Below are 128,604 nucleotides of genomic sequence, written 5' to 3' on the forward strand. Positions count from 1 at the left end.
ACAAGAACGAGTAGACTTACGAAGGGCGATAGGAAGATCTAAGTCAGAGGAACTGATAGGATTACCTTGAGTTTCTGAGACAGGTTGATCCGAGTCCAATTGGTCGCTGTCATGAGTTAGAGGACCGTTCTTCCTTTTGTTGTAGGTGATTCTGATATCTCTTTGCAGCTTGCCGGAGTCTTCAGTAATATTTGCAACATCACTAGTAGTAGCTGGTACAATGGGAGCCTCACTAGATTCACCCGGGATACCACAACTAAGTGGATCAGGAGGAGAAGATGGAAGACCTGAGGTCGAGAGAGGTACAAAGAATGGGGAAATAGAAGAATCCTCTTCCATCCCACTAGTCTCCCCCTGAAGAGGATTCTGGGAAGATTGAAAATAGGATTGAGACTCAAAAAATACCACATCCTTTGTGACATATTTTTTCTTGTTGACTGGATCATAACACTTGTATCCCTTTTGAGTAGGGGAGTACCCCAAAAAAATTCCCTTTGTAGCCCTAGGATCCAATTTGGTCTTCTTCGGATCCTTGACATGTATAAAGCATACACAACCAAAGACTCTCGGTGGAAGAGAAAAGTCAGGAAGATGGGGGCAAAGAACAGAGAAAGGAGTTTTCATCCCCAGTACCTTGGATGACATTCGATTTATCAGATATGATGCAGTAAGGATTGCTTGAGACCAATAGCTTTTAGGAACTTTGTGCTGAAATAGTAAGGCTCGAGTAGTCTCCAATAGGTGACTGTTCTTGCGCTCAGCAACCCCATTCTGTTGGGGGGTACTAGCACAAGATGACTGATGAATCATTCCAGCATCCTCCATAAACAGATTCAAGGACCTTTCAAAATATTCTGCAGCATTATATGCCCTGAATTGTTTGACCTTCGTACCAAATTGTGTTTCAATAATTTTGCAAAATGTCATGGTTACCTGCGGCACTTCCTCTCGTGCCTTTAATAAGTATATCCATGTGCATCGAGAATAGTGATCAATAAAGCTGATAAAATATCAAAAGCCATCAACAGAAATAATGGGAGAAGGACCCCAAACATCAGAGTGGACTAAGTCAAAAGAAGCTCGAATTTCATTACTTGAAGTTGAATAAACAGTTCTACATTGCTTTGATAGTTGACAGACTTCACAAACTAACTCTTGACTTGAAACACTTTTTAATAGTTCTGGAAACAACACTTCCAAGGATGAAAAAGGTAAATGACCTAGCCTAGCATGCCATAGATGTAACCTAGCTATTGACTCCACATTGGACTGACTACACGTAGCAGATGTTTGCAAGGCCGAACTGATGTCTGCATTAAGGTAGTAGAGACATCCACACTCATGACCGCTCCCAATCGTTCTCTTCGCCAAACTGTCCTGAAAGACACAATGAGTAGGAAAAAAGGTTATGCTACAATTCAAATTTTTGGTAAGCTTGGAAACAGATAAGAAATTTGAAGAAAGATTGGAACATGCAAGACAGATTTTAGTGAGAGGTCCTTGCTTAGGTCAACCACTCCCTTCCCAGAGATGGTAGAGAGAGAACCATCAGCAGCCCTCATTTTATCTTGGCCAGACATTAAATGATAGGAAGAAAATAGAGAAGACATGTGTGTCATGTGGTCAGTTGCACTAGAATCAATAATCCAAGAGGCAGGATCAATAGAACTAGTAGCACTAAAGGCAAAGACAATACCTGATCTGGCAAGGGAGGAGGATGGAAGAGAATTGGTCCTTAGACGGGCTAGGGCCCGGCTAAGTACCTCTACCTCATCAGCAGTAAAACCCAAGGACTCGGTTCGAGGGGAATTAGAAGTCTATCCCAAGGAAGAGGAAGTAACCGTAGATGTGTGTTTTAAACCATCATCACTTTGACCCATAGCCAAATTCACACTTGCAGATTGACCCTTCTGATGCTTCTTATCTTTCCTCAATGTAGCTGGCTTCAGATGCGGATGGAGAACCCAACAGGTCTCTTTCACATGCCTTTCCCCTCCACAGTGGGTGCACTTCAGATGTCTCTTGTCAGAATACCTGTTTCCCCTTTGATTTGTAGAGAGTAGGGCCGAATTCTCTACAGGCTGTTCAGCTAGTTTTGTTTGAGTATCAACCTGCATCTCTTTTCTTCTCACCTCTTCATTCCTCACAAGGTAGTAGACATGATGTAAGTCTGGCATTTCATCCCTTCCCAGAATTTGGGATCTTATGCTCTCATATATAGGATCTAGGCCAGCAAGAAACTTAAATGCTCTACCCTCTTCAATTTGTTTGTCATGCTTCTCTTTGTCTCCAGCACTCTCCCAGTCAATGATAAGGTGGTGATCTAACTCTTCCCATAGTCCTTCTAGTGTAGCAAAATATGTTGCAACATTCATATCTCCTTGCCTCAAGGCAGCAATATCTTGATTCAATCTGTAAACTCTGGCATTATTCTTCTTCTGCCCATAGGTTTTAGAAACCTTTTCCCAAATCTTGGCAGCCGTGGAAAAATGTTGAACAGTCCTGGCTACTCTTGGAGTCATTGAGGCAAGTAGCCAGGACATAACTGTAGCATTCTCTTTGCGCCAAGTTCCATATTCAGCACTTCCCACTTCTGGTTCCTTCTTCTACCCGTCTAAGTAACCAGTGAGTTCACGGGATGTGATGAAAAGCATGGCTAAGACAGACCATTCCCTGAAGTTGTACTCATCCAACAACACACTTGTGATCTGTAGGCTATGCAGATTTGGATTCTCCAGATTGGGAGACCTCCCATAAGCCCTAACATCTCTAGAAGACACTTCCCCAGATATCGAAGACATCTTCTCTTACTTGTAAGTGTCAAGACTGTAATTCCAATGTAAAGAGAACGGTTTCACACATACGAAACTTGCTGCACTGTAAACTCAGTCATGAGAACCAGACACAAAGCTGAAACACTGCACACTGTGCCCAAATTACTGCTGTCACCGAGTACTACACTGCCACTGCAACTTGCTGTGTTGGCTTCTACTGCGTGCTTAACACTGCTGCCGCAGGTTATAACTTCACCCACGAACAGTTCTAGGACTGCTGAAATCAGTCCTTCCGCCTAGATCTGTTCTACACAGATCTATCTTAGCCGAATGGCTACAGTCTACTGTATCGTGTCTATTAGGGCATCAGCCTCTGGGTCTAACTCCCCTTGGGCCCTAAAACCAAGGGAAACCCTAGATGTAGGTCTAGCTGTGTTCTACGACCAACCCTAGGGTTTCTTTGCAGCAACCAACAAGAAGAATGGGAGAGTTACCTGCGAGTAGAAGAAGATGTGGCTGTTGTAACCAGTCGTAAGATCAGTGCTCTGATACCATGTTTGCTGAAATAGGGCTGTTGAATGAGAGTAGAAGAGGAAGAAGAAGAGGAACAGAAATGAAATGGGCGGCAGTAATCACTTCGGCCAACCCTAATCTATTATATATAAAGGCATTACATAATGTTACATGAATGGACAAGACTGCCCCTGATTAGTGATGGGACACCTAGTCGAAATAAACATAAAGTAAGATTAGGCCCAGTAACAAGGCCCACTAACTAATGACTTAAGACCCAACAAAAGGTAAACATACAAACTAAGACAGCCGAACCAACATTAACCAAGGTGAGTTGACTAATCTACCCTTATTCGGCTAACTCTAACACTCCCCCTCAAGCTGGAGAATATATGTCATATAATCCCAGCTTGTTACATATATAGTTCACTCTCCCTGAGCTTAAGGCTTTTGTAAACAAATCTGCCCACTGATCACCTGAGCCTACATGTTTTGTGCTTCTCTCTCCAGTAAGAACCTTCTCCCTCACAAAGTGGCAATCGATCTCTATGGGCTTTGTTCTCTCATGAAAAACAGGGTTGGATGAGATATGGAGTGCAACTTGATTGTCACAGTACAACTTCATAGGTTTATCCATGTGGAACTCGATTTCTTGTAGGAGATTCCTCAACCACACTAATTCACATGTAGTGTGGGCCAGGGCTCTGTACTCGGCTTCAGCACTGCTTCTAGCCACAACCGTCTACTTTTTACTCTTCCAAGTCACAAGATTTCCTCCAATAAATTTGCAGTAACCTGTAGTAGATCTTCTATCAGACACAGAGCCTGCCCAATCTACATTCGTGTACCCAACTACTTCCAGTTTTCCTCCTGGTTTATACAATAGCCCATGGCTCGGAGCTCCCTTCAGATATCTTACAATTCTAAGAACTGCATCCTAGTGAGATATACGAGGGTTCTGCATAAATTGGCTCACTACACTGACTGCAAAGGAGATGTCTGGTCTCGTGATAGTCAAATAGTTCAGCTTCCCCACTAGTTGTCTATACATTCCAAGATCATGAAATATTTCCCCTGTATCACTGCTAAACTTAACATTTGGTTCCATAGGAGTCTCAGCCGGTTTTGCACCTAACAGTCTTGTTTCGTCCAATAAATCGAGAACATATTTTCTTTGGCACAGGTTTACACCTTGTCTTGATCTAGCAACTTCTATACCCAAGAAATACTTCAATGTCCCAAGGTCTTTTGTTTGAAAATGATTTTGCAAAAAGACCTTTAGTTTGTCGATCCCCAATTTGTCACTGCCAGTTATGACAATATCATCCACATAGACCACTAATAAAATCTTTCCAGCTTCTGAGTAGTTGAACACTGAGTGATCAACCTGGCATTGTTTCATTCCAAAATTCTTCACCACTTCACTAAACTTCCCGAACCAAGCACGAGGCAATTGTTTCGACCCATAAATTGCCTTTTTCAGTCTGCACACCTTACCAGCCTCCCCCTGAGCAACAAACCCAGGTGGTTGCTCCATATATACCTCCTCTATAAGGTCACTATGAAGGAAGGCATTTTTTATGTCAAGTTGAAATAGGGGCCAATCATACATAACTGCTAGGGAAATTAACACATGGATAGAGCTAATCTTAGCCACTGGAGAGAGTCTCCATATAGTCCACTCCATACAACTATGAATAACCTTTAGCAACAAGTCTGGCTTTCAGACGCTCCACACTACCATCTGGCAAGTATTCAACAGTATACACCCATTTACAACCCACAACATGCTTACCAGGAGGAAGAGTAGTGAGCTCCCACGTGTGAGTATGCTGAAGAGCAAAGAGTTCCTCCTCCATTGCCTGACTCCACCCAGGAGAACTAAGAGCCTCTTGGACATTGTTAGGTATGGAAATAGATGACAATAGTGAAACAAACGGGCGATGTGAGGCGGAAAGGTGAGATACTGAAACAAAATTGGAAATGGGATGGAGAGTAGAACTACGTTTACCTTTCCGTAAGGCAATGGGTAGATCAAGTCCTGAGGGTTCAGCAACAGGAGCAACGACAGGATCCGCAGACAAGGTAAAAGCTGGAGGAGGGACCTATGTCGTTGGACGTGTATACACTTGCCGAATTGGTGGTCATTCAGTAGGGATCTGCACTGGATGAGGTGACGAGTCAACTCCAATAGGAACACCCAGAACGGGATCACTGACCGGAAGAGGAAGAGGAAGTAAAGGTGGAGACGAAGATGCTTCAGTTCCTGAGAAGAAGGGAACAGACTCAAAAAATGTGACATTAGGACAAACATAGAACTTCCGAGTAATGGGATTGTAACACTTGTACCCTTTTTGAGTCCGAGAGTAGCAAAGAAAGACACACTTAATGGAGCGTGCATCCAACTTGTCTATTCCAGGACTCAGATTGTGAACAAAGCATACACAGCCAAAGATACGAGGTGTTAATGGAACGGGAGACAAGGTGGGGAACAAGATAGAGAAGGGAGACTGACCATGAAGAATAAAGGAGGGCATCCGATTAATGAGGAAACACGCAGTAAGTACAACATCACTCCAAAACCGTTTAGGAACACTCATACGATGAAGAATAGACCGAGCCGTTTCAAGGAGATGACAGTTCTTCCGTTCAGCCACCCCATTTTGTTGAGGAGTGGATGCACATGAAGTTTGATGAATGATGCCATGTTGTTCTTGTAGAGAACACTGAAGTGGGCCCCATAGCTACGGTCCCACTGTGTTCGTAGGGTAGAAGATATTCTAGTCTGCCTAGGGTTAGCTATTGGTCATTTAGTTGTTTCAGTTGTTATTTATTTCAGTCTTTGTTTTACTCTATTTGTTATGTAAAGACTAAGGGCAGATCTGTCCTTTCCATGTAATGAGCATAACCTATAAATATTAATTAAAGTGGCGGCGGCAGAACATGAAGCTTCTGCTCCTCCTTTCAACCCTTGTGTTCTACTGCTTCTTCTCCCTCTTTCTCTTCTCTCTTTCTTTCCGCTTATCTTCAATCCTGAGATTCATTAGGGTTCAAGACTGATAACAGTCCTGAACTTCTAGTGTTCTAAATACTGTTGAAAGGAAGTAAGAAAATATTCACAACCATTATCTGAACGAAGAACTTTGATTGGAACACCAAATTGTGTACGTATTTTAGCATGGAATTTTTGAAAAATGGAAAATAATTCACTCCTTTCTTTCATTAAATAAATCCATGTCATTCTTGAACAATCATCAATAAAAGTGACAAAATACTTGTAACCATTATAAGACTCTTTTTTTATCAGGCCCCAAACATCTGAATGAACCAAAGCAAAAGGACTCAACATACGACTTTCAACTCTAGGACTAAAGGAAACACAACGATGTTTCCCAAACTGACACGACTCACACTGTAACACTGACAAATGACTCAAAGACGGAACTAATATCTTGAGTGCCTTAAGAGAAGGATGTCCCAGTTGACAATGCCACTGTAGATGAGTGAGTGAAAAACACAAGAGGAAGGGAAAAAAGTAACAGAACAGTTAAGAGTCTTGGTTAATTTACTAACAGACATAAGATTGAATGGAAACTTAGGGACATATAGAGCAAATGATAAAGAAAGAGAAGCCATGTCAACATTGACAACACCACAGATGAGAGAGGAGGAACCATTGGCAAGGGTAACATTTTGAGATGTGGAAGCTTTAGAGAGAGAAGAGAACACACCTGGAGTCCCGATCATGTGATCAGAGGCTCCATAGTCAATAATCCAAGGAGAGGTTTCAGATGATAGGCAAGCTATACTTGAGTGGGCAAGAGTAGCGGTAGTGTGCTGTGAAGTGGATTGAAGGAACCACTTATACTCATCACGCGGTACACCCACCATCTCCCTTCCGGAAACAGATGTAGATGTGAAAGGAGTTAGGTCTGCCTGTTGATTATCACTGACATCAACCCCACCAGCAACAGCATGATTGGCCCAGTTAGAGGGAGGGTGGCCATGGAGATCGTAACAGAAATTTACCGAATGTCCTTCCCTGCCACAGTGGGTACACTTCCTTGTAGAGCTGCCTTTTTCTTTGCCAAGGCCTCCCCCTGAGTCACGACCACCACCACGGCCAAATATGGAACCACCACGACCTCCTCGGGAGGCATGTCCTCCCCCTTTCGTACCACATCCACCTCCTCTGGATGTCACAAAAGCTGATCTATCAGACTGTGTGGGATTCTCTGTCTGTCCCAAAGAAATCCTGCAAAGCCGAGCAAACACTTCCTCAAGTGTAGGAAGGGTAGAGCCCCCCAATATTTGGGCCCTAACTGGTTCATACTCTGATTTCAACCCCACTAAGAACCTTGTGACATCTAGTTGTTCCCTCTGTTGTTGCTAAACCTTAACATCTGCAGTGAGAAGATGATAGACATTGAGTTCATTTCTGAGGTTCTTCATACTGGCATAGTACTCTTCTAGGGTTTTATTTCCTTGTTGCAGACCAAAGTACTCCTGATAGAGCTGATATACCCTTGTAGTATTATCTTGCCCAGAATACAACTTCTTGGCATGTTCCCATATGTCCTTAGCTGTATCTAAGAACATGAAGTTGGCACTTATTTTTGGTTCCATACTGTTCCATAGCCATGTCATGATTTGAGCATCCTCTTGTTCCCAATCATCAAACCCTGGAGAGTCAGTCGGTGGTTTATCTTCTTTCACATGCTTCACTTTTCTCTTGCCTTGAGAAAAACTTCCACCGACTTGGCCCATGGAACATAGTTCTCACCATTCAGTTTAATTGAGGTCATCTGTACACCTAGTTAGTCAGAGGAAACCACCACACTAGGTTTATGATCACTACAACCATCTCCCATTGCTGCCATGATACTCATTCAATGCTGCCTCCAATCTGACTTCCCAATCACCAACTAAGTGCTGCTGTCAAGAGTTTGATGTTCCAGAACCTACAGTAGTCCCTAAACATAATGATAGATACACATGCCTTTGTTCTTATCCACACCACTACTGATTTCACAAAAAAAATAAAACACATAGACTACACCGACATTAATTCAGCACTTACTAACCACATGCAAGCTCTCTTACAACTACTCAACAGAGTTTGTGCATCACAAACACCACCACACAGCCATAGCTGTCACACACAATACAAACCTGCTTTGACGCTTTTAAGAGGGCACCACAAGACCAACAAGAACTCAACTAGTACCATTGCATTACACCTTGCACTATTCGACCACCTACAGTAGCCCCTACACCATTCGGCCACCACCAGCAGCCCTTACACCATTTAGTCACTGTAAACACAGCCTGTTCTTGGAATTTTTCCAAGAACCAGGGCAACAACCAACCTAGTTCTCTAGGTTCTGATCAGTCCTCTCAAGTTTTTGAAGATTTTCAACCTAGAAATACCAACAGCACAAAGAGAAGAGATAACCAACCTTTGTTTGAGAGCTTCAGCCAACCATTCACTGCTGAAGTTGTTTTCTTAGGAAAGGAGGTTCTGCGCACCAGAAAAAAAGAAGAGTTGAGATGTTTCAGGCCTGGGACGAACCACATTTCTCCATTGACAGCCCAGAGAAGAAAAGGAGAGAACTGAAGCACGAACTGAAACAGGTCACGAACCTTGCTCTGATACCATGTTTCTACTGTTGCTACAGTAGTCCGAACCAGTAAGGAGAAGAAGAAAGAGAAGGAGAAGAAGAAGAAGAAGAGAAGAAGAAGAAGATGAAAGAACTGTCGAACCTGATGGCTAAACCCTATCAGTCGACCTCTTAATAGTGATTAGGCTCTAATTAAATGTACAAGGACTAAACTGCCCCTACTTAAGTATGGGACAGAGAACCTCTAATAAGACTGCCACATAAGCTCATAACTTAACCAAGGTGAGTTGACTAATCTACCCTTATTCGGCTAACTCTAACAGAGCCATTAGGAGAAGAGGAAAAGGTGGTGAGCTACAGGTCTTATGCTCAGGTTCTGATAGAAAGAGGGAGCAGGGAGAAGGCTATTCGACAAGTTTCACCAAATAAGAGTGGTTCTAGTCAAGGTGGAGAGAAAGGACTGAAACATTCTTTAAAAAAGCAAGGGGATAAGGTGGTAAGAGTAGAGGGGCACGTGGGCACAAGTAGAGAGGGAACTTGTCTTAGCCACAGGGAAAGTTGTTCTAATGGGCCTAAAGTGGACAGGTGGGGTGGGCCCACATGGGCACAAGGGATTACTGCAGCCCAGAAGAGGGCAGTTGGGGTGGGCCGAGTCATTTCAAAGGCTGATTGTCAACAGGTCCTTATAGGAGTGTTTGGGTCTGGCCCAGCCAGCCCACTTAAAATTAAGTCATGTGACCACTTAAGTTGTCACGTGGGCCAACTAAAGGGACAGATGATGGACTCTAACTTTGGTCCATCATCTTCTCCAATTCGAAGGGACGTAAGGAGGGGAGGTCCTGGGAGTTTCAGCTCGTTGCAGTGGAGACATGTGTCAGCGCTGGAGCTAGGCTCGCCGGAAAGACGTAATCCAAGAAACAAGAGAGCCGGTTTAACAGAGGGTGTAGCAAAGGAGGACTATTTTCTAGAACTCAGTGAGGAAGATTCTAAGTTTGACAAATCTGAAACTTCAAGTATTGGGAGTGTTCGGCCAGAGAGTTCCCTTGGGTTTCGAGGGGATGAAAGTTTTGACACAGAGCTGCTTTTCTTGGAGGAAGACGAAGGCAAAAATGATGACGGTGAGACTGTTATCATCACCTCTGAAGCCACCTTAGAGGTGGGTAGGGAAGAAGAGATGCCAACCAGCCTGGGTATTGGACACTGCCCGAGGGATCTGGAAGCTATCTCGAGGTCTCAACAGGTGCAGGGTGTTGTGGTTTTGGTTTCTAACTGTTCTTCTGAGCAAAGTAGGGGTGTAACCAGTAAAGGGGGCACCGATTTCTCAAGTTCAGCCGCCCATTCAACTTCAGTCTAACACCGAACCTCCGGAAACCAGTTCTTGTAGGTTTAGTCCGAAGACAAAAACTTTCTTTGGAAGTCCTTCAACAAAACCATCCTCTCCAAGTATGTAGTCTTTGATTTTAAGAATACTAATGAGCCTTCTATGAGTGCAACAGATTTTATCTAGACCCTTCCATTGTCTGCCACAATCCAGCAGGTTCTGGTTAGAGATAAGGAAGAAGGGTTTACTGGAGGGAGTATGGAAGCTGAATGGAAGGCACAAGGTGATAAAATTTGGGATTTAGTCTGTGATTCCTTTGAGGAGCTGACTAGGAGGGATGCAGAAGTTTGATACATTGAAGAAGATTTGAATCTACAGGAGGCTAGCCAGAGAAAAGGGAAGTAAAGGAATGAGGGTGAGGGATTGGGGAAGCAACCGATGAATCGAGTGGCTGAAGAGATGGGCTGGAGTAGTCGTACAAGACTACAGAGACTCTTTAGGTTTTGAACAGAAAATAAAAGAGAAGAAAAAAAAGAGAAGAGAGATAGAGAAGGAGCACTCGTGGGAGAAGCTTTGAAAGAAGAGAATGGTTGGAGTGCTTAAAACAGCCACCCCACTCCTTAATTTATATACATAGTTTCCTAATTGTAAAAGAACTTTAATGCTTACATGGCAATAAAAGGTAAGATTAAATAAAACTAATCCTAGATAAGATAGAATAAAACTTTTCCTACTAGGAAAGCTGATCCTAATCAATTAAATCTTAGTACATCTCATGGTGTCACACAACTACTCTTAATGTGGGGTCCACAGTTTCCTACATTCCCCCTCAAGTTGGGTAGTAGATATTTGTCATTCCCAACTTGCATAGATCTTCTTCTAACTTCTTTTTTGAAACAGCCTTGGTGAGAAAGTTTGCAAGCTGCATGTCGGAGGTGATGTAGGGAAGGCATACTTCTTGAGATGTAACCTTTCTCTGATAAAATTCCGATCCACTTCGATATGCTTAGTTTTGTCGTGCTATACTGGATTATGGGCTATATTGATGGCAGCCTGATTATCATAGTACAACATTAGGGGTTTCTCATAAACAATACCCAATTCCTCAAGTAATGATCTCAACCATAGAATCTCAGCCACACCATTTGCCATGGACTATATTCAGCTTCAGCATTTGAAACGAGAAACAACACTTTGTTTCTTACTCTTCCAGGAGACCAGATTACCTCCAACAAAGGCACAATATCCAGAGGTAGATCTTCGATCATCAACACTCCCAGCCCAATCAGCATCTATGTAGACTTCTATCTTCATGTAATCGTTTTTCTTGAACAAAATGCCTCTGCTTGGGGACCTCTTCAAATATGCTAATATCCTTTCAACCGCAAGGAGGTGAATAGTTCTAGAAGAGTGCATATACTGACTAACTACATTGATTGCATAATTGATGTCAGGTCTTGTGAGGCAAAGATAGAGAAACTTTCCAACTAATCGTTGAAACATAGCTTTATCTTCAATAGGCTCTCCACCCTCTGCACTAATCATGTGGTTCTGTTCAATAGGTGTGTCCGCAGGCTTAACTCCCAACTTTCCTGTTTCTTCTAGCAGATCAAGAACATACTTTCGTTGAGAGACAAAATCCCATGCTTGGATCTAGCTACCTCAATGCCCAAGAAGTATCGTAGTTCTCCCAAATCTTTTACCTCAAACTCTTGATGAAGGAGTTGCTTAAGAGACTCAATTTCAATAGTATCACTCCCGGTTACTACAATATCGTCCACATACACGACAAGCAAGGTTACGGAGGAACCCACTCTCTTAATAAACAAGGTGTAGTCAAACTGAGCTTGCACATATCCAAACCTATCAAGGGCTCGTCTGAATCTATCAAACCATTTTCTATGGGACTATTTTAGTCCATATAGAGCTTTATTCAACCGAAAAACCTTTCCTGTCTCCGTACCATAAAATCTTGGAGGCAACTACATGTAAACTTCTTCCTGCAAGTCTCCATTAAGAAAGGCGTTTTTAACATCCATCTGATACAATGGCCAAGAGTAACTAGCTGTAAGAGATAATAGTACTCTGATAGTGGTCACCTTTGCTACTGGTGCAAAAGTTTCTAAGTAGTCAATACCATATGTCTGAGTAAATCCTTTTGCAACTAATTGGGCCTTATACTTTTCAACAGACCCATCAACATTATGTTTCATAGTGAATACCCATCTACATCCAACCGGTTTCTTTCCTTTAGGTTGATCAACTATCTCCCAAGTATTGTTTTTGATGAGGGCATCCATTTCTACTTTTATTGCATCTTTCCATTCCAGTACTTCCAATGCTTCCTGTATTATTCTAGGAATGGGAATATCAGCAATGGATGCGAGAAAAAACTTGTAGGAGGGAGACAAATGATCATAGGATAGGAACTGAGAAATGCAATGAGTTGTGGTGCAACGGTGTTTGCCTTTACGAACCGCTATGGGGAGATCAAGGTCATTGAATGAAGGTGAAGGCTCCACGATTGAATGTCTCTCATTTGTAGTATCTGTGGTACTTGGATCTGGACCTGCAGAAGGAACTGGGGCTACTGTGGTACCTGGATCTGGATCTACAGAAGGAACTGGGGCTACTGTGGTACCTGGTCTGGATCTGTAGCGGGGACTGGGACTGGCCTGCACTGCTGATGTCCAAAATCGACTTGTCTCCATCGTCTATGATAGCCTCTCATATCCTTGCACCTTTGACATCCTTCTTCACTTAATGGGATTGGAAAAGGAACTTCCAATGAGTTACTCCTAGCTTCACCATTCTCCTCTTAGGAGAAACCCTTCTATAATAGGGTTTATCCTCAAAGAAGGTGACATCAATTGAGACAAATCTTTTTCCAAAAGTCGGTACATAATAGAAATATCCCTTTTGAGTTTGGGCATAACCAAGGAAAATACATTTGGAGGCCTTGGGACCAAATTTGGAACGATGAGGGCCTAGGATTTGACCGAAACAAGTGCACCCAAAGGTTTTGAGGGGAATGGTAAATAATTCTTTATCAGGGTATAAAAGGGTAAATGGAGTTTTCATGTCAAAAACCCGTGAGGGAATCCAATTGATGAAATAAACTGCTGTAAGAATAGCATCCCCCCAGAAACGTATAGGCACATTTGAGGTAAACATAATGCCTCTAGCTACCTCCAATATGTGTTTATTCTTTCTTTCAGCAACCCCATTCTGTTGTGGTGTATGTGGGCAGGGACTCTGATGGATAATCCCATGATCAAGCATGTAGGAGACTAATGGGTTTGCAAAATATTCTTTTGCATTATCTGATCTAAAAAATTTAATTTTGACCCCAAATTGGGTTAAAATCATTTGATGAAAGATCCAAGTTAATGTTGGAACCTCATCTTGAGAACGCATTAGGTAAACCCAAGAAAATCGAATGTAATCATCAACAAATAATAGGAAATATTTGTATCCCCCCATGGCAGTGGTATGATAGGGTCCCCAAACATCAATATGCACAATTTCAAAAGGAATGTTGCTTATGTTATTACTTAATGAATAGGTAGTCCTGCAATGTTTTGCAAGCTCACAACTTTCACATTTCAAACTAGTCATCTGGACAGATTCAAATATACTAGGAAACAAACTTTTCAAAGCCTGAAAGGATAAATGGCCCAATCTATTATGCCAAAGCATCACCTGATCAACAAACTGAGAAACAAAGGATTTCTTAGTTTCACTATCTTCCTGATGAGCACTTCCTCCAAGTAGGTAGATTCCATTTGTCTCACAGCCAGTCCCAATCACCTTCCTTGTTTCCAGATCCTGAAAAACACATCAATCAGGAAAAAAGGTTACTGAACAATTCTGCCCTTTTGTAATGCTACTACCTGAGAGAAAGTTAGTATTAAGCTTAGGAACATGCAGGACAGAGGATAGGGAAATTGCATTAGACAACTTGATGTCTCCTTTGCCAGAAATAGGAACAAGGGATCCATCAGCAATGGACACTTTGTCTTTACCAGAAGATAAATGATAGGTAGAGAATAGTGATGGCAAGCCAGTCATATGGTCAGATGCTCCTGAATCTATTATCCAAGAATGTCCTATATTACCTAGAGTTAAAGCATGATAAGCTGAGGCCCGGTTACCTGATTGAGCAAAAGATGAGGTTGAAGGAGCTGATGATGGCTAAGGAGATGATACAAAATTACTGACTTCACTTTCTAATTGTGTCAGAGCATCTTGGACAGCAGCTAGGGTATCAAGAGGGGTACCTCTTGAAGCCGTTGAGGCTGCACTATCAGTGTTGACAGCCATATTGGCATTACCCTTTTTGTTTCTAAGTTTTGTTGGAACTAGATGTGGATGCAACTTCCAACAAGTGTCTTTGGTGTGTTTAGGTTTCTTGCAATGTTCACAAACTAGGTCCTTTTTAGCCTCTTTCTTCATATCCCTTTCCTTATCTCCCTCTGGCTTGGGTTTAACTGCTGCCAAGGCAGATTCAAAAGGCTGCTGCTATAACATAACCTTTCTCCTAGTCTCTTCATTGTGCACTAGGGAATAGGCTTGAGATAGAGTCACACTTTCTCTTGTCAATAGTTGCTAACTTACAATATCATATTCAGAATTTAGACCAGCCAAGAACTCAAAAACTCTGTTAGTTTCAATCCGCTTTCTGTAAGTCTGTGCATCTTTCTGACTCTCTCATTCAATTGTCTCAAGGTGGGCAATCTCATGCCACAATGATTTTAGGGTTGAGAAATAAACAGAGACCTGTTTCTCCCCTTGTCTGAGATTTTTGACCTCACATTTCAGCAAGCCCTAGCAACATTAAGGGGCTGAGAGTAGGTTTCTTTCACAACATCCCAAATTTCTTTAGCTGTTTTTTCCCATAAGTAATTTCGGCTTATGTGTGGCTGCATAGAGTTGCATAGCCATGTCATCACCAAATAATTTTCTTGAATCCACTTAGCATAAGTGGGATCCTCCTTGGTTGGTTCCTTCACATCTCCCAACAAATAGTTCAGCTTTCCTCTTCCCCCAATGGCCATCATGGCTGATTGGGCACACTTTAAGTAGTTTGAACCATCAAACTTTATAGTTGTAATCTGGAAGGTGTTTTCAACCATGCTGCCTGAACCAGCCCCAAAAACACCCTCCCCTTGGCTTTTAAACTCCATTAGAATGCTTCCTAATTACTGTACCAATCGGCCTACTGGGTTTGTAGCAGATAACAGGAGGGTTCTGATTCAAAAACCCTAATTTTGTGATAGTCGGCCTATTGAGACTGAACTGTATCAATCCTGTTAAAAAAGAACTACTGGATCTTCCAAAGAGCACATGAAAAAAACAAGGGAGACAAATCTGATTACCTCCCTGAAGCAATAACAGCCCTGAAACTTGAGGGTTTTCCCTTAAACCCTAAAAGAAATGCAGAAAGGAAGGGTTTTTTTCTTAACCGTACCTCTTATATCAAGAGATCCTTGCTGCTGATTTCTGGTAAGGCTTGAAAACTTACCAGAAAATTCTAAGAAACTTTGATCTTGATAATCTGCTTCAGTCGTGAATAGAAGAAACCGATCCTGAACCAGAATTCTTTTGAAACTTTGATCACCACCTCTAGTCTTGATCAAGACTTGACTTGATCCTCTTCTCTTCCTCTGATCCTTCCTGGTTATCAAAGATCTGATCCAATCTTTGGACTGCTGCTGTAGATAACCTCCAAGAATCAGCTGAAGGGAGATTTCTCTATTCTTCCACCTCTAGGTAGTTCACATGTGGTCGACTGGATCAAACTCACATGAGAAGCCCTAAATTTGGCTCTGATACCAAGTAGTCATACAAGACTACAGAGACTCTTTAGGTTTTGAACAGAAAATAAAAGAGAAGAAAAAAAAGAGAAGAGAGATAGAGAAGGAGCACTCGTGGGAGAAGCTTTGAAAGAAGAGAATGGTTGGAGTGCTTAAAACAGCCACCCCACTCCTTAATTTATATACATAGTTTCCTAATTGTAAAAGAACTTTAATGCTTACATGGCAATAAAAGATAAGATTAAAATAAAACTAATCCTAAATAAGATAGAATAAAACTTTTCCTACTAGGAAAGCTGATCCTAATCAATTAAATCTAAGTACATCTTAGAGTATCACACAACTACTCTTAATGTGGAGTCCACAGTTTCCTACAGCCTGAAGCTGAAAGAAGTAGTGGGTGTCATAGCGTATTCCAAAAAGAAGGGGAAGAAGGAAAAAGATCGTCCAAGAAAGAGGAAGCTTTCGGAGGTAGAAAGATTAAAATCAGATGTGGCAGCAGACTTAGAATTCAGTACAAAGGGGGAAAGAAGGAAAGGAACCAAGTAAGGGATGGTGGTGTCTAGGATGGAAATTTATGTAATCCAATGAAGATACTGAACTAGAATGTCAAAGGGTTGGGTAGCGCTAGGAAAAGGAGGGTAACAAAGGATTTGATTAGAAAGGAAAACCCGGATATAGTCTTGCTTCAAGAAACAAAAGTGGTAGTTTGGGAAAGGAAATGGGTAAGAAGTGTGTGGTGTTCTAGAGGAGTAGGGTGGTCTTTTCTGCCATCCTGCGGGGCTTCAGGAGGTTTAGTGACTTTGTGGAAGAAAGAGGTAGTGGAGCCAATGGAAGAGCTAATAGGTCGGTTTATGGTTTCTTTGAAATATAAGGGTGTGGGAGAAGAGTTTACCTGGGTGATGACGAATGTCTATGGCCCGAATAGATATGGTGAGAGAGGCAAAATGTGGGAAGATCTCTATGATATAAGGGGTTTGTGGGACGGTCCGTGGTGTTTAAGTGGGGATTTTAACATGATTAGGTTTACAAATGAGACCAATAACCCCAATCAAGCGATCACAATTAGCATGAGAAGATTCAATGAGTTTATTAATGAGTGTGGTTTGTTAGAAATCCCCCTCCAACAAGCTGTCTTCACTTGGTCCAACCTACAATCTAACCTGAGATGCTCTAAGTTGGATAGGTTCATCTTTAGTTCTGATTGGGGAGAGCATTGGTTAGGTCTATCAGCTAGGGCCTTGCCAAAAGTCACTTCAGACCATTGGCCGATAAGCATTGGAATTAGGAATTTCCTGAGTGGGCCTAAACCTTTCAGATTTAAAAATATGTGGTTAACACATCCAGGCTTTACCCAAAAGGTCAAAGAGTGGTGGGTACCCTTGGGAGGGGTGTCAAATTTCATTGGAAAATTCAAAGGCTAAAATGTAAAATTAAAGAGTGGAACTGGGAGCATTTTAGGAGAGTGGAGGAGAAGAAATTAAGTGTTATTTCCCATATTGAACTTTTGGATGAAAAAGAAGGACACAACTCTCTTTCAGAAGAAGGACCTTAAGATGGAATCTGAAGAAGGAATTGGAAGAGATAGTGCTAAGGGAAGAGATGTGTTGGAGACAAAAATCAAGGCATCAATGGATTAAGGAAGGGGATGATAATACTAAATTTTTCCACGCAACCGCTAATGGAAGAAGGAGAAAAAACTTCATGGATAAGTTAGAGATTAATGGCGAAGTAGTGGATGATCAAGAGGAGATTGCTAATGTTTTCACGAATCATTTCAAGGCAGTTTACAAAAGACAGGGGGATGTGAGGCTTAGAGTGGATGGGTTAGAGTGGCCTAGATTGGACTCAGAGGTGGCACATCAGTTGGAAAAGGAGTTTGAATTGGAAGAAATAAAGGGAGTCGTGTTTTCAATGGATAGATCTAAAGCTCCTAGACTTGACGGTTTCACTATGGCTTTCTTTCAGGATTGTTGGGATATCATCAAGTTAGATATGTTGGTAGTATTTGAGAAGTTTGCGGAGACCCACTTTATAAGTCCAGGGATCAACTCCACCTTCCTAGCTTTGATCCCTAAAAAGGGAGAGGTTGTTCAACCAAAAGACTTTAGACCCATCAATCTAGTGACTAGCATTTATAAAATTTTGGCCAAAGTGTTGTCATTAAGGTTAAAATCAGCCCTGCCAACTTTAATAAGCCAATCACAAGGGGCATTCGTTCAAGATAGACAGATCATAGATCAAATCTTGATAGCAAATGAATGTGTGGAGGACTTCAAGAGAAGAGGGAAGAAAGGTTTTGTATGTAAACTAGACTTGGAGAAAGCGTATGACATGGTCAATTGGTCTTTCCTGTTGGAAGCCCTGAGGAATTTTGGGTTTGGAGAGAAATGGTGTAGTTGGATTGAGGCTTGTTTAAAAACTTGCCATTTTTCAGTTTTAGTTAACGGAGTGGTTAGAAACTTCTTTCCAACCTCTAGAGGGTTGAGGAAAGGGGATCCTCTTTCTCCTTTCCTTTTCACCTTGGTAATGTATTTAGTAGGCTCATTTTGAGAGCTGATGGGTTGGATATGTTTAGAGGATGGAGGGTAGGAAGAGAGGGTATTGTTGTGTCACACTTGCAATTTGCGGATGACACGATCATTTTTTGTGAGTTTGGAGATCCCTCAAAGGCTAGAAACTTGAGAGGAGTAATAAAGTTGTTTGAATGCGTGTCGAAGATGAAGGTCAATTTTGAAAAGAGTTGTGTAGTAGGGGTAAATTTGGAGATGGAGGAATTGAGTGAGGTAGCAGAGTCCTTAGGTTGGCTTACATCTAGCAGAGTCCTTAGGTTGGCTTACCTTCTATCTATCTTTAGAATGCCACAAAAGGTGATTTTGAAGGTAGAGAAAGTCATGAGGGATTTCTTGTGGGAGTCAGGGGAAGGGAGGAAGGATCATGTGGTTAGGTGGGAAATAGTGCGTAGGAGGAAGGAGCAGGGGGGATTGGGATTAGGCAATCTAAGGAAGAAAAATACAGCATTATTAGGTAAATGGCTATGGAGGTGGCCTCTAGAAAGGGAGAGACTTTGGCATAAAGTGGTAAGGAGTGTGCATGGTGTTGTAGACAATGGATGGGATGTTGGTGCATCTCGGCGTGCTATCCTGAAATCCCCATGGAAGGCTATTCATAGTATTCTTTCCATTTTCCTAAACCTGATCAGGTATGATGTTAATACTGGAGATAGGGTTTTGTCATGAGAGGATGTTTGGATTGGTGATTGTGCCCTTAAGGACCTCTTTCCCTCCTTGTATTCCATTTCGTGTTTTAAAAATGAGCCAATTCAAAGGTTTGTATCATCATCCTTTTCTTCTTGCATTTTAGAAGAGGTTTGAGAGATTCTGAGCTTGACCAGGCTGCTTTGCTCCTCAAAACTGTTGATTCTGTTTGCTTGGACCCTCCTTCTGTAGACTCCTGTATTTGGAAGCCATTACCTTCGGGTTCCTTTTCTTGTGCCTCCTCCTTTGCTTCCTTGTGCTCCTCTCCATTGCCTCAACCTTTTCATAACAACGAAGTTTGGTCCAAACCTGTCCCTCCTAAAGTTGGAGCCCTTTGTTGGGAAGTCTCCCTCGGGAAAATCAACACTTTGGATGTTTTGCAAAAAAGAAGACCTAGTCTTTGTATCTCTCCTAACTGGTGCACCCTATGCAAAGCTAACGAGGAAGGTTGCTACCATATACTAATCACTTGCCCTTTTGTTGTAGGCCTTTGGAAAAAGCTTTTTGATCTTTTTGGGTGCAGGTGGACAGAATCGGTGCAAATTTGCGATCTTTTTAAACCTACAACTTTCAGGTGGCCAAAGAGAAGAAGATGATGAGTTTTGTGGAGGTGTGTTAGAGCTGTTTTGGTGTGGACTGTGTGGGAGGAACAAAATGCTAGAATCTTTAATGACAAGGAGAGGGATCAAACATGTGTGTTATAAGTTGGGTAAAATCCTTGGATCTGTTTTCCACCTACACTTTCAATGACATAAGGAGAAATTGGGAACAACTAGCTAAAAGTTCTGCAATCAGAAGCAAGCCGTGGTGGATTGGAAGCCTCCTGATGCAGGCGTCATTAAACTAAAATTTGATGGCAGTAGTTTGGGCAACCGCCATCTGGAATAGGGGGAGTCTTCAGAAATGATGAGGGTTAGGTTGTAGCTCTATTTTCTGGTCCTATAGGGTGGGGAGACTCTGTAAATGCAGAACTCCAAGCTGTGTTACAAGGAGCAGAATATGCAAGAGAGTTGGCAGTGGAGCATTTAATGATTGAAGGTGATTCCAAATTGGTTATTGGATGGCTAAAAGAACCAGAGATAGCAGCCTGGCCGTACAGGGGGGCTTTGAGAAGATATAAGTGGCTGACTTCAAATATTTCAGTCACAGTTCAATGGGAAAGAAGATCAGCAAATGGGCTGGTAGACCTTCTAGCTAAACAAGGAGTACATAGGAATCAGCTCTTTTGGGCTCAATTGTAAGCTTTATAATGTAGTTTGGAGGTTGCACCTCGCGCCTCTTTGTGGGGAATTGTATGATGAATACTTGGTTCTTTATTTAATAAAATTTTTATTATCATTATCTATCAAAAACAAAAATTGTCTTGGGGTGTGTGCACCCATTGTTTTACCTATATGAAAGTGTTACAAATGAAAAGGAAAAGGTAACTATGCCCCTGAGTAGGTAGCAGCAACCTAAAAGCCTATACAAATAGCAAGAAAGCACCAATAACACAATCAACTCACTTCTCAACAGCAATCTAGTAGAATATTAAACTTACCGGCAATCACTTGAAAGTATACATAAAAATGCAGAAATAGCTCTCTCCAAAATTGAATAAGATGAATAGTGGTGCAAACAATGTTAGGGGCCTTGTAGTCTTAGTAGACCCTATAAAACATTAATGTTGATTTCATAAACTAACCCTGGTTGCTGGACACTACCAAAGACGTCAGAATCTACAAATTGTACTCCCGAAATTTCCTTTGTATTGAAGAAACAAAGAAAACAGGACAAAACTGGCCTTGTTTCCCATAACCAATAGACTAACTTTAACTCACTAACAACTGACCCAATTAATGTGTGTTTAGCTTTGACTTTGACCAACTGTTGACAGACATAGAAATCCCGCAACAGTAACCTCCCTTGATGAAAGTCTTCCTGTAGTTCAATTAGCTTTACATTTGGAAGGTCTCCTCTACAGTTCTTAAGTTTCAATATCCAAATTCAAGATCAATTCAATAGTTGGATCAAGAGAAAGTGAGTCTGCAAAATCTGCCTAGAAATTGGACTGTTGACTTTGACAGTCCCCTCCTGCAACTTTCTCTTGTGTTTCTTCTTTGATTCTTTGTCATCACTGGCTTAACCACTTAACCCATCTACTTCATTCTATCTTGCCACTAATGTACCCTTTCTTTGGATTCCAATATACATCTTTGTTAACTAATCCACATTGATTAGGCTTACTACCTGCCTTGAAGACATTTCAGCTATACTAGAACCAAAAAGAATGTCTGTCATGTCACTTTTTATTGGACATTTATCACCTTCTGGGTATCCATGCCATCCATAGAATAGAATGCAGATCTGTTGTAGACCCAAAAAGAGAAAAAAGAGTTGGGAAAACCTAGTACCATCTTCTCAATACTCAAAACAATACAAGATCGCTTTCTGCATATCCATAGTTGTGTCCTGTATCAAACATTTCTTGTCTTGTTCACCATCTACTTCTCATGTGAAAAGAACCTGGCCACAAAAAAAGATCCAGAAAAATCTGAGCCTCAAAAGTTTTTGAAAAGGTATTTTTCAAGTCTCTAAAAATTAAGGCCTATTAAACTGTAAAATTTTCAGCCATTGAAGTACATTTTGCACACCCTCTGATGTCACATGGATTGCCAGTGGCATCAGTCCCAAAGAGCACAAAGCCCCAAAGAAAAGATCTAATACCAGGTAGCTTGTTATAGAATCTGATAAAACAGAAGAAGAAAAAGCAAGAGAGAAGAGTGAGTTAGGATTCACTGTAAGAGCATTAAAGAGAAATGACAAGAATACCCTGGGCTGTTATACATGCATTCTGGTCTACAATAATAAAATAGAACAAATGATAGGAAACCGCCATATCTTAACAATTGTCCTATAGCATAATTTATATCTAAAGCCTCCATATCTACAATAGTAAAATACCTCTAATTGTTTATAAAATATTAGAATGTGGCTCTTCTAAGAATTTACAAATTGAACTCATTTCTGTTTTGTTTTAGCAACCAGAAATGAGTCCATTTCGTGTGAAAGTGGTGTAGATTCAATGCAAAACTAAAATGGCATGACTTTGTTTATAAAATATTAGAATGTGGCTCTTTGAAGACTTTACAAACTGAACTCATTTCTATTTTGTTTTAGCAACCAAAAATGAGTCCGTTTTGTGTGAAAGTGGTGTAGATTCAATGCAAAACTAAAATGCCATGACTTGGTTTTATGTACAATGGCAATCTTCTATTGTTTTATAAACTAACTTTTGGTCTATTACTTTGAAAGACTTATTCTAGAGACTCTTTGCAGTGAACATTGCAGCTCTGGGATTGGCAAATCTGATAAGTGGGTTTTTCGTTATAGTTCACAATGTGAGTTATTTTCAACTTAACCTCTTTGAATCAATATGGTGTTCATTACAATAACAGTTTTATTAATTCTGCTAAAAAATACATAAAAGTAGTCCTGTTGAATTAAATGTGGTCAAAATGCAATTTCCATCCCAATTGTCATAGATAACAAAAATTAATTGGTTGAAGCTATTTGTTAGAGGTCCTTATTTTATGTCAAATAACAAATATTTCTTCTACTATAGAATTTATAGATATTCAAATGTATACAACATAAAGAATTATACACTTTTGTCCATTCACAACCCATCCATTCCACCAATGATGGAAAAGAATCTACAAGATTAAAGGCTTATAGCTGCAGGTCTAAGAAGAAGTAGCAGGCCCAAGCCCATCACCATACTCAATCTCAAGTCCTTACCCAAGCCCAGTCTCATAGCATTGTCCATATCTAAATCCATTTTAATCCATATTCATGATCCATTATCCATATGCATTACCTGTATCAAACCCATGTCCATGACTCGTACCCAAAACTCTGATCCATGACCAGCTAACCCATTCATTAATCATGAAAACATGAACAGAAAATTGAATGCATCTTGCATGAACCTTGGTACTGGTTTTCTTGGATTTGAAGGCACAGAAAATGACAGTAGTCATCCTAGAGGTTGTATAGTCAAGTACTAAGCCACTAAGAGAAACCTAGAAAGAGAATGAAGAAAGGATTTCCAAATAGGAGAAAAATCAATCTCCCATTTAGCCAGATCTGTCCCCCAGTCAAACTGAGAAGTGTGAGAATGAGGGTTAGAATCTCAGGGTGATCACTTTGAGCAAAAAAATTCCGAAGAATTAGGTTTGTATCCAGTCCAACCTTCCCAAGACCCCAGATATCCAGGACCGACATTGGGTAATCATTAAGTGGACACCTGCAGACTTGAATCTGCATTATAACATTTGTCAGTTCAAGGATTTACCTTTCATGCAATTTTTTATTTCCATTATTTTTTAAAAAAAGAAAAGAGACTGATATTATACCATAATTTACATACAAAGGCTGAGCTGTAAACAGGTTAAATCTTCAATGTCTTGAGGGAATTGGAAATTGTATGGATTACAGTAGTTGCAAAACATGTGTCTTAGCTGGTCTAAAAATGATAAAAGAAAGGGAAGACTCAAAAGCAAGGCCCAAGCCTGGCAGTAGGAAATTTGTACCAATACCTGAAGTCTAGCAAATGATGGACTTAGGTTAGGGAAAGCTGGAATACCTGCATTTATTGCTCCTTTTGGGAGGTGAGGTGTGCATTTCCCTTTTACCCAAAGGAAAAAAAAATAGGAAAAAGGAAAAGAAAATGACAAACAAAAGCTAGGGTATGAACTATAGAACCCCAAATAATACAGAAGAAACAGAACCTTAATGCTTTTTTGTTTAAAAACAGAACCTTAATGAAATCCCAAAGATTTACATTTCCCTTTCTTGAAGTACAGTCAATACGCATTGAATTTAGAGTGCAAAACCTGTATTTTCTTCATTTTTATTATTTACAATCTTGATCATTTCCTTGTAAAAAGATAAGTGAACACGTGTACCATGTGTTCATGCTTATTTACCATGCATGCATGCTTGCAGGTTAGGGAACTGAAAAATGATCAGAATGGAGGACAGACCACTAATGCAGATGATAATGTTAATCGATACCAACGAGTATTGGGTCAAAGAGAGAACTTCTTATTGCATATAATTGTCGTTATGCTCTCATATCTTGTCTTTGGGTCATTACCACCAGTCATATATGGTTTCTCTTTCTATAAGAGCAATAACAAGGAATATAAACTCATAACAGTTGGAGTTGCCTCCCTTCTATGCATCTTTTTACTTTCTATTGGAAAAGCCCATGTTCAGAAGCCACCGAGGTCTTATTCCAAAACCATAATGTACTACGTTGGGATTGCATTGACAGCATCAGGTCTTTCTTATGTGGTAGGTGTGCTGATCAAGAAGCTGTTTGCAGAAGTTGGTTGGTTTGACCAGAGTGTGACCACTTCCTTGCATCCTTTGCCTGTATTTCTTGATACAAGAGTAATGATTCCTCAAGAATTGATTTCTTATTAGAGGGTTAGAGACAGGTACTAGGTTCATAGATTTTTCCAGACATAATTAAACAGTAGAGGTTCAGTTGATTGTATTAATGATTGCAGTCAACCAATTCTGCCATGGTTTTTTTTTGTATAAATTATCGGTTTTTGAGGTTATGGATATGTGCCATGGGTAGGGCGGCCGAAGCCCGAAACAATTCATTCCACTTGTATCCACAATATATAGACCAAGAAGTTCATAGTATCAGTATTCATATCGGTTGGGCCTGTAAACAGAGTGAATTTGAATTGAATCAGACGATATTCATATTCGATTCCAATTAAAGTATAGCTGATTCGAATTCAATCCGATATCCGTCGGTCATTCAAAAATATAAATTGAATTCGAATTCGTTTAGAATATCAAATATTAGAATCTATTTGAATTCGACTATTCTATAAATATTGAAAATTCTAAATCTAAAATTCATTATACAAGAAAAAAAAAACTGATTTGTGAGCAAAAAAGAAACAACCTCAAAAGACTAGAATAAGAAGAAAATAAACGCAAAAAAACACCTGAAAAATCTAAAAAGAAAAAGATATATAAAAAAAAAAAAACAGAGAAAGCAAGAGATGAAAGAGCTTGAATGGCTACAAAGGTTAGAAGCTAAGATTCAAATGACAAGTTGGACCGCCACAAAACCCATTTGTCTTCAACAAAACCTAGTGCTATCTCCTTTTTTTTTCTCCATACTACCTCTTGCAAGTTAAAAAGCAGCGAAAAAGATGGAGAAAGATAAAATGAGGAAGGGAGAGGGAGATGAAGCGGAGATGAGGAGAAGAAACAACTGAGAGTTTATTGTTTGGCCACACCTGGTCTTGTTTGCCAGCCTCAACTGGCCACATCTGAGGCTTCTCAAACAATCCATGGCGTTAGTGGTTTTTTCACTTCACTATATTGATCGTTTGGCCATAGTTACCTACTCTGTTGAGAGTTGCAGGTAGGAGATGGGGAGAAGAAATTGTCGTCAAACTATCAAAGTGAAGTGGAGAGAGAGGGGGGTTAATGTCTTGATGAAGAGGGAGGGGTTAATGGGTGATTGTCTCGATGAAGAAAAATAATTTAATAATCACTGAATTGTTGTATCATAAATGTGTTTTGCCCTTTTTTACACCTTTTTCTAAAAAAAGTTAAGAGTATTAAGAGTACAAAACACGTAATACAATATTACAGTATATTCATATATATATATATATATATATATATATATATATATAAATTAATCAGTATTAATTTGAATTCGAATCAATAAATTAATCAGTATTAAAACTTAATTCGAATTTGATCATTAAATTAATCGAATTATCCGAATTTGATTCATTCATATTAGATATTAAATTGGAAATCAGATATTTGGGTACCGTTTACACCCCTAATATCGGTTGACAGGGACCATGGTTGTATCAGTTGATGCACTCTGATTTTTTTAATTAGATACTTTCTCATATTCTCTTATTATTTAACTCCCTCTTTCATTTACTCAAACAACTACTCCAATACTCATCTGTTAACCTTTTCATACTCCATTAAATTCTCCTAATTTTTTCTCCTTGAATCCGAGCAACCCAATGATTAGCATTCTAACAGGATGCCGATACCTCATTAATTTGGTCAATTGACCAATCATCTTCCGACAGATTAAATATTCAAAACAAGGTGCAATCTATCACTGATGTAAAAGAGTTGATAACGAGGTTTCGTTCCATCCAAAGGTTTCTCCTTGAATCCGAGGTTTCGTTCCATCCTCACTAACATCAAAAGATTCAAAACAAGGTGCAATCTATCACCCACTGGTTTTGTTCCATCCAAAGGTGTAAAAGAGTTGATAATGAGGTTTTCTATTAATCCTAATTGTTGCCACTGTATGAAAATATGCAATCTATTTTGAAAGAGTCAAGCAGTCATCCTCTTGAAGGGATGGGAGATCTATCATATGGATGGTCGAACCTTGTAGAAAGGTTGGGCGAAATTTCAAAAATTTCTTTACTCACATCCAAGAATCCTATTCCCAATTTAGAAAACTGCATTTTCAAAGTTCGTTCTTATAACCAAACTGGACCAAATCTGAAACCAAGATTAGAGAGGGATATACCTGATACGGAATCCACGCAAAAAACTCCTCCCAACACAGGTGTTTACGCCCAAAGAGTGTACCAAATCCCCCCTCCACTGAAAATGACAACTTAGGATGAGGCAGGATTAACAGGTAGTTCTTCACTAAGAACCTTTTGATTCTTTAGCAAGAATCGAATGGGGTAGTGAATACAAATTTAGAATTGTTTCTTCTAACAAGAAACAATATCAAGATTAGATCTTGATTAGTTCCAAGAATTAGAAATCGAATAGGGTAGGGCAGCAAGAGCAAGGAGAAAAAGGATTGAAGGCAGAATCAATCAAATTGAGTTGTCTTCCGTAATGTCTATGTGTCTTTTTCAGATCCGCCCTGCTCTCTATTAAAGATACAACCTCCTAACCTGATTAGGAGTCTCTTGATCCAAATCTTTATTTGGATCTGAACTCTTTAAGTGATAAGGATAATCCCGTATCTTATCTGCAATTCAAGATCAACTTATTCCTAATTGAATTAGGAGTTTCCTGATCCAAATCTTTATCTTTCATATTCACTTCCTTTTAATGTTGGCTAACTTGACTCTTTTTGTATGGTATGAGACCTTAACATTGATCTACACATCAGCGACATGAGTCTATCATTATGAGCTCTTAATGGGCCCAACATTTACACTAAATGGCCCTTGGGTCCAACCATCTTATGAAGGTCCAAGGACTTTGGGTAGATACAAGATTAGCTCATCAAGTATAACCCTCAATGGTCTTATACTTAACCTCCCAACCCTTAATGATCAAACACATCCCGACAAGAGAGGACATCTCCCTCAGCTGCAAGGTACATTGCTGCACTCTCTACTCACATGGATCCCAGGAATTAAAACATTTTGCAAACAATTTGTGAAACCATAATATATAAGTATATCTCTATATAAATATATTTTGCAAAACCAAATTTCAAATACATTTGAAAACCACTGCCGGCAGTTTAGGTTTCCATCAAAGAGACTGCATTTTCCTAATCATTCACTTTATCCGATAAAGGGGCTGATCCTATCACTATGATCACCCACTTAGATGAATTCTTGGACTGTCCCAATATACCCAGGTTTTGACCCCTCTAAGGATCTCATTGATTGGCACATCAAAGACAGCCCAATCCGACACCTAGTGCAGTATCATAATCGAGTCTAGGGGTCAGGTGTAACATTCCAGTTTTGTCCATCTATCTTCAAGGTCCAGGGCAATACTGGAATTTTGGTCTGGTTCAGGGTTTCAAGAAAACCCACACTACATGTACCTCAAGTCTCACCCTAATAGCTGAGACAAGCCACCCCAACCAATTTGGTGGTACATCAGTGTCAGCCTTGACAGGATAAATCTCCCCAGATCCATCCAACAGCTGTGAAGATTCTAAACTAACACAAGTCTCATATGTATCCAGTTTAAGGGTATTACATAGAAACATAACACAATAACATGAATCAAATATGTACTTTATTCATTTCCGATATCATATCTTTCCCACATCATAATCGAACCCTTAAGTATTTATCTCTTATATATTTTTATTTAATATTTTTTTTACGACACCAAATTTTATTATATTTATTAATTGTATGGATTTCAACTATTTATCATCACAAAATTCGAAATACAATTACAAAGATGTTTCTAATGCATGATTGCAAAGGATGTGACAACAATGTAAGGACAGATTTTTTTAGGGCATAGTCCCAACTGGATTCATATGGGTTCCTTGGAGTGCACCTCACAATACATCCAGACCATGTATTGAGAACATCTATTTATTACATGCTGAGATGTACGTGTGAGGTGTCTATGGGATGCATTCTATCCTCTATTAGACAATCGGGATCAGGATCTCCTCATTTATATATATATATATATATATATAGATAGATAGATAGATAGCAAAATGGTCCATGTCAACTCCTTGCTCCATTACCCCCACCCTGCATTCTCCTAGACTCTCTCTCATCTTCCCTTCCCATCACTCCCATTAAGCCATGTCACCATTCCAAACTTAATTACCTAAAAATATTCCTAGAATCTCTCTCCTAAGGTATCTTCTTTAAGTCATTAGGACCCGAATCTATATCCACTCTCTCTCATTTAAAATATTTATATTAACTAATAAATAATTAAATACAGTTAATATTGAATCCAACCCATATTCAATGAGTATTAAATAGTGTTATTACCAAAAGTTAATAAATACAGTTAATAAATTACCAAAAATTAAACATTCCTTTTAGTACGAATATAAATTACCAAAAATTAATAAATATTGTTATTAACTAACTCATCATGACTTTTTAAAGTATTTTGGGTAAATATTGTTATATTATATTCATGTTAATTAACAACATTTTATAAAAATTGAAAACTCTTTAACTAATTTCTATAAATTTGAGAATTATATTTAACAATTATCAAAAAGTATAAACTTTTAATTATTTCTATTATTATAGTTAATGACCAAATGTAGATGGGGGAATAAAATATTATAATGTTGGAAAATGAAATTATTAATTAATTTATATTGGAAAATAAAAGATAAATTAGTGTAGTTTTGTTAGTAAACTACATAATTTTCGTAAAATAACATTTTGGAAATTAAAAGATATAAAATTTTTGAAAATTTATTTAAAATGTATTAAATAATTATTGAAATTTATTGGAACACTTTTTGGAAATTTTAGGAAAATTTATTACATTTGATAGATTTTGGAAAACTATTGAAAAATTATGTAATTTTCATTGTAGATTATTGAAAATTATTAAAGATAAATGAGTATGGGAAAGGGACAATTGTAATTTGAACCAATAACTACACAAATTATTAAGATAAATTAGTATAATATTGGAAAAGGGAAATTATTGGTTAGTTTGTATTAGAAAATATAAGATAAATTAGTATAACTATGTAAGTAAACCATTTAAAAAGAAAATAAATTATTTAATAATAATTTAAAAATAAATTTGAATAAATTTTCAAAATTACACAAATGTAATAAATTTTCTAATTTTTTCATAAAATTACATTTTTGAAAACTAAAGACAATTTAGTGTATTTTAAGAAAATTACCATGTGTTGATACTCAATATATCCTTTTGATCATTTTTGTCATCAAATTGAATATTAGGTTGACGAGGAATGAGTGTCTTGCCTTGAACCCACCCGACATTAGGGACGAGGTGGGGAAAGTTCAAGGATTCCCCATCCTTGATGAAGAGTGGGTGCCTTGCCCTAAACTCACTCGACATTGAGGATGAGACAAGGAAATTCGAGAATTCTCCATCTTTAATGGGGAGTGGGTGTCTTGTCCTGAACCCGCCTTACACTAGGGACAGGGCGGGGATGGGGTATGATGTCTTGACTATGCGGTGAAGACAAGAATGGGGTACCTCACCCCGAACCCGCCCAATTGCCATTCCTATAAAATTGTTAATTATTAGTGAAATTAATAAAAATGTTAGCTTTTATTATTATTGTTATTTATTTAAAGTTAATCAAAATTTTATTTAAAACTAATGAAAATAATAACAATTATTAAAATTACTATAGATTATTAATAAAATTATATTTATTAAAAATATTTGTTTATATTAAATTAACAATAATTATTTTCTATAAATTAATATTAAATAAAAATAAAATGATTAAAACTTTAAATATTAACAATAACTTTGAATACTTTTAATTAATTAATAGAAAATTTTAATTATTAATTTATGATCCCCGTGCTAGTAGTACTATACGCTATACATTGCCAACATTTTCCATAAATAGAAACATATAAGTATCGAAGATATTCTCAATGTGGGTGGGAGATCCTTACAGTCTTACACTCCGTCGGGCGCCAATCTAAACTCGTCCGAACTCTTTCAATTTCTAAGTTCAAACTTAGAAGTGAATTAACGTTATCTTGAATGGACTGGCTTAATTTATTAAAGAATGAAGAATGAAACTTTCCTCTCCTCAGCTCCTCTACTGCGACGCGCTAACCAACGAGGTTATCATCAATCATAAATGATGAAACCAAGAAGGTTGTCAGTCGTTGTCTTCTGAGTTCTGGCCATCATAGCGCGTGCCCAGTTTCATGTGTCTTTTTTGATATTATTATTAAAGGATTTCTTTAAACGTCATCTTCATTTTTTAAAATTACTTAAATATCCTTATCTGCTAAATGCTTTGGCCCGTCACTCGCTACGTACTCCAATAAAGAAAAAGAACTTTCAATCTCTCCAACCAGCCAGTTTGAGCTTTTTTTCCACTCTGTTTTTGGTGAAAAAAGTGTGATGTTTAGACTCAGTTTGGAAGGAGTACGAATATAAATATGTAGAGTGTAAATATAAATAAAATAGTACAAAATGCAAGATTTTTCACTCTATATATTTGTATTTGTACTCCGTCCACATTAAACTAACGAATAGGTTTATTTGTATTTACCAAAACAAAGAAAAAAAAAAGATTTATTTGTTTAATTTTTTCAAATTATCAAGGGAGAAATTTGGAGAAGTCTAAGCATAGAGGAAGTTGAATAATTTGTTAGAAAATAGAAGTGAGGGTTAAATAATTTACACTTCTTTATAGTTTGGAAGGAGTACTACAAATAATACAAAATACAAGGTTTTGCATTCAACATATTTGTATCTGTACTCCTTCCAAACCAAGTCTTAAAGTCAAACAATAGTGCATTTGCAATAATATATACAATTGCTTCATCTAAAATCAAAATTTCAATCAATCACATTAAAGATATTACATTGTCTATTTATTTATCATTAATGGTTACCTTTTACAAGGTGTATTTTCACATTTCATAAGATATACTTTCTAATTACCATATAAGGCTTTAACAAAGTTAAAAGATTCAATTGTAATGTATCGCTTTAGCATTCTTATGGAGGTTTTATATTTTAGCAGCTGGGTATCATCAATCTTTTGAAAACAAATCAAACATAGCAAACCGAGAATGTAGTAAGGTTTGATGGTTCAACTAGATGGTTTATTCCATGAAATGTCCAGACATCGCCATTGCTATTGGTTCTATTGGTGTTATCCTAACTGTAATAGGTACAAGGGGTTAAGGGAGGTCATACTTCCTACTTGGAGTGCAATTTGGGGAGGCCTAACCCAAGTCCAAACCGAACCAGCCCGAAATTTTACACATGCTAAGCTTGGATTTTCAATCCTCGGGCTGGGTTTGGACCCAAAAATTTAGGCTTTTTTACTTTGTAGGCTGGGCCCAGACCTAGCCCTTAGGTAGCCCGAATCCAACCCAATCTTGTCTCAGTCTGAGTCTGGCTGGACTATACACATTCATACATACATATATAGATATATATTTACATATATGCATACATATTTGTATATACATTTATATATATGCATAAATACATATATACATATTTACATAAATATATACATGCATGAATAATTTTATAACGGGTTTGTTGACCAATCCGAACCCAACAAGAGTGCATCAAATTACAATGTGGACTGGGCTCGGTTTAAGAAAATTGGACTTGACTTCCAGCTCGGGCTTTGGGCCCAAATCTTAAGGTTGGGCCTGAGTTGACAATAAACCTAGTCCAATCAACCCGATTTGCACCCCTACTTCCTACATTAGTGTAGATGGTGTACCTATAATTAAAAACTTTAGCTAGATATGGATTTTTTCCGTCTAGATTTTCCCTGACAATATAGAGACCAAGTTTCAGAGAGTAATATTAGGATTTCACGAGGGGTGGCTCATTAGTTGGTATATTAGCTGGTTCGCTCCAGTAGAGATAGGGATTCAAATACCACTACCACCAACTTTGGGATAGGGGTTTATAACTGTGATGAGTGTATCAATAAATATCAAAATAAAAAATAAAAAATAAAAGGTAGGATTTCAGAAATGGTTTTTTCTTTTATAGGCTGTATTTGGAAACGATGCAAATAGAGTGTAAATCCCGGTTCAGGGTAAATTTGCACTCTGGTTCACTTTTGCTTGTATTTGGCAATATTACATTTATGCATTAATAAATTTTAGAAAACACATTTTCCAATGCATATTTACATTGATAATAAAATGTAAAAGTACATCAATAAAAAAGAAGTAAATTTGCATTCAAATGGGCTTTTGATTAAAAAAAAAAAAAGACATGCTTTATTGAAATTTGTATTTGCATCCATTGAAACTAAAAGCCTATTTGATAAGAAGATAAATTTATCAATGCAAAACTAACTCAACTATGCAATTTATATGGACCATTTTATACTCTACACATTTGCATTCACACTTTTTTGCATCGTTTCCAAAAACAGCCTAGTCTCAAATTGTTATTTCGATGGATTGAATTAAAAACAAGACATAGAAAAATATATTCTTTAGAAGAGTTAGAAAGTGGGGAAGATGGAAGAGAATGGATTTAATTCGATCGAGAGACTACAAGTGAGATAATTTCAGGTGATCCAATCAAATTTGTTCTACCAATTTTTTTTCTGAAGTTTATAAAGTTTAACTAAAAAGGTAATTAATCTAGATCTAGATTTTCTTGGGGGAAGATCATGCTTATTAAGCATGTTCTCAGTGCGTATTATAGCATTATATTTGTTGGGTGGTGTCCCTCCTCCTAAGAAAGCTTTTAGAATAATTGAATCCATTATATTTGTTAGGGTGTTGATCCAGATTTTTTTTTAGTTCTCAATAACTACCTAGTAGGGCAGTCATTCCAACGATGAGATGTGTCGAGGTGGAAAATAGGGGTGTCAATGGTATTCGATATTCGGCATAATCGAATTGAATTCGAATAATTCGAATATCTAATTAGTCGAATTCAGATATCCTATTCTTACCAAATAGTTAATCATATTCGAATTCAGATATGACCTGATTTGATTCGATAAATATTCGAATTCGACTGATTATTTAATTCTTATATATAATATGTAAAATATTTTATATAATTTATATATAGTAATTAAGTTATATAAATATTTTATATATTTATATACTTTATATCAATAAAATATTGATTTTATATATTTATTAATTCTCTAAAATAATCAATTTATCGAATTTGAATCGAATCGAATATTCGAATATTAATTTTCAATATCCTTCGAATATCGAATTTTCTGATCGAATTCAAATTTGGATGTTGCCTCTCATCTGATTCGAATTCAATCCATTTACACCCCTAGTGGGAAAGTGTGTAAAAGCTAGAAAGGAGAGAGAAAGAGAGAGACCATTGAATGTAGCAGTGATGAGTCCAATAACGTCTTCCCAAGTTGGACCACCGCTTCGAAACTTCCACCCATGTCACCTAAGTTGGCTTCACGTGGCTAGTCATTACAAGAGTTAACCTTCAAGCATTAAACGGCTAGAATAGGGGTGGCCACGAGACAAGTTCTTCACAAGCTATTCGAGCTCGACTCGACTCGAGCCCAATTTACAAGTTCGATTAATAAACGAGACAAGTTCGATTAATAAAAATATTATAATTATTAACTTTTTAAATATCAAATAAAAAATATTTTTATATATAATTTTTTATTTTTATAAAATATTTTTTTCTCAAATCAAACTCGAACTTACGAATTTTTTACTCGAACTCAAGGTTCTAGTTCGAGTTCGAGCCTTATACTACCGTGGCGAACCAAGCTCAAGCCAATGCTCTCGTTTAATTCACCCAAGCCAAGAAAATTACCGAGTTGCCCCCCCCCCTCCCAAGGTGTGTGAACTAGCGAGAATACCTTTGAGGTGTGCTATGTGGCATCTTCTCATTGGCGCCAGAGATTCTGCTACATCAATAACATTTGAAGAAACCTATGATTATGAAAGAGGTATGAGGGTATTTTGGTCTACATGTAATTTCAAATTAAGTCAACTGAGTACATTTTTGGTTGTTGGAAGGTGGTGGATCGCATTAAGCTAACAAAGGGGTGGTTCTTGTCCTGCTACATTAGCAGACACAAGAGGTTGGAGTCCCTTTTCAAAAAGGCAAAGTTCTGAAAATGCCAAGAACAAATGGAGGGAAAAGATAAAAAAAAAAAGGAAGCAGTGAAAGAAATTAATGAACCCTCTAAGGCATGCACCAAGAACAAATGGATACAGCCTTTTTATCAAAAAGAAGGAAAAGTTGTAAGACAAGAGGCGTGTAAGTAGAGGAGTGCTAAAAGAACTCAATAATGCACATCTCATATTCATCCAAAGAAAAAAGCACCGCTTATAATAAGCCGATCATATACTGTGGCCCTATTGATCTGTATTATTGAAAGTCTTAGCCACCAAATTGAAATCATTATTACTAGGAATTATAACTCCAATCAGGTGGCTTTTCTAAAACGAAGGCGGATTGTTGATAACATAATAATGGCAAGAGAGCTGCTCGTTCATCAAATGGGGAGACATAAAAGCAAAGAGAAATGGATGGCCATTAAGTTGAATATGTCAAAAGCATATGATCATATACTGTCTTTGTGAATATATTTATTATATCCATTGGAGGTGATGAAGAGAATGGGATTTTCATTTGAATGGTGTGATCTAATCAAATAACACCGAATGGTGTCTAGAAGAATATTTACAACAAAGAGTTGTCTAAGATGAGATTCTATTATTGGGTTCACAACAATCATTCATAAGATAAAATCACAAAATGTTATATTTATAAAGTTTTTCACAATAAAAGAAAATGAAAAATAGTAAGCAATATTATGACTTGTAATCCAAAACTAATTCTTGAGTTTTACACCTATTCTTCCTCTCCTAACATTAAGAACAAAATAAGAAAAGAATTCACTCTTACACCAAGAGCATTTCTCTTCTCTCAACCTCTTACCTTTTCCTCTCCTAAAATAAAGAGCAAACTTATTAAGCCCTAGGTGCAAAAAAGAACATTTTATATATAAGACCCACTTTAACCTAAATAAAGAACCACAACAACCGTTCATGATGACGCTTGAAATCACCAAAGTTAAGGCGATTGTTTGGCATCGTTGCCGTTTCCTGGAGCAACAGCACTACATCAGCACCACGTAGGAAAAAATGGTGCTCCAAGAAACAACCATCTGTTTGGAACCATTTTTCCATAGAAAACGGTGCTCCAAGCCATGCCTTGAAAATCGAGAAGGCATGGTTTGGAGCAACGCCAAATTTGGCATTTCTTGGAGCTGCAGCTCATTGCTGCCAATAGGGCAATGATGTGGTAGTAATGTGGCACTGGATAATGGGTAGAAGTGCAAAAAATGTTTCCTAGAGCATTGGTACCAAATAGAAAAAGTTGTTGTTGCTCCAGGAAATATTTTACCTAGCAGCAACGACTCCAAACAAAAAAAGGGCATCATGTTGCACATCATGCTGCATCTGCAGCATCGATGCCAAACATATACAAGAGTGTCTGGAAACACACCTCGGTCTAGGTAAAATCCTGCAATCACAATCATTCTGTTAGAAGCGAGGCCTCGGGGCGAAGAGTTTAGCTTCGATCAAGGCAAAGCCCATTAGAGCAGCAAGGTCAAATCCTACAATCACAATCATTTTGTCAAAAGCGAGGCCTCAGGGCGAAGAGTTCAACTTCGATTAGGGCAAAGCCCATTAGAGCAGCAAGGTCAAATCCTGCAATCACAATCATTTTTTCAAAAGCGAGGCCTCGGGGCGAAGAGTTCAGCTTCGGTTAGGGCAAAGCCCATTAGAGCAGCGAGGTTAAATCCTGAAATCACACTCATTTTGTCAAAAGCGAGGCCTCGGGACGAAGAGTTCAGCTTTAGTCAGGGCAAAGCCCATTAGAGCAGCCGTTACAGCCTTGCATTGAGATTATATGGGGAGATATCCCCAAGATTGCAAATGGCGTTGGAACTGTGTGGGCATGGGCTTGACCTGGGAAGATTTCGACAATCAACTCAGTTTGTTGAAAGATGAGGTAAATCATAGTTTTTAAAACCGACTCGGAGACTGAATTGATCAGGGGTCTGGTTATTAGGTCGAACGGTCAGACCGTTTTAACCAAAAATTAAAAATAAAAATAAAAAATGGTCAAAATCGTTCAAACGGTTAACTGCCCGATTCAGCAGTTCACTGACCAAAATCAACGGTTTTGGAGGAAAATCCAGTTTTTGGAAAAAAACGGAACTGATCACCTGACCGATTTTCGATTTTTTTATCCAACCGTCCGTCTGGCCCGGTTTTGAAAATCATGAGGTAAATAGATAAATATGAGGTGTCTGAGGTGAGTGTTGGAGTAAATAGAATGGCCGAAATGAGTAAATGCTTACCTATTTATAAGAAGGATATTCAATTTTCGGGACCGACTGATTTACCATACGCGTGTGCAAGACCACGGGACACTTGTTGTGCTGAGTTGACACATCCTAGCACATGTGGAATGGTGTTGGTCCCTGCTCTCCTACTGATGTGGCAACAATTTGCTGATGATGCTACATGGGGCCATCATGTCATTCCAGAATGTCAAATGGTGTTTTATCACTACCATTCCAGAATCTCCCGAACTAAGGTGTGGAATGTGCTCATATCACCTAAGTGATTGATGCCACATGTTCAGTTGTGATAGGTGTGTGATTCTGGTCATATCATTTCGTTTTTCAAACAAAACATCCACAATATTAACACCCTTGTCCCACCCAAACCATAGCCTGCCTACAATCCAATGGGCTCCACAACATGAATATTGTAATACATATGAACATAAAGAGAAGTAGAAGACCTTTCTACTTCAGGTTTTGTTATTTTTGGTGACTACCCATCCAATAAAATTGCTATCAAATCAAAATAGATATTTTACCACATGTTTGATGAAAGAAGCCTAGTGTGCAAGTTTCTCTTACCCAAAAAAATTTGTATTATTTGGATATTTAAAATATAAATTATGGTTTTGAAAATCGGACTGGATTGGATGGTTGAACTGGTTGATAAGGAATCACTCGGGCAACTGGTTCAATTTCATTCTAAAACCGTTTTTATGTTAAAAATCGTTGACTTGATCAGAAATCTGCTGATCCAAAAGGTTGAACCGTCAATCTATTACCTTAGACAATGGTTCTTGGCTATTTTTATTTTTATTTTTTTATTTTTTTAAATTAAAACATTCCAACCATTCGAACCAAACAGTCATGCCGTTTGGCCCAGGAATCAGTGGCCAAAACAGTTTCATATCTGATTTGATTTTAATTTTCAATATATATATATAAATGAGATCTAAGTAGGATGATTTACATCAGGCTCGGGTTCAGACTCGGGTCATTGAAAACTTAATAAATTGCCAAGCACCTCTAGGTCAAAGATAGGAAGATATGGATGCTTAATAATCAAAATATATGGGATGCTTAACTTTTGGTATACATTTTTATATTTTTTATAATGTAAAAAAAAAATTATGAAGGGTAGGTCATGGGTGTCATGAATCCCAAATTAACGAGTATAAAGTAAGAAATTAAAGAGAAAAACTAAAGACTGTTCCATGGGTTCTTCGCCAACTCCAAGTGAGGGAAAGCCCAATTAGGAATGATCTAAGCTCACTGTTGACCATCAAACCCAAGATTTCTTTTATAATTAAAAGAGAATAAAAGAAACAAACGAGAGAGAGAGAGAGAGAGGGAAATTAAAGGTCACATGTCCACATGCATTTGGCTTAGCCTCCACGAGGGTGAGTTAGGTCATTGCCATCATCATTCTCACATATATCCAGCAAAAGTCATGTGGATATAAATGTGACTTAGAGATGTACATTATTGTGGCATTTGGGCTGTGTTTGATTTGATGAAGAAAATAAGAGAGAAACTTTAAGCAACTTTCTCTCAATTTTCTATTGTTTCTTATTTTCTAACAAACCAAACACAGCAGAAAGATCAGAAGCTTAGTCATATGGTTTCTTATATATTTATTGAAACCTTGTATCTTTGACTCCCAGCCTGTATCAATTATTTGAGTTGGCTCGTAGTAGTAGGCTAGCAATTTCTCCTACAATCATATATCATGATTCATGAATGTGACAAGAAACCCTAACAGAAAAGAGTCACATCCCGATGCAACACTCAATAACTCGATGGCTACTTCATTTAAGGCTCTGTGAATTATTGTTGCCCAGAACAAGAGGCAAGTATGTTGTCCATTCCTAGCTTGCTTGTGGAAGAGATTTTTAGTTGACACCGGAGAATCTGCAATACTTCTACTTCTGTTGATACTTTCAATGGAAATGAGTATCTTCTTTTGTTTGGTATGAAAGTTGTTCAAAGCTTGTTAGGTAAGAAGATTTGGTAAATTAATTAAACGGAATCAAAGTTTATTTTTAGGTATCAATCAGCATTTATATTGGTTAGGAAAATCTCTGAGAATATCTTAATAGTTCATGAAATTTTAAATTTAATAAAAAATTGAAAAAGAAAAAAATTGGACTAATTATCTCTAAAATTGATGTGAAAATAGTCTATGACAAGAAAATTTTATTTCAACTTGAAAGCCCCATAACAAAAACTGAGATATTGCCCCCATTCTAACACTATTGTCCTTCAGCTCATTTGCTCCTCTTTATCTGTCAGAGATTTTAATAATTTAAAATTTTTTAATCCCAATATCGATGGATTGAAGCAAAAAAGAAAATAACCCATCTAGTTTCCCCCACTCCAACTTCAAGTTACCCGTTCGTTCCATGCTAGAGATTCTAAGGCCCTGTTCGTTTTTTGGGATGTTATTAATTCGGGTGAATGCACCTACCCATGTTCTTTTATTTTTCAAGTAAAAAGATAATGACCATTTAAATCATAAAAAAAAAAATCATTATTAAAAGGGGCAATTTTGTTGCATCCATGTGTTGCCAACTTTCCTTCCAGGTGGAAAAGTTATCAACCTACTAGGACATGAGCATCACTTACCCGATTAAGTGATACTCCGAAAAAATAATTTTTCCGTAAACCCTACATAAATCTGGAAAAAGAAATGGATATTTTAATTAATAGGAACAAAATCTCATTAACCAACTTTCCCCCTCTTAAAATCTAAAAAATGAATAGACCCTAATTAATAAGGTACCATTGAGCAACATCTATAGTTTCATATTTGTTTCTAAGTATAAGCCCTAAGAATTTAATTTGTATACATTTCCCCAATCCCAGACAACATAGTTGGGATGAATATAATTTACCTAGGTTAGGATTTAGAAAATATGTATTGCTTTAGAGCAAATTTAATATACTGAACTATGAGGAACATCTACTATTGTCCAGCTCTTAAAAAATCTCTGATTCTCCACCAGCTTTAATCTCCATCATGAAACTCATGAATTGTCAAAGATTAAAAAAAAAAATCATATTAAATACAAGATACTAATCTCTTCCCTTCTCATTTTTCTCTTTTTTCCATTCAAAAACCATTACAGTACCTCATAATTGTAAACAATATTAAAGTATTTTCAGGGCAACAACTTCAGTTCAAGCAAACACGCAGCCCAAAGTGAATCCACCAAATAAAATAACATTTCTGCTAGAAATTCTAAGTATAGATCTGTCAATGGACCGGATTCTACCTGACTGACCGGATCGAACCGAATCCATTATAATGGTTCTGGTTATGTAATTGCCTCAAATAATAATTTGATCGGTTCTAATTCTTGTTTATTCATACTGATTATTTTGTTAATAATAAATAAAGATTTTTTAATATTTGTACAACTTTTATTATATTTTATGTTTGAAATGGCAATTTTGATCAAGATAATTTTGTTAAAACAATTGATTTATCAACATAAATAATTTACTATCTTATTATTATTTTTGTTAAGGTTATATTATCAAAAATATATTTTTAAATTATTATTTACATAAATAATCATACAAGTCAACATAATTGGATTTAATCGGGCCAGATCTGATTATCCTAATTATTAATTAATCAAAACGGTCCAATATTTTTGTTTTTGTGACTTGTCCCGATTGATAATCAGTTCAGAACTGGTACATGCTGTCCCAAGCCAAACCTAACCCAATGACCCACCTTACAATACAAGTATACAACCTCAAAAATATCATGATACAAAATAGTCTAATCACAACAAATAGTAATTCTTTAACCCCCCAAATTTTACTTCTAAAAGAGGGGTGGGCACCTAAATTTTGTTAACCATTATCTAACCAAACCGGATAAATAAAATTACACGGGAGGAATGTATTAGAGTATTAGACATTGGAAAAGCAACTATTATAATGTTTGAATCAACGTTTTCGAACTGCCGTTGATCCGGGCGGTTGGACTGTTCAGCTTGGGAACCGTTCTGTTTTACCTCAAATCTGGAATCTGGTCAAAACTGTTAAAAAAGTCAAAAAGTCATTGATCTAGGCAGTCAAACCATCGACCCGTTTAACGGTTTTTGACCATTTTTTTTAATTTTACTGTCAGAATGAACCGTCCATTCAAACCAAAAAATTGAACCGGTAACTAAAACAGTTCTATTTCCGGGTCATTTTTTAAAACGTTGATTTGAATTGCCTAATGTTAGAATTTGTCAAGCTTCACAGAGGCGTATAAAATGAAATGCACATGGTCATATATAGATTATTTAACATGAATTTTCCTATTTTTACAGGACCCAGACAATAAATATTCATGAGAACTCTAGACAAACTAAAAGAAAAGATTTTATATTTTTCTTATTAAAATAAATACTAGAAGCAATATGAATCACAATTCGGGAATAGCCATTGCAACTAAGACGCTAAAAGTAAACATTTCAGAAGCAAGATGAGGAATCAATTGAGAAACAAAAGTTGAAAAGGATGGATACGAAAAGGGATTATTGAAAAACGTGGCCTCGATAATTCAAGAACCCTCTTGGCCTCCCCATATGAATTTATTAAACTATGATATTTCTTTTTCATAGTTCAGAGAGTTGTTAGACTTCCTTTTCAATTCATTAAACTTTCATCTTTATTTCTTCAACTACTCAACGTGTTTTTCTCTTCCTTATAAAGAAGTCTCATTTATGATTCACAAACTCAAGAAAACATAGCCCTCTCCTAATTTCAAACAAAAATGAATATAATTTATTGTAATTACATATTATTATTATTTCAATTGGTCTTGGTCTTGTTGTTATTATTATTATTATAGTATCTTCATCATCATCGTAATTATAAAATTATCACGTGAAATGCACATGATACTAAACTTACAAATTGGTTTAGATTCTAAAAACTGATTCTATAATCCATCTAAAACTTGTTTATGCTAAACTTACAAATTGCAGCAAAATTATTCGATTTCCAAAGGGAGACTGACTTCGGCACATCCCCCCTCCCCTTTTTCTTTTATAAAGGAGACCATTACTAATTAATTATATACACGCTAAACCTGTTCATGGGTCGGATTGGGACTTCGCTTTTACCAGCCCAAAAAACCCATCCCTAAACAGGTCACATTTGGCTCAGTTTCTAAGGAGTACAAATGCATATATGCAGAGTGCAAAACTATATATTTAGTATGTATTTATACTGTATATATTCAGTTTATATTCTTTCTAAACTAAGCCTTGAAAATAGTACAAATACAAATGTATAGTGTAAATATAAACAAAATATGAGATTCTGCACTCTATATAATTTATTTATATCATACAAAATATGTACTGCACAAATACATATAAAATTACAAAAATACAAGATTTTGTACTTTACAGATTTGTATTTATATTCCTTCCAAACTAAAACTTAAAGAGTAACATGACATGTACAACAAAATACAAGATTTTGCATTCTACATATACTCTTCCAAACTGAGCCTTTGTTTAAAAAAAAAAACAAACAAAAAAGGCAAACAAATCATCCCCTTGGCCCTTCCAAATATCTGAATCATTTGATAATATTGTATTTGAAATTCTAGTATGCAATCCAAATACAAAAGGTTTTAATGGCAGGTCAAAACAGTAGATAAGGAAGTACAACTGTAAAAATTTGGGCCGGTCGGGTAAAACTTGGTAAATCTGAATAAACAACGCGGCTGCAGCTGGCTGAGCCTGGGAGTTCGGTGGAGGGCCGACGGTCGGATAGTTAATACTGGAGGGATAGTCCTTGGCATTGACTTGCCAGCTGGCAAAAGCCCACTCCTTTGGGCATTGGGGTCCTCCCTCCTCAGTCAGTCGTCAATCCACCGGTGGGCGGTGGCGGTGGGAGTGGGACACCCGCATTGGTCGAGTCCACCCTTTTTCGCTCCTACGGCGTGGGATGTAGGAACTTACCCACCTCCTTTTTCACAGTGGTTTTCACAGTGGTTGTGGCTGTGAAACCAATGTCCGTCTGTGTCGCTCTCAGTCTCTCATCCACCGTCACTACTGACAAAACGGAAGTACCCAGAAGCAGAGAATTTTTTCCTTTTTTTTTGGGCATTTGTCGCTCTCATTTCCATCTAGTAAATTATGCTACGCGATTCCTGTTTTAAGAAAGACAAACTCCATTCCATTGTTGTTGAACTGAGGAACGGAAAGAACGATCACTGATAAATTATGAGCAACAGGGTCGCGTCTTCCATGGAAGAAGCATCCGAGGGGACTCGGAATTTTTTCCTGTTCACCAATCCAACTACAGAATGAATAAACAAATAAATAAAAAGCATAAAACTCCCACTCGATCTGTACTTTGTTCCTTTCACTTTCTTTTTCTAAAGTTCCTGTTCGAGATTTGGCTGTGCAAATGCAGACGCGGAATATATACATTGTACAGTGTCCTTCTGACCCTCTCTCTTTTAATATTAGGCTGTGGTGTCCTTGGCTCCTTCAGCCGGGGCAACAAAAGACAAGCACGATATCCTTTCTCTCATGGTACACAAGATCTCGGCCATGGAAGGCCTAAGGCTGGGTTGCTGGCGAAGGCACAGAGCTGATATGGAAGCCATCGTCATGGCTTCCCCTGTTTCGAACTGGCCATCAAGTCGGGGATCCACCATCTCCGGAACCTTATTCAGGTCACCCAACAGTGGCCCGGCTATTGACGTCAAGAGCTGCTCTTTTTCGGAGCAAAAAGCTTCGAACCCCGTGATTAGCTCCAGAACGATCACCCCAAAGCTATAGACGTCATTCTTCTTTGACGCAATTCCTGTTCTTAGGTAGTGAGGGTCAATGTAACCAGGTGAACCCATTACTGGGTTCATGGCTGATGGCAGAATCGCAGACGAAAAACCCATTTTTGCGAAACCGAAATCGCAGAGTTTACAGTTGAAATGTTGGTCGAGGAGGATGTTGGATGCTTTGATGTCGCCGTGAACTATTTGGAGCGTACAGTTGTCGTGCAGGTATGCGATGGCTTGGGCGAGTTGGTACGCAATGGACATGCGAGTCTTCCACGGAAGCAGAGACTCTCCATGACCGTGGAGTTTCTCCTGCAAGCTTCCGTTTGGAATGTATTCGAACACCAGGACGCCTTCTTCTGCAATAACGAAAAACCTAGATTTAGAAATTTCTTTTTCTTCCTAAAGAAAGAAAACCCGATGAATCAATTCGATAATTTAGAAAGAAAGAGAGAAAAATCAGTACCTCGTTCATCACAGTAGCCAAGAAGGTCGATGATATGGGGGTGTTGGATGTGAAGCAGGATTTCGAGTTCCTGCTTGAAGACTCGATTGAGACGTTCGCTGTTGTTATGGACCTTGATCGCTCCGAGGGTGGAATTGGGGAAGTGAGCCAGATAAACGGTACTGAAACCTCCTTCTCCAATCACACGCGAGAAATTCACAGTAAACCTCTCAACCTCATCCCAACTAAACCTCTTCGGAACGCTAGAAATCTCCTCCCCCTTCGAATCCTGATGAGAAGAGGCGGTGGATAACTCATCACCACGCTCCGCATCGTCTACTACACGCTTGGGTTTACGTCTGATCCTGAACCTGAACCTGAACCCCAGGAACTTGAGGGAGGCCATGACCATGAGCAGTACCAAAACGAGGGACAGAGCAGCGATGACGACTGCGATGAGGATTCTACGATTGACGCTGATCCCTTCTTCTTGGGTAGCTTTTAAGAGTGGGGTTGGTGGAGCAGCAGCGGTGGGCATGGTCTCGGAAGCTACACAGAAGGGGAGGTGAGAGAGAAGATAAAAGGAAGGAAACCCACCACCCACAGACAGAGGGAGCAGCAGCAGATCTAAGACTGAATAGTTTAGAATCCGATATCCACCCGTGACAGAAGAGGAGGAGGCCATGGAGATGTATACCAAATCGACACGCGGAAAATGCTTTGAAAATAGGAGGGAGGATCAGAGGAGGAGGGGAGGTTCAATGATCAATCCGAGTTAAGATTTTGGAGAGTCCCCACCTCACCACACCACCCGACCACCACCCAGCATCTCAGATTCCCTCACCAGTCACCCCTCACCACCCTCTTTGTTTCTTCGCGCGCGCGCTGTTGCTTTCCTTCTTCCGCTCACAACGTTGACCGCCTGCCATTTAACGCCAGACTAACGCGTTCACTTCTCATTGGTTGCACACTTGCACTAGATGGCGGAAGAATCTGCTACGCCCTTCGTCGTAGCTTTGGGCTAAAGCCGTGAGTTACAGCCCTCGATTTATTGATGTGGGGACCATCTTGAATGGGATGAAGTGACGTTGAAGTGGGCCTCAAAATAGATTCAAAGAAGTGATTTTGGGCTTTTTAGCCCAAGGCTACGCCGTCGGGAGTAGCGAAATTCGCCTCGTAACCGACAACACCGACGCTCCCTTCCCCAGTGGAGAAAACAATACATCATGGGGAATATTGAATAGTAGTAGTAGGCCCAAACAAAAAGTTATTTCATTTGGGCTGAAGTGAACGACCCTCAAGGCCTCAATTGATGTTACGGATGATCTGCAGATGAGTGGGCCCGATCGGTGTTCATGCCCCACTTCATATGGTTCTATGATTGAACCATATGCTTTCTTAGATCGGCCCATAATCCACTGTACAGAGTTATTGACAAATGATTTTACATTTTTATTTGAGTAAGTAATTGTTGGAACTAAACCCGAAAAAACAAAAAAAATGTATATAAAGGAAATGAAAAGTCAAGCATGCATTTTTTTTATTCGAAGTATAAGCTAAGTCTATCATCTACACGAGAAACTAAGAGATAAGAGAATTTTGACTTATTACCATATTTTTAATTACTCTAAATCCTAATAAAAAAATCGACATTGAAATGGTTGCAGCTAAACTTAAGATTATGTTTGGTTTGAAGGAAAAGGTAGAGAAACTTATACAACATTTGTAAAAGCTTTCTTAATTTTTCCTTCCTTTCCCTACACTTTTCTTCAAACCAAACACAGCCTAAGTATTCTCATATTTGATATGAGCAATTTATAAGCTTTGCTAAACGAAATTGAAGAAGTAGCTGCATGACATTTATTATACCAAGGATGTCCAAATCCAATCCAAGCATTATCAATTGATTTTAAAATTAAAATTGATTAAAATTTCTTAAATTAATAAAATTTTATTTTTTTTAATTTAAAATTAATATAATTCTTTTAATTAACTTGTATGCAATTTATAATATTGTAATTTTATCAACTAATCATATTTAATCTAATTATTTTAATTAGTTAATTATAAGATTGTTTAATTAATTATAATCATTAATACTGTAATATTATTGAGTCCTTATATGAATTTTGCAAATACTATAATAGTAAGTAAGTCCTATTAACTAATATCGTTAATATTGCTAAATGAAGTAATATTTATTAATATAACTATATTTAAACGACACATATCTAGTATGATCAACGCATAGATATTTATGTATATTCCTATTATAATACATACACTCATATATTAATTTATTTTACCTTTTGATAGTAAAGTAATACATATAATTTTAATTTAAATATTATTATTATAATACGTCTTCATAATTTCATATATTAGTAGTTGTATTTACTTCTAGTTATTTTAATTTAAACTTATCTATTTAGTACATAATCTAGAAAATCAGGCAAAAATATAGTAAACCTAGATTACTACAAATATTAGCACCCAATTTTTATTCAATCCTTTCTCTTTATCTAGCCAAAGACTTGGGAAACTAAAAAAACACACCAAGACCCCAAACTTCCCAAAAACTTAGCATTTGACCCCCTAAATATACCAAGACCCCACCCTTTGCACCCTCAAAAACCTTATCAAACCAGTCAAATCATCTTAGAATACCTAAAAACTCTAGAACACCACATCTTAGCTCCAAATTCCCCAAATCTACAATCAGCCCTTGTCCATACACCAAGCACATAATCAAACCTAATCATCCAATTCAAAACCCTTATATATCCAATATAACCAAATTTCACCCTCAAACTTCAAGATTCCATTGGCCATCTACTAAAGACTCCATTTCGACCTCCCAAATTAACCAAAACCTTCAAACAAACCCTAAAGCCACAAGTATAATCACACATCCTTGACCCAATTAGGAGTTGCCATTGACATCTCAAACTCAGTCCCTATTATCCTGCAAAACTTCTTCTTTTAACCTTAAAAAGACAAATTTCATTCCAAAACCCTAAATTAACTCACCCAATTTGATTTGGGATATTTTGAACCATTAAATCTCCCATTCCACACACCAAATTAAAGATCCTTCTTTTCCATCAGTTTCTTTAGATGTACTAATGCTGATGTGATATTTCTTTTTGAAACAAAATGTTGTGCTTCCAAGTTTTCAGAAATTAAAATAAAAAATTAAAAAAAAAAAACTCTAAGGGGCTCAACCATTATAGTATTGAGCCTATTGGCTATGATAGTAAATTTCAGTTAATGTGGGAGGATTGTATTTATCTTCAAGTGGTGTGTAGAGCAAATTTTCCTGCAGCTCAGATCTCCTACCCACAAAATCTTCCCTCTATCCCCACCCACACGGTGCTATAGGCATGCATTGTACTATCTCCCTTGTCATTCATGGGTAGATGTTCCCAACACAGTAGTAGCGTTTTGTGGATAGCGATGTAGGAATACTTTGTGACTTTGTGAGTATATCTTCAAGTGGTTTCTAGTAATAGAAACTTTGTTATGGAAAATTTTACTGACAGAGCTCGGATCTTTTACCCACAAAATCTTCCCACATCCCTACCCACATGATGCTACAGGCATGCATTGGGAACATCTCCCTTTGCATTCATGGGAAAATGTTCCCAATACACTGAGATAGTGTGTTGTGGATAGAGTTCTAGAGTGATTAGGGAAGATGTTTGTCCATTGTTATGTTTTTATTGAGAAGCCCACTAGAACCCACATAGATGAGGTGTGGCAACTTTTAAATTAATTTACATTCTTCTCTTATTAATCTATGGTATGTTCTAAAATGCAGTTATCAACATCAGATCCTTCATATTGCTTCCCAACCCCGTCTCAAGGGGTGTGGCAACTTTTAAAATTAATTTACATTCTTCTCTTATTAATCCATGATATGTTCTAAAATGCAGTTATCAACATCAGATCCTTCATATTGCTTCCCAACCATGTCTCAAGGGGTTGGGATTTAATTGATCAGCCCATACAGCTATACCTGGTCCAACAGAAGAAGACTTCAGGACCCGGTAGAGTACTGGCTGTTTCAAGTTGGAGATTTGTGTTTCCTGAGGCTCATCCCTACTATCTATAAGGCTCAGTTTGGAAAGAATACAAATACTGTTTTCACTGTAGCTACTGTAGCTCTGTAGCTACTGTAGCTACAGTAGTCCGAACCAGTAAGGAGAAGAAGAAAGAGAAGAGAAGAAGAAGAAGAAGAAGATGAAAGAACTGTCGAACTTGATAACTAAACCCTATCAGTCGACCTCTTAATAGTGATTAGGCTTCTAATTAAATGTATAAGGACTAAACTGTCCCTACTTAAGTATGGGACAGAGAACCTCTAATAAGACTGCCACATAAGCTCATAACTTAACCAAGGTGAGATGACTAATCTACCCTTATTCGGCTAACTCTAACACTCCCCCTCAAGGTGGAGAATATATATCATATAATCCCAGCTTGTTACATATATAGTTCAATCTCCCTGAGTTTAAGGCTTTTGTAAACAAATCTGCCCACTGATCACCTGAGCTTACATGTTCTGTGCTTATCTCTCTAGTAAGAACCTTCTCCCTCACAAAGTGGCAATCAATCTCTATGTGTTTTGTTCTCTCATGGAAAACAGGGTTGGATGAGATATGGAACGCAGCTTGATTGTCACAGTACAACTTCATAGGTTTATCCATGTGGAACCCGATTTCTTGTAGGAGATTCCTCAACCACACTAATTCACATGTAGTGTGTGCCATGGCTCTGTACTCGGCTTCAGCACTGCTTCTAGCCACAACCGTCTACTTTTTACTCTTCCACGTCACAAGATTTCCTTCAAGAAATGTGCAGTAACCTGTGGTAGATCTTCTATCAGACACAGAGCCCGCCCAATCTGCATCCGTGTACCCAACTACTTCAAGTTTTCCTCTTGGTTTATACAATAGCCCACGACCTGGAGCTCCCTTCAAATATCTTACAATTCTAAGAACTGCATCCCAGTGAGATATACGAGGGTTCTGCATAAATTGGTTCATCACACTGACTGCAAAGGAGATGTCTGGTCTCGTGATAGTCAAATAGTTCAGCTTCCCCACTAGTCGTCTATACCTTCCAGGATCATCAAATATTCCCCCTATATCACCGCTCAACTTAACATTTGGTTCCATAGGGGTCTCAGCCGGTTTTGCACCTAACAGTCATGTTTCGTCCAATAGATCGAGAACATATTTTCTTTGGCACAGGTTTACACATTGTCTTGATCTAGCAACTTCTATACCCAATAAATACTTCAATGTCCCAAGGTCTTTTGTTTGAAAATGATTTTGCAGAAAGACCTTGAGTTTGTCGAACCCCAATTTGTCATTACCAGTTATGACAATATCATTCACATAGACCACTAATAAAATCTTTCCAGCTTCTGAGTCATAGCTGAACACTGAGTGATCAACCTGGCATTGTTTCACTCCAAAATTCTTCACCACTTCACTAAACTTCCCGAACCAAGCACAAGGCAATTGTTTCAACCCATAAATTGCCTTTTTCAGTCTGCACACCTTACCAGCCTCCCCCTGAGCAACAAACCCAGGTAGTTGCTCCATATATACCTCCTCTATAAGGTCACCATGAAGGAATGCATTTTTTATGTCAAGTTGAAATAAGGGCCAATCATACATAAATGCCAAGGAAATTAACACACAGACAGAGCTAATCTTAGCCACTGGAGAGAAGGTCTCCATATAGTCCACTCCATACAACTTTGAATACCCTTTAGCAACAAGTCTGGCTTTCAGACGCTCCACACTACCATCTGGCAAGTATTTAACAGTATAACACCCATTTACAACCCACAACATGCTTACCAAGGGGAAGAGTAGTGAGCTCCCACATGTGAGTATGTTGAAGAGCAGAGAGTTCCTCCTCCATTGCATGCCTCCACCCAGGTGAACTAAGAGCCTCTTGGACATTGTTAGGTATGGAAATAGATGACAATAGTGAAACAAACTCGCGATGTGAGGCGGAAAGGCGAGATACTGAAACAAAATTGGAAATGGGATGGAGAGTAAAACTACGTTTACCTTTCCGTAAGGCAATGGGCAAGTCCTGAAGGTTCAGCAACAGGAGCAACGACAGGATCCACAGACAAGGTAGAAGCTGGAGGAGGGGTCGGTGTCGTTCAACGTGTATACACTTGCCGAATTGGTGGTCGTTCAGTAGGGATCTATACTGGATGAGATGACGAGTCAACTCCAACAGAAACATCCGGAACAGGATCACTGATCGGAAGAGGAAGATGAAGTAAAGGTGGAGACGAAGATGCTTCAGTTCCTGAGAAGAAGGGAACAAACTCAAAAAAGGTGACATCAGGACAAACATAGCACTTCCGAGTAATGGGATTGTAACACTTGTACCCTTTTTGAGTCCGAGAGTAGCCAAGAAAGACACACTTAATGGAGCGTGCATCCAATTTGTCTATTCCAGGACTCAGATTGTGAACAAAGCACACAGCCAAAGATACGAGGTGTTAATGGAAAGGGAGACAAGGTGGGGAAACAAGATAGAGAAGGGAGACCGACCATGAAGAATAAAGGAGGACATCCGATTAATGAGGAAACACGTAGTAAGTACAGCATCACTCCAAAACCGTTTAGGAACACTCATATGAGGAAGAATAGACCGAGCTGTTTCAAGGAGATGACGGTTCTTCCGTTCAACCACCCCATTTTGTTGAGGAGTGGATGCACATGAAGTTTGATGAATGATGCCATGTTGTTCTAAATACTGTTGAAAGGAAGTTAGAAAATATTCACGACCATTATCTGAACGAAGAACTTTGATTGGAACACCAAATTGTGTACGTATTTCAGCATGGAATTTTCAAAAATTGGAAAATAATTCACTCCTTTCTTTCATTAAATAAATCCATGTCATTCTTGAACAATCATCAATAAAAGTGACAAAATACTTGTAACCATTATAAGACTCTATTTTGATCGGGCCCCAAACATCTTAATGAACCAAAGAAAAAGGACTCAACATACGACTTTCAACTCTAGGACTGAAGGAAACACGACAATGTTTCCCAAACTGACACGACTCACACTGTAACAGTGACAAATGACTCAAAGACGAAACTAATATCTTGAGTGCCTTGAAAGAAGGATGTCCCAGTCGACAATGCCACTGTAGAGGAGTGAGTGAAGTCAGAAGTGCAACTGGCGATCCACCACCGTCAAGGTAATACAATCCACCAGCTTCATGCCCCCCACCAATCTTCTTCCCCGTCCTGAGATCCTGAAAAACACAAGAGGAAGGAAAAAAAGTAACAAAACAGTTAAGAGTCTTGGTTAATTTACTAACAGACATAAGATTGAATGGAAACTTAGGAACATATAGAACAGATGATAAAGAAAGAGAAGCCATGTCAACATTGCCAATACCATAGATGGGAGAGGAGGAACCATTGGCAAGGGTAACAGTTTGAGATGTGGAAGTTTCAGAGAGAGAAGAGAACACACCTGGAGTCCCGGTCATGTGATCAGAGGCTCTAGAGTCAATAATCCAATGAGAGGTTTTAGATGACAGGCAAGCTATACCTGAGTGGGCAAGAGTAGCAGTAGTGTGTTGTGAAGTGGACTGAAGGAACCGCTCATACTCATCACGCGGTACACTCACCATCTCCCTTCCGGAAACAGATGTAGATTGGAAGGAGTTAGGTATGCCTGTTGATTATCACTGACATCAACCCCACCAGCAATAGCATGATTGGCCCATTTAGAGGGAGGGTGGCCATGAAGATCATAACAGAAATTTATGAAATGTCCTTCCCTGCCACAGTGGGTATACTTCCTTGTAGAGCTGCCTTTTTCTTTGCCACGGCCTCCCCCTGAGTCACGACCACTACCACGGCCAAATATGGAACCACCACGACCTCCTCGGGAGGCATGTCCTCCCCCTTTCGTACCACGTCCACCTCCTCTGGCTGTTACAAAAGCTGATCTATCAGACTGTGTGGGATTCTCTATCTGTCCCAAAGAAATCCTACGGAGCCGAGCAAACACTTCCTCAAGTGTAGGAAGGGTAGAGCCCCCCAATATTTGAGCCCTAACTGGTTTATACTCTGATTTCAACCCCACTAAGAACCTTGTGACATCTAGTTGTTCCCTCTGTTGTTACTGAACTTTAACATATGGAGTGAGAGGATGATAGACATTGAGTTCATTTCTGAGGTTCTTCATACTGGCATAGTACTCTTCTAGGGTTTTATTTCCTTGTTGCAGACCAAAGTACTCCTGATAGAGCTGATATGCCCTTGTAGTATTATCTTGCCCAAAATACAGCTTCTTAGCATGTTCCCATATGTCCTTAGCTGTATCTAAGAACATGAAGTTGACACTTATTTTGGGTTCCATATTGTTCCATAGCAATGTCATGATTTGAGCATCCTCCTGTTTCCAATCATCAAACCCTGGAGAGTCAGCTGGTGGTTTATCTTCTTTCACATGCTTCACTTTTCTCTTTGCCTTGAGAAAAACTTCCACCGACTTGGCCCATGGAGCATAGTTCTCACCATTCAGTTTAATTGAGGTCATCTGTACACCAAGATAGTCAGAGGAAACCACCACACCAGGTTTCTGATCACTACAACCATCTCCCATTGCTGCCATGATACTCTTTCAATGTTGCATCTAATCTGAATTCCCAATCACCAACTAAGTGCTACTGTCAAGAGTTTGATGTTCCAGAACCTACAGCAGTCCCTAAACACAATGATAGATACACACGCCTTTGTTCTTATCCACACCACTACTGATTTCACAAAAAAAAAAAAAAAAAAAAAAAAAACACAGACTACACTGACATTAACTCAGCACATACTAACCACATGCAAGTTCATTTACAACTACTCAACAAAAACTCAACTAGCTGTCACACCACTACTGCTGTCAAGAGTTTGTGCATTACAAGCACCACCACAACTACAAAAACTCAACTAGCTGTCACACCACTACTGCTGTCAAGAGTTCGTGCATTACAAGCACCACCACACAACCATAGTTGTCACACACAATACAGACCTACTTTAACGCTTTTAAGAGGGCACCACAAGACCAACAAAAAAAAAACTCAACTGGTACCATTGCATTACACCTTGCACCTTTCGGCCACCTACAGTAGCAGCCCTTACACCATTTGGTCACTGTAAACACAACCTGTTCTTGGAATTTTTTCCAAGAACCAGGGCAACAACCAACTTAGTTTTCTAGGTTCTAATCAGTCCTTTCAAGTTCTTGAAAATTTTCAACCCAGAAATACCAACAGCACACAAAGAAGAGATAACCAACCTTCGTTTGAGAGCTTCAGCCAACCATTCACTGCTGAAGTTGTTTTCTTAGGAAAGAAGGTTCTGAGCACCAGAAAAAAAAAAAAAAAAAAACTGTGATGTTTCAAGCCTGGGACGAATCACTTTTCTCCATTAACAGCCCAGAGAAGAAAAGGAGAGAACTGAAGCATGAACTAAAGTTGTCATGAACTAAAACATGTCACGAACTGAAGTTGTCACGCTCTTATACCATGTTTTCATTGTAGCAACTGTAGCTACAGTAGTCCAAACCAGTAAGGAGAAGAAGAAAGAGAAGAGAAGAAGAAGAAGATGAAAGAACTGTCGAACTTGATAACTAAACCCTATCAGTCGACCTCTTAATAGTGATTAGGCTTCTAATTAAATGTACAAGGACTAAACTGCCCCTACTTAAGTATGGGACAAAGAACCTCTAATAAGACTGTCACATAAGCTCATAACTTAACCAAGGTGAGATGACTAATCTACCCTTATTCGGCTAACTCTAACAAATACAAATATGTAAGTGTAAAACCTTGCCTTTGGTATTTCAAAATCTTGTATTTGTATTTGTGCTTTTCCCAAACTGAACCTAGTACAAATATAAATATGTAAAGCGTAAATACAAAGTTCAGAAATACAAGATTCAAGGTTTTGTACCATACATATTGTATTTACACCATGGTTTTCAAAAACCAGACCACACCAGACAGTCAGACCGAAAAAACCGAGAACTAGTCACCTGACCGGTTTCGTTTTCCCCCAAAACCGTTGATTTTGCTCAACAAGCCGCTGAACCGGCCAGTTAACCGTTCGATCGATTTTGACCGTTTTTCAACTTTTTTGTCAGAACAGGCCAACCAATCGAACCAGTAACTAGACCCCTGACCGGTTAGATCACCAGGTCGGTTTTAAAAACCATGATTTACACTCTTATCAAACGAAGCCTAAGGAACAATTATTGCAGTTCTTTTGAATCTAATAGGGAAGAGATGGATCTATCATTGTCATTTTGAAGCTCATTGGAGTAAGAATGATGACCATCTTGATGAGGTAAGTCATATTTTGGAACATTTCAGACCATCATTGTTTTCAATCTAAACGTAAAGATTACAAGTTCAATCTCAAAAAAGTGGGGTAGGAATACTATAGGAGATTTTTTTAAAATTTAAATTATCTGGAGCTACAAGAACAAATTAGGACTTGCACCCGCAAGTTGCGCCCCACTTCTGCTAGGCATCATCCAGTATTTGCATCAATGGTGTAGGTGGGACAGAAGAACCTACTCATCTGCTGAAGGCAAAACCATCTTAGCACTTCCTTTCTTATTGATGCTCTTCCTAAACTGAGTTATGAGTAAAATGGGGATGAAGCTTCTAACATGCGCTGCACATGTTTAGACATCTTACAAAAATCACACGACCTTCCTCATCTTCTGCACCATTATTCTTCCCAGATGTCTGTACCTTCAAACTAACTATAACAAAGGTCAAATGACCATAAACTGATACATGAACAATCATACACCACAACTCCGGATTAGATAATCCTCAGTTTGTTTTGGGACAATGCTTCTACATCCCCCTTGCTTTAAGCCAATAAAGTTTTCAATGGCCAACCCCAAGGTTCTAAATATCAGTATCAGCTCTTTTTTTTACTTCTTTTTCAAAACCGGTTCAGGAGACGGTTTAAGGCTCCTCCACACCATGAACCAGTCAGAACCCCGATACATCCTCTGTAGGGGCATATCAGGGTGCTCCCAATACGATACATATCGACCAATATGGGCCAATACGTGTTGATACTTTGGCCACGCCTCCATGAAGAGTAAAGTTTGGAATTATATTATGAATCCAAGCAAACCTGGGAGGCTGGGATAAAGTCACATCTGCACTTGTAAGTATATGCTAACATTTTACTGTGGGTTCAATTCTATAAGAAGCTTAAAAACAAAACAAAATAAAAAAAATAAAAAAACTTGATCTCTCAACCAACTTGCCTTAAATAGCAAACTCCTTGGCACTTGCCCATTCTACCTTCTTAAGATGGATTCTCTTGCACAAGGACTTGAGTGTAGAGAAGTATAAAGATAGTAAGTTCTTTCCCTACTTAAGACTACTCACTTTAGATCGAAATAGATAAGCAAGCTACAAGGAATATGTTGAGACATGGAGTGGTGTACATACTTTGAGGTGGATTCCTTTAACCTGCAGCCACTTAGAAAGGCACCTCGTATAAAGGCGTGTACGTCTATAGCCCTTACCTTTCAAGCCAATGTTTATAATAAAATATTATAAATAAAAGTGGTGGGGGTACAATTTCAACATGTTCCTCCTTACAAAATACAAATTAACATAATACAAAGGAGGAATAACAGAGAATTTTCATTAAAGAAGAAACAACAAACAGATTACAACAAAACAATCGTTCCCTTCCCACTTCTTGTTTAGCAAGAGTATCCGCAAAGGAGTTGGCACTTCTCTTTACCCACTTTATCTGAATTTCCACATCTTGTGCTAACCGAAAGAATAATCTTTTTTCATTAGCAAACTTCCATAGGCCATTATCTACTTTTTGCAACCAACCAATAACTAGCTCCTAATCCCCTTCAACAATAAGCTTGCAACAGTTCAATTCTTTAGCTTCGTACCCCCTCAACAATATTTGTAAACACATTTACAAATATTGGCTACACATTAAGTCAAGATATCAACCAATTACATTAAGGTTTGCTTACTTGGTTCATGTTTCATAAAGTGTACCTTCATGTTTTAACAAATCGTACTTACCATCACGTTCAACTAATCATGTCTTTTGTTGCACGGTGCAGGATTTTACCACCATAATGTCGCCATTGTTCCTATATCCACTTTCCATGCTTTAGATCTTTAGGTTTTAATTCTACCTAAAAGCCAGTTGGATAGCCTAGTTTTTGACACTAAATAGTTATTTCCATCAAGCTTCACAATGGTGACACGGATGTTCAAACTTTCTCTAATACCATTCAAAACATGACTGGCCTCCATGTTCTACTTGGAAACCACTCCCATACAAGTCCATTGACCTCCAATATAAAGGTTCGTGGTCCCCCAAGGGTCAACATGATCCAAAATGCAGGCTATACATAAATTTGAAAAAAGAAGAAAAAAACAATGCAATTTTGAAGTAAAAATGAATGTTGATCAGCACACATCAATGCAAACATGCATGTAATAAACAATTAAAGCCAAGTCTGCAACTCGGACTTCATAGGTTAGTCTAATGCATCAATAATGATTCACTTAAATGCACAATTAATCAATCAAAACTACAGTGGAAGATTCAAATCCATTAACTACATGCATGCATGAATGCATGCAAAAAGTTAGCCTAACAAGTAACATCTACTCCACATGAGATAGCGAAAAAGAAACCAAATATGCACAACTTGGACCTGACAAGTATAATCTAAAAGGGAAAAACTTTAGCTGTTGGGGAGAGAATATCTAGAAATGCCACGTTATCATGAGAATGGGTAAATTAATAATTATATCTAAAAGAATGATAACTATGCAAATCTGGTCATTTGCCGCTATCTGTATTGATTTTTTGACAATATCTCAGGTTCTGGACACAATTTGTAGCGACAATGACACAAACAAACCCAACTAGCTGGCTAGACGCTTCATACGTTAAATAAAAGTCTTCTCAAGTACAACTTTATTCTCAGTCCGTCAGCAATACAACCTGTTATGTTTTCTGTCCCATGTGTTGCCAAAGTTAATGCTGCTCTTGCACAGGTTTTACGCAATTATGCACGTTATCCACCTCTTCCAGCCATACCTTTAGCTTGGCCTCTTTGTCAGCTTTGAACTCATCATATTTTTCGGTTTCCAGCTCTACTAATAAATCCTGACTAGGTGAGCTTCCAGAAACTGGTGTTGCCTCATCAACTTGGTCGTCTACAATTTGATTTGACAAGGACAGTTCCTCAGTTTCTCTATCTGGCTGTGTTAAATCAGAACCAGCAGTTACAACTGATACCAGTGGGTCAGCGGAGAACAAAGTTTTATCACTCTCTCTTCCTGTTGGTTCTCTGGAGTCAAGTTGAGGCCATCTAAGACCCACAGCTCTCTGTTTTGCTGACTCCAGTACACTGGACAAATAACTGCGACTACTTGCTCCATCCTTTTGGACTACTGGTCCCCAAGAGCTTCTTACACCAATCTGAAAACCTAGTTTTGGGTTATGGATTAACCTGATTCACACAATAAAAGCCGCATGAATAGAAGCACCAGATTTTCCTTTTTGGTTAACTTATAAGAAACGATTCAATCATGCAAGATAAAATCAAAGCATGAGTAGTTTAGATCAAGAAAAATTCGAAAGGCAACAACACGTGACAAGCAGGTGACCAAAAGAACCTTGGAAGAGTCTATACAGTATACCTAGCTTTTCTACTTCAAAACCCTGAGTAGCAAATCTAGCTAGGTAATTTAATCTGAAGAACTATTTTGCTATTTTTCTCAAAAATGAAACAATCTGTATTTATTGCTTCAAATAATGTGGTACCAATTGTGCAAACTTGATTTTCCATAGACCTCTTTTGAGCAGGGAGGTCAACAAATGTTTTTTCCTCCTTCAGACACTTGAGGTTGCCCTTCTAGTGCCTTACAAATGCTACTTGTTGATATGTTCACATACTTGAGGTTGCCTCTCTAGTGCATCAACAACCAAAAAAGTTGACATGGAAGGAAGATCTAAAAAGAAAATGTTTCTGTGAAACGTTTCTGTGAGACATTTTCCTGTTGCTCTCACTAAATGTATAACATATTTATATTCTGTTGAGGTCGATCCCATATAGGACCATCATGTACCAAATTTGAAGCTTTCATATGGCTGACCTACAACTGTGTAGCCTGTGTTTGGTTTGAAAGAAAAGAAGGGAAGGGAAAAGAAAGGAAGGGGAGGGAAGGGAAGAAAAAGGAAGAGGAATAGAAAATTTTTCCCTTCCCTTCTTTTCAACATAGCCTTCTTGATAAGGTACTCACTGTTGATCATTTAAACCAACGAGGTCTCCAAATCCCAAATAGGTGCTCCATGTGCAAATCTCAGGAGCTGATTGATCATATGTCTATTACATGTCCTTTCACTACAACTTGGGAGCTTCAATCCATTTTCAATTGTTTATTTTTTTGTTCCGCTCTCATTCAAGTTGGTTGTTATTTCAAGTCTGGTTTCCTTTTGGGTTATGGTTCTTTTTTTCTGCTTGTTGAAACATTTGGAAGGAAGAAATAGAAGAATTTTTTATGTGGTAGAGACATCATTTTGGCATTTATTTTCTACACAAGTAGTCTTATTTATGGACTGCTTTTTTTTGCTCAATAACTTAACATTTTATTAATAAAAACAATATATTACAAAGAGCAATATAATCCTCCCTTGCGTAGGATAGCGATTACTACCCTACCACTACAGAAAACATGCAAATTATAAAATTAGCCCAATAGTCCAATACATTCGATTCCTGTTCACCCCTTGCTTGGTTGAAGCACCAGCCAAACCATTTGCAGATCTCTGCACCCATTGTATCTTAATATCCATGCTCCTTGACAGCCATTTGACCTGTTTCAGCTCGTTCCTGTAGCCCCATATTGCTTTCTCACTGTTTTTCAGCCACCCAATTACAACCTTGGAGTCACCTTCTATAATTTAGTCAAATTCATTTCTATTGCCTGGCTTATTATGGACTTCTGTTCAGCTCTAATGAAGTTTGGTCCTCTCAAGAGGAAAAATTTAGTACTTAAATGGTTGTCCATTTTGGGTGCAGAGATGGTGGTACAGTATAAAGCGGCATTTATGTATCCTTTTGTACATAATAAAATATTGCTTACTGGTTATCCATACGTTCTGTATTTAAAAGTGATATTTTATCATCTTCATTTTTGGCTGTAGATTTCGTTTTTTTTTTTTTTTTTTTTTTTGGGGGGGGGGGGGGGGGGGTGCTTGAGTTTTCTTTTTGGTACATAATCTCATGCACAGCCTCTTAGCATTAATGAAATTAACATTATCCTTTTTTTCAAGTCACAATTTTCCAACTAAATTGCTTTGGGAGTCACCCAAAGGCCAAACCACAAATGGTTAGACAAGAATCTCATATCCAAGTACTGCTAGACATAAATATGCTTGGACACTAGCATGAAAAGGTAAAAAAAAATGAGTCTTGTTTACAGTGTTCTACCTTCTAAATTATATTAATGGTTCTCAAATGTCACAAACTTCACAGAATCAGAAATCTTACCCACTTTGTGATTGTGATGTTGACATGATAAGTAGAGACTTCTTGATATCTTTGACCATCTCGTCTGCAATGGGCAGACCACATTCTTTCATTGATCTCACCATCGTGATAGAATCCTCCAAGTCTTCAGTGTGCAATGTTGTTTCCCGAGACTTCTCTGCAACCTTATCCTACAAACATGGAGCAAGAATGTAACTTCTGTAAAACAAACAGTTAAAAGTTTTGCAGTGGCAACCCTCCAACATAGACCAGCCACCATCCTCAGATAGGTTGTGACAAAAATTAATAGGTTTTGTGACTAGAGTTTCAAATTTCTATCAAGTATCAACCTTTTTTATCAATAAGTATCATCCAATTCAATAAAATCTCAATACTTTCTTCCAATATTAAGCAGAATAAAAATTAGCCATTTGAAAATGCCAGTTAATTTAGTTGGTAAAAACTAGGGAGTTGAACCCCACTGTTGGTATTGAATCCTGCCTTCATCATCCTAAGTTACTAACCCACTGGCAACTTTGCTATCCTCTAGTGACAAAATTAAGACTTAAACTTCCTAAATTGTATAAAACTTCCTGCAAAGCTAATCCAGGCAAAAATAAAATAAAATCCTCAATTGATGAGTGGGATGTCTATTTTGGGTCAATATGGGTCGAGTGACCCATTAGGGTCAGGGGAAAATGGTTCAGGGTGGGTTGGGTTGAGGGTAACCATTGGATCATCAATGAGAACAGCCATTTTGGGTTTGAAGGTTTCTCTACAATCTTTTACCTCTTCCATTCTCAACAGCCATCTAGGGGTCGAAGGTTGGAGAGCAACTTCACCTCAACCGTTCTCAGTGAGGGTAGCCACTCCATGCTCTGTTTTCGTTCTATTCAAAGTTGCAGGTTGTAGTGAAACAGAGAAAAAACAGGTTGCAGGTTGGAGTAGCAGAGAGAAGAGAAGAAAGAAAAAAGGAGGAGAAGAATAAGAAAGGAGAGAGAGAGATGGGTGAAGGACTTCTCTGCTGCATAAGTTCAGTGGCGAGCGGAATGGGGAACAGAGGAGAGGGATCAGGAAGAGAAGAGGAAAAGGAAGGAGAATAAGAATAGAAGAAAGAAAGAATGGGAGAGGGAGAGAGAAGGTGGGATCGGAGGAGTTCTGCTGCTGCAGCCTTCAAACAAAGAAGACAATGAACAGTGACTCAATTAAGTTAAATTTGAAAACTTGTGGATTGTATATAATAAGGGCAGTCTTGTAAATTTTTTAAAGCTTAGCAAGTCATATGGTGGGTTGGGGTGGGTCAGGGTCAGGGTGGGCTGTGACCCATTAACATCCTTAAATATGGGTGGCAAATGGGTTAGTGGGTCAATGGGGTAGGCTGGTACTCAACCCACACCCAACCCACTCATTTGCCACCCCCTAGATGGGCAGATTGGCACATGCTTTGGCTGATTCATTTGCTAAACAAGGAACTTCTCAGGAATCTTTTTATTGGGCTACCTTGTAGTTTGTATTTTGTTTAAGTTTTGAAAAGTTGTGATCAATCTAAAAGGAGAGATATCACATTTCATGCCTCTTCTTGGCTACTTGTAATTCTTCAATTTTTTGATTAATGAAATTTTCACTCAGCTATCAAAAAAAAACAATAACATTTTGAAGGAAGCTAGGCACTTGGGCTACTTGTTTTTTGAGGATCCCACTTTGTGGAGATGGTGGCAGTTATTTAATTTTTCATGATGAGCTATTTAATGTGTTTCTTTGAAATTGAAGGCCTTAGAATAGGAAACTCTTCAATAACTAAGTAAAGGAAAGAAGCTCCAAGGATTCCATGGAATAAACCAGTGGGCTATCCCTACCTATTGGATCTAAATGAAACTACACATTAAAGAGTTTAGGAGGTAACTTATAAGGATGACATTTCCTTGTTGTAGAAATAATGTGCCACTTGGCTAAAGCTGGTGATAGGAAGCAAGCAAACCTGGTTGTTATTTGAGTATTAGACGGGCAATTTCTATGCTTGTGTTCTCATCTACCCCCCCCCCCTCTGGAAAAAAAAAAAAAAAACAAAAAACAAAAAAAGTCTTCGTTCTTTCTTCTCTTCTCTTCCTATTTTTCTCCTTGAAACATCTCAGTGTCTCACAAGGACCTGCTGATGTCAGCATGCTGGCAGATAAAGTCAGCAGACCATACAGGCATCATACACCCTGGACTGAAAACCCTAGATTACAATAAGGAATGGCTTTAGATGCTTTTTGGTGTTAATATTTGCTTTTTTTTATAATTGCTTTTTGCTGTTAATATCTACGCTGTCTGAGCATTATAAAATAGTCTTTTTTATAATAAAGATAAAAAGAAATTTTCATTATAAGGAAAAAAATGAGATAGAAAGAGAGTACAAGAAGTGGTAATAAGACATCACCAAAAGTAAAGAAAATACAACTTTTACCCAACTCAGACCAATCACCTAACTGTGTATACAAATAATCAATCAACTCCAAATGTTGACATAAATTTTCCCCATATAGAGCCGCATGCATAACAGATCATCCCAAAACATCAAACTATCTAAACAAAGATTCCGATCTCTATTAACTCCCATCAGCCTTTTCCCCAACCCCCTTTACTTTCCCTTTCAATATAACTATCTCTGCCTCCTCCCAAGAATTCCTTCTCTTCTCCCTTTACTTTCCTTTTCCTTATCTGCCCCTTTCTTCTCTGCTTCAAACCTCCCAAACCACCAACTCTAATCTTCCTCTTCTGCTAACTTCCTGTCTTTTCAAATTTCTCCAAACTTCTCCCTTCTGCTTCTTATTCCCCTAAATAAAAGACACCAAATGCTTCACCATTCTCAATTTATCTTTCAATCACCCTACTCGGTTCCATCTTTTTTATTTACTGCCCTCATCTCATCAATAAGCATCTCCTGTTCCTTTTCTGAGTAATCTTCAACCATCCCCACACCCCCTTCCTCAATCAGTTTCCCTCTTCAGCTGTACCTTCATTGATTTCCTCTTCCCTTCCCACACTCTTAGTACCTTAATCAAGGTTCGACCTACAAATTTTTGTAGAATGCACCTTACTACTGGTGATTTAAAAGCCACACAAATTAGGCACATTTCAAGGTTGAAGATATGATAACCCCCTTTTTGCTAATGTTGTTCATTCATTCTTCTTAATACCAGACATTTTTCAAAGATAATCTTAATAAAAAACACCATATTTTTTGTATGGATTAAGAATTTAAAACCTAACATGGACTTGTTGGGCTTGCCTCAAGGGACTCGGTACAAAGGTGGTTCATAGAATTAAGAGTGAAAGATGACCAACATCATATTAGTTATTTGAAAATGCAATAGGGAAAGAAATAAAGAAAATCAGTTTGACATACTTGAATTGTTAAATGCTTGAATATATTTTATATTCTATTTTGATTTGATTTTTGCATTTTTTATGAATTTTTTATTTTATTTTTGCATATTCATTTTGAATATGTTTTATATATTATGTTTGTTTATGTCCCTTTGAGATGATAGGCTTTTTAAAACTAAAGCTAGTAGTTTTTTAATTAATCCAGTCTCATATTTTCTTGATTTATTTTGAATTTTTTACTTTTTTTTTTTTTTGCATTTTTTGCAATTCTTTGACTTTTATAAAAATTTTATGCCTTGCATCAAACAAGGTCTGTGCCTCACCTTGCATGCAAAAAACCCTTTACACCTGCTTTTAAAACACTGCTATAGCCAGCACATCTTACACATAAGAGGCCTGCAAAATAGAACGATGGCACCTAATTGATATACCTAGAAATATTTAGAATGCCACATCCTGCAACTACTTTGATACATGGATTTTTAAATGGAAATTTACATGTATTAATGGATATAGGGTGCAAGCAGTTGTTTCAACCTCTTGGGTTCTATAAATTGATTGTATTGTTCATTGAACTTGACTGAAGAAGAATTTTGCTTACTGTTTAGGAGGAGAAACACTCAATGTGTTCAAAGATGTCTGCCCCCTTGAAGTGGTCTTCTCCCTTCTTTTTCTCAAAATTTCCTGCTTTATTGTTACTTATAAATTAAAACACACACACACATATATCAAATGGTATCAGAATGGACAACCCACGGGCTGTGGGAAGAGACCAAAGGAGCTAGTGGAAAAAGTAAAAGAGAAAATCAACTTTCTGGTAGAAAGCCATGAGAGACACCATCAAATTGAGAAATGGTATTTTTCATTAAAAAAAAAAAAAAAAAACTGAGAAGTACATGAGAGGATGTACAGGAAGACAGAGCTAAGGTCAAAAGAACAATGGAGCCCTTTCAACAATCAGCTAAACTGTTTGATAAACAACAGTGATGCAGATGGGTTAGATGCTGACTCAAGCAAGAAGGCTCAGGACTTTGTTTTAAGCAATCAAAACAAAGAAGCTCTCAAAGGGAGAGGGAGGAAAAGAATAGGATAAAGTCTGTTGAGAGGAACTTAGAGGAAGAGAGAGATAACGGGAAGATGGGTAAGGAGAAACATAATGAAAAAGGGAGGAGAAGAGAGGGGGAGAAGGAAATAGAAGGGAATAAAGCTGAAGAAACACCCAAGGCAAATATCATGGAGAAAGGAAAAACCGGCATTGATCAACTAGTGGATAGACAGGTGGCGGTTGGGAAATCTCTTGGTCTTTTCCTTTTGGAGGGAGAAGTGGTGGTGATGAAGGCAATTGAACAATTTGAACAGAATAGAAGGAAGGAAAGCATTAGGAGGAATGCAGTTGGGGGAGGGGGAAAGAAATGGGAGGAAGGTGAAGGAAAGGAGTTAAATATCATTGATGAAAAGCAATGTATGCTATGGTTTTTGTTGTTAGAATTGGTTTTTTTATTCCTGCTGTTAGGGTGCTGTCAGTGTAGGATGCTTCAGCATTGTCTTTTCTTTATTCAAGTTCTTATTATTAGGGTGGGCCACTAGTGGCATGCTTGTAATTTCTGTTTCTTTTATTTTACATCACATTAATACAAATAGGAAGCTGGGAGCTGCCAGCTTCAGTTTTTGACTCTCAAATACTTTTTCTCTTATCTTCGTATCTCTCTTCTCTCTTCTCTCTTCTCTCTCTTCTGGAAAGAAAAGATGGTATCAGAGCATAACTCTGGGCAATAGGAATCTATTTTCTCCTCTGAATCACATTCCTTCCACCCAGTTTTCTGATTCTTGGGCAGTGAAGGCAGAATCCCTAATCGGACTGATCAGAACCATCAACTGTTGCTGTTTTTTTTCTGGGTTCTTCCTTGGTCATAGCACCAAGGTAACCCTAGTAGGAGGGGGTCGATGCTGTGAAGGCTCTCTTTCTTTTGGCTGATGCTGTGAAGACTCAGTCTTGGAACTGCACCTTCGTACAGGTGCTGTACAGGGATGTGTGATTCCCTTTTTTGTCACAGGTATGTGCTGTGGTTGGTGATGTGTGTTGTGCATAGACCAATGATAACTGAAGTCTATTTTTGTGGACCATTCCTGGACGGTTTGAGTGCTGCTAGAGGATTTCAGCAGTGTACTTATTTCTGGACTGTTTTGGAACTGTTTGGTTGAGGTCCAGATTCCTGGATGGTTTGATTATTGCTAGAGGATTTCAGCAGTGTTTTTTGGACTGTTTTTTTTAACTGTTTAGTGGCTGTCATTGGATTTCAGCTGTGGGTCCTTTGTTTCAGAAGCAGATTTCTGAGTGTTTAGTGCCCTAATTATAACTGTGAGAGTAAGTAGTTGAGTGGGGATTAGTCTTGTGCACCTGTGGTTTTAAGTTTTGTCTTATAGTCTTTGTTTCTGTCAAATGATGATTCTGCCTCATTTGGGGTTACATCAACCCATACTACAGCTGGTATGGGAGCTGAAAATATGATATTTCCTATGCCAATTACTCCTTTAAATGGCCTGAACTACCTGGAATGGGTTAAAGGTGTAAAACTTTACATAACAGCCAGGGGAAAAGCTGGGTACATAAATGGAAGAGTGAAAGAACCCAAGAATGGGACAGCTGAACATGATAGGTGGGACCAAGACATGCACGGGACACATGTTGGGAGTTCCATGGGATGCCAAAGTGGGCTGTAAAGAACCAAGAACAGGGTAAGGTGCAGGGTCAAAAGAAGCCTAATACAGTACATAATGTGGCAAATGTGGCAACCCAAGATACTCTATCTGGTAGAGTGTTGACTGGTACTGCTCAGGAGTACTTCACTGGGTCTGACACCAAGGAAGATATCATGAATTCCTTCCAAAATCACTTGGAACCATATGGTAGGGCCTTGCTCCAAATGGACAGTTTAGTCACTGGTACCCCTTCTACTTCATTTGTGTCTACACTAGGTAACGCAGCCTCTGCCTTCCATGTATCCACTGCCCTTAATTCCCCCTGGATCATTGACTCAGGGGCCTCCAACCACATGACCAGTAAGCCAAACCTTTTCCAATCTTATAACCATTTGTCAGGAAGGGATAAGGTGAGACTTGCAGATGGATCATTCTCCTCCATTGCAAGCCAAGGATCAATATCCCTTCCTCATGGACTTAACTTGAATAATGTTTTGCATGTTCCTCAACTTCCCATCAATCTGCTTTCCATTAGTAGTATTACAAAGTCTTTAAACTGCAGTGTGACCTTCTTTCCTGGTTCATGTGTTTTTCAGGATCTAACTTCTAGGAGGACGATTGGTAGAGGAAGCTTAGTGGATGGTCTCTACACTTTCAATAACAAGGCTGGTTTCTCAGTGTCATCTTCAAAGTCACTTAGTCAAATAAGAGTCAAATTTTTTTGTGGCATAATCAGTTAGGTCATGTGTCTTTTGAAATAATGAAGTCTTTGTTTCCTCATTTATTTAAGTCATGTTCAATATCAGATTTCTAGTGTCAAACATGTCAGTTGAGCAAGCAATGTAGAACAACATTTCATTCAAGTAATAAAAGATCAAATTTCCCTTTCCATATTGTGTATTCTGATGTGCGGGAGCCTACTACTATAACTTCGAAGGGCGGGTATAAGTACTTTATCACAATGACTGATGATTTCTCCCGTTATACATGGGTGTTTCCCATGCGTAGTAGAGATGAAGTTCCAAAGGTTGTGCGGGATTTCCAAAGGATGGTGTTTACACAATTTCATGTTAAAATTCAAAATTTTCAATCAGATAATGCAAAGGAGTATTTCTATGGTGAGCCCAATGGGTTCTTTGCTTCCCATGGATCCATTCATAGGAGCTCATGTGCAAGAACACCGCAACAAAATGGTGTTGCAGAGAGAAAGAACAAACACCTCCTTGAGGTTGCACCAAGGATGATGTTACACATGAATGTACCAAAACATTTTTGGATAAATGTTGTGCTAACTCCTACTTATGTCATCAATCGCATGCCTTCCAGAGTGCTAAACTACAAGGCCCATCATCAGTTGTTGTTTCCCCAATCTCCTTTGTTTTCCATTCCCATGAGATTTTTTGGTTGTCGTGCTTTTGTCCATGATTTATCTTCGTCTTGTGGCAAGTTAGACCCTCAATCTATTCCATGTATCTTTCTGGGGTATCCCTCTACTCAAAAGGGTTACCGGTGCTTTAATCCCATTGATCATAAGTTCTTTGTCTCTATAGATGTCTCCTTTTTTGAGTCTGAACCATTCTTCCCCGTTTCCCCTTAGGGGGAGAGTAGCGTGGAAGAGGAGAAGCATGTCCAGGTCCATCAAGTCTCTCTTCCTTCTATTCCAGATCCTACTCCTTTTCTTGTCTTCCAACGTACACGCCATAGAGATTAACAATGTAACGAAGATGTGGAGCCACCAAACACTGAGCAACCGACACCTTCAAACTCCCAGGAGGTAAGTCCAAATGAACTAGGTACTATCCCACTTGTTGATACCCCAACTCCCTCTTTAGTTGTGGATGACCTTGACATTCCTATTGCTCAAAGAAAGGGAGTCAGGTCATGCACTACCAAAACCCCATTACCCAATATGTCTCCTATGACCATGTTTCCCCCTCTTATCGTGCTTTCCTATCTGCAATTGATAACATACATATACTCAGAAATGTTGCGAAGGCTTTAAAATACCCTAAATGGACAGATGCTATGAAGGAGGAGATTAATGCTCTCTATAAGAACCAAACTTGGGAGTTGGTGGATCTTCCAAGGGGGAAGGACCTAGTAGGGTGCAAGTGGGCGTTTACAATGAAACAAAAGGCGGACGGAAGAGTTGAAAGGTACAAAGCAAGGTTGGTAGCAAAAGGGTACAATCAAGTCTATGGTGTTGATTATGATGAGACGTTTGCTCTAGTAGCTAAGATGAACTCAATTCGGTGTACATGGTTCAACCCCTAGGGTTCTATGCCAAAGGGAGTGAAAATAAGGTGTGAAAGCTAAGAAAGTCCCTCTATGGTTTAAAACAATCTCCCAGAGCGTGGTTCAGTAAATTTCATATGGTGGTCCAGCAAGTAGGATTCAAACAATGTTAGTCTGATCACACTCTCTTTGTGAAGAGATGTCAGGAACAGGTTGTTGTACTGATGGTGTATGTGGATGATATCATCTGTTTCGACTGTTGCTACAGTAGTCCGAACAGGAAGAGGAGAAGAAGAAGAAGAAGAAGAAGAAGAAGAAGAGAAGAAGAAGGGTATGTCGAAAATCTAATGGATTACCCATTCAGTCGACCCCCTTAATCTATATTAGGTTCTAATCATAGTTACAAAGACAGAAATGACCTTACTTAAGTGTGGGGCAGAGTAACTCTAATAACACTGCCACATAAGCAAGTTACTTAATAAACAAAAAAGACTAAACTACCCCTATTTGGCACCTCTTAACACTCCCCCTCAAGCTGTAGAATATGTCATATAATCCCAGCTTGTTACATAGATAGTTCACTTTCCCTGAGTTTAGAGCTTTTGTAAACAAATCTGCCCACTAGTCATTGGAGCCTACATGTTCTGTATTTATCTCTCTGGCAAGAACCTTCTCTCTCACAAAGTGGCAATCAACCTCTATGTGCTTTGTTCTCTCATGAAAGATAGGATTGGATGAGATATGTAGTGCAGCTTGATTGTCACAGTACAATTTCATAGGTTTATCAATGTGAAACCCAATTTCCTGTAGGACATTCCTCAGCCACACTAATTCACAGGTAGTGTGAGCCATGGCCCAATATTCGGCTTCAACACTGCTTCTGGCTACAACCGTCTGCTTTTTACTCTTCCATGTCACAAGATTTCCTCCCAGAAATGTGCAATAGTCTGTAGTAGATCTTCTATCACTCACTGAGCCTGCCCAGTCTACATCTGTATACCCAACTACTTCAAGTTTTCCTCCTGGTTTATACAATAGCCCACGGCCTGGAGCACCTTTTAGATACCTCACAATTCTAAGGACTACATCCCAGTGAGGTATACGAGGGTTCTGCATGAATTGGCTCACCACACTGACTGCAAAGGAGATGTCGGGTCTCGTGATAGTCAGATAGTTCAGCTTTCCCACTAGTTGTCTATACCTTCCAGGATCTTCAAATACTTCTCCTGTATCACTGCTCAACTTAACATTTGGTTCCATAGGGGTCTCAGCCGGTTTTGCACCTAACAGTCTTGTTTCTTCCAATAGGTCAAGGACATATTTCCTTTGGCACAGATTCACACCTTGTTTTGACCTGGCAACCTCTATTCCCAAGAAATACTTTAATGTTCCAAAGTCCTTTGTTTGAAAATGATTTTGCAGAAATACCTTTAGTTTGCCAATCCCCAATTTATCACTACCAATGATGACAATATCATCCACATAGACCACTAATAAAATCTTCCCAGCTTCTGAGTCATAGCTGAACACTAAGTGATCAACCTGGCATTGCTTCATTCCAAAACTCTTCACCACTTCGCTGAACTTCCCAAACCAAGCACGTGGAGATTGCTTCAACCCATAAATTGCTTTCTTCAGCCTACACACCTTACCACCCTCCCCCTGAGCAACAAACCCAGGTGGTTGCTCCATATATACCTCCTCCACTAGATCACCATGGAGGAAGGCATTCTTTATGTCAGGTTGAAGGAGAGGCCAATCATACATAACTGCCAAGGAAATTAGGACACGAACGGAACCAATTTTAGCCACCAGTGAAAATGTCTCCATATAGTCCACACCATACACCTGTGAGTAACCTTTAGCAACAAGTCTGGCCTTCAGACGCTCCACACTACCATCTGGCAAGTATTTCACAATATATACCCATTTACAGCCCACAGCATGCTTCCCAGGTGAAGAGTAGTAAGTTCCCACGTTTGAGTATGTTGAAGAGCAGAAAGTTCATCCTCCATTGCCCGTCGCCATCCAGGTGAACTAAGAGCTTCTTGAACATTGTTAGGTAGGGAAATAGAAGACAAAATTGAAACAAACTGGCGATGTGATGCAGAAAGACGAGATAATGAAACAAAATTGGAAATGGGATGGAGTGTAGAACTAAGTTTACCTTTCCGTAAGGCAATGGGTAGGTCAAGATCTGAAGGTTCAGCAATAGGAGCCATGGGAGGATCCGCATATGAGGTAGAAGCTGGAGGAGGGGCCGGTGTCGTTCGACGTGTATACACTTGTCGGATCGGTGGTCGTTCAGTGGTGACCTGCACCGGGTGAGGAGATGAGTCTACTCCAACAACAGCCTCTGGAACTGAATCACTGACAGGAAGAGGAAGAGGAGGTAAGGGTGAGGACAAGGGTGCTTCATGACTGAAGAAGGGGACAGACTCAAAAAATGTGACATCAGGGCAGACATAGCACTTTCGGGCATAGGATTGTAACACTTGTACCATTTTTGAGTCCGAGAGTAGCCAAGGAAGACACATTTAATTGAGCATGCATCTAGCTTGTCTATTCCAGGACTCAGATTATGAACAAAGCACACACAACCAAAGACACGAGGAGTTAATGGAAACGGAGATAAAGTGGGAAACAAGATGGAGAAGGGGGACCGACCATGAAGAATAAAAGAGGGCATCCGATTAATGAGAAAACATGCAGTGAGTACAGCATCACTCCAAAACCGTTTAGGAACATGCATGTGGTGAAGCATAGACCGAGCAATTTCAAGAAGATGACGATTCTTCCGTTCAGCAACCCCATTTTGTTGAGGGGTGAAAGCACACGAGGTCTGATGAATAATGCCATGTTGTTTTAAATACTGTTGAAATGCAGTAAGAAAGTAAAAAACGACCATTATCTGAACGGAGAACTTTGATTGGAACACCAAATTGTGTGCGTATTTCAGCATGGAATTTTTGAAAAATGGAAAATAATTCACTTCTTTCTTTCATTAAGTAAATCCATGTCATTCTTGAACAATCATCAATAAAGGAGACAAAATACTTGTACCCATTATAAGACTATTTTGATCGAACCCCAAACATCTGAGTGAATCAAAGAAAAAGGACTCAACATACAACTCTCAACTCTTGGACTGAAGGACACACGACGGTGTTTACCAAACTGACATGACTCACATTGTAAAACTGACAACTGACTCAATGATGGAACCAACATCTTGAGGACCTTGAGAGATGGATGTCCCAGTCGGCAATGCCATTGTAGAGGAGTAAGGGAAGTCTGAAGTGCAATTGAAAATCCACCGCCGTCAAGGTAATACAATCCACCAGCTTCATGCCCCCCACCAATCTTCTTCCCCGTCTTGAGATCCTGAAAAATACAAGTGGAAGGAAAGAAGTTAACAGAACAGTTAAGAGCTTTGGTTATTTTACTGACAGACATAAAATTGAATGGAAACTTAGGTACGTATAAAACAGATGATAAAGGGACAGAAACCAAGTCAACATTACCAACACCACAGATGGGAGATGAGGACCCATTGGCAAGTGTAACAGTTTTTGGTGTGGAGGTTTCAGCAAGAGAAGAGAACACACCTGGAGTCCCGGTCATATGATCTAAGGCTCCAGAGTCAATAATCCAGGAATGAGTTTTAGATGGCATGCAAGCGATACCTGATTGGGCATATGTGGCAGTGGTATGCTGTGAAATAATTTGAAGGAACCGTTCATACTCATCACGCGGAACACTCACCATCTCCCTCCCATAAGTAGATGTAGATGTAGGAGTTAGGTCTGTCAGTTTACTATCACTAATAGCAACCTCGCCTGCTACAGCATGATTAGCCCATTTAGAGGGAAGGCCATGTAGATCATAATAGAAATTCACTGTGTGTCCATCCCTACCACAATGAGTACACTTCCTTGTAGAGTTATTTTTTCGTCCGCCACGGCCTCCCCCTGAGTCACGGCCACCCCTACCAATCATGGGATTGCCACGGCCCCCTCTGGAATGACCTCCCCCTCTTGTACTATGTCCACCACCTCTAGTTGTCACAAGTGTTGATCTATCATACTGTGTGGGGTTCTCTGTCTGACCCAAAGAGATTCTACGAAGTCTTGAGAATACTTCATCAAGTGTAGGAAGAGTAGAGGCCCCCAATATTTGAACTCTAACTGGTTCATATTCCGACTTCAGCCCCACTAAAAATCTTGTAACATCTAGCTGCTCCCTTTGCTGTTGTTGAACTTGAATATCTGGAGTAAGGGGATGATAGACATTGAATTCATTCCTTATATTCTTCATGCAGGCATAGTACTCTTCTAGTGTTTTGGTTCCATGTTGTAAATCAAAGTACTCCTGATACAACTGATATACTCTTGTTGTGTTATCTTGTCCAGAATATAGCTTCTTAGCATGCTCTCATATATCCTTAGTCGTATCAAGGAACATGAAGTTGGCACTGATTTTGGGTTCCATACTATTCCACAGCCAAGTCATGATTTGAGCATCTTCTTGTTCCCAATCATCAAACCCTGGAGAGTCAACCGGTGGCTTCTCATCTCTAACATGCTTTGCTTTTGCCTTGAGAAAAACTTCCACGGATTTAGCCCATGGAACATAGTTCTCCCCATTTAGCTTAATTGAGGTCATTTGTACTCCTAGGTAGTCGGAAGAAATTACTACACTAGGTTTTTGATCATTGTAGCCATCTCCTATTGCTGCCATTGTACCTTTTCACGGTTGTCTTTAATTTTACTTCTCAGCTACAAGCTGATTGATGTTGTTCACAGTTTGATATTTCAGCCCCTATTGCAGCCTTTAAACACCACTGCTGACTTCACACACTTGTTCTTATTCACACTACTGCTGACTTCACACACTTATGTCCCACATAAGCATCAGTTTACCATTCACTAATCACAAGTAGAGGCCCTCTTACAACCACCCAATCACCACAACACAGCCAAATCTGTTGTACCCAGTTCAGACTTATTTAACACACTTAAGAGGGCATTACACAACCACAAGGAATTCGGCAAGGTCACTGCATTCTACCTTATACCACTCGGCTACTACCCTACAACAACTTACTACATTCTACCTTATACCGCTCGACAAGGTCACTGCATTCTACCTTATACTGTATCAAGAGGGCATTACACAACAACTTACAGCAGCCCTACACATTCGGCTATTACACAACTTACAACAGCCCTACACATTCGGCTACTGCACACACAGCCCTTCCTAGGGCAACAATGAACCTAGTTCTCTAGGTTTTACTCAGTACAACAGCTTCTTGTAGGGTTTCTACCCAGAAATAGAAGTAACACTAGAAGAAGAAAGAACCGACCTTCCTTTGAGAATATCAATCAACCATTCACTACTGAAGTCACTTTCCTTGTTGAAGAAGGTTATGCGCAGTAGAGAGACAAGTTGTACTGTTTCTGACCTAGGGCGAACTAGTTCTCTCCATCAACTAATCAGAAACGAAGGTGAAGAGTCACGAACAGTGCTGAGTTGCTTTACCAATTGACTTAGGTCAGGAGCATTGCTCTAATACCATGTTTCGACTGTTGCTACAGTAGTTCGAACAAGAAGAGGAGAAGAAGAAGAAGAAGAAGAAGGGTCTGTCGAAAATCTGATGGATTAACCATTCAGTCGACCCCCTTAATCTATATTAGGTTCTAATCATAGTTACAAAGACAAAAATGACCTTACTTAAGTGTGGGGCAGAGTAACTCTAATAACACTGCCACATAAGCAAGTTACTTAATAAACAAAAGAAGACTAAACTACCCCTATTCGGCACCTCTTAACATCATCATTACAGGAAACTGGAGCTCATAAATACAAAGGTTGAAGACGTTCCTAGCCTCCAAATTTGAAGTGAAAGATCTAGGTCCACTAAAGTACTTTCTTGGAATTGAAGTTGCCCGCTCAAAAAGGGGCATCTTTATTTCTCAAAGGAAGTAGGTCCTTGATTTGTTACAAGACACAAGCAAGTTAGGAGCAAAGCCAGCAGATACTCCCAAGGATGTAGATCATAAACTGGGTGATTGTGATGGTGAACATCTGAAAGATGTGAAATAGTTTCAGGTTAGTGGGAATGTTGCTCTATTTGTCCATGACACGTCCAGACATTGCTTATTCAGTTGGGGTCCTAAGCCAGTTCATGCATTCCCCTAAGAAACCACACATGGAGGCAGTAGAGAGAATTCTTAGGTGTTTGAAGAAGTATCCAGGAACAAGGTTGCTATTTAGTAAACATAATCATTTGAAGGTGGAAGTCTATACAAATGTTGATTGGGTAGGTGTTGTGGATGATAGAAAGTCCACAAGTGGATACTGCACATTTGTGGGAGGAAATCTAGTGACACGGAGAAGCAAAACACAAAGTATAGGGCTATGGCACAAGGGGTCGCTGAAGAATCTTCTAGGGGTACTTGGGATAACTATTCACAATCCTATGTCTCTTTACTATGACAACAAGGCAGCTATAAATATTGCTAGCAATCCTATCCTACAAGATAGGACCAAGCATATTGAAGTGGACAAGCACTTCATAAGAGAAAAACTAGAGAAGGGAGAAATTTGTACTCCTTATGTCAACTCCAAGGGGTAACTAGCTGATGTTCTCACAAAAGGGCTTCCATACTTGCGGCATAATGAGTTGTGTGACAAGTTGGGCATGATAGATATATTCAGCCCAACTTGAGGGGAAGTGTTGTTAGAATTAGTTTTTTTTATTTCTGTTGTTAGGGTGCTGTCAGTGTAGGATGCTGTCAGCATGTTCTTTTCTTTGCTTAAGTTCTTATTATTAGGGTGGGCCACTAGGGGCATGCTTGTAATTTCTGTTTCTTTTATTTTACAACATGCTAATACAAATAGGAAGCTGAGAGCCACCAGCTTCAGTTTTTGACTCTCAAATACTTTTTCTCTTCTCTTCGTATCTCTCTTCTCTCTTCTCTCCTCTCTCTCTTCTCTCTCTTCTGGAAAGAAAAGAGTTTTGATGCAGGTGAGAGGGTGAGATCTGGTTGTCTGTGTTTGTTTCACAATGGTTTCCCGGGCTCAGTTGTTTGCTCTAGAGGATGTTTCAAGGGTTTTTTTTTTGTCTTTGGGGGTGGAGGCTTGTTGGTTTCGGAGGCCTTTTGTTATGGGCTTTCTTTTGGTTTGGTTCTCTTGGAATCCATCAAAAAACCACACCCTAGGCTAGGTAAGCAGAAATCTCACCAATTTCAAGAAGGAAATAGGCCAGCCTTCATGGCCCAGATCTTGGATTGTTGGTCCTACCAATCATATTCCTGCAATCACCCTCTACCAGCAAGGCAACTTCTTGGATCTCTTTGGCAAATCTGAGATTAGCAAGAAGAGCCTCTACTTCTGCTTCAGTGGCATCCAACACCTTAAGTAGAAGATTTCCAATATTGTTCCCCCAATTCCTGCTTGGACTTCACTTCTAAATATCAAACTGCAAAATATATTCAGTGGGAGGCCTTGGGAGAAGCATGTAGTTGGGCTGAGGGACACAGGGACATGATTTTATATTCTGTCAAGATTTCCATAGCTGATACCCGTGAAGCACCTATTAGACAGCATTCAAGAATTCACTACAGAAAGAATGTGTCTTTTTAGGTCCTCCATAGAGGTGCTTTTGTTTTGAAAAATCCTTCAAATCTGCTCCTCCCAACTGCCCCACATCACGGCATGTATGATTGCTCTCCGCGAAAGCTTTCCTCTTTTTCTCATTTCGGTGCCCTTCCACTGGTGAATGAAGTCACAGATGTTGTTAGGAGGAACCCAATGATAGTTGCTGTCCCAACAAAAATTCAGAAAGAACTACCAAGTTCTGCTTGTCACTTTACATTTTATCAGCAGGTGACCAATGGATTCACCATCTTGAAGGCACAACGTACATACGTCAGATGAAGTGTAAAGCTGTCCTTTTTCGTTGAATATTTATCCAAATAAAGGACACCCTGTGAAGGATTGAGGGAAGCCTAACCTTTCTCTCCAAAAACAAGGGGGGATTGGATCCAGCAATCAAGAGGTGGAAAAAGGATTTCATGGTGAAGTTACCATTGGGGATAAGGGACCAAATTACTGTATCTGGGACAGAGGGAGAAAGAAACACTTCTTTAATGGAGGACAGCAGGTCAGACACCTCTGTAAGGTTTCAATGGTAGTTGCAGCAATTGATATCTTGACTGATAACAGAAGAGATTAAGGCTTCTTTGTTCAAAACTAGTCTAAACAAGTTAGGAAAGGGTTCACAAAGGGGACAGTGACCCCACCAGAGAGCAGTCCAAAACATAGTTGTCTAAGTGGGCACCTAGGCAACACCTACACGACAAGGCGCCCTTGGAGGCTCACCTCGCCTAATTGCCAAGAAGTTTTGTACATTGTGTTATAAAATACTTTTTCTTCTCAATTTTTTGAGACTATAATCATAAAATAGACATTATTAAAGCCGGCTTGTTGCAAGGGGTGAAGGTAGTCGGGAGCACAGAGGGGACCAGAATAAAGCCGGTGAGCCAACCAGGTATGACTATTAGATTTGGGCCTTTTGTAGTTGGGGCCCCTTTAGATCCTGTGCAGTGGAATGGGGTGGTTTATCGGAGCTTGGCCATTTGAAAGGAGAAAAAGAAGGAAAGAAAGCAAGCCTAAGGGAAGGAGAAAGGGGAGAGGTAAGAGGGAGAAAATGCACAATAAAAAGGAGGGAAGAAGAGGAGGATATTGAAGGGAGTGAAGTCCGGAATACAAAGGTCAGCAATTAAGGGGAGGAGGGTAAAAAAGAAGAAAGTGGCAGTGCTGACGTTTCTGATAACTTGTTAAGAATTGATGTCCAAGTCAGCAAACTTGGAGTGGACTTAGGACGGAGAAGTCTGGTGAACAAGGGGATGAAAATGGATCCAGGACAGCGAAGAAGGTTAGAGACCCAGGTAAGTACCAAATTGTTCATGTTTCAAAATTTTTCTCAAGACTAAAGGATGGTCTGATTGGCATTGGGCCTACAAACTAGTTTAAGAAAGATTATAGGAAGAGAGGTTCTAGGGGTGGAGGCCTAAAAAAGAAACTTGACGAGAAAAGGGGTATTGAAACTCAAACAAGAGAGGAGGAGGAGGAGTTGCTTCAATGTTTTGATCCTAAGGATGGCATGGCGACTAGGTTGGAGGAAGAAAAGGAAGGGGACCAAGAGAGCAAGAAGACTTAAAATGATTCATTAACCGTCAAGGTAGAGAAGAAAGGAGGAAGGTTGGAGATTGAGAATTTGGCAGAAAGGGATGTTAGGATTGGAAAGAGCTCAGGTCTATTTTTCTTAGGCGGGGAGGAGTTCGCTAGAAGGGCTTTCGAAGCCTTTGAAAGGAGTAAGAGAGAAAAGAATCGCAAGAAGTTGGTAATCGTTGAAGGTGGAAAGGCGTGGAATGTGGATGAGAATGGAAAAGATGAAGAGTTTGAAGTTGAAGATTAAGTGATGTCTAGGGTGGGGGGCCTCTTTCTGTCTTATCTTGAGTTGTAACGTGGATTGTCTCTGATGTTTGGGATGGGTGTTATCTTAACACCTGTTATGTTGTTTGTAATCTATTTCTTTTATTTTAATGATTTTTTCTTCTATCACCAAAAAAATGCCCTCAAAACTGCTCAAAGATTTCACCCAATATACCACTCTTATGGTAATGGTATCAATGAGTGCTTTACTACTCTCCTTGTTTGAGAATACTCTTTGATTTATTTCCTCCCAAATCGACCAGCAAACAGCTGCTCTTGTGCACCACCACAGGATTCTCCCCCTCCTTTTCCTCCAATTGACAAAGGTAGGGTCAAACAAGCTTCAAACATTTGGCAAGGGATTCCACCTGCACCCAAACAAAGAGAAAATCCATTCCCAAATAACAAAAACAAATGGATAGGATATTAAGTGGTAGAAAGTCTCACCATTAGCCTTACAAAGGATACACCAATTAGGGGAAAGACACCCATATTGTCTCTTTCTCTGAAAAAGATCACAAGTATTGATTCTTTCTAGGATCTTTTCCCAAAAAAAAAAACCACTAACCTTGGGAGGAATAGGTTTGTTCCAGACCTCTTTAACAGGAAAAGGCACCAAAGAAATGTCTATAGGTTGGGTCAAAGCCAAGAAAAAGGAAGCACAAGAGAAGGGACATATGTACGTAGCCTTACCCCTGCAGACACAAAGAGGCACATAGCCTCTCTCTGAAAGGAATTTTGGATCTTTGCACCTTTTAGCCTAGTGCACGAGGGTCTTGCCAATGTGGAGCCTAGGGAGGGGCATATGTACATAGCCTTACCCCTGCAGACATAGAGAGGTTGTTTCCAAGATCTCTGCACCTTCTCCATGCCTAAAATCATTGGCTAGGGCTCTGAAGTGATTCAAGGGCCTTACTATTGGATAGTTCAAGGAAATGATTCTCCCACTCATGGAAGATCAATAACCTATCAAGACAACTATAGACTGCTTCGAGTTGCAAACTGGACCATGTAAAGCTAGCATTTTGAAGGGGGAGATCAATCAATGAGTTTCTTTTAAGAATAAAAAGAAAATTCACTAAAAGAGAAAGAGAATACAAAAAGAAAGGTGACAAGAAATCACCCAAGAGAAAAGACAGGCATTGATACAATACACCCAGTGAAACCGGCATACAAAACATTCAAAACAAAGAGACAAAAGCTCCAATTCTAGCCTCGCCCACCTCCACACACTCCGAGATTATTCAGGACCCAGATATCCAAACTCCCTAATCCTCCTATTCAAACACTTCCTCCTGCATATCATCATCTTCATCTCACCTCTCTCCTCCTTCCCCAACTACAGCTTTCTTCAAACTCTCTTCCTTCCTCTTCCTCTCAAACTCCTCAAATGCCTTCTTAGCAAACTCCTCACCTCCCCAAAAAAACAAGCCAAGACTTTTGCCAATCTCAACTTCTTTCTCCACAATTTTCTTAATCGGATCTCTTCCAGGCCTCTCCTCCTGATCTTCAAGACTGCCATCAGGATCTCTCACTTCAAAGTTGCTGCCAATTCCATTGTCTTTTTCATGCTAGCAAATCCCCACCTGAGAATCCGAACTGTTAAGAACCTGAGAGTCCACGTCCCTAGCCTCTTCAGTTGTTGGAATTGATGCCTTCCTCCATCTCCTTTTATAAACCTTTTTGTAATTATTTGTAGAGAATTCCCTAATGAATTGAGAAAAGCCATTCATACTTCTAGTCATCTTGCCACCATTCGAGTTTTCATGTGAACATCTCATTACATTAAAATCACCAACTACACACCAAGGAAGTTGCCCATGCTGTCCGATTCCAATTAGTTCCTCCCATAGTTGAGATTGAGTTCTTGGGGTGCAAGGACCATTAAACTCTCATGAGAATCCACATAGGTTTGTCTTCTAAATTGGAGAAAAGGCTAGAAATAGATAATTGCCCCCTATCCACTTCCTTTCTAGATATTTGACTCTCATCCCAAATAACAATAATTCCTCACGAGGGACCTTCTGAACGCAACCAAGCCCACTTCTTGTTCCTGATTCCCTAGATTGCTTTAACTGACCTCCTATCAAAAGAATCTTTTTTAGTCTCCTATAATATCATGATGCTTGTCCCCACACTGGTGCATCTTATGCAAGGCTAATGGTGAAAGCCCCTACCGCCTATTAGTTTCTTGCCCTTTCAGTTCAGATATTTGGGTTTGGTTTATGGATTTATTTGGTTGCAGGTGGCTCCCTCCGCCAAGCATACAAGGTTTGTTTGCTACTTCTTTCTTTAGGTGGCCAAAGAAAAAAGGTAAAATCATGTGAAGATGCTTGAGAGCTGCCATCTGTTGGACATTATGGGAAGAAAGGAACCAAAGAACCTTCTCTTAAAAAGAAAGAAAGAAGAACTGATTGAGGTCATAACAGTTAGAGTGATGCAATGGCTGAAAACTTTGGAGCTGTTTGTTGATGTCTCCACGGGTATGCTGCTGAACAATTGGAAGGAAGTGGCCTCCTCTGTGCCGACTCAATCAATGGTGTGCCCTCTGTGGTCACCTCCATCCCTGGGGTTTTTGAAGTTAATCTTCGATGGGAGTAGTGAAGGCAACCAGGGACCATCAGGTGTTGGAGGTGTAATCAGAGATGAAAGTGGGAAGGTGGTTGCCTTATACTCAGGTCCCATTGGGTTGGGTGATCCTCTTAGAGCTGAACTGTTTGCTTTGTTAGTAGGGCTAAGGAAAGCAAAGGAGCTGAACATCCAAAAATTGATTATTGAAGGATACTCACAGCTAGTGTTGAATTGGTTAAGGAAGGGTAATGGCTTTTGGATCTAAGCTAATGAGAGAAGAGAGAACAGCAAATGCCTTTGCTGATAACTTGGCAAAACAGGGGGTGGGTAGGGGTCAATTGTTTTGGGCAATTCTGTAATCTTCTTGTTGTTTTGGGGGAGAGTTAAGTCATTTTATCTCTCCCTGGAATATTGTATGTATTCATGATTTCTTTTAATAAAATTGAATTCTGTTATTGATCAAAAAATAATAATATCGCAATGCCCAAATCTTCTTTCTTAAGGGTACCTTTCACCAAACATCTTTTGTTTTGGCCACCGAAACAAAAGAACATTTTATCTCTCCCTGAAATATTGTATGTATTCTTGATTTCTTTTAATAAAATTGAATTCTGTTATTGATCAAAAAATAATAATATCGCAATGCCCAAATCTTCTTTCTTAGGGGTACCTTTCACCAAACATCTTTTGTTTTGGCCACCCAACTGTCTAGTTGTCAAAGCAGTGCCTAGGCGACAAGACACCCTTAGAAGCTCAGCTTACCTAATCGCCAAGCAGTTTTGTACTTTCTATTATAAATTACTTTTTATTCTTTATTTTTTGATATTATAATTATAAAATAGATATTAATAAACTAAAATATTCATTCTGTGTGTTCAAATACTGATTAAGTTTTATTATTTTCTTATTTGTTAGGGTTTAATCAACACAAACATTGCTAAATGCTGTGTTGAACCCTCAAAGACTTCAAAACCTGAACCAATAAGTAAGAAAGAACTTAAAATTTTGTCTAATAAAAAAAAAATTCTTCTTCTTATTCTTCTTAAAATTTTGTCCAACCAATTAAGGAAGAACTTAAAATTTTTCTTTTCCTCTTTTCCTATAACAAAAATAAGGGTTCAGCCTCTATATTTTTTTAAATTTCTTTTCTTTCTTCTTTTTCTTCTCACGAATATGTTGAATTTCTGTACTTCAACATGAACTTTATACTTTTCTTACAAATAATTATTAAGGAAATATGATTATGGTACCTAGGGAACTACCCTAGGATCTATGTTTTTTATTTAAAAAAAAAAATCCACCACCTAGGCAAATAGGCGACAAGGTGCCCCCCTTGTCACCTAGCCTTGCCTTGGCGCCGTAAAAACTACGCTAGTACAGCTCTTCCCTACATTTCTCTTCCTTCCTACACCATCCAACTTTTCTCCTCTCTTCATATCACAATGAAGTTTCTTCAGCTCCCTTGGACCAGGGGTGTAGAGAATTTCCTTCCTGCAATAAGAAATTCCTTATACTCCATTTCTTTCCCTTATTATCCAAAGTATCCATCCCTAACCTATCTTCCATCTAAGCAACTTCCCCTATTTTCATCTTCCTTTTTGTCTCTCTAGGCCTTTAAAATCTGAACTAGGTTATCTGGACATGAAGGATGCTTGATAGGAGCATTTACTCCATTCTTAGTACCTGTCAAGTGCCAAAGAAGATGAGGCAAGAATGCAAGATGAGATATTGAGGAGCAGGCTGGAATGCTAGAAATCGTTCTCATCCTTAATTCCAAGAGGAGAGAAGGCTTGAACCTCAGGTGGGGCTTTTCGTGTGTGTTGAGCATGCTACTCTTCAATCTTAAATAGGGTTGCTCCAGTGTGTACCATCCTTCAAGAGCTTTCTCAAGCAAAAATAAGAGCCACTTTTAACAAAAGTACAAATTCCTCTTTTAACCATTCTTCATGAGCCTGGGAAGTATGAATCAACATATGAAAATAATGAAGGTGAAATCATTGCTTCCCACTCTTTCAATGTTGCACCCATCAATGGTCATCAAAGATGTGAAAATTGATTCCAATCATGAGGACACTTTTGAAGGATCCAAAGTCACTTTTCTTAGTTTTCAAATATGTCCAATTCCAACTAAATTTTTGGTTTGCCATGTTCCATGTTGAGGACCATTCTAATTCAATCATCATTGGAGACAGACTCCAAGATTCATCCTATGGTTTATGTGTTAAATTTCACTATGTACCAATAAAATAAAAAAAAAAGTGTGAAGAAGGCAAAGAACTATTGATTGTTAAAAAGTTGAGAATAATTTGCGATCCTAGTAGAGCTTAGATGTTGAAGGCAAGATCTTTTATGGAATATCACGTATCTAGTAGGGACTAGGGGTTTTTTTTTTCTAAGTAATGGTTAATGGATTAGTACATTGTAGTTTGTGGTTAGTGGACTAAGGTTAAATGGGATATTACATGTATTAATGGATTCTTTCAGTTTCTTGGATTCTAAAAGTTGATTTTATTGTTCAATTGAGTTATGAATGAAGAAAGGTTTTGTTTTTGGAGGGCAAACATTGTCAAAGTGTTTAAGGAGGTCCGACCCCCTCAAATTGGTCTTCTTGCAAACTTATTTACAAAAGGGCTAAACTATTCTAGACATCAAGGTCTCTGTGACAAGTTGTGTATGATTGATATCTATGCCCCAACTTGAGGGGGAGTGTTAACAGGTGTATTATATGTACTGTACACAGGCTTAGTACCCGCAGGGGTATTTTCGTAATTCTGTAGACATATTGTTATGTACGGCCAAAACAGTATAAATAGAAAGCTTCACTCGACTGAAGCTGAGTTTTGTTAAGGCCTTAACTCAGTTGCCTCTTATTCTTCTTCCTCTTCTCCTTCTTCCTTCTTCTTTTCTCCTTCTTTTCTTCTTCTTCTTGGTCTCCTGCTCAACACATCTGTAACATTGTATTTGGTCCTTTTCCTTAGCCTTTGATCTAGACCTACTATTCTCAGATCCCTTGTCAGATGACCTTCCTTTTTGATCTGTTTCTTTTTTTTCTTTTGATAAATTTCCTTTCCGATCTGTTTCTTACATAACCAATGCAGAATCCTGCCCACTCTCATACTTGGACTTCCTCTTAACCTCATTGGATAGGAGAAATGCGGTGACTTCTTCCAACTTCACTGTATCTTTCCCGTATAGCAATGTTGTCACTGAATTTTCATACAAATCAAGAAGCACAGGTAAGAAGTGAAGGGCCTTGTCTTCTTCCTCCACCTTGACATCAACTTTCCCTAGATGATCAAATATATTGTTCCAAAACATTTAGGTGTTCCAAGAGATTCCCACCTTCTACCATCTCCGGCCTATACAATTGTCGCTTCAAATATAACTTAGCTTTTTCCCGAATAGAGTTTCTCTAGCTTGTCCTACAACTCCGAATAGTAGTTGACTACTACACAAAGAGATTTGCTAGTAGTCGACTCCTATCTCAACAGAACTCAGAATAACAGCAAGAATAAGCTATAAATAACATAAAAACATTAAGGCAACCAAGCAAAGGCAAATGAAATGAGCACCACCAAGGACACAAAGGATTCACATGGTTCGGCCTTACCGCCTACGTCCAAGGGAGAGACTAAATTGTTACATTGTTCTTCACTGTGAAAGAAAATGAGAAATGGTAGAGGTACATTATGGTTTGCAACCCAAACCAATCCTTAACACCTTTGTACACCCGTTCTCACTTTCCTCTCTCAATCCGAAGAACAGAAATAAGAAAAAAAACTCAAATCTTACACTAAAAACACACTCTCTCTCTCTCAACCCTACATACAAAAGAAACATTTTTATATGTAAAACCGTCTTAAGAGTAACCACACCAACCCAGCAGTTGAAAAATAAGACAACCCCAAAAACACTACAAGGTTGAGTAGATTTGCTATATCAAACCCTGAGAGTTAGAACTACTAGGCCATTATAACTTAATAATCAAGGAAAAAGATGCATATATTCTTAGTCCTACGATGATGAATACAAGTTGACAGACAGATACCTTGAGATTGATAAGGTTGGGCACGGAATTCTGGGTGTGCTGTTGCACGTAGAAAAGGCCCACCGAGGGTTCATTTGCCACGTACTTTATCATTTCTGCTAAGCCTTCGTTCACTGCCCAGGCAAAGAAAGAGAAATACAGACGAATTAGATATGAACCAACACCCAAATTTCCATGAATGAAATACAATAGAGTCGCTTAAATTAAGTTGGTTGTGAGAGAGGTTAATACCGTCCATGAAGCCATCGACAGTCGGGAATCCATGCATCTTGCTGAACGAGAATGGTCGTTCATCACTGGTTCTGCCGAATTATGCGACTAGAGAGAGACCTTTATTAAAGAAAAGAAAATCAGTAGAAAAGGAACGGAGGAACGGAAGAGGAGGAGGAGGAGGCCGGACGGAGAGAGGAGAGGGGTTCCGAATCGTCTCGCCACGTTACCTTGCTTTCACTTTACCAATTACCATCATTACCTGGCCTTCCTTCGCCCTTCAGTCTTCAACCAGAGAATGACCGTACCTGTATTCTACGGAACCCTCTCCCCAGAAAAACTCTACACGCACCCTGAAAGCATTGATTAACATCGACCCGCACATCACGGGGGACGAGATATTTCTAATGTGTGGTGGATGCTGGTGCCCGACGGTGAGTTCAGAATTGCGGGTAAGGAACCGGGCCCGTATTAAGTACGGGGTAATTATACCTATAAATTATTTTGTTTTTTAGTACGTGTTTTGCATGTAATAATTTTATATGATGATAATGATAATAATAATAATATATCTAAAATTTTTATAAATATTATATATTTTTTATTTTTATTATTAATCAGATGTAAATTATAAAATTCAAATTGGATTATATATACATCTTATTCAAATATGTGATAATTGGATCAAGTTGTGAAATTTCAAGTATCATTGGCAGGCCTACCTCATTAGCTAGACTCTTATTTTTGTAATGTTTTACTTGTTTGTTGTATCTTTTTTATTTATTATCAAAAACTGTAAGATTTAAATAGAGGTAATTAAATGATGTGAAAAAAATAGTAGTTCAATTTACAATTAAATGGGGACTAAATTAAAAAATGAGTATTTTAGTCAAAAGAAAGTTTCATAATCTTATTCATATTTTTAATAGTATTGTGAATATAGAATTATAGATGTATTCATTTTTGCTATATTTTTTGGTAATTTTGTGTGTAAACATATTTTTTATATGTCACACTTACTTTTTGTTTAATATGATAAATATATGATATTATACATGTGCCTAAATTTTTTTCTATTTTTTATTTTATTAATTTTTATTATTTATTTATTATATTAAAAGGTTAATAAATTTAACCCAAAAGTTGAATTATTTATTATTAATTTTATATTTCATTATAAATAAAAATAGTTCTTATTTATTACACTTATTTTTTAATTTGATTAATAAAAACATCATAAATGTGTCTAATTTTTTATATATTTTTGTAATTTTCTATATTTATTTCTATATTAAAAATTTCACTACCTTACTATGACTTCATAGGTTTATCAATTTTATTCAGATAGTTTAATTGTTTTGCCACCACTTAGATAATGAATGGTTTTGTTTTTTAGTCAATGTTAAAATATATGGGTTTATATTGTTAAAAATATTGATATGGATTTAATTATTAACATTTATTAGTGAAAAATAACTTAAATATAGGATTTAATAAGAGAACATGAAATTTAAATACCTTAAGTATAAAACTTAATGAAAGGAGAATAAATAAGGTGGAAAGCAATAATTGAAGTTGCATTTTCAACCCTTACAATTAGATATTAACTAAGTACATAAATACGGGCATTTTAGTAGCCATAGAGCTTATAACAAAATGACTTTTATAGTCTTTCTCGAACAAAGAAATAGAGGGTAATCTTAGTCCAACAAAAGTTCACGCTACATCCACGCTTTTTTATATGGTATAGATTTGGTGCTATGCATCATTTATATACTTCCCCCTAACCCTTTTTCCTCAAAGTGTTGGTTAAGAGATTTTATTTTGTGTCAAAGTTGGAACAAACTAGCTAATACACCAACAAGTCAGCTCTCTGTTGGTATAAATAATTATGTTTGTGATATTAAATATATTATCTTTCATTTAAATTTGTACTTAATTCATGTAGAATATTTGTGGGGAGGATATCAGTTAAGGCATGTGGGTTTGTAGGATTTTGAGAAGGGGAAAACTTGGTTAATGGGAGTCCATGTTTTTTTTAATATTTATGTAGGATCCATGAAAATTTTATTTTCCCTCAGAGAAATTGTCAACAATTAGATGAGATACAATTGCCCCTTTTAATAATGACTTTTTTATGGTTAAAATGGTCATTGTCTCATGTACTTAAGAAATATAAGAACGTGGGTAAATGCACTTACCCTTGTAAATAACTTATCAAAAAGCGAACGGGGCCTTAGTAATATAAGTATGACCATTCTTTGGTTGTAGATTTTTTTATAGTTGTAGGTACATAGTGGTCATTAAGACCATCAGAGTACAAAGGGTGTCAAACCAACACTACACAAATGCTTGTAATGAAATCATAATCCATTGCACGTTTGCAATGAGTTCAATACTCATCGCACATTTGCGATGAACTCATACTTGAAACAAGTTGTGATGAACTTCAGCCTATGCAAATATGCGATGGAATCTTAGACACGCGTGAACTTGCAATGAGCTTTAGACACACACAAATCCGTGATGAACTTCAAACAAGTATCAAATTACTATAGATCGGGAATAAATATCATAAACACGTGTCTTTAAAATTACACGCATGATGGGATGCCCCGTGGATCTAGTAAAGGCAAGCAATGCAAGAAATAACATCACATGCGCCATGTCTATTTAAGAAGGGTCACAAAATGAAGTAGCACACGTTGATTATGAGAATCATCTAACGAAAGAAAAGTTTGTCAGTGAAATATCTCATAAGACACGTGGCGAAACCCTAATGATGCTCCCTTAATAGTCAACATAAAGAAAATATCACATTTCTTAATAAGAAATGTCTCATTTTTTTATTTTTTTTCCCTTATAGACTTAGTTTAACCTTATAAAAAGGGGGAACAACTCTCCCCTAGGAGGACAAGATCATGTAACCTTGACCTAGGGTTTCTCAAAAGGGGACTTTCCCTTCTCTCCCCTCTTCCCAACGTTATCTTTCTTTCCCGTCGCCTTCTCCGGACTTTCGGAGACTTTAAATCAGATAGTAAAAATATGTATTATTTGCATCTAGAATCCACCAAGGGTAACTATCAAAATAAAGAAAAAAAAAAGGTTATGGTTTAATTTTTTTTTTTTATTGTTAAGCGACCAGGTGAGTTGGGATATTAAACTTTTGGTTTACATGATAAAAAGAGGAGATGAGTGGCACAATAAACTCTTGGTCTTTGACAAAAGTCACGGGCAAGACCAAGGAAGAGTAAACCCAAATTACAGGACATGTAGAAATTTGAGCAATATGTTGGATTCCTTGCAAAATAGCATAAAGTTCAGCTTCCTCCACAAGTTCCAAGCTTTGAGACTTTCCATCCACCATACCAAGACAACACCAGGAATTGGATAAGCAGATAATGGCAAAAGAACAAGTATTTGAAAAATTCAAATACTATAATAATTATTTCATTATTAATATTTTATTTTTATAAAAGTCTAAAATAAAAAAATATTTTTAATATAAATATAGATTAGTGGATTTGATAGATTCAATTTATATTACATTTTTAAACATCTTATAAATAATATTTTTTTTGTGAATAATAAATATATGGTTATTTAATACAAATCAAAATATTAATAAATAAATTATACAAATTTTGAGATATATCATGTACAAATTAATAAATTTTAAGTATTAAAATAATTATTATATTATTAATAATTTAAAATTTCTTTAAATTAAAAATAAACTTCTTGATATAAATGTGGATTTGGTAGATTGTTTATTCTATTAGTTTATAAAATATTAATTTTAAATATTATTCTTTTTAATTTGTAATTGGAGTTGTTGAAGATAAATATATATTGGTTGTTGGAATTTTATGTAGATATTAAGTAATAAAAGTTAGTGTATTCCATTTATTAACATGAAATTAATATTGGATTAGTGGTTAAAGATGCATTGTTATTCGACGCTAGGCGGGTTGTGGTATGTGATTCATGTCACATAGGCTGCGTTTTTTTATGGTGAAGTTGTTAAATGGATGTTCAATACACTCCCGTATCAATGCATATCGGACTATATCGATGGACGCACGACACACATCGATACGATAGACAGTTGCAGTCTTGATAGGAGATGTTCCCGAATTACAGATCCGGTCTTAGGCTGCGTTTTTTGTTTGGGAACATCTTTAACAGCATCGTGCATTGAAACATCTTTAACAGCATCTTTAACAGATCCAGTCTTGATAGGAGATGTTCCCGAATTACAGTTGCATATCGGACTATATTCATGTCACATAGGCTGCGTTTTTTCTTAAACAGCATCCAGTCGTACATTAGGAACATCTCCACCGAATTACAGATCTGCTAAATTGATAGGAGATGTTCCCGATATGCGGCGGGATGCGCGTGCTTGCAGTTGCAGCCTTGCAGAGAGAGTGTGCCGAGTTTTGTTTGCTGGAGATCCTGTCGCCAACGCGTAACGCACAACCCCGCCCCGTTCTCTCTTTCTAAATTTAAGCTGTTCGCCACACTTTCCGTCATTGTCTCCGAATCCCCATCTCCCTCAACACGCATCCTACCACCGCCATCATCAGACCGCCTCCGTCTCTTCTTCTTTGAACACTCTCTGTCTGTCTGTTTCCGTCTCCCTCTCTCCCCCCCTCTCTCTCTCGCTCGCTCGTCACGGTGGCGAGCGGTGGAAATGAACGTTGGGAGTGACGATGAAGACGACGATGACGATGCCGCTTAACCATAGTAGCAACCACAACCACGAGAAAAATCAAACCCGGTCCTTGTCTCGAACACGGATCCGTCGATGGCGAAAAAGCCACACCGGCACTGCTGTCGTTGCTGTGGTGGCTCTCCTCATCTCCACCACTGCATGGTTGTCTCTCGTCTTCTCCGGCACCACCACTAGATGCTGGCACCATTTCAAGGATTGGGAGGGAAGCCCCCACCACTCTTTCCCCTGGCACAAACACTATCACTCCAATGCTCTCTCTTCACACTCCTCTCGTCCCCCTCCCCCTTCAATCAAAACGCCCATCCGCAGAAACACAAGTACTGCCACCATGATCGCCACAGCGAAGGAAGAGTTGTCCCTGAAGCACATAGTCTTCGGCATTGCCGGTTCGAAGCAGCTGTGGAAACGCCGCAAAGAGTTCGTCAAGCTGTGGTGGCGTCCCAAGAACATGCGTGGTCACGTCTGGTTAGAAGAAAACTTCAGCAACGATCACGATGACAATAACGGTGACGGCGACGATGATTCATCTTCATTGCCGCCTATTATGGTGTCTGAGGACATCTCGCGGTTCCGCTATACCAATCCGACGGGCCATCCTTCCGGCCTCCGGATCGCGCGGATAATCATGGAATCCTTCCGGCTGGGATTATCTGATGTACGCTGGTTCGTATTGGGGGATGACGACACAATCTTCAATCCCGATAATCTGGTCGATGTTTTGAACAAGTACGATTCGTCGGAGATGGTTTACATTGGTAGTCCTTCGGAGAGCCACTCTGCGAATACCTATTTCAGTCATTCCATGGCTTTTGGTGGTGGTGGGATTGCTATAAGCTATCCGCTTGCGGAGGCGCTTTCAAATAATCTGGACGAGTGCCTTGAGAGGTACCCGAAACTATACGGTAGTGATGATCGTCTCCATGCCTGCATTACTGAAATCGGGGTTCCTTTAACGAGAGAACATGGGTTTCATCAGGTGAATGCAGTGTTGTATTTCAGATTACAGTCTGGATTTTACCTTTTATACTTGTTCTTTATCCCATTATAGTTGTTGTCTTCATCTTGTGCTTGTTCTTATCTCTCTTATCGTTGTTGTAACTATTAATATTATATCTGCAGTGGGATATCAGGGGCAATGCTCATGGTCTTCTCTCCGCTCACCCAATTGCGCCTTTTATCTCAATTCATCATGTTGAGGCTGTTGATCCTTTCTATTCTGGCATGAGTTCCCTCGAGGGTCTGAAACTTTTTACAAGGGCCATGAGAGCTGATCCCAGGGCTTTTTTGCAGCGGTCAATTTGTTACGATCGAATCCGGCGGTTAACATTCTTGGTCTCTCTAGGTTATGTTGTTCAGGTGTTCCCAAACATTGTGCTTCCGCGGGAGTTAGAGCGCTCAGAGCAGACTTATTCTGCTTGGAACCGAATTAGTCACAGGAATGAGTTTGATTTCGACACTAGAGATGTCCATGGATCTGTCTGTAAGAAGCCAATCCTTTTCTTCTTGAAGGATGTATGGAAAGATGGAAATGCTACTATGGCTACATATAGACGAACTAACGGGAGTGATGATCTGAAAAGAAAGGTCTTCTGCTTTCCTCGATCCCTTCCTTTGCCTCGTGTCCAGAATATTCAGGTTCTGGGATATCCACTTAGCAAGACCTGGCATCTGGTGGGTCTTTTTGATTTTCTTTGATATAGCACAAGTCAAAACTACATATATATATATATATATATATATATATATATATATATATACACACATATATTCTCTAATAGTAATGCGTTTTCGGGTTTTTTTTTTTTTGAAAATGTATGGGACTTATTTGGTCTTGTATATTCTTGTTCAGATGCCCCGGAGACTCTGCTGCAAAGTAAACCAAACCACCGATCAATTTCTTAGACTAACAGTCAGGCAATGTGAGAGGGGGTATTCTGGTTTTCTTGCTGAATCTGTGTGAATTTTGATGAACCATTGACGTATGGTTTATTCTTTCTTCTTCTGGGATGAAGTTCAATTCTGAAGGGACTTCTCTTTAATGTACTTCAGTTTCAGCTCAAATTTGAACTTTACTTCTCGTTTATGATCAGCTGGCATTTGGCATTTTGGAAAGCCTTATTTGTAGGTTGTGGATATATAGAGGAAGTTCTCATGTACACAGTTGAGTCAAAGAAAATGGAGATGTAGACACCAGCCCCAGGAATTGTATTCTTTGCCTTCGTTTTTTTCTCAGAAGGTATTTAATTATAATCTAAGATTTGATGTTTGACAGTTGCTAATGGAGTTGCTTATGCTAGTAGTTGTACTCAATCCTGAAGATACTGTGGAAGGTAATATGATCATTAGTGATTCTTTCTCCACAAAATTTTCTCTTTCTTGATTTCTTATATTAGTCACATGCTGGATTTCTTAGGCATGATACTTGTGATAGACCAGAGTGGCAATAGAGTTAAAGCTGAGATTTAGAAAATGAGTTTTTAGAAGTCATGGAAGACGTTCAGATACTTGGATAGAAATTGGCAGAAGTCTCTAGAGTAATCCTATTCATTTTCTATTAGGAGAGTGGGTTCCTTTATTTGATTCTTTCGTATAACTAGATGAATTCATAATATATGAAGGTCTGTCTTCCAAACAGACTGGGCTCTTTAACAAGGGTCTCTTAATTGAAAGTATATAGGCTTGGCTGTCAAACTAATTATTCTGAGGCCCAGACATTCTATAGCAATGCAACATAACTTATGAAATTGAATGTATCTGTGAATGGGCAAGAAGTTTGAGTAAAGCCAAAGAAATTTCCAATAGATGGAGGTCAAATGAAGAAAGAGGATCTATGTTGGGTGGAAACAAGTGCCAAACATTGGTAGGGAGGTTTCGTTGTTAGGAAAATTACGAATGAACTTCCTCGCAACAAAGTGCTTCATCCACATGTGAACTGCATAGCCTTTATGTTTTCCATTATTATCAACTTCCCATTGTTTTCTTATTACATTTTGTATGATGTTAACCTACTCTTAGATTATAATTCCGAGAACAAGTTTGGTTTGGTGACAATGTGGGGAAAAATAGGCCACTGATGAAAAACCTTTTCTCAAACTCAATGTTGGAACGATGAAGAAGTAAAGAGATATTGTGAAGGTAAATTGGGCAAGGATTTGGGGAGAAAGAGATAGGGAATTTGTTTGGATGCTACAGTAAGAGGGGACAAAACAAAAAGTAAAATCCCTTTGAAGTCAAAAAGAATTAAAAAAAGTAATGATCAGTTGGTTCATACTAAGGAAAGTCAAGTGGCTAACAAGAAATGTGACAACCAGAATACAATGGGTTAGCAGGTCAGCTAATGCTATGACTGATGTCTTAAGCTAAACAAGGGGCTTTTAGTGATTCTCTCTTTGTGGCTGATTTGTAATTTTAATTTTTGAGATTCTTGGACTCAAGGGTCAGGCTGCATCCCGCGCTCCCCTAGGGAAGCTTGTAACAGTCAATCTTTTGCTAATAAAACCTTTTCATTTATAAAAAAAAAAGATCAGTTGGTTCATATAATGCATGTACTCTCGTCAGGAAGAGGCTGGAAGTTAAAGATAGATTTGATACTGAGGAAGTTGGAGGTTTATCACATCAACCTCTTTGAAGATGGGGGGTTCCGTTCCTAATGAAATACAACCTAGGGATTCAGAATCAGATCATGATAAGAATGTTTCAGATCAAGAGGAAGGTTTGGAGTTGCAGGATTGTGATGATGATCAAATTGTGGATCAAGTACGAGAGGCTGAGAAGAAAATTGGGCTGGAACTTGGAAGAACTGAAGTTGTTGAGGTGGATGTTGGAGTGAGTAAAATTATGGGGCTTTTCTTCTTTGGTGGGGAAGAGTTTGCAAGAAAAACTTTCATGGAATTGGAGAAGGGAATGGAATATATGGTCAGTGAGTAAGGAGGTTGAGGGAGAGGGGAGGGGAAAGAGGGATGCATTTCAAACGAATTGGGGATATGTTGTTTGGGCAAGGGGTCTGATGGGTTGGGTTTCTTTGAGGTTTATTTTCTTGTCTTTTGTGCTGATATTGTGGGCAAGATTAAGTGTTTGTCCGGTGATTGTAGGTTGTTTTCTTGTTTAGTTTTTTTTTTGAGGGTGATCTCTCATCACCTGGCATTGTATGCTTCATTTCCGTTTTTAATAATTTTTTTTTTGTTTATCTTCAAAAAATCGTGAAGGAAACCTTAATTGACCTTGAAGATTTATAAGAAAAATGACCGAATGTCTTTTTTGTTTTAAATTTAATGTTCCAAAAACAACTTGCTACACACACTTGTTGGCCAACCTGAAATTTCATCTTTTAAATTTGACTAAAGGGGGAACCTTTTCTAGAATGGACAGCCATATGAAAGCCTCAACTTTTATGGGAGTTGAAGATCCATAAATCTAACCAACCTTACCCCTTCATGAGATTCAAATGATCCCTTACCAACTTGTTATAGAAGGATTTAGTTCTTTCTAGATATGCTGGTCTTCTTTATATGGATCTGTTAGAGCTTTTTTCCAAACAATTGATTAGCTGTTCATTCTCCTTGATCTCCCTATGGAGCAAGGGTTTTTAGGAGGGATTCTACAGTTCATTATGCCTTATCCCAAGGCATGAGTTGGGTGGTCTGGGTATAAGGAGATTTCAAGATCTAAATAAAGCTTTGCTCGGCAAGTGGTTATGGAGATTTGGAAAGGGGGAGATGCTTTCTAATGTTTCATTAAACGCATATACCATCATTTCCCCTGCTTGCATTTATTGAAAAGATCATGTGGTGCAAGCATGCTTTAAAATGTCGGGAAATGTTGGAAATATTGCCTGACATATGCCGATATCAAGACCTGGCGACAGAAACTTTTTGGTGATTAGGAAAAATACAAAATGTCGTTCGACATTTTTGATATTTTGGTTAAATGTCGACCAAGTTGGTCCAAACACACAAAAAGTTACATTATTTCTTAATATTTTGAACATTGGGAATCTTATTTAACACCAAAAACATGAGAAAGGGAGAGAGGGATTTGAAAAGAAACAAAATGAAAACATGTGTAGCATGAGATGTAGGTTTAAAGAAGGGAAAACGGAAGAAGGGTTTCATATTTTCCATACCTACATGCTTGAACATTTGAATCGACTAGATTAGGGTTCGAGTCAATTAGCTTTACCATCCATGGAGCATTGAAAACCCTCTTTGGAGCAAGAATCAAGAAGCTAGTCCTCTGAAACTTGAAGCTTTGACCTCTTGTCTCAGTTCAGGTACACAAGAACACAAACCCTCTTCTAGAGTTCCCGTATGAAAAATAAGAGAAAAAAAGAAGGAATGAAATAGGAGGGGAATAAAAACATCTCCTTTATTCAATAGATCTTGTGGCCTTGCACTTGCTCTTTCTCCTCACCTTTTCAGCTTGAGAGTTGAGTGGGGTTGGACTCTAGAGTGAGCATTCAGTCCTTGAATGTTCAGATAAAGTGAATGGTAGCATGTCTTAACTCTTATGAGGTGATGGTCTATGGTTCATAGACCATCACAATATAAAACACTTACAAAAGAATCTTTATTATTAGAACTAGTGAATGACCCTGTACTAACTAAGTACGGGGAATTTCGACTAAAAAAAGTACAGGGAATCAATAATGTTAAATTTACATAATGGAATCAATAATGTTAAATTTATATTTATTAATATTTTAAACAATTATTAAAATTTTAAGAAATATTTATTTCAAAAAATAGCTTTTCAATATTTATTAGAATATGGAAACTTTTATTTTGGTATGATACGTAGAGGGTTAATGATTAATTGAGATTGATAGAATGTAGGCAAAAGTGGTTGTGGATAACCACTTTTGCATTTTCTGCATTTTTTTAGGAATGGATTGAAAATGGTGGTAGTGGGCTGTGGGTTTTAGCGGCAACTTCTCAGAAAATGCCATGTGTCTAGTTTTCCAGAAAAAATGAGAAGGCCATGTGTCTGAATGGTGGGGGCTGTAGCCTGGTGTAGTGGGTTGTGGGCTCTAGCAGGAATTTCTCAGAAATTGCCACATGTCTAGCTTTATAGAAAATGAGAAACCCACTTGTCTGAATGGTGGTAGTGGGCTGTGGGCTTTAACAACTTCTCAGAAAATGCCATGTGTCTAAATTTCCAGAAAAATGAAAAAGCCACGTGTCTGAATGGTGGGGGCTGTAGCTTGAAAACCTTCCTTTTATATATATATATATATATGCTATAGTACACGAGGGTCTATGGTAATATTATGGACCTTCACTAAAAATGCCATTCAAACATTACTATATAATATTTATATACTATGATGTATATATTAAAAATATTAATATATAATATATTACTATAAGTTACTTATATAAGTCACTAATAATTTAAAAGTAGTATTTGTAATAAAATATTCATAAAAAGGAATTAAAAAGCAAAAACAAAGGAATAAACTAATTACTTATAAGAACATAAAGATATGCATGTATGTAAAATATTTCTTCATAATACAATAATAAAAATATTAATATAAAATAGTATATTGTCGCTACTCACTAATAATATACAAGTTAATAAAAGTTAATATTATAATATACATAATATATTAATATATATAGTCACTAGAAAGGCGAATTAATGCTTCTTTTATCATCTTACAAAATATCATTGCATATTTCCACATATTTCACAAGATTTCCGCAATGTCTATACTTTTTACATATTTCCATCCAACATTTATGACATGTCCTATATTTGGGTAATCGAGATTTCCATCAACAACGACATTTTAAACCTTGGGGGGCAAGAATAGTCTTTTTTTTTTTGGATTATAGCATGTGGTGCAAGAAAAGTTAATATTTCCAACTTGATGGCTGAGGTGAATCAGAAGGCTAATTCCAATCAGCAATTTAAATGATAATTGGGATTAGCTTGCCATTAGGTCCTAACACCTCAAACGTATAAAATCAACGGCATGGGACAAGGAGTGGCATAATCTTCAACACTGTAATTACTCTAGAAAGGTTAAATTGATGGATGACAGGTGTTGGTGGACTAGTCAACAGTGGTCATTCCACCAAGAATGTCCAAACACGTGTCAGTTGTTGAGGGCTGAACACTCCTTGGTGGTGTCACTTGGCCACTATTAATTCCCCTTCTTGGTTTGGTGGAAATCTACACATGGGATTGCTATCCTTTTCAACCTCCTAGCCGTGTGCTGAACTCAAGCCCACAAGTTCCCTTCCATTATTTCTTTTTTACAAAAGATTTTTGTTTGACTTGGTGATTCTGTCCTTCTTGCTTAACATGGATTTCTTAGTTGACTCAATTGCAAGTAATGCATCGAGAATCAGTATCAAATACAATGAGATTAGAACGTAGGGTGCATCAAAGACAACCTTTTTGAATCTCTTTTGGTAATTTCTACTACATGGTAATGCCGTTTGGTTTGAAGTATGGGGGAGCAACTTATCAGAGGACAATGATGGCAATCTTCCATGGTATGAAGTAGGAGATTGGAGATTATGCCAATGATTTAATTATAAAAAAGTAATGTTGATGATTTAGTAAAATCTAAAAGCAAAGAAGGCCATGTTGCTGACCTTAAGGCGAGGCGCATTTCAAGGTATGCGCCTTGCCTAGGTCCTAGGTGCAGACCTTTCAAAAGGCACATGCCTGGTTTACCTAGGCGTGTGCCTTTTGAAAATTTGGCACTTTTTTGCTTTTTTTTTTGAACATACCGAAGCTCCGAGAACCCCCGATTTGGTAATGTTGTTCATTCATTCATCCTAATAAAATGTCTTCTTAAAAAGCAATTAAAACTATAAAATCATTATTTTTTGTGTGAAAACTAAGAATTTAAGACCTAATGTGGACTTGTTTGGGCTTGCCTCGAGGGGTGTGGCACAAAGGCGGCTCGTAGAATCAGGAATGTAATATGTTTTACATTACATTAGCCATGTGAAGTGCTGCAATTGAGTGAAAAAAGAGATTAGAGGTTTTACATGCTTGAAAATGTTTGATTTTATTTTTAAATTCTCATTTGAATATGCTTTACATCTTATGTTTATGTATTTTAGTTTTAGATAATAGGTTTTTTAAAACATTATTTTAAAATTTAACTTTATATTTTTTAGTAATATTATGTTTAATATTTTTTGAATTTTTGGCATTTTTTTGAATTTCCTAACATTTTTTTTTTATTTTTTAGCATTTTTTTGGTATTTATGCGCCTTGCTTCAAAAAGGAGCGCGCCTCACCTTGCGCCTTAGGTGCAAATTGACCCTTGCACCTTTTTTATGCCTTGCGCTTTTAAAACACTGTATGCTATGCAACTCCTAAAGAATTACATGTTAATGTGCCCTGTCATGCTCCTTACAAAATTAGACCTAGTAAAGCACTTGCTATCACAACTAATACTAGTAGGATGGGTTTTGATGTGTGCATTGTAGTTCAAACAAATTCGCCATGACACATTAAACTCCAAAAGCCAAAAAGGCCGATGTGATAGCTGACCTATTAATGCAGTTCCCAGTGATGATTTCTTTGATTTGAGATTTGATTGGGGTTTTGTGTGTCAAAATTAATGGCTCTTCCATGGCCTTAGAAGGAGCCATGAGGGTGGTATTTATATATCCCAAAGGGAGCATGCCACTCTTTCTTTTAGATAGGGTTTTCCTTGCACTAACAATGTGGTAGAATGTGGAGCTTTGCATTTGGGACTCATTTTGACCTTGAACATGTTAATTAGATGTGTTTAGACTTAGGGCGACTCTAGTCTTCTCATCAACCAAATGATGGGAACAGAGGAAATCTAGCTCATTCCTTATTGTACTTGGAAGTCAATAATTGCTATTTGGCAGAATGGTTCAACCAAATAGAATTTGAGCACATAGGTTATGTTGGGTAGAAGATAGCCAATGCCCTAGTTGTTTTAGCCTCAGGACTTAAAGTATGAAAAGGAGGCAACAACCTTGGTCCCCCTGCTAATGGTTTCATGAAGCTGAATTTTGATGGTACCTGTGAAGGAAATCCTGGACCTTCTGGTATTGGAGGTGTTTTTAGGGATGAAGATGGAAAAATTATGTCTCTTTTCTCTGCTCCCATTGGTGTTGAGGACTCGTTAAGGGCAAAAATCCTTGCTGTGTTGGAACTTGGAAGGAGCCAAAAGAGCCAAAGAGCTTAACCTTACTAAGATATTAATTGAAGGGGGTTCTAATTTGGTTATTGGCTGGCTTCAGAAAGAGAGTGGGGGTTGTGGGCTTTCATGAATGCGAAAAGGAAATTTAGATACTTGACGCAAGGAATGGAGGTCAAGCTGAATTGGGTTAAGAGAGATGCCAACTCCATGGCTGATGCTTTAGCTAAACAAGGGGTGGGAAGAAGTTGTAATTTTTGGGCTATATTGTAATTCATCTTATGGTTTCTATCTAGGGAGTTAAGAGAGTTTATTTCCTCCTTGTATCCTTCTTTGACTTATAATTAATGAAATTCAGTTATTGATAAAAAAGGATCCATACAATTCTCTCCATATGTAAGCCTGTAAAGAAGGATTGCTTTGGCAAGATGTTGATCTGATGGAGACTGTTGTTTGGGATTGCACAAAGGATGCAGAAACATATAGGAGGTTGGTAGAGAGAAATCGGGTCTTTGAGTTCCTCACCGAACTCAACTCAGAGTATGATATTGACATATTGTGAGGCAGAATGTTTTAGCAAAGAATGAGGTGACTTTGTCTCAGGCATATGCTATGGTTAGCAGTGAGGAGAGCAGAAGATGGGTTCAGTTTGTTGAGCCACAAGTTGATCACTATGCTAATGCGGGGATGAAGCCAAAGGCTAGCACTGGGAAGAAAGATGTTATTTGTGAATACTACAAGAAGCCTAAACACACTAAAGACACATGTTGGAAGCTGCATCCAAAGCTTGTTCCTACCAGATTCAAGAAAGAAAATGTGGAAAAAGGGTTTAGACAACAAATAAGGGAAATAATCTGCTTGGCAAGGGAAGTTGGAGTAACATTCAAATGGGTAAGGAGATATGCAAACTCTATGACAGATAGCTTGGCAAAACATGGGGCTTTCAGGGAAAACTTCTTTTGGGATGTATTGTAATTCTTGATGTTATTTTGGGTCAACACTCTTTGTCTAAGTGGTTGACAGTGTAAGATGTTTATTTGATATCCTTAATGAAAGTTATTGTTTCCAATAAAAAAATGGTGGAACAAGGGTTAAAACTAGAAAAGGTGGAAAATCCAATGTAGCCACCTCTTTACAAGGTGAATAAGGATAGGGTGGAGAGATATCGGTGGGAGAACAACTTGCAGTCGCCAGGGCTGAATATGAGAAGTATGGCCGAATCTTCAGTCACTTGAAATCCATTGCTATAGCTTCCTTTAGAGACAGTTCCTTCCTCTGCATATGCTCACTTAGGTATTCGTGTCACTGCACATCATGCTTCTGTCTCAGGTACTTATAAACCCCTTGGATAATTAATTCTAGTGCTTATGACCATATGACCGGTGTTTCGCAGTTATTCACCTCTTACCAATTTCTTTCTTGCCGAGATAAGATATCCCTTGCTGATGGCTCCCTAGCCCTTATCACGAGAAAGGGAGACATTAAGACCTCTAATGCCTTGACCTTATCATCTGTTCTTCATATACTTAAACTTAATACCAATTTGCTTTCAGTTAATAATTTGACTAAATCCCTGAATTGCAGTGTGACATTTTTTCCTTCATATTGTGTTTTTCAGGGCATGAAATCTCAAAAGGTGATTGGGAGTGGCCATGAGGCGAATGGGATCTATCTGTTAGACATGCCTGAGTAGAGCCAAGTACAACCTAAGAGAACTACATTTGTTTCAGAGTCCACTTGTCGTATAATGTTATAGTCGTTTGGGTCATTTGTCCTTTTCTTCATTGAGTCAGTTGTTTCTAGAGTTATTTAAAGGAACTAGTCTATCGAGTCTTTCATTGCGAGTCTTGTGAGTTCTCAAAGCATTGTAAGAGCACTTATCCTTCAAGTAATAAAAGATCAACTATTCTTTTTTAATATTGTTCACTCTGATGTGTGGGGGCTTTACCATTTACCATGTATGGGTGGGTATAAATATTTCATCCTATTTATTGATGATTTTTCACGATATACTTGGATTTACCATATGCGCTCTCGGACTGAAGTGCCTAAACTTGTGTAATAGTTCCATGAACACATACTCAAAATATTTCGGTCAGACAATGCTAAAGAATATTTTGAGGATGACCTTACCTCCTATCTTGAGAAGTTTGGGATTATTCATCAGAGTTCTTGTGCCTGCGCTCCACAACAATGGAGTAGCGGAGAGGAAAAACAGACACATTGTGGAAGTTACAAGGAGCATTCTTTTAGCTACCCATGTTCCTGTGAAGTTTTGGGGTGATGCAGTTTTAACAACTACATACCTTATTAACCGCATGCCTTCTCGAGGCTTGGGGTTAAAATCTCCCTTCGGAGTCCTTTTTCTTGATGTTGAGATTTTCTCTATTCCTTTGAGGGTCTTTGGTTGCACTTGTTATGTCCACATTCCACATTCCCTATAGGAAATTCCTCATAAAGTTCGTTCCCTTACTATTCTAGTTGGAATATGGAAGGTGGATAAGAAGTAAATGGGTAGATTAGCAAAAGTCGCTCTAGTCAAGGTTATTCTCTCGCCCATTGAGATGTAATTCATTTGCCAAAGGACCAACATTTTGGCAAATCTCTCTACCACCAATTTCCAAAAGCCCTCTATTCTTGGGTTCCCTCCCAAAGGATGACCTAGGTACTCTCAAGGCCAGTTTCTACCACACACCCCAAAATCCCTGCAAGTACTCAAATCAGCCTTCCCTTGTTGTTCTTAGCGCTGCAAACGGATTGAATTGGATTTGGTAAGGGGTATATCTGATTTGAGTATCCGACTCGATAAGAAATCTGACCGATTTGAATTCAATAAGAATCCATAAGCTTTCTAAGATTATTATTCAATTTTGATTTTGAATATTTTATTGGATATCCAATTTGAATCTGATTTGATTTGGATTGTGGTAAAAAACTTGATGATACAATATAAATAATAGATTATATTATTTATACAATATAGTAATACATTATAATACATAATATGTAATTATATGAATAATATATAATATATAGATTACATATATAACATACAATATTTCATAACGAACGGATCGAATTGGGTTGTGGCGGATCAGATCAGGGTATATTCGAATTCGATTTGATTCGTTTACTAATCGCGTTGACTTTTTTGATTCAATTCGATTTGTTAGGATCGGGGGGTATCTGAATACGACTCTTACCATATTGAATTCAGATTTGAATTGGATATGATCCGACTTATTTGCAGCCCTAATTCTTCTTTTTTTGCTACACATTCATTAGCCACTAGTATTTGGTTATTAATTTGCTTTCTTCAACAAATATACCTTGGAATTGTGGAATTATTGATGGAATCACCTTTTTTAGTCTCTTGGACAGGACCTTTGTTATGATTTTATTAAGATTCCCCACCAAGATTATGGATCTAAAGTCCTTTTTGATTTTGGCCTCCTTCTTAGGTATCAAGGCTATGAAAGTTGCGTTTGTTCCTCGAGAAATCTCCTCTTTGGTGAAACTCATTAAAAACTTCCATTAAATCACCTTTTAGAATTTCCTAGCAATTTTGGTAAAAAACCATAAAAAAGCCACCCGATCATAGGGATTTATAACTTTCCGTTGAGAAGACAACCTCTTTTAATTTCCTTAACTGGTAAACACACTTTCCAGAACTACCAATTGGGCAATGACCACTCTATCCTAGTCTAAATCTGGATTTCTAAACTCCTCTCACTTGTGCATTCACTTCTATCTTGATTATAAGGTTTTTCTTCCTTGTTTTGCATGCTGAGTGAAAAAAATTTAGTGTTCCTATCTCCCTCTAAAAGCCATTTGCATTTAGACTTTTGTCTCCAAGACATTTCCTCTTATCAATTCTTCCAGCTCAGACTTTAACCTTACACCTCTCTTCTCCTTCCAATAATCTGTCTCTATGCTTCTTTTTTATCCAATTCTCTCCTTAGTTTCCTTTATCCTTTGATAATTTTCTTTATTCCAAGCTTTGGATTTCTCTTTTAGCTTCTTTAACCTCTTAGAAGATCTTACTCCCTTCTTTGAGCTACTGATTCCATCTTCTCCTCATCAAACCTTAACTTTATCCACAAAGGTAGGATCCTCTAGCTACATGTTTTCAAATCTAAATGGTGAGGAGCCTCCTTGGGATTTTTTCTTGTGCTAAACTAATAGGGCAATGGTCTGGGGTTATACTAGGCAAGGCTCTAAATACTAATTTTTCCCTCATTTCTTCCTCATCCACCTAGAAAAAGAACCTATCCAACTTGGAAGTTGAAACATACTGGATTTTCTTGGAAATTTGGCCAAGTGGAACCAATGGGGGTTCTTTTAACTCAAGGGAATCCACAAGGGCATTGAACTCCTTCTTGTTTGTCATAATGCCTTGGCTAGGATTATTGGTTTCTGTTGAAAATCTTATGACATTTAAGTCACCACTCAAACACGAATGTTCCCTCTAGAAACCTTTGATTGCATCTAATTCTTCCAAAAGCTGGGCTTTTTTTTTGGTCAATCACAGTAAGTTTCATTAATAGAAAAATAAGCTTGCAAGGGAGGGGAGCTAAAATATCTTAACTCCCCAAGGATGTTGATCGACACCCAAAAAAGAAGAACAATTACATCTGAGCATAGAAAACAGAATTCCTATTCATCCCTTGCCTAGCTAATCCATCTGCAAAAGGATTTGCACTTCTCTTTACCCATGTGCATTAACTTCAGTATCCTTAGTCGGCCACTTGAATTCTCTTTTCATTGCTGTAGTTCCAGACCCTAGAGTTGTCTTCTTTTAACCAGTTCACTACATTCAGAATCTCCTTCTATAACTAGCTTATTGACATTCAGGTCTTTAGCCCTTTGTACCCCTTCGAAAGCTGCTAGGACCTCAATTCTCTGAGAATCTCCCACTCCGATTGGGCCAGAGGACATAGCTATTACATTCCCTTTCTCATTCCTTAGAACTCCCCCAATACCAAAAGGCCCTGGATTTCCCATACTACTGCCATCAAAATTCAGCTTGATAAAGCTGTGAGGTGAAGTGTTCCAATAGGGACTTGAGCCTTCTTAACTGAGGCTGAAGTTGCAATTTCTTTCCATTTTCTTAGCAAATCATCCACTGAGAGATCTGTAAACAAATCCAATGATTTCAGCCAATGTATCACCCTTATGTGAATCACTTCAAGCATGACTTCTAAACTTTTCTCCTTATCTGAAAAAAAAATTCTTGGATTTCTTTCTTCCCATATAGTTCAACAAACAACAACCCTAACACATCTCCACATAATCCTTGCCCTTTTTGTTGGCTAGTTGAAGGAAGAAGTAAACAAGCTTTGCACATTCATTAGGGAAGTCCACCTGCCACCCAAACAATGAAGTAAACCATTCCCAAATAGATTTTGCAAATTGACAGCATATTAGTAAGTGGTTGCTAGACTCATCATCAAACTTTACAAAGAACACACCAGTGAAGAGATAGACATCTATTGGGTCTTTTTCTTTGAAGTAAATCTTTTGTGTTGACTCTTTCCAAGAAAGCTTCCCAACAAAAACTCCTATCTTTCGGAGGGATAGGTTGACACCACACTTCTGTAGCAGGGAATGACAAGCCAAAAGGAACAGTGTTGTGTTAGAGCTTTAAAGAAGGAAGCACAAGTAAAGGAACCTGAAGGAGAGAGGGTCTAGATTTCTTGAGATTTCTAGAGATAGCAAAAAGGGTTGGAAATTTGGTCTTTCAAAGGAGAATTCCCAATCCAAATATGTTCCTAAAACTTGATGAGATTTCTTGAGTGCAAATCATACCTGATCTAGGGAGAAAACAAAGGCAGAATAGCTTGGATTGCTTTCTAGGATGATGCCCTTGTTGTCCTAGCCAAAATCCCAGTGTCTCATCCATTCTTTGCAAGCTCGTGAATACTACCTACTATTTTAGCCTATAGCTTTTGGAAATCTCCACAACCACTTTCCTAGCATAGCCAAGTTTGTTTTAGATTCCCAATGCCAAGACCTCCAACCCTTTTACTTCTACACACCACCTCCCACCCAACCCTATGGTCCTTTTTCTCCTCCCTAGTTCTCAAAGGAAGTCTCTAATTAGTTTTTCTAGCTTGCTAGCCACCCTTGTAGGAATCTTAAAGATTGGCAGAAAATAAATGGGTAGATTTAGCTAAAGTAGACCTAACTAAGGTGATTCTTCCTCCAAGAGATAGGTAATTTTTCTTCCAAGATGTAAATTTATTTTCAAATCTCTCAACAATTGGAATCCATAAACTTTCTTTCTTAGGATTATCTCCTAGAGTCAAACCAAGGTAATTTAGAGGCCCATTAGACACTACACATTCTAGAACTTACATACTCGAAAATCTCCTCTTTCCCCAGATTGACTCCTTTATAACTTTTTTCAAAGTTCACTTTTAGATTTGACATTTGCTCAAAAAGTTGTATTGTAAGTTTTAAATTCCTAATCCAATTCAAATTCCCTCCCTTTTCAGGACAATATCATATCATCTGCAAATTGCAAGTACGTGAGTGATATGTCCTCCCTACCACTCTCCACCCTCTACTAAGTTCCTAGAATCTTCTCTAGAGATTAGTCTCCCCAAAACTTCTGCAACCAAAAAAAAAAAAAGAGGAGAAAGGGGGTCTCCTTGTCTTATTCCTCTCAAGGTTGGGAAGAAATCCACCATTGTCCCATTTACCAAGATAGAATAGTGCCAAGTCCGAATGCACCTCATAACCCAAAATTGATAATCACCACCAACAAGAAGAACCAATCCTTTACTTCTTCCATATCAAATTTTCTCTCCAACCACTCCATATCCTCTAGTCTTAGATTTGGCCATTTGATCCCCTTAAGCCACACCCTGGTACTTAAAGGTCTCCTAAAAATAGATTTGAAATGATCCATAAAGGCCCCAACAATCTCACATGAAAAATTTAGTATTCCTATCCCCGTCCTTCAACCATTTAGTATTCCACATTCAAATCAAAAGATTATTTGCCTCTTAAGAAATTTATACAAATATAATATTAATAGTAGAATAATTATTTTAGTACTTGAAATTTTATAAATTTTTATGTATCTTACAGTTTATACATATATATATATATATATTTAAAAGTTATTAATTAATACTTTAATTTACATTGAATAGTGATGTATTTATTATTTACAAAAATAAAAAGTTGTTTACAAAATATTAAATTGAATTTATCAAGTCTACTAATCTACATTCATATCAAAAAATGATTTTTAACTTTAAAAAATTATAGAAATAAAAATATTAATAATGGAATAGTATTTTAGTAATTAAAAATTATGAACTTGCATATGGGATGTATCTTGGAAACTTTAATAGTTTTGATATAAATAATATTCAAGATTAGTATTTTTTAAAATAATAGAATAAATAATATATCAAATCGACATTTATATCAAAAGATTATTTAAATATCAAGAAATTTATACACATGTAATGTTAATAATACAATGATTATTTTAGTACTTAAATTTATAAATTTGCACTTGATATGTATTTTAATATATATATTTTAAAATGATTAATTAATATTTTATTTTAAACTAAATAACAACATATTTATTATTTACAAAATTAAAAAATTGCTTACAAAATATTCAAGTATATAATATTAAATTGAATCTATCAAATCTACTAATCTACATTCATATAATAAAAATATTTTTAAATTTAGAAAAAATATAATGGAATAATCATTTTAGTAGTTAGAAATCATAAACTTGCATTGATATGTATCTTAGAAATTTTAATAGATTTGATATATTTTAAGTTGAGATTATATATTTTTATAAATTATTAATTGATATTTTAATTTACATTTGATAATTTCATATTTTGTTGAATTCTTTGTTAATGCAAAAAAGCAAAAATAGTAAAAATAGAAAATGGTTGATATAATAATTAAAATATAATAGGAGCATATTTTTGCATTTGGACTCTTGATTGATACATTGCCAATAAAAATGTATGGAATCTATGCATCCTATTATATTAATTGTAATATTTTGTTTTCATATAAACCATTAAAATATACATTTTCCATGTATTTATACATTTTTTGTGGTTATTTGACCTTAAATTTAATATTATTAATGTATTTATAGAATTTGTATGTGTTTTCTTACGTATCCAAGTGTTATCATATTTATCGTCCATATCCATGCATTTCAAAAGCATATCTGTATATGTATTTGTATTCAAGTTGTCCAATATGATACCTGATATTACTTTAATCCTTGGTCACAGTATGGAAGGATGAGGTAATGGAATTGGCGGAGTAATTGATAGGTAGATTCTCAGTCTCTATCAAGTTCAAGAATGTGAAGGATGGATTCATTTGGGTGTTAATTAATGTGTATGGCCCTAACATTAATAGAGAAAGAAATGAATTGTGGGAAGAGTTGTTTGCAATTCAAGGTTTATGGAATAGTCCTTGAATGTCATAAGATTCTCCGAGTAAACTAGTAATCCCCAATAGTCAATTACAACAAGCATAAGGGAGTTCAATGGTTTCGTAGAAGATTGCGAATTAAAGGAAATCCCAGTCTTGCAAGCTAGGTTCACATGGTCTAACTTCCAGGAAAACCCTTTATGCTCAAAATTGGACAGGTTTCTCTTTAACCTAGCTTGGGAATGTTATTGGGGAACCTTGGTGTCTAGAGCTTTGCTTAGGGTCACTTTTGACCATTGCCTCATTAAGATAGGTGTGGAATCGTTTGTTAACGGGCCCGGATCTTTTAGATTTAAAAACATGTGGCTAACACATCCAAATTTTGGGGATAAAGTAAAGGAATGGTAGAATGAAGAGCTAAGGGGGGTGAAGTGGAAGGAGATAAGGTTTCATAAGAAGCTGTGGAGGCTAAGATTCAAATTGAAGGAGTTGAATAGGGACCAATTTGGTAGTGTTGAGGAACAAAAATTGAACTTAATATCTCAGATTCAGGAATTGGATGAGAAGGAATCCCAAAGGATTATGAATGAACACGATAGGGATATGAGAAGACAATTGAAAAAGGATTTAGAGGTTATCTTACTTAGAGAGGAGATTTGTTGTAGATAGAAGTCAAGGCACTGGTGGATTAAGGATGGTGGTGGAAATGCTTGATTTTTCCATGATCTGACAAGTGGAAGAGTGCGAAAACATTTTGTGGCCAAGTTAGAGGTAGAAGGGGAGGTGATTACAAATCAGGATGAAATATCCAACGCCTTTGTGAATCACTTTAAATCCACTTATAGATTATAGAAGGCCATTGAATGAAAGAATGCCTATAGGGTTGGATTGGCCAAGTTTGGGAGAGGCAAAAAATAAGGTGGTTAGAAACAAGTTTTGAAGAAGATAAAATAATAAAGGCAACATTTGTGATGGATAGATCTAAGGCACCGGGTCTAGATGGATTTACACCAAGATTGTTGGGAAGTTCTGAAAGATGACTTGTTTGATGTTTTTTAAGGAATTTGCAGACACTCACATTGTGAGCTGGGGTGTCAATGCCACTTTCTTCACCTTAGTCCATAAGAAACTTGATGCTAGTCACCTGAAGGAATTTAGACCAATTACCTTGGTGACGAGTATCTACAAAATCCTAGCAAAGGTTCTGACATTTGAGGCTTAAAGAAGTTATCCCCTCCTTAGTCAGCCAGCAGAAGGGGCTTTTGTACAAGGAAGACAAATAATTGACTAAATTTTGATTGCCAATGAAAGGGTGGAAGATTTGAGATCTGAAGAAAAATGCTTTGTGTAAATTGAATATTGAAAAGGCTTATGATATGGTGGACTGGCAGTTCCTTTTAAAAGTTTTAAGAAACAGTGGCTTTGTGGAAAGATGGTGTAACTGGATGTTAGGTTGTATTAACTCCTGTCATTATCCAATTCTGTTGAACAAATCCACCACCATGCCTATTCCAATTACTTGTCATATTGATATGGATTCTGAATCTTACTTTTACTCTTTTAGACATTTTCTTCTTAGCAGATATTTGCTAATAAATGTTTTTTTTTGATAATTAAAAATGATCAATTTCATTAATATAAACTATTGCAGTTACAAGTTTCCTGTGGAGAGGCATGAGCTGCGTCCTCTGTTGTCAGTAGGAATAAAAACAAAGGATAGAAGACATATTCAGTCTACAATTGAGCCCAATACAAACTTTCCCTGTTTACCCCTTGCTTTGCAAGGTCATCAGCCATAGAGTTTGCTGACCTCCCCACCCATTGTATTCTTACAGTCAAGCTTCTTATTAGGCAGTTGAACTTTTTAGTTTCATTTTTAAAACACCACACAACAGATTCCGGATTTTGTAGCCAGCCCACTATTGCCTTGGAGTCTCCTTCAATTATCATCTGTTCCACACCTATCTGCACTGGTAATTGTACTCCCTGGATAGCAGCAGCAAGTTCCGCCCTAGTCGAGTTTCCAACTCCTATGGGTCCTGAGAAAATAAGGACCACATTCCCACTCTCATTCCTCAGTACCCCTCCCACCCTTGACGGACCATGATTAACAAGGTTGCTCCCATCGAAATTCAGCTTCAAGAATCTTTTAGGAGGGGGTTCCCAAGCTATGCTCACTTTTATGTTTTTTTGGATGAGCAATTAGCCATTGCTAACCAATTCCTTCACACATCATTGAATGAGAATTAATGAAATAAATCCAATGATTTTAGCCATGAGATCACCCTATTTAGAATCAGTGATTTAAAGGCGCTCAGGCAAGGCGCATTTAAGGGTAGGCGCCTCGCCCAGGTCCTAGGTGCAGCCCGTTCAAAAGGTCCACTAACTAGGGGTTAACCACACCAATCCTGATGGGACAATGGTCTGATGTAACCCTAGGCAAAGCTCTAGAGACCAAGTTCTCCCAGTGGTTTTCCCATTCTAAATTGAATAGAAACCTATCCAGCTTTGAACACAGCGGATTAGCTTGGAAGTTAGACCAGGTGAATCTAGCTTGCAACATTGGAATTTCTTTTAGCTCGCAATCTTCTATAAACCCATTAAATTTCCGCATACTTGTTGTAACTGCCTGGACATGATTGCTAGATTCCTTTGAGTATCTCGTGACATTGAAATCCCTTCCCAAACACCAAGTTTCATCCCATAAACCCCGAATTGCATACAATTCCTCCCACAATTCATTTCTTTCTCTGTAGGAATTAGGTCTGTACACATTGGTCAGCACCCAACAAAATCCATCCTCTACATCCTTGAATTTAATGGATACCGAGTATCTACCCACTAGCTCCTCCACTGCTTCCACTACCCCATTCTTCCACACGGTGACAATTCCTCCCGAGGCACCCCAGGATGGAGCCAAGGACCAACTAACACCTCTAATCCTCCAAAAATCTCTTATCCATCTTCCATCCAGTTCAGAGAGCTTCGTTTCTTGCACCATCACAATGTTAGGCTTCTCCCTTGTGAGTAAATCCTTTATTACCCTCCTTTTCCTAGCACTCCCCAATCCTCTCACATTCCAACTGATAGTCCTCATGGGGGCTCTTTCAATAAGGTCTTTCCTGAAGTCAACTCCTTACCTAGAGTTCTTCCTCCTCTCTCCCCTTCTGCTAAACTCAATATCAGCCTCGATGTCAGATATTGGTCGTTGCACCTCAGTCATTTTCTTCTTTCTATGCTCCCCTTTCTCCTCTTATTTTTCCTAAGGTTTTCTATGGTATGTTTTAATTACTTCCTTTCCCACCCCAAGGTCAACCTTGTAATGATCTCTTCCTGTTTCAGAATTTGATTCTGCCCTCTTATCGCCTTCTATTTCTTCCCCCTCTCCTTCCTCACTAAGCAAACCTTTCTTCTGAGAATTCCTTTCCAAGTAATCTTCCTTCAGTCTTATTTCCTCAAATTCTGTACAGATTAGCTTCCATATTCTTTCCACTTCCTCCCCCACACCTTTATGACAATTTAATTCTTCCTTCTTCTTATATTCAAGATTGCCACCGACACTTTCAATCCTTCCTTTAGCCACCACATCTGCTCCTTCAGGATGGGACATTAGAGTATCTGCAACAGGCTGAACACACACCAGTAACAAAAACCGAATGGACACCCATACCTGATCGCAGAGTAGGAGAATGTGGGAGAAAAGAGGCCTGCATCTGAGAAATTACAGGTAGTGCCAAGTCTGTCCCCTTAGTTGGTGTTTGCAGTGAAGTGGTTAAAGTTAAATTTTCACCTTTGTCAAATCGTACCCGCAGAGAAGCCTGTTCCTGTTCCTCCCTTTCTGGCCTATCTTCACAGTCCACCGGAGATTCCTGTGTCTTTATACCAATTCTGTTTGTGTCCTGAGAGGTTGTAGTTGCTCCCTCATGGGGGGGGGGGGGCGTAATAAGCTCCACATCTGAAGCCGTGCTTTCTATCCTTCTCATCTCCCCTTCTTCCTCTTGAGAGAATCCTTCTAAGTAGAGAACCTCTGTACTGAAGCTTTCTTCCTGTAAAATATCCATGTTTTCTTGCAGATCAATACTTCCCAAATTTGCTGTATCCGTTGAAACTTCATCATCACCACCTTCTTCATCTGTGTCTTCACTATCTTCAAAAGGCTCTAGGTTGAGCCGCTTCAAGCTTCTGGGGTTTTGCCTGTCCGGAGAGAGGATCTTGGACCTCTTGGCCGGAACCCATTGTAGGTAGGTTGGGGCCGATACTGCTTCTCGTGCGCAGGCTTGATAGAAAGAACTCGAGGAAGAGGGAGATGGACGGTTCTTACTGTCCATTGGAGCTGTTTCTTTCCCATGCGCGTGTGACTCAAGTGAGTCACCTGACCTGGCATGGGCCAACTTGATCCGCGGCCCACCTATCCTTTTGTTACCAGGCCCAACAGCGTTTTGAGGCCCACTCGAGCTAATAAACTCTGGCACGTGAGACTTTACAAGGTCACACTCAGTGTCCCCTACCCCAAATTCCGGTTCACCCTTTTTTGGTTCATCCAGGTCTGACACCTTAACCTTCCTTTTGATTTTTGAATTTGAATCCGAAAATTCACCTTCTTTTACCACTTGAGCATAAAACTTGTTCTCCACATAGTTGACCGCCCAGCCCTGTTCCTTGACCTTTGTCATTTTGACCTTCCTGTCTGCCAAAACCTTTAGACAGTCTTAAAGGCTGTCTATCCAAATTTGTGAAAGTTTTATCTTCTCTGAGTGCCCTGCCCCCATCCTGCCACGTAATTCTAGCCATCATTTCCTTTCATCTTCAACCTGTCGAGCCTCCCTCCACAGGCTAGCTTTGATGGAGGATGCCAACCAAACAGTGTGAAAGACCCCTTCTACATTAATACTTACCTTTCTAGGTATATCTTCAGGCTTAACTCCACTCACCAACAAAGGCTGCCGATCGTAGGTCTCCCCAGAACTCTCCGTCAAGATGAGCACCACAAAGCATTGCAATGGAGGCTGCTGTCTCATGGTTCCACAAGTGGAAAGGCAGCCCAATCAGTTGAACAATCACACCATCTTCCACTGAGAAAGGCTTGGAGTTCGACGAGGGAGACCACTTAAACAGACTAAAAGAACCTCAAGGATCCTGAAAGCTCAGAGCTTCCACTTAATTAAATTTTCAACAGGATCAAGTAGGGCCTTAAAACTGTTAAAAGGGGTCAGGATAAAGGTGGTTCTCTGGCTCAATTTTTGTATTAACATATCAGCCACTTTCCTCCACTCCAGTATCGGTTTATTAGCCTCAAGCACCATCATGTCTTCCCAACGACCTTTTCTTACATTGACAGTCATTGTGGGAAGGCTCTGACAGTGTGCCATAACAAACATATCCTTCCTTTTCACCTCAGCATCAGTCTTCCTTGGAACCTCTCCCTCTCCTTTATCTTTCCCCTTTCTCCTGGAATTCTGAGGCAACCTCCTTCCATCCTTGACCATTCTTTCCTTGAGGGAGGCAGACCATTTGCTTCTTACCTTTAGCAAAAAATTCAGACAAGGAGATATATGAGCCTTTTGAGTTCCTCTTACACTCCATCAGGTAACTTCTTCCTGTCTCCACGGACCATTCCTGCCCACTTGGTTTTTTGCCTCTATTTGCTGCCTCCGACATGAACTCCATAAGCCATTCAACCATCTCCTGACCTTGAACCAGGACCATAGCCTTCTTCATTTCCCGAATCTTTAGGCTAGAGTGTCCCTTAATCTTCAATTCCTCGAAGAGAAACTCCTTAGCTTCGATTCTCAAGGACTTCCTCCATCGTGCAACCTCCACAAAGCCTCTGCTGTCCATCGTGCTAGCCCCCTTCTTCCTACAAACTTACCCCTCCATCTTTGTTACTGCAGCTTTGCATATTGCAGAGCTAACTAAAGACCAATACAATCACTTCCTACCCAACCCTTACCCACGTAGGGTTCTCCACTTTTCCATCAATGCAGACCTCAATGCTAGAGTTCCATTATTCATCTGCAATAGAGTTGCATTGAGAGAACGTGCTAATAAATGTTAAAACATTGATTTCTAAGATATAAATAAAAAAAATACACACACACACACACACACACACACATATATATTATATATATATATATATATATATATATATAAACATTAATACAAAAAATATGGATTCTGGGAACTAAGATAAGGGTAAATTACAGACACCCATTGCGTACTTTTGTTTTGTGACAAAGACCCCCTTGTTCTTTTAGATTCCAACACTTTATCCCTGATCATCCAATGGGGCTAACGGTAAATGCATGATTACCAAATTGCCCAGCAAGTGGTTTATCTTCAATTCTACATCTCCACCATTAAACAGTCGGCTTCAATTGGAATTTCTTTCTTAGTAGCCACCACACGAAACACCTCTTTTTCCACCTTAATTTTGTTGTTATTTGTCATCAAGATTGGGGTCCTTGGTAAGATCACTTCATCTTTGTCAATGATTAATTCCTCCACAGAGCCAGAGGCTACCTGGAATTTAGAATTGCTGGCCCATCTTCATATTGGGCACTTGGAGGCTAAACATAGAGCGATAAATAGACTTGTTACAGTTATGAAAGCGATAAATAGACTTATTATAGTTATGGAGGATGAGAAGAATGTAGTAGTTGTGTTGGGTTGAAGAAATATCTCAGCTTTGGTTCAGTTGCGTACCAATTCACCTAGAATGGGGAGAAGACAGTCACGACATTTTGCTCACTTGCAGGGTCGGGGAGTTGTTAGAATTTGCTCGTTTTAGAAGGTCCTAGAGGGGTTTGTCAATGTCACCAGACACTACTTGTGGAATTGCTGGTACTGGTGGTGTTTGCCTATTGGCTGTAATTTGTCGGACTATAGAAATTGATTTCATAGGCTGCAGTTGTAGGTGTATTGAAGAATTCGTTGGCTATTTGGGAGACAGACATAATATTGCTGGAGATGGGACGATAATATGGTAATACCATGATTAACCTCCCTTGATTGTAGAATATTGTTTGGTTCCAAAGAGTATGCTGCCAAGTTCTTGCAAAATCTCATTGCTAGCAACAACCGTCTTAGAACATTAAAAGGTGGAGTTAGGAGCCTGTTGGAATCTGCAATGGGGGTGCTGTGGAATTTAGGCTTTGCTTTCAATGTAAGAACTGGTTTCACTTGGTCTTCTCCCATGTTTAGTTTATGTGCTTAAAGCTGGATTCTTTGGTGCACAGCTGACAACTGCTTCAGCTATTTGTTGCATTAGCAGCTCAGCAAAGATGAAATGATTTGTTTGTGATTTGTGAAGCTGGATATATTCATCTGCTTGTGAAGCTGCTTGAGGCTAAAACAACAGTGCGAGAGGCTGCTGCACAAGCAATTTCGAGCTTGATTACACTTTCAACTTTCACAGAATTTTAGAGCAGTCAAAAGTGATGAGAAGATGTGTCGAATCTTGTCAAGTTTCTTGACCCAAGTCCTTAGAAAACAGCAGAGAAGTATGCTGTTTCCTATCTCACTTCTCTATCCTTGAGCAAGAAGTGCAAGAGGTTGATGATCTTGTATGGTGCTATTTGGGTATCTCAAGAAACTTTCCAAAATGGAAACCCAGAGGGGATAAAAAACTGCTTGAATGTTTGGAAAGAGGAAAGCTAAGAAGTTTGTTTAGTAGGAAGTGGTTGTATAAGTTTTCGTTAATTTAGTGTAATGGTGCTGTGCTAGAAAATCAAGTCATGATGCTGCACATGTACTGGAATTGGGTGTGCTCATTTGGGAGTTCGAGTCTTTAAGCCACGTTATGAGTTAATAAAACACACGTCAGTTTTGGTTTTAACACCTTGGAATTAGTAGTGGCATTAATCCATGAAAAGCAATGAATGGTCGACGGAATCACTTGATGAGTTTACAGGAGCTAGTTCTGGTTAGGGGTGCCAATTGAACCGGATTTGGTCCAATCCAATCTGGTCCAATATGAGTTCATTACAGATGGACCGGGTCCAATCCAATCTGATGAATACTCTGGATCATTTTGGACCAGTCCAATTCAATGTCTGGACCGTCAAATCTGTTCAATTTTGTTTTAATTTAGAATGGTTCCAACGCAGGCCTGGTCCATTGACACCTGTATTCTTATCTTCTATCAATGAACTGGATATTGGTTCAATCTGACCCAAGCCAATATAAATGCACTATGGATAGACCAGGTCCAATCTGATCCAATAAATACTTTGGACCATTAGTTTGGATTGGTCCAATTCAATGTCTTATTGGTTCGTCAAAAATGATTTTGATTTGGAAATCAACTCTAAATACAGTCTGTCAAAAATGATTCACGTGCAGATACACCAAGATAGGACCCAAAGCTAGAAATGACAAAGGTCCATAGTTAGATTGATCACACTCATAATTCCACAGACCAAATGGAATATTATAATATAACTTGCTGTTTCATTATATATTTGGAACAAAATTTATGAATTGGATCAATGTTTTAAAAGGCTAAAGGTGTAGTTGAGCCATAAATCTCAAAATTTAAGAAAAATGTTAATTAAAGTTTCGAAATGATAAAAAAAACATGATATACCAAGCTAGAATGATCAAAGGTACAAATAGTCATAACATAGAAGTTTATGAGTAGTAACTAGCTTTTTAGCACTAAACAAACTAATAACTAATCGACTAACAATTATTAACCTTTTACATTTCAAGTTTTAATTCGCAAATTATTCAAACAATCCATCATAACGTTTTAGAATTTAGATCATAAAAAACTCTCCATTAAAAATGATTTCACCAATGGGATCATATGATGAATCATCAATATGATATTATTTTTCTGGTCACCCAACAATTTAGAAGGGGAACAACTTAGCTGATCATCAAACTTACCTTCCCTGAGCTTTAACATAGTTACAAGTAGGCCCCCTTTGTTAAAATCCTCTCAAAACAGGTATTAAAATATCCAAAATATCCATGTAGATGCTTTTGACCAAAATGTTTGGTTTTTGATTTTTCTCTTTATATGAATTGCTAGTCCATACCCATCCAATCTCTTTTCTAAAATTGATTTTTTTTCCAAAGTTTTCTTTATATCAATTACTCAAAGGTAAAGCTGCAATTTTAATTTTCTATTTTATTTGTTGTTTATAAAGTCTGTTATTGTTTTTTTCCCCTGTAGAAACCAGTCTGCATGGGTATTTTGGACATTTTCTCGTACCTCTCGTTAGAGGATTCTAATAAAGATCTTTTTATTGGCCTATAGTAACCAGTGTCCCTCTCATATTTTGAACCATAAAAAATATATCAAATATATATGTTTTTGGTATTAATTTACTAAATTGTCATAGATTCTGAGCTTACACCTTTTTAGGCTTCAAGCGCTTACACTTTCTTAGATTCAGGCTTGAGGCATACACTTCCTAACAAGGGCTTAAGCTTTGAAGCAAAATTTGTATGTTTCGCCCAATGCCATTTTAAATAAAACAGAAACAAATAGCGTCTAAGAGTTACAGCACAAGCAGTGTCCGGCTTGGTGGAAGAGATTGTGAATGGCTTCGCTTTTGAAACACAACCGGGACATGAGCTATGAGTTAAAGAGAAAAGTGCGGTGGAAGCGATGGATGCAACAATGTTGTGAAGGGAAGTGCCATGCCATCGATTTAAAGGATGAAATGTATAAACCCCACATGGTAGTCACGTGGGAATATTCCATGTAGTTAATTGATGAATAATAATGGCAAGGACAAGTGTCTGCAATCTAAAAAGCACAGGGGGTGTTTTGTCACAAAACAAGTTCACTGGGCTGTCAATATTGTCAAAGCATAGGATGGGTGTCTAATTTATTCTTAAAGCTCAGTTTGCAAGGAGTAAAAATATAAATATGTAGGTATTTTATATGAATTTGTATTGTACATATTTGTATTTGTTTCCTCCCAAAGGAAGATTACTGATGGAGGGTGATTTGGCCTGATCTCGTAGCACGGGGACATGTGGGTATGGCCTTGCTTAAGCGATGACTCAGCGTGACAGTATAACAAGTGTAATTGAAAATCGGTGAGAAGGGCTCACCGAGTTTAATGCGGCAACTCGGCGGGTTAGGCTACTCGCTGAGAGTCGTTTGCCTTGCACCTTCTTTCCAAGGCTGAAGCGCTCTGAGCTGTCTCTGAGCTTGGGGCCTCCTGACTTTTCCTAATGCCCGAGCTCCTCCCAGTGGGTTCTAGGCCACTCCCAAAAAAGGAACGCCCCGATCCGCCTCTAGTCACCTCGAGGTAAAGACACTTCGGGTCAGTGCCACTGGTGTAGCTCACCGCAGGTAGTTTGCCACTTGCAGGGTAGCTTGGGGCAGGGTAGCTCACAGAAGAGCGGTTCGGCATATCATAGGAAGATCTCTTGTCTGACAACTGTGCCCAACAAACCTGGAGACAGTGTTATGCCCGCCACCTCTGGAAGATGTCTTACATCTAACAAGTACGTACCTTGCAACGACGGCCCCGCACGTGCCACCTTAGCCCTGGCAGTAACGGCTACGGCAGGACGACGGTGGTGGTTATACCTGCCCTGACAGAAGCACGTGGGCTTGATTCGACAGAGTTCTGTTATAAGTAGCCCCAATCCCAAAGGGCAGAGGTAATCTTCTGATACTCGCACTATTTGCACTCTTAGCTTCCTTTACTCTCCTTGCATCTTCACATAGCTCTAACTTAAGCGTCGGAGTGTTCTTGCCGGGCAAGCCCTCGGGGATTCCTCATCTTCTCCATCTCAGGTACCACCCAGGAGCCGCGCACCCGCCAACTAGGAGTGACTGGATCGCGCACCATCATTTGGCGTCGTCTGTGGGAACGACTTCAAAAGCCTCCCCTCAATTTCTGCAACTACCTTTTAAGACTTAGCATTCATGGCTTCTTCAAGCAACGCCAGACGCAACATGGAGATGGACATCGCCAGGGAACAACTCCAGGTTCCCGTGGTCTGCATTGGGCAGTTCACCATCCCCCTATCGGTGGGCGGAGTCCCTAGCCTGAATGTGCCACGGGCAGTGGCGCCTATGAGTGTTCTCCTTCCCCTCTCTATTGAGATAACCTTCGCTGAACCAACTGTTGTCCCTCTGGCCACCTGTCAAAACCAACTCAATGATTTGATGCAGTGCATGCGGGCCATGCAAGCCCAGATGTAGTAGCTTCAACAACACCAACTCTACCAGCAACATGTGCTGCATCATGTTTCTCAGTATCACTAGCAACAGTAGTTTCCACAACTGCCTCAGCCTCAGCCTCAACCTCAGTTCCCTCATCGGCACTCGGCCTCACGACAAGCTAGGTCTCGCCGCTAGGATGAATGCCCTTCTCGCTAAGAAGAGGCTTCCCAGAACCCCCCTAAAAGCCAAGCCTCCTCCCGCGGCAGAAAGGAAAGACCAGCCACTTCGGTCTCGCCACAGGCAGTCAGGTTGGGAGGATCTCGACTCGCCAGGTCTACGTCACCCCAACAATCGAAGTTCGAAGCCCCACTTCTGGAGAATCGATTCGAGATCTTGACAGTACGGAGGTGAGCAGCACCAACGCAGAGCCCGCCAAGAAGCAAAGACGCCGCCGCCGAGCTCGCCGAACCGCCACTCACAACCTGCCCGAACTCAAAGGCAGGGAAGAGGTAAGCTCGGGTGAAGTAAAAGTTCTCCTCTCTGTTCCATCCCCCTGTCTCCCGAGCTCCTAGTCGTTCCAATGCCCAAGGACTTCAAGCTCCCCCCTCTCGATAAGTATGACGGGTCGTTCAACCCGAATGATCATATAGACGCTTTCCAGTCACAGATGCACCTGGCAAGGGCTAGTGAGTTTTGCATGTGCGTGGCCTTCTCCACCACTTTCAGAGGAGTGGCCTGCACGTGGTATTAGAACCTTGCACCCGGATCGATAAGAAGTTGGGCACAGTTCGCGCAAGCCTTCACGTCCCACTTCGTCACCAACAAGCAATGTCCGCGAACTGAGGAAAGCCTTCTCAATATAGTTCAGAGAGAGGGAGAGTCCATCTGGGGCTACATCAAGTGGTTCAACGATGCATTCATGCAGATACTACGCCTAGACCTCGCAATGCGCCTTGCAGCAGCCAAGAAGGGCATGACGCACAAGGAATTCAAGTGGCACATGGTTGTCAACCAGCCAACGACCATAACTGAATTCCTCAAGCTTGCAGACAGGTTCATAGCCACGGAAGAGGAGATCAACCAGAAGGGCGAAAGTGCACCCAAAAAGAGAGAGAGAGAGAAGGGGAACCTTCTAGCCAAGGAGACAGCTGAAAGAAGAAGGACTTAGTTCGGGGGGCAAAGCCGAGTCAGCCATTCCGAGCCCCTGTAGCGGACTGAACTGGCTACACCCCACTGAATGCTAAGTGGGCCGAAATCCTGATGGCAATCAAGGATGCCCCGTACGTGAAGTGGCCACCCCGCCTGAGGGGGAATCCTAATGAAATGAATAAAAATTTATATTGCAGCTTTCACAGAGACCACAATCATAGTACCAAGAACTGTAAGAATCTTCGCGATGAGATAGAGGAACTCATTCGTTGCGGATATCTAAGGAATTTTGTATAGAATAATTAGGGGTGTTCACGGGTTGGGTTGGGTCGGTTTATTGGGGTTTTCCCAACCGACCCGACCTGGTCGGGTTACCTGAGGTGGAAACCGAAACTGACCCACTGATAGGACAAACTGACCTGGTCGGTTTGAGTCGGGTTGGGTCAGTTTCGGTTTTGCTCCTGTACAAAAGGACACCTAATTGAATTTTAATTGTAATTGCCTAATGGGTTGCCTATTTGGTGTAAAAGATTATAGAAAGTTAGAAACTAGGATAGATTGCCTATTCTAATTGTAGTTGCCTAATGGGCCTTCTAGTTCTAGTAGAAGACTAGTTATAGTTAAGTAGGAAACTACTCAATCTACTCATGCCCGCCACCTCTGGAAGATGTCTTACATTTGACAAGTACGTACCCTACAACGACGGCCCCGCACGTGCCACCTCAGCCCTGGCTGTAACACTTGCGGCAGGACGACAATGGCGGTTATACCTGCCCTGATAGAAGCAGGTGGGCCTGATTTGACAGAGTTCTGTTATAAGTAGCCCCAGTCCCAAAGGGTTGAGGTAATCTTCTGATACTCACGCTATCTGCACTCTTGGCCTCCTTTACTCTCATTGCATCTTCACAGAGCTCTAACTTAAGCGTCAGAGTGTTCCCGCCAGGCAAGCCCCCGGGGATTCCTCATCTTCTCCATCTCAGATACCACCCAGGATCCAAGCACCCACCAGCTAGGAATGACCGGATCGCGCACCATCAATTACAAATACACATATTTACAAAATAATATAAAATACAAAGTTTTGCACTTCACATATTTATATTTGTACTCCAAAATCGAGTCTATTGGCTCAAGTTGGGAAGAGTGTAAATACAAATATGTTGATTGCAAAGTCTTGTATTTTCCATTTCTAAACCTTGCATTTTCACCTTACATATTTATATTTGTACTCTTTTCAAACCGAGCCAATTGGAGCATGCTTGAATTTCCCTATATATTCTTGCATATCTAAATTTTTTCCCACCATCTAAATGTATTGCTATGTCTCTTAAAGTTGGTTTTTTAATATTCTGTGTTTCAAATACTTTGAACGCTTGCATGCATCACAGCATAAATATGGATAAGAGGATTGATATAACCGACATGTAGAGAACCCAATTTAATAATGTAGCAATGTAGCTGCTTAGCTTCTTTTACTACGTACCGAATTGATCAAGCCTTGACAAGAAGTGGTTGGCTCCTCAATCGGTAATGGTAATGTACCTAGAAATACTACAATACTCTTTCCCTACAAATACAATGTATTTTTTACCCTATTGCTGTGTTTAACTGCAATACAAATAAATTTGCACTGATGCAAAATCGTGGAAGTGCAAATGATTTGAATGTAAATTTTGACCTATTTTTGTTTCAAATTTTAACTTATTTTGTTTATGACATGAAGTAGAATAAAGTAAAACCCAAAACAGAATTAAATGTGAATTTACATTTTTTTTTTCATTTGCACTCCCATAAATTTATATTAGTTCAAATAAAATTGCATAGCAACCAAACACAGCTTATAGTACTTTGTTTTGCACAAATATACTAGGTATTCTCAGAATGCCTAAAACCCAACGAATAGAACAAACATCACTACATACTCATTTTTGCTCTCTCGATTAATCGCCAAAAAACCATTTGATCATTGGAATTAGACTTTTTAAACGGACACCGTGGTTTTTTGTCTCCTTAGGGTTTTGCCGGGAGCTTTAGAGGATGTCGTCGGGAAAACAAGCGAATCTACGGTTTCAATGATCGCCTATCTTGCTGAAGAGGTGAAACTAGGGAGAGGAGTTGAGGCGCTTAGTCACACAATACTCAGTAACTGCAAATCTCTCGTTGCTGGAGGAGTCATCGGGGAGTGAGTTCCTCCTCTCAAATTCATTGTTTTTGGTTCATGCTAGTTTCATTTTTATTTCCTAATATTTCTGTTGTCGGTTCTATTTATGCTTTCCGGTTTCCTGTTCTCTCATTTCTTCTTCGGGTGGGTGGTAGAGTTAGTTTTGTTGGCTTGTATTCGTGGTCATTTTCATTGCTTCATGGAATTTATTTGTATTTTCAATATTAATTTACTTTTAAATAATGCATTTTTAATTGTCAAATTTGTCATATTTTTTAACATTTTAATGATTTTAATATTATTTATTGGTTAACAATTTTTTGGATGATAATGTATGAAATAGTGCTAACTGAATTCAAAATTATCAAATAGTCGATTTTAGGGGTAAAGCAGTAAAATTAAGCTATTTCAGATATTAGAAAATTGATCGAACACAAACAATAATATCCATTCAGAGCATCTAAAAAGTAGAAAAGCATCTATGTTTCTTTTAAGATTTTAGACAAATAATATATTTTTAACTTTCAGATTTTAGATTTATCAAATACCACCTTAATCCAATCAAAACTCAAAAGTGGGTGCTATAGAAATGCATCTCGTTTATTCAATTTTTTGATTTCTTTTGGTTTTTGATGAACAACGCTACTTACAAATCAGAAGGGTACTTAAGTCAACAATTATATCAGAAATCCCATAGGGTTGTTAAGCTTTTAACCTATTAAAATTTGGAAAATTCAAGGAAAAGTCTTTTAGGAATGTTACGCACGCATTTGAAGACATGCATAGTTCTCTTATTCGCCTTTGTAGGAAGGCGAATAAGGCGAATAAGGTAAACTTTACACCCTGATTCGATTTTATACATGTTTGGAAAGAGTAATTATATCAGTGTAAAATTCATTTTTGAAATTTTTTACACCGATAATATATGTAAAATATACATTCAAATTAAGGATGTAAAACTAACATCTCTTTTTCCTTTCTGTTTTAACCATTTTCTCTCGCTGGCGCCAATGTTCTCCGTCAAACATCCAGTCTGAGATTTTGGCACTGGCGAAGCTCTGATCGGCACCGTCTCTCTCTCTCTCTCTCTTTCTTCTTCTTCTTCTTCCCCCCTTTTTTAATTCTTTGTTCTGTCACCACTGCCGATTGCTCTCTCTCTGTCTCTCTTCTCCTCTCTTATTCTTCTTCTTCCCCCCTTTTTTTCTTTCTCTGTTCTGTTGGCACAAATCTGAACCTAGGGCGGCAGCGACACCAACAATTTCTCTCTCTCTCTCCTCCTCTCTTCCTTTTCTTCTTCCCCCCTTTTTTCTTTCTCTGTTCCATCATTGCCGCTGCAACCAGTTTCAGCGGTAGATCTGAACCCACCTCTGACCTTTCTCTCACCATTTGTCTCTCTTTTGTTCTTTCTCTCTCTCTTCTCCTCTTTTTTTTTTTTTATTCTTCTTCTTCTTCCTCTACTTCCCTCCTCTGTTCTATTTTTTTTAATCACTGTAGATCGTCCTATCCTTCGAGATGAACGCAGAACGGCAACTACAAACAACGATACCCATATTTTTTCGCCGCCACTGAAATCACCCTGTAAATAGAAGTGAACGACCCAGGTTGGTGACATGCCTTCCTCTGTGTTGTGTGAAGAAGAAAAACAATGACGTAAACAGAAGAACACGTGGTCCAAACGGAAACAACCAGCGATGAAGTTTTCGTAATATTAGTTCAAACACTGAAATGTTAACAGCTAGGTAGCGGGGAAAAGAATTGCACCATCTCATCGAATTTACACCTTGACAACCAAACATGATCAGTGCAAATTTTCAAAATCTACCAGTCCAATTTTCATCTACAACTAAACCGATTCACATTTCCCATTGGTGTAAAACTAAATTTACACCTAAAACAAATGCAGCCTTAAGAAATATGATTCCACATTAGAGGCAATGATGTGTTTCATTTCACCAGAACTTGCCATATACATTGGGAAAAAAAATGGAAAATGCTATTTGATCAGGTTTGGTAAGCTGTTTTTTATTGGGGTCCAATTTGGGTGGGCCGAAACTCAGTCTGGACCATCCAGTTCGCACCTTTAGACGGGCTGGGCGTGATTTTTTGGTCTTTGGCCTAAGGCCCAACCTGAGCTTATTTCAACCCGAGTCCACTCTTATTATATACATACGTATATGGCTTATATAGACACATAATTGCATGCATACATGCATATGTGCGTATATATGCATCTATGTACACATATTTTTATATTAAATTATAGTATGGGCTAATTGATTGACCCGAGCCCAGCCAGGCTTGAACCCAACCCAACAGCATCAAAACTCAGTGCAAGCTCTGTTGGACCTTAGGCCCAATTCTTAGGCCAGCTCAGCCTGTCTGACTTGCATACCTAGTTTTTTAGTTAACGTTTTTGCAATAATTAATCTTGTGATTTGTAAAGTAGGGGCTTTTTGAATCATCAAATTGAAGTTTCTTGAGTCACCCTGACACCATCTGAATCACCGATATGATGTGGCACATTGAAATTTGAAGAAGATGAGAGCTTTTCTGAGATGTTATACAGTTATAATGAAAATATTATAAAAATAAAGTTAAAACACTTTAGACGCCCAATCAGTATGCATCTCTATCAAATATGTTTCTTTTTTCCCCTTAAAATAGGAGACAGCAGATGAGATGATGCTCCAGATTCTTGGTGAAAGCAGAACGCTTGTACAGTGCGTTGAGGCCAAATACCATGGTAGAAATGTCAACATGGTGTTTCATAAATCATAATCATTTTGCATATATCTATTATACATCGACCAGGATCAAGGTTTAAATAGGTCTGTATCGGTACATTTTTTTTTTAAGTTTTATTTATTTCTTTCGAAACTGATTTAGAAGGGTCTGTTTAAGGCCTGGCTATCCTCTGAATCAGTGGCTGATCCAATATAATCCCTAGAGGGGTATATTGAGAAATCATGTCATGATACGTATCAGTCAATACGGACTGATACTTTGAACCTTGACCAGGATAATTAGTTACAGGAGGGAATTGCCTCCTGTTTAACACTGTCATCTTCCCACACATTCGAAAGATCTTCTATGTTAAATTCATAAGGAAATATTTTCAATATATAAAAATAGTAATACCACTATGCCAATGGCTTGTACAGAGTTTTTGCCTTCAGGAGATCCGAGATCATGTTAAAATGCTGATGTAACAAAAGATTTAGATTGTGTTTGATTGTAGTGCAAATTTATTTGCATTGCAGCGAAAGACAGCCTTGGGGACAACCGTAAAACACATTAATGCCAAATTAACGCCCTTTCCAGAAGTGGTGATGATTTAATCACTTGCTGTAGGTACAATTGGGAGGGTAATGTACCTCCAATAGAAAACAAACAGAAACGGGTTTTAATTCCTTCATGATTCTTCTTCTCTATTTTGGCTCGATTTTATTCGGCAATGCGCGTGGCCCGTGGCCGTGGTGGTGAGGAAGGAAGCCTGGATACTGGAGTGATTCGATTGGACTGGTCTTGAGTAGCGTGCGGGCTTAGTTTTCCATTACTTGGGACAACTGCTTTTTGGAGAAAGGCAATGAAATGGCTAAGTTTCTTGCATCTTACTGTAGGGGGTGCCATGATTGTTAAACTAAGAAAAGATGGGACCAAAACATATATATATATATATATATATATATACGGTAATTAGATTATTAGAAAACTTTCGGAAGAATAAGTTTCAAAGAGAAAAATAAGTTGGTTTTGTTTCAAAAATTAATGCGTGTTTTTTGGAATCAATGAAATCAATAAAATATTGTTTTTTTTTTTTAAATAAAACCAAAATTTTTAGTATAGAAATTTTATGATTTATGTAATATGATGTTGAATAATCAGATGTAAACATGTTATTGAAACCAGATTCAAGAACATGTTTTTTCTGTTTTAGTTTTGAAAATAAAAAATACACACACTTAACGGAGAACATGTTTTTTGTGTTTTTATTTTAAGAAATAATCTATTTTCAAATAAGAAGGTTTTGATTTATTTTTGGAACTGACAATAAGAAAGTTATAGAACATCCCCTAAATCTAGATTTCAACTAATTACATTAAAGAGTTCCTATTTTTGTTGATTCACATTTCACAAAATGTACTTCATATTTTCAACAAGATGCATTTTGATGTTTAACCAGATGTGAACCAAAGATATCATTTGTCTACATCTCTTGCTGGACCATACTGCAAATGCACCATAGATTTTGCCTAAATAAGATGATATTTGGCATTGATGATGATTTTTTGAAAACCACTGTCATATTAAAGCCACGCCAGTGTTTGAGGAATCAACATTGAAATTTCTATTTGATTAGCTGATTTTGATGATTTTCAAAAAACCGGCAAAAATTTGATTCTTGAAATCAGCCCCTTTTAGTAGGGATGTCAATGGGTCGGGTTAAATGGTAAATCCGGCTTGATCCGACCCTATAGGGTCGGGTTTGGGTCAGGCATATTTGGTTTTGGGGTTGAATAATGGTTTAGATTATTCAACCTGATTTGGATTCGGGTTTTGGCTGATCCATCCCAATAGGTCATAATACCTTACATATATAAGTATTCTTGTAACTTTTTGACTTCTAACTCTATAGCCTTAAATTTTTAAGATTTATTTACATGTTGATTTTGGTTTTCTTCTTTTTTAAATGGGAAAAGTAATACCTTAGAATTTATAAAACAACTTCCCATCTTAAATTAATGGATTTTATGTCTTCAAAATGTGTTAAAGTATACAGTTGAAATGTTAGGGTTAGACGATTAGAATTAGACCCTATAGGGTCGGGTTTGGGAATTACATATTTTTAAGTTGGGTCAGGTTTGGGTTGGGGCATTGGAGGGTTGAGTTAGGGTTGAAGCAAACCCGTACCAAACCCGACCCATTGACATCCCTACTTTTTAGAGATCACTTTTTTTTTATGATTTTCCGATTTCTAGTTGATTCTGATTATTTGAGAATGACATGACATTGATAATAACTTTAATACGAAAATAATAATTGACCCTTAAGAATCAGTACCAAACAGATTCAAATCCGATTTTTCAAAAATTAACTTACATGGCAAGATACCAAATAACAAAATTTGGCAATTAAAAAACACTAATTTAAAAAATAACCGATTTTTGAAAAAACTTGATAAGGAAAAAAAGTATCACCAATGCCAAACATGACCTACCAACATGTAGTGAAGATAACATATGCTTCTCCCTCCACTTACCCAACCAATGGACCGTACTTGTAACAGTAGAGAATCAGGAAGGCGGGAAGAAACTTCCACCATGGATATCTCCCACTCCCAGCAAACAACTAAATAGCATCAGGACTTTCTTGTGGGCCCATCATCTGTCTAAATACAGGGGTCCAACTGGCGTGTATGGACTATGGAGGAGTAATTTAATTAAAGCTATGTAACGCTACCTATAGCCCAACTGGCGTGTATTGATTTCCAGTAGAATTGATCGGAATTAGAATAATTCATTCCCATAATCCTGTTTGGTTCAAACAGGAATGAAAATAGGAATTAAAATCAATGACAATATGATTTCATTCTCAATAGAGGGAAAGAAAATAACCATCCTCTCAAATGGAGGAATCCATTTAAGCAGTTGAAATTGAAATAGTCCATGCCAATTCTGATTCGAAACCCTTATTCCCGTGAACCAAACGGGGCCTGAGAGTAAATGGAGAAACTGCAAATTCTAATTCAGTTCTGTATTTTTGTACTCTGGGGTTTTTGGGCAAGGTCAGTTATGTCCTCTCCTCAGTCTCTTGTATCCTTTTATTATGTTTTTGATAATGGTTAATAAAATCTAAGATATTCCTCTCTCCACTTGAAGTAAATTTTCGGGTAAAAAATTGATATTCTCTTTCCATTTGACATGAGGGGAGACTTTGCTATGCACACTTGCTATTAACAAAACCCCACTTCTGCTATCTGTTTTGAGCACGTGCATCCTTCCACTTGTGTGTCATGCTCCTCCTCTTGCCTGTTACTTCACGTTATATACTTTTATATATATACGAGGCTTGGTACTAGCTATCTATCATTGTCATTTGTCAATGGAAACTTCCTACCCTGTTTGTAAAGTGTGAACATGGAAATCGGAAGGTGCATTCTCAGTTCTCATATACATGGTGATGAGAGAGAAGATAGGTGAAACCCCTGCTGAGAAAGAGGCTTGAGCCTATGTATTTGGAGAAAGCCACGTTGCCATAATTCAAAATTGGGTATATTCATGCATATCGATATCACTGATATTTATAATTTTTATTATTTTTTATTTTATAACGATTAGAGGGTTAAGGCCCACATTTTTAAAATTTCAAACCTTATAAAGGAAGGCTTTTAAGTTATAACCTCCATTATTCAGGTACGTGGTTTTTTTCAAATTTAGATATATAGCATTTGAGAAGGTACTTTAAAGTCTACAACTCACTACCACCATTTAGATAAGTGGCATTCTTATTTTCTAGAAAATTAGACATGTAGCAATTTCTAAGAAATTCATGTTAAAGTCCACAACCCACTATCAGCCTATAGCCCCCCACCAATCAAACACATGGCCTTCTCATTTTTTCTAGAAAGCTAGGCACGTGTTAATTTTTGAGGGGTTGCTACTAAAGCCCATAACCCACTACCACCATTTTCAATCAATTAGAGGTGTAAATTGAGTCGTGTCGCCCATGGCCCAACATTAACTTAGATCGGCCCGGCACAACGGTTCATGGGACGTGCTAGGCCCAGCACGATCATGTGGGTCGTGTTGGATCTGGGGTTTTAGGTCCATGGGCCGGCATAGTATGGTACGACCCAGCCCGTAACCCAACCCAGCACAACCCATATATATTATTTATATATATTTATATAATATTATATAAATTATAATTATATAATATATTAATAAAATAAATATTTTTTTTATTTTTATTATACTAATTTATTTAATTATTGTATATATAAGCAATTTTATATACAAAATTCATATAAAATTAAAATTTTAATTTTTTATCAATTTTTTTTAAATAAATAGCTTTGGCCTAATGCACAGCCCGACTTAACCCAAGACTCGGTCTATGGGCCCGCACGAGCCTAGGCCATGGGCCATATCAGACCAACTCCCAAAATTTTCACTAGTGAAGACAGCACGACCCATGAT

General features: G+C 38.4%; 4 protein-coding genes and 1 pseudogene across 15 annotated transcripts in view; 3 read left to right on the forward strand and 2 right to left on the reverse strand.

Annotated features, from left to right (window-relative positions):
* Window positions 1-25,031, forward strand: part of LOC148864236 (membrane protein of ER body-like protein) — a 119,299-nt gene extending 94,268 nt beyond the window's left edge. For all 9 annotated transcript variants that reach the window (XM_088980932.1, XM_088980937.1, XM_088980934.1 and 6 more), the window contains 2 exons: window positions 22,621-22,682; window positions 24,292-25,031. In XM_088980932.1, the coding sequence (XP_088837058.1) occupies window positions 22,621-22,682; window positions 24,292-24,774 (545 nt within the window). In that variant the 3' untranslated portion in view covers window positions 24,775-25,031. The remainder of the gene's footprint in view (window positions 1-22,620; window positions 22,683-24,291) is intronic.
* An 18,338-nt stretch (window positions 25,032-43,369) lies between these two features.
* Window positions 43,370-45,815, reverse strand: LOC148864237 (Protein kinase superfamily protein). The gene is made up of 2 exons (XM_088975999.1): window positions 44,419-45,815; window positions 43,370-44,311 (listed from the first exon to the last, which is right to left on the reverse strand). The coding sequence occupies exons 1-2, from the start codon at window positions 45,080-45,082 to the stop codon at window positions 43,638-43,640; spliced, it is 1,338 nt and encodes a 445-aa protein (XP_088832125.1). The 5' UTR covers window positions 45,083-45,815; the 3' UTR covers window positions 43,370-43,637.
* An 11,482-nt stretch (window positions 45,816-57,297) lies between these two features.
* On the reverse strand, window positions 57,298-85,033 carry LOC148864238 (MEF2BNB-like protein). Of its 2 annotated transcripts, XM_088976001.1 has the most exons (5): window positions 84,667-85,019; window positions 84,436-84,548; window positions 70,480-71,696; window positions 60,030-60,199; window positions 57,298-57,986 (listed from the first exon to the last, which is right to left on the reverse strand). In XM_088976001.1, exons 3-5 carry the CDS (start codon window positions 70,546-70,548, stop codon window positions 57,509-57,511), a joined length of 717 nt encoding a protein of 238 aa, XP_088832127.1. In that variant the 5' UTR covers window positions 70,549-71,696; window positions 84,436-84,548; window positions 84,667-85,019; the 3' UTR covers window positions 57,298-57,508. The 2 variants fall into 2 exon arrangements, with proteins under 2 accessions (XP_088832127.1, XP_088832126.1); XM_088976000.1 differs by lacking the exon at window positions 70,480-71,696 and having other exon boundaries at window positions 84,667-85,033.
* Window positions 85,034-89,091: 4,058 nt separating this feature from the next.
* On the forward strand, window positions 89,092-121,686 carry LOC148864239 (beta-1,3-n-acetylglucosaminyltransferase radical fringe protein, putative (DUF604)). 3 transcript variants are annotated; one of them, XR_016109039.1, is made up of 4 exons: window positions 89,115-90,359; window positions 90,503-91,054; window positions 91,233-91,619; window positions 121,259-121,686. XR_016109039.1 is itself a non-coding variant. In XM_088974711.1 (3 exons), exons 1-3 carry the CDS (start codon window positions 89,361-89,363, stop codon window positions 91,341-91,343), a joined length of 1,662 nt encoding a protein of 553 aa, XP_088830837.1. In that variant the 5' UTR covers window positions 89,092-89,360; the 3' UTR covers window positions 91,344-91,748. The 3 variants fall into 3 exon arrangements, 1 of the variants encoding a protein (XP_088830837.1); XR_016109040.1 differs by lacking the exon at window positions 121,259-121,686 and adding an exon at window positions 100,141-100,437; XM_088974711.1 differs by lacking the exon at window positions 121,259-121,686 and having other exon boundaries at window positions 89,092-90,359; window positions 91,233-91,748.
* On the forward strand, window positions 113,952-114,716 carry LOC148864240 (uncharacterized; annotated as a pseudogene).
* Window positions 121,687-128,604: the final 6,918 nt, after the last annotated feature.

This window comes from Nelumbo lutea, chromosome 3 (genome assembly GCF_056320005.1).
Source record: "Nelumbo lutea isolate HS-2025 chromosome 3, American lotus-T2T, whole genome shotgun sequence".
Taxonomy (NCBI): domain Eukaryota; kingdom Viridiplantae; phylum Streptophyta; class Magnoliopsida; order Proteales; family Nelumbonaceae; genus Nelumbo; species Nelumbo lutea.

Coding starts and splice junctions, on each gene's coding strand:
- LOC148864239 (XM_088974711.1), top strand. CDS start 89,361: ATGAAGACGACGATGACGATGCCGCTTAACCATAGTAGCAACCACAAC. Junction 90,360..90,502: donor GAGAACATGGGTTTCATCAG/GTGAATGCAGTG, acceptor TTATATCTGCAG/TGGGATATCAGGGGCAATGC. Junction 91,055..91,232: donor TTAGCAAGACCTGGCATCTG/GTGGGTCTTTTT, acceptor ATTCTTGTTCAG/ATGCCCCGGAGACTCTGCTG.
- LOC148864237 (XM_088975999.1), bottom strand. CDS start 45,082: ATGGCCTCCTCCTCTTCTGTCACGGGTGGATATCGGATTCTAAACTAT. Junction 44,312..44,418: donor TGGCTACTGTGATGAACGAG/GTACTGATTTTT, acceptor TCGTTATTGCAG/AAGAAGGCGTCCTGGTGTTC.
- LOC148864238 (XM_088976000.1), bottom strand. CDS start 84,703: ATGCATGGATTCCCGACTGTCGATGGCTTCATGGACG. Junction 84,549..84,666: donor TGTCGATGGCTTCATGGACG/GTATTAACCTCT, acceptor TTGCCTGGGCAG/TGAACGAAGGCTTAGCAGAA. Junction 60,200..84,435: donor CCAACCTTATCAATCTCAAG/GTATCTGTCTGT, acceptor CCATGTTTGTAG/GATAAGGTTGCAGAGAAGTC.